This window comes from Erythrolamprus reginae, chromosome 1, assembly GCF_031021105.1.
Source record: "Erythrolamprus reginae isolate rEryReg1 chromosome 1, rEryReg1.hap1, whole genome shotgun sequence".
In the NCBI taxonomy this organism is placed as follows: domain Eukaryota; kingdom Metazoa; phylum Chordata; class Lepidosauria; order Squamata; family Dipsadidae; genus Erythrolamprus; species Erythrolamprus reginae.
In genome coordinates this window covers 8,969,461-9,113,639 of record NC_091950.1, presented here as the reverse complement: position 1 = coordinate 9,113,639, position 144,179 = coordinate 8,969,461, and the positions used below count along the sequence as shown (strand labels likewise).

Sequence of the window (144,179 nt, the reverse complement as noted above, 5' to 3'; positions counted from 1 at the left end):
GATATCTAAGTGCGCCGCACCCCCTAACCAATCCAGTCCACACCATCAGTGTGGAATAGGCGAAAAAACGGCTGCCTCTAAAGGGGAGGCCGCAAAAAATTCCTATTCAGCCCAGAAGCAACCTTCTTAGGACACACTGTTAATAGCGGAGGGTGGGCGGGTGTTCGCTTCCCAGGGCAGCACAGCAAGGAGGAGGTCCTGTTCGGATCGCCCTTAAATAGGGCGATCCAGGACCTCCCCTATCTCCCAGCAGGCAGCACAACGGAGAAAGTGTGAAGGGGCTGTGTTTGACCCCAAAGGGCAGTTTGCACCAACTTTGAACAAAACATTCCCAGGTTTTCCTCCAACTTGAGACTTCTGATTGTCCCCCACCAGCGTCCCACGATAAGAACTACGAACGATTGTCATATTAAATTCACTTCTCAGGCCCCAATATCCATGGACAGCGTATTTTATGTATTCAAAAGGATTTGGAGGGCCACCCTTCTTAAAACACAACTTTGAGCGGGTCATCACCACCACCACCACATTTGCTCCTTAAAATATTTACTCTTCCTTCTAGCTTTGGGACATGTGCAAATTTGACTGCTGCAATGTGCTCTACGTGGGGCTGCCCTTGAAGTGTATCCGGAAGCTTCGCTTCAAAATGCAGCAGGCTTTAGTGCAAATCAAAGTGGGCGTCCACTGTCTTGGGGGAGCTGCATTGGTTGCTGATTTCCTTCTGGATCCAATTCAAGGTTCTAGATCAGTGATGGCAAACCTTCTTTGGTTCATGTGCCAAAAGGGGTGTTTGTGCTAGCATGTGTGCATGCGTCCACATCCCTTCCCTTCTCCCCATGCATGTGCAAACAGCCTGGTAGGTGAAAAAGTGCCCGAACGGGCAAACCGGAAGTTCGGGGAAACGCACTTCTGGGTTGCCATTGTGCTGTTTTTTGCACTCTGGAGGGTTCAGGGAAGCTTCCTTAAGCTCCAGAGTGCAAAAAACAGCGTAACGGCAAACCGGAAGTGCGGTTTTCTGAACTTCCAGTTTTCCGTTGGAGGATTGTTTTGCCTCTGGGGCTTCAGGGAAGCGTCGGGAAGGTGAAACACCCTTTCCCAAAACCAAAAATTTGCTGGCCAACGCACACACGCATGCTGGAGCTGAAACATGACAAAGTCTCACGTGCCTTTCGATATGGCTCCACCTGCCACCTGTGGCACACATGCCATAGGTTCGCCATCACGGTTCTAGATGTTCCATTCAAAGTCCTTGATGGCTTGAGACCAACTGATTTCAAGGACCCCCTATTCCTAGTTGCATCTATCCAACCCACCAGAGCAGGGAGGGAGGGGTGCCCTCTCTTGAGATCCCCCCTGATAGAAGCAAATAGGGCCTTCTCCGTGGTGGCTCCTTCCCTGTAGGACATCAACTCTGCAGAAATAAGCTGTTATGGGTCCTCTTTCTTAAAGAGGTCCACCTGCTGAGACCCAAGAAGAAGGGCCTTCTCCATGGTGGCTCCCTCCCTGTGGGACATCATTCCAAACATCTTGTGGGACCAAGGAGAAAGGCCTTCTATATGGTGGATCCCACCCTATGGGTCATGAACCCTACAGAGATAAGGTGGGGCCCCACCTTGACACACTTCTGAAAGGCCCTGAAGACATGGGTTTGCCAAATGGCCTGGGGACCCCGTGGTGATATGAAGCCCATCAAGTGGTTGAATTCTTTAGCGTCATCAGTAGGCATGGGAGATTATTATCTATTGGTTTTTGAAATTTCAAATAAAATTGTCTCCAGGAATCACTCTGAGTAAGTTGTCTGGTCATATAAATGTTCTTAATCTATATATATCAAAGCCAAATACCATTCACGCATCATCACGAAATCTCCAGAACAGTAAAGCCTACAAACTTGAAACTTGGCAGGTATATTCCTCTTGGCTTCTAGGTGCTTATTAAGAAAGGATTTTTCAAAATGACCATCAGATCATTAGTATTTCTTATACAGTATTATGTTAACACACATTGATGCTAAGGAGTTAGACATTCTACCCACTTTCCCCACCTGAAAAGAACTCTGTTCCAACTGCCAGTTGCCTTACATTAACATGCTCTGATGCTGAGGAGTTATGCATTCTACATAAATTTTCAAGTTTTCAGTGTCAAGGTACCAAGCCCGATCAAATAGTTTCCTAGCGAAGCACTGGTGTCCATCTAGTAGTCAATAATAAACTAGATAAGGGGGTCTACAACTCCCACATCTGAGTGGGCCTTGATACATTGGACAACACAAGACCCAATTCATTCAAGTTCAAGTTTCAGGTTTTATTGGATTTATATGCCACCCCTCTCCGAAAACTCGGGGCGACTAACAACAATCATGAACAATATACAATAAAATCCAATACTAAAAGCAAAGTAAAACCCCTTAATATATAAAAAACCAAACATACATACAAACATACCATGTATACAGTTGTAACGGCCTAGGGGGAGAAGAAGTCTTAATTCCCCCATGCCTGGCGGCAGAGGTGGGTTTTAAGTAGCTTACGAAAGGCAAGGAGGGTGGGGGCAATTCTAATCTCTGGGGGTGAGTTGGTTCCAGAGGGCCGGGGCCGCCACAGAGAAAGCTCTTCCCATGGGTCCCGCCAGGTGGCATTGTTTAGTTGACGGGACCCGGAGAAGGCCCACTCTGTGGGACCTAACTGGCCGCTGGGATTCGTGCGGCAGAAGGCGGTCCCTGAGGTAAACTGGTCCAGTGCCATGGAGGGCTTTATAGGTCATAACCAACACTTTGAATTGTGACCGGAAATTGATCGGCAACCAATGCAGACTGCGGAGTGTTGGTATAACATGGGCATACCTTGGGAAGCCTTTGATTGCTCTCGCAGCTGCATTCTGCACGATCTGAAGTTTCCGAACACTTTTCAAAGGTAGCCCCATGTAGAGAGCATTACAGTTGTCGAGCCTTGAGGTGATGAGGGCATGAGTGACTGTGAGCAGTGAGTCCCGGTCCAGATAGGGCCGCAACTGGTGCACCAGGCGAACCTGGGCAAACGCCCCCCTCGCCACAGCTGAAAGATGTTTCTCTAATGTGAGCTGTGGATCGAGGAGGACACCCAAGTTGCGGACCCTCTCTGAGGGGGCCAATAATTCCCCCCCCAGGTTATGGACGGACAGATGGAATTGTCCCTGGGAGGCAGAATCCACAGCCACTCCATCTTATCCGGGTTGAGTTTGAGTCTGTTGACACCCATCCAGACCCCAACAGCCTCCAGGAACCGGCACATCACTTCCACTGCTTTGTTGACTGGACATGGGGTGGAGATGTATAACTGGGTATCATGAAGAACATTTGAAGGAACTGGGTACGGCTAGAGAAAAGGAGGAGTATATGAGAGCAGTCTTCCAGTATTTAAGAAGTTGCCCCAAAGCACCAGAAGGCAAGACAAGGAACAACGGATGGAAAGGAATCAAGGAGAGAAACAACCTAGAACTAAGGAGAAGCTTCCTACCAGTGAGAACAATTAATCCATGGAACAGCTTGCCACCAAAAGCTGTGGGTGCTCCAACACTGGAGGTCTTTAGGAAAGAGACCGGGCAGCCATTTATCCATCATGGTATCGGGTCTCCTGCCTAAGCAAAGGGTTGGACTAGAAGACCTTCATAGTCCTTTCCAACTCTTGTTATTCAAGGTGAGTCTCCCTTCGGAGAAGTCTGCAGAAACGTGTTTCTTATTGGGTGATTTAAGAAAGTCAACGGAAATCACTGATTTAACTGGTTGTGGTTATTAGCTCATTATTCAAAGTTACCCTTCTCTCTGTCACACAGTGTTTCTCAAATAGTGGGGCAGGCCCCCCTGGGGCGGCGCAGAGCGATGCTAGGGGGGCCTGTGACCACTCCGGTGAACATGCTTTTTTGGGGGGGGGGGGTTGCACCGAACAATAGAACACAGCACAAAATAGGAGATAAGAAGTGCATATAACAAACCCTTAAGAAACACCATGGAAAATTACTTAACAGGGATGAAAAGAAAGAAGGAGAGAGACAGAGATAATGAGACAAACGTAAGTCTCCTGAAAGCTAAGACGAGGAAATATGACGAAGCGTATGTAGCGCTTGGCTTTACTGGGACTATGTGCCTTCTGCCGCACAAATCTCACCAACCAGTTAGGTCCCACAGAGTTGGCTTTCTCCGGGTCCCATCGACGAAACAATGTCGTCTGGCGGGACCCAGGTGAAGTGCCTTCTTTGTGGCGGCCCCGACCCTCTGGAACCAGCTCCCCCCTAGAGATTAGAATTGCCCCCACCCTCCTTGCCTTTTGCAAACTTCTTAAAACTCACCTCTGCTGTCAGGCATGGGGGAATTGAGACATCTCCCCCTGGCCTATATAGTTTATGCATGGTATGTTTGTGTGTGTGTCTTGCTTTTTAAATAAGGGGTTTTTAGAGACTTTTTAATATTAGATTTGTGATACATTGCTTCCAAGATTCGCCCATGTTTCTTCAACACTCCATGGCTTGCATTGGCTGCCGATCAGTTTCCGGTCACAATTCAAAGTGTTGGTCATGACCTTTAAAGCCCTACATGGCAATGGATCAGATTACCTCCGGAACCGCCTACTACCGCACGAATCCCAGCGACCAATAAGGAGAGAGACAGAGATAATTAGACAAACGTAAGTCTCCTGAAAGCTAAGATGAAGAACTATGAGGCAGCGTATGTATCGCTTGGCTTTACTGGGACTATGTGCCTTCTGCCGCATGAATCCCAGCGACCGATAAGGTCCCACAGAGTTGGCCTTCTCCGGGTCCCGTCGACTAAACAATGTCGTTTGGCAGGCCTCAGGGGAAGAGCCTTCTCTGTGGTGGCCCCAGCCCTCTGGAACCCACTCCCCCCGGAGATTAGAATTGCCCCCACCCTCCCTGTCATTCCTAAACTACTCAAGACTCATTTATACCGCCAGGCATGGGGGAGTTGAGATAGCTCTTCCCCCTAGGCCATTACAAGTTATGCATGGTATGTTTGTGTGTATGTTTGGTTTTATAATAGTGGTTTTTAGTTGTTTTTTATTATTGGATTGTACATGTTGTGTTTATTATTGTTGTTAGCTGTCCCGAGTCTTCAGAGAGGGGCGGCATACAAATCCAATACATTATTAATTATTATTAATTATTATTATTGTTGTGAGCCGCCCCGAGTCTGCGGAGAGGGGCGGCATAGAAATCTAATAAATAAATAAAATAAATAAATGGTAGGAGATGAGGAAAGACCGGTATGTTTACTGTGTCTAAAAATGTTGGCAGCGGACAGCATGAAGTCAGCTAAATTAAGGTGTCACTTAATTTATTTATATATTACATTCCAATCACACTGAGGTTGAAGTTTTTCAGCGAAAAACATGCTGAATATTGCAAACAATCATTCTGGCGGAGAGTGGGGGGGCGCACGAAATGTTTACTTCTTCTTAGGGAGGGTGTAACAGAAAATAATTGAGAAACACTTCTGTAGCAGAACCAAATGCAGGAAGAAAAGGAATGGAATTTCAGCCGAACCATTTCTTGGCTGTCCACACCTACAGGAAGAGAAATTCTTCGGGCAGCCCTGGATATCCATAGAAAAGTTAGACAGGGGTCTAGAAACCAAGACTTATGAAGAGAGACTGCGGGAACTGGGCATGGATAGCCTAGAGAAAAGGAGGGCCAGAGCGGACATGATAGCAGTCTACAGGTATACGAGGGGTTGCCACAGAGAGGAGGGGATCACTTTATTCTCCAGGGCACCGGAGGGCCGGACGAGGAACAACGGCTGGAAGCTGACCAAGGAGAGATTCAACCTGGAAATAAGGAAGAACTTCCTGATGGTCAGAATGATCAACCAGTGGAACAACCTACCAGCAGACGTTGTGAACTCCAATACTCTGGACATTTTTAAGAGGAAATTGGACTGCCATTTGGCTGGGATAGAGTTGGAAGGGACCATGCGGGTCATGAAGTCCAATCAAGGCAGTAATATATTTATAGCCGACAAACTATATTTTGTATGTGTTAAATGTTTTTAGCTGGAATTTTAAAATTAAGGGAGACTAGGATAGATCCATTTCGGCCTTACAATGCTTTACAATGCAGAAGCTTTACAATGCTTTACAATGCAGAAGCTTCCCAGATCGAATCCCAGTAAAGAAAGGGTGTGGCTAGCTGATGAGGCCTAATAAGGCCGAAATGGATCTATCCTAGTCTCCCTTAATTTTAAAATTCCAGCTAAAAACATTTAACATATATATATATATATATGACGGTCTTGGTATATTCGGGTTTCTTCCCGTGTAGGATTTGGAAATTTCTGGCGACGTTTCGATGAGGTCCCACTCATCATCTTCAGGCTGGTGTTTCTGTCCTTGTTCTCAGGCGAACACTGTGAGACCTTAGCTGCCTTCCTTCTATAAATACTGGTGGCTGGGTGTGGTTTGATGGCTCAGCAATTGCCTGCTGTGTAGAAACTTCCTGGTGAGTCAGAGGGGTAACAATTGGGGTCGTTGATGTAGCTGAGGTATGCTGATTAGTTAATGGTTGTAGATTAGGCGTGATGTCCTGAGTAGTTAGAACTTGCAGGCTGCTTGATTGCTTTACAATGTGTGTCCTGAGTCTGGTTTCTGTGGCTGGGATATGTTTGAGGGCTGGTTTCCATCAAACCACACCCAGCCACCAGTATTTATAGAAGGAAGGCAGCTAAGGTCTCGCAGTGTTCGCCTGAGAACAAGGACAGAAACACCAGCCTGAAGATGATGAGTGGGACCTCATCGAAACGTCGCCAGAAATTTCCAAATCCTACACGGGAAGAAACCCGAATATACCAAGACCGTCATACCTGTACCCGTGAAAATCTACAAAAACAAATATATATATATATATATATATATATATATATATATATATATATATATATATATATATATATATATATATGTTTTTCTTATGTCGGATCACCCTGGTATATTTTTAAGGAACGTCACAGCTCCTTTTTTGCCTCTAGGCCCAACCCGGGCCACTGCAAGGCAGTAATATATTTATAGCCGACAAACTATATTTTGTATGTGTTAAATGTTTTTTAGCTGGAATCTCCCTTAATTTTAAAATTCCAGCTAAAAAACATTTAACACATATATATATATATATATAAATAAATAAATAAATAAATAAATAAATGCCACTTCACACTGATTTGCAGTCCTCTCCAAGCAATTTACAGAGTCAGTCTTTTACCCCCAACAATATCTGCGGAGTCTGCGGAGAGGGGCGGCATACAAATTAAATTAAATAAAAATAAATAAATAAATCTGGGTCCTCATTTTACCCACCTCGGAAGGACAGAAGACTGAGTCAACACTGAGCCAGAGAGGATCGAACTGTTGTAGGTGGGTAGAGTCAACTTACAATACTGCATTCTGACCACTGTGCCACCTTCCTTCCTTCCTTCCTTCCTTCCTTCCTTCCTTCCTTCCTTCCTTCCTTCCTTCCTTCCTTCCTTCCTTCCTTCCTTCCCTTTGCCTTGAAAAATGATAATGGCAAAAAATTAAAAATCACCAACTTTTGCCACACCCATCCTCGAATACAGCTCATCTGTTTGGAACCCATCTCGCATCTCAGACATTAACACCCTTGAAAATGTCCAAAGATACTTCACCAGAAGAGCCCTTCACTCCTCCACTCGAAATAGAATACCCTATGAGACTAGACTTTCAATCCTGGGCCTAGAAAGTTTAGAACTAAGACACCTTAAACAAGATCTAAGTATTGCCCACAAGATTATATGCTGCAATGTCCTGCCTGTCGGCGACTACTTCAGCTTCAACCACAACAACACAAGAGCACACAACAGATTTAAACTTAATATTAACCACTCCAAACTTGACTGTAAAAAATACGACTTCAGTAATCGAGTTGTCGAAGCTTGGAACTCATTACCGGACTCCATAGTGTCATCCCCAAACCCCCAACACTTTACCCTTAGATTATCTACGGTTGACCTATCCAGATTCCTAAGAGGTCAGTAAGGGGCAAGTACAAGTGCACTAGAGTGCCCTCCGTCCCCTGTCCTGTTACTCTCCTATATTTCCTATACCTTTCTTCTATTCCTAAATCTCTTCTTCTATTCTTTCATTGATATATTCTATTCCTATATCTTCTTTTCTATTATTTCTTAGATATATTTTACTATGAGTATCTCCTCTATAACCTTCATCATGTATTTTACTATGTGTATATTGATATATACCCACTAAAACCCTCATTGTGTATTGGACAAAATAAATAAATAAATAAATAAAATAAATAAATAAAATAAATATATCACAGACCATGCTTCTAAAATCCAAATTACTCCTTCTAGGTATTATTAGACAGAATTTTAAAAAAGAGGGTAGGTTTTTAATCTTACATATTATAACAGCAGCCAGAATACTTTATGCACAAAGTTGGGGGGAAAAAGACAACCACTGCTACTTTAAGCTTTGTAATCAAGGTACTCAAATGCGCAGAAATGACCAGAATGACCCTGGAGCTCCAAGACAGAGATAAATCTGAATTTCACAAAACTTGGGAAAGATTGTATAAATGGCTTAAACAAAACAAATATTTAAAAAACCAAAAAAGAAACTTAAGACTAAATCCTCCTTCCCTCTACATGAAAAGAAATAAAATCGAAACCTAACCAATACTAGATTAATACATAAGTTATCGATCAAAGATAAAACAGTGAAGAATAATATTACACTTCTATTTGCAATTAAATTAAATAGTTTAATATACAAAACCAAAAAAGGAAAGGTTATAAAAAGAACAGGATATACTACTTGATATAGATACCATACCATTAGGTTGCACAACTACAAAAGTCACCAAGATAGTTGACAATTATGAGGGTCGCCCAGAAAGTACTGCACCATTTTTTTTCTCAGCCTACAGTAATGGTACAAATGCGGAAGTTTAGATATACATTATTTGAATTGTCAGGAGCGCGTGTGTAAATTTTGTGTTTCTTTAGATAGCGTAGCTGCAGCAGTGTTTTAAAATGGTGATTGCAAGTGATAGGCATTACAAGCACCATGTTGTCATTGAATTTAAGATTTAAGTGCCAAAGCCCACTGCAACAACATAGCCAAGAAGGCTTCAACAGTTGTAAACTTAATCCTACGTAGCTTCTGCTCTGGCAATCTCACACTGCTTACAAGAGCTTACAAAACTTTTGCCAGACCCATCCACGAATACAGCTCATCTGTTTGGAACCCATATCGCATCTCAGACATTAACACCCTTGAAAATGTCCAAAGATACTTCACCAGAAGAGCCCTTCACTCCTCCACTCAAAATAGAATACCCTACGAGACTAGACTTTCAATCCTGGGCCTAGAAAGCCTAGAACTAAGACGCCTTAAACAAGATCTAAGTATTGCCCACAAGATCATATGCTGCAACGTCCTGCCTGTCGGTGACTACTTCAACTTCAACCACAACAACACAAGAGCACACAACAGATTTAAACTTAATATTAACCGCTCCAAACTTGACTGTAAAAAATATGACTTCAGTAACCGAGTTGTCGAAGCATGGAACTCATTACCGGACTCCATGGTGTCATCCCCAAACCCACAACACTTTACCCTTAGATTATCTATGGTTGACCTATCCAGATTCCTAAGAGGGCAAGTACAAGTGCACTAGAGTGCCTTCCGTCCCCTGTCCTATTGCTCTCCTATATCTCCTATACCTTTCTTCTATTCCTATATCTCTTCTTCTATTCTTTCATTGATATGTTCTATTCCTATATCTTCTCTTCTATTCTTTCTTAGATATATTTTACTATGAGTATCTCCTCTATAACCTTCATCATATATTTTACTCTGTGTGTGTGTGTGTGTGTGTGTGTGTGTGTGTATATATATATATATTTGTTTTCGTAAATTTTCACGGGTATATGTATGTAGATTGTTCTGAGTTCGGGTTTTGCCCTGTGTAATATTTTGCATGTTTATGCGACGTTTCGGTGAAATCACATCCACCATCATCAGGCTAAAGTTTCCAAGCTTCGTGCTGTTGTAAAATGGAATGTCTGCAACTGTCATTTCTTCCTAGTGTATAGTGTGGGGGTGGAGATCTGAAACATAATCACCCAATCTATTTGCTACATTCAAACCAAATCTCCACCCCCACACTATACACTAGGAAGAAATGACAGTTGCAGACATTCCATTTTACAACAGCACGAAGCTTGGAAACTTCAGCCTGATGATGGTGGATGTGATTTCACCGAAACGTCGCATAAACATGCAAAATATTACACAGGGCAAAACCCGAACTCAGAACAATCTACATACATACATACATACATACATACATACATACATACATACATACATATATATATATATATTTGTTTTCGTAAATTTTCACGGGTATATGTATGTAGATTTTACATATTTTACCATTTTACAACAGCACGAAGCTTGGAAACTTCAGCCTGATGATGGTGGATGTGATTTCACCGAAACGTCGCATAAACATGCAAAATATTACACAGGGCAAAACCCGAACTCAGAACAATCTACATACATATATATATATATATATATATATATACACACTCACTAAAACTCTCATTGTGTATTGGACAAAATAAATAAATAAATAAATAAATAAATAAATAAATAAATAAATAAAATAAAATAAAATTTCTCACTGCGGAGAAAGAAACTGTAGGGAACATTCACAAACCTTTGTGTACAGTTTATGGAGAATCTGTAGTCAACAGAAATACGGTTAGTCCCGGAAGACATTTTGAGGATGACGAAGAGATGATTCGCACAGTGCAGAAAAGGCTTCGTGACCAGAACAAGGAGTGGTACCGACAGAGCATACACGCCCTTGTGACTCGCTGGAGGAAGGCCATAGAACGGGATGGAGATTACGAGAAAAAATAGAGAGTGTAGAAGAAACATCATTCTTTCTTGTGTGTAAGTTTCACTGTGTTCAATAAATAATTAGGTTCTGGGCGACTCTCGTATGTCTTCTATACAAAATATGAACATATGTACATACAGAGAGAGAACTACAAATGAACAGAAATGAACTATAAACAGAAAAGCAAATTGCAAACTGTAATTATGTACATGTGAAATACTATACATGTATAGCCTTACCTTAGTTGTTGTTTTTGGATGTATGTTTTTATACGTTTTATACATATGTTTGTTACTTTTTTTCTTTTTCCTTTTAATGTACGTATATATATATTTAATAAAGATTATTTTGCAAGCTAAAGATTTGCGGTGGGCTCTGTTGAATTCCAAAAAACCCGGAAAGTAAATGCCAACTTTCACCAATACCATCCTAAATTAAATTAAATTAAATTAATTAAATTAAAATATGCCGCCCTCCCCCCAACTGTGGGAATGCTGTAAAACGCTGTCAATGGGGCCTGCCTGCTGAGCATCCAAAATGGAGTCATGTGACCACTGGCGGAGGGGCTGCAAGTGACCGTTGAAACTTTGAATGCAGCTGGCGAGCGCTAGGCCCGTCGGAACTTTGAACGGTTGCTAAGCAACTGGTCAGAAATTGGGGATCTCCTGTCAGCTACCATATCCCTGGTTTTTAGCTTTTCGAGATCAGCACAAAAAACTAAAAATCCTCCCCTCCTGTGGCAGTTGAAGGCACCCCAAAAATCCCCACAGCCCTCAGGAGAAGAATCCCCACAGCCATTCGCCTTTCTCTTCCGGCCTGCAGCTGGGCTTCTCCCACCCTTGCGAGTCCATTTGCAGGATCTTCACACCTTTCCTTTGACAGAAAAGTCAAACCAGATTGTTTAAAAAACACACACACAAGCACACACAAACACAAAAGGAGCTTGTGTCATAAGCCTCCTATTTTTTCCAAGCTCCTGGAAGAGATAATGGAGCTGATCCCTGGGGGATTAAAGGGCTTTAAGGCCACTTAAGGCAGCAATCCCTGTTTTTCATTAAGGGCCTTAAGGGAACAGGGAGCCCACCACAAACAAGCCCAACTTTTGCGAGGGGTGAGGGTCAGGGGATTGTGTGTGTGTGTTTGTGCGTTTTGTCCAAGGGTTTCTGAGTGGCATCTTTCAATCCTGCCCCATCCTGGCCTTCTGCGTTACAGGAAACGGAGCCCTTCGCCCAAGGCCCAAATCTCCTGGATCCGTGGTCTTCAACTATCTGCTTTAGAAAAGAATTATTTTTGTCTCTCTCATTCTCTCTCTCTCTCTCTCTCTCTCTCTCTCTCTCTCTCTCTCTCTCATTCTCTCTCTCCCTCTCTTGTTCTCTCTCTCCCTCTCATACTCCCTCTCTCTTATGTTCTCTTCCTCCGTGGTTTTCAACTATCTGCTTTAGAAAAGAATTGTTTTTCTCTCTCGTCTCCCTCTTTCCCTCTCTCTTTCTTCTCCCCCTCTCTCTCATTCTCCCTCTCCCTGCCTCCCTTCCATTCATATTTCCTTTCTTCCTCCCTCCCTCTGTTTATCCTTCCTTCCTTCCATTTCTTAATTCCTTCTTTCCTCACTCCCTCAATTTACTTGCTTGCTTCCTTCCTCCCTCAATTTCCCTCCTTCCCTCCATTTGTCCTCCCTTCCTTCCTCCCTTCGTTCCTTCCATTCCTTTTCTTCCTTGCTTGCTCTCCCAATTTCCTTCCTTCCTTCCTTTCTTCCCTCCCTCCATTTGTCCTCCCTCCCACTCTCTTTTCTTTCTTTCATTCCCTTCCTTCCTTCCCTTTCCTTCTTTCCTTTCCTTCCTTGTCCCCTCCCTCCCTATTTCTTTCTCTCTCTCTCTCTCTCTCTCTCTCTCTCTCTCTCTCTCTCTCTCTCTCTCTCTCTCTCTCTCTCTCTCTTTCTTTCTTTCTTTCTTTCTGTCAGGTGCCAAAGAAGGTTTCCACAAAGTGCCTTAAGGTAATCCCAACCCCCCTGGAATAATATAATTAACAGGAACTAAGAAGGGCTTTATTTGAGATAATGCTCATTACCGCTGAGCCCCAACACCTGCTTTCAGTGTCAGGCTGAATTCTGACTCTCTGGAGAAAACATGCAGAGAGCCTCTTCCTTAAGTTATGTCCCTAAATCGCCTCTGCCCAGAAGGAATTTGGACATTCAGTGTGACTTCCAATATAAAAACTAGTGCAGTTAAATTCTATTAAATCCTTTAGCTCTGCTGACCAATCTGTGTTATGGGTATAGAAATATAGAAACATAGAAGACTGACAGCAGAAAAAGACCTCATGGTCCATCTAGTCTGCCCTTATACTATTTCCTATACAGTATTTTATCTTACAATGGATATATGTTTATCCCAGGCATGTTTAAATTCAGTTACTATGGATTTACCAACCACGTCTGCTGGAAGTTTGTTCCAAGCATCTACTACTCTTTCAGTAAAATAATATTTTCTCATGTTGCTTTTGATCTTTCCCCCAACTAACTTCAGATTGTGTCCCCTTGTTCTTGTGTTCACTTTCCTATTAAAAACACTTCCCTCCTGGACCTTATTTAACCCTTTTAGATATTTAAATGTTTCGATCATGTCCCCCCTTTTCCTTCTGTCCTCCAGACTATACAGATTGAGTTCATTCAGTCTTTCCTGATACGTTTTATGCTTAAGACCTTCCACCATTCTTGTAGCCCGTTTTTGGACCCGTTCAATTTTGTCAATATCTTTTTGTAGGTGAGGTCTCCAGAACTGAACACAGTATTCCAAATGTGGTCTCACCAGCGCTCTATATAAGGGGATCACAATCTCCCTCTTCCTGCTTGTTATACCTCTAGCTATGCAGCCAAGCATCCTACTTGCCTTTCCTACCGCCCGACCACACTGCTCACCCATTTTGAGACGTCAGAAATCATTACCCCTAAATCCTTCTCTTCTGAAGTTTTTGCTAACACAGAACTGCCAATGCAATACTCAGATTGAGGATTCCTTTTCTCCAAGTGCATTATTTTACATTTGGAAACATTAAACTGCAGTTTCCATTGCTTTGACCATTTATCTAGTAAAACTAAATCATTTACCATATTACAGACGCCTCCAGGAATATCAACCCTATTGCACACTTTAGAGTCATTATAATAATAGTATATAGTATAATTTCTTTTAAGGGTCACTTTAAAGTCCATCACAAAGCTGTACATAGGATGTCCTCAAACTAACGACCATGATCGGCCCCCAAATTTCCGTCGTAAGGGAGACAGACATTAAGTGACGGTTGGCCCACTTTACGATGTTTCTTGCCGCACTTGTGAAGCGCATTGTTGTAGTCATTAACTTAGACACCCGGTTGTTAAGTGAATCTGGCTTCCCCGTTGATTTTGCTCGTCCAAAGGTCGCAAATGGGGATCACATAGCAACCATCAAAAATACGAGTCAGTGGCCAAGGGGCTAAATTTTGATCACATGACCACGGGGATGCTTGCAACAGTCATAAGTGTGAAAAATGGTCATAAATCACTTTTTTCAGAGCAGTTTTAACTGTCACTAAATGATGACAAACACAGATAGTCAGATGCTATCACCCTGACCTCAAAAATGCACAATAGATACAAATTAATTTAGGACGTCCCCAGCTTACGACCATAATGGAATTATGCTGTAAGTTAGACAGGTCATAATGTGACCAGATCCAATTTTATGACATTTTGCTGTGGTCATTAAGCAAACACAACAGTTGTTCAGCAAATATCACAGTGGTTATTAAACAAACCCATTTTACTCAATGGGTAGAAATCTGGGGGAAATTCCAAAAAAGCTGACAAAAAAATGTTGAGTATCAAAGTCACAGGACTGCGGGGAAGGGAATCCTGGCTGTTGTAATATTAAAACAGAGTCATAAGTAGCCTTTGGGTGTGGGCCATGCCATCAATCAGTCATAAGTTGAGGACTGCATCTAATGTCCCTTTATACAGCCCTGACACCATTTTTGGGAAAATACTGTAGTCCTCGACTTACAACTGCAATGCAAACTCGTAGGTTAAGGCTCCTGTGTGACCACATCCAATTTTATAACATTTTTGTAGTGGTCATTAAGCCAACGCTTCAGTTGTCAGTGTGAACCCATTCTTCTAAAGGGCCAATTTCTGCCAGACTTTGCAAAAGATGTTAGAAACGGTCCAGCCTCACTTCCTTGGAAATTGTGGTCACATGTCCCACAGGATGCTACAACTGGTTGTAAACACAAGCCGATGGCACCCAAAATATGACCATTGTGACCAGAGGAGTTGAAGTGTGGGACGTATTTTACTACAACCGGAAGTGATTTAGGGGCTGTAAACAGGCGGGAGGTTGCCGCTCCCATAGCTGCTGTTGTGCTACTCTCGCAGTTTCACAGCTCCGGCAGGCACACGCATGTGTCCAGGTGGCACGCTCAGTTAAATTACATTAAAAAAAAAGAATCTTGCAGGTTTGAAAGTACAAGTCACCCACCATCGCTTTTACATTCTGAGAGACTAGTCCCTTCTGATCTGCTTCCTTTAGCCATGATGCAGCTGCAGGCTAGGCGATGGCTTACCTGACCATTTTCTAATCTGCATTCCTTCCCCCCCCCTTTACACCCCAAGAAACTAGGGGAGGGTCCCTTGTAAGCCTCTTGCTTGGAGTAAGTCGAATAAGCTCATATGGTCACGAGAGTTGCAAGTCTGAAAGTATAATACTCGTGCCGTCTCCTTTACTCCCTGTCTTTCGTAAACTACTCAAGACTCATTTATACCGCCAGGCATGGGGGAGTTGAGATATTCCTTCCCCCTAGGCCATTACAAGTTATGCATGGTATGTTTGTGTGTATGTTTGGTTTTATAATAGGGGTTTTTAGTTGTTTTATTATTGGATTGTCACATGCTGTTTTTATCATTGTTGTTAGCCGCCCCGAGTCTACAGAGAGGGGCGGCATACAAATCCAATTAATAATAATAATAATAATAATAATAATAATAATAATAATTATAATTATAATTATAATTATAATTATAATTATAATTATAATTATAATTATAATTATAATTATAATTATAATTATAATTATAATTATAATTATAATTATAATTATAATTATAATTATAATTATAATTATAATTATAATTATAATTATAATTATAATTATTATTATAATTATAATTATAATTATAATTATAATTATAATTATAATTATAATTATAATTATAATTATAATTATTATTATAATTATTATAATTATTATTATATTATTATTATTATTATTATTATTATTATTATTATTATTATACCGTCAGGCATGGGGGATTTGAGACATCTTTCCCGAAGGGTCCTTATAATTTATGTTTGGTATGTATGTGTTGTATGGTTTTAATATGATAGGGTTTTACTTATTTCTTTTAATATTAGATTTGTGCCATTATAATATTGTTTTTATCATTGTTGTGAGCCGCCCCGAGTCTTCGGAGAGGGGTGGCATACAAATCTAATAAATTGAATTGAAAATTGAATTGAATAAAGAAATCTAAATTACTTTAAAAAGTCTTACACAAAATTACTAAAAATGTTAGAAAAAAACCCCATATACAGTCATACACATTCATCCAATTCAGTCATTCATAATATCGGCTGGAGACAATCTCAACACTCACGGCCACCATGCTTGCCAGCAGACGTGAGTCTTCAAAGCTTTACGAAAGACCAGGAAGGAGGAGTGGTACGTATCTCCGGAGGGAGTTTGTTCCAGAGGGATGGAGCCACCACAGAGAAGGCTCCTTCCCTAGGCCCCACCAGATGACATTGTTTGGCTGACGGGACCTGGAGAAGCTGACTCTGTGGCACCTAACTGGCTGCTGGGCAGAAAACGGTCCTGTAGGTAAATCTGGTCCTAAGCCACGTAGGGCTTTGTAGGTCATAACCAGCACTTTGAATTGTGCCGATGTGGTGGGGCCATGGGGGAGAACCTTCTCTGTAGTGGCTCTGGCCCTCTGGAACCAACTGGTCCCGGATATAGGCACCGCTCCCACTCTAGAAACATAGAAACATAGAAGACTGACAGCAGAAAAAGACCTCATGATCCATCTAGTCTACCCTTATACTATTTCCTGTATTTTATCTTAGGATGGATATATGTTTATCCCAGGCATGTTTCAATTCAGTTACTGTGGATTTATCTACCACGTCTGCTGGAAGTTTGTTCCAAGGATCTACTACTCTTTCAGTAAAATAATATTTTCTCATGTTGCTTTTGATCTTTCCCCCAACTGATCTCAGAATGTGTCCCCTTGTTCTTGTGTTCACTTTCCTATTAAAAACACTTCTCTCCTGGACCTTATTTAACCCTTTAACATATTTAAATGTTTCGATCATGTTCCCCCTTTTCCTTCTGTCCTCCAGACTAGACTGAAGTAGACCCAGAGACAGGGTTTGAGCAATCGGTACTTTTATTCAGCTCAGAGAATAAGTGACAGCTCAGCAAGGTAAAGTGACGATTCAGCGAGTACCGACTGGCTCTTGCAGGGAGAAGCCGCTTCTTTTATACTTTTGCGGTTCCCGCCAAAGCGAGAGCCGGCCGCGTCTGAGCCAATCAGGAGCGACTTCCTGCTTGGGCTCAGACAGCGCTGGAAAAGAGGAACAAACTATTTACAGCGTTACAAGGTAGCCATTTCAGGATACAACACCCCTCCCCTCATAGTTGGACCCATCCATCAAGAAAGCCACGTGACGAAGTCGTCCAATCGGTGAGGCCTTCGAGACTCTCGCGCTGACCTGCGCAGTCCATTTTCTCCTTCGCCACTGACTGTGGAGGATGGCTCGCCGCTGTTCTCCCGGTGCGGCGGACTAGGCCTGGCGGGCCCAACGAAGGCCTCGGAGGACGAGGATGGCTCGGCGTCGCTGGATGGTTCCCCCTGGCCCGATAAGTCTCTCTGCGTGTTTCTTAGTTCGGGCAATGTATAAAAGTCTGTTGAGGGGGGAGAGTCCGAGTCAGCGGGTTGTTGTAATTGGTTTTCAGTTCGTTTCCGAATGTGGTCTATGTGTCGTTTCCACAAACGACCATCCTCCAGTTTAACAATATAAGTCTTGGGTGCATTTTGCTTAACAATAATTCCCTTCATCCAGTTTACATTTCCATCAAAGCATTTTACATATACATTTTGACCCAAATACATTTCTCTTTCTGGTTTTATGCACATTTGGTTATTATTCAAACAGAACCTTGGGTTTAACCTGTCTAGTGGTGACCTCAACTTTCTCCCCATCAATAACTCTGCAGGGCTTACATGTGTGTGCGAGTTAGGGGTAATGTGCTGGGTTAATAAGAATTGGTCCAAGTTCTGTTGCACATCTCCAGGGCCTGACCTGTGCAATGCCTCTTTTGCCACCCTTACGTAACGTTCTGCCAACCCGTTAGCCCAGGGCGAGTAAGGCGAGATGAGGGCATGTCTGACCCCCAGGCCATCTAGGAATAATTCGAATTGCCTGGCTGTTAGTTGTGGTCCATTGTCAGACACCAATAGATCAGGGCAACCATGGGATGCAAACAGTCTGCTCAATACCTTGATAGTGGCACTTGTGGTTATGTTGTTCATTGCTATTATTTCCAACCATTTGGAGAAAGCATCAACCACTATTAGGAAATACTGAGACCCCACTGGGCCAGCAAAATCAATGTGGATCCTAGACCAAGGGCCAGCAGGCTGTTCCCACTCAGCCGGAGTTGTTTTGGGGGGATTGGGCCTAGACTCTTGGCACGGGTCACACTTTGAAACCCAACTTTCAATATCAGCATCAAGCCCTGGCCACCATAAATGCCCCCTTGCTAGGCTCTTCATCCTGACAATCCCAGGATGGCCCACGTGTAACATTCTGAGTACCTTTTCCCTTAGGCGTTTGGGGATGATCACTCTATCCCCCCACAGCAAACAACCTTTTACATATGACAATTCAAGCCTTTTGTTCTTAAAATCACACAATTCAGGTTTAACAATATCATTTTGCCATCCCTTTAGAACACAGTTCACTACTTGTTTCAGGATTTGGTCTTGCTGCGTGTGTGCAGCTACCTCTTTTGCTGTGGTTAGTGGGTTTTCCTCGAGTTCTATCATTAGCACGTCTGTGGTTGGAACAGGGTCTTCTACCAAGTCTGCTATGGGGCATCTGCTGAGGCCGTCTGCATGATTGATTTCCTTCCCCCCCTTGTGGGTGAGCTCATACTGATACCCAGAGAGGAAAAGGGCCCATCTGATTAGTCTTGGAGACATAAAAGGTGGAGTGGGCTTGTTGGGGGCTAGCAGGCCTAGTAGGGGTTTGTGGTCAGTGACTAGCTCAAAATTTCTTCCAAAAATGTAATTGTGAAACTTCTTTACCCCTGCCACTAATGCCAGAGCCTCCTTGTCTAACTGGCTATAATTTCTCTCCGTGCTGGTCATGGTTCTTGAAAAAAATGCTATTGGGGCCTCTGTCTGATTAGGTAGAACGTGAGCTAGGACTCCTCCTATGCCGTACGGCGAAGCGTCGCACGTGAGCCTAATGGGTAGTGAGGCACTATATTGGACTACTACACTTTTAGAAGTTAGTAAATTTTTTATTTGAGCAAAGGCTTCACGTTCAATTTTCCCCCATGTCCAGCGGGCTTCCTTCTGGAGTAAACGATGGAGAGGCTCTGCTACTGTTGCCTTCTGCTTTAAAAAAACGGAATAAAAATTAAGGAGGCCTAAAAATGCTTGCAACTCACTCTTATCTCGTGGCTCTGGGGCTTCTCTAATTGCTCTCAGCTTCTCAGTTGTGGGGTGGATACCTTCCTTATCTATTTTATATCCTAGGAATTCAATACTGTTAGTTCCCCAGACACATTTATCAGGCTTGATTCGTAACCCTTTGTCCTGTAGCCTCTTAAGTACTTCCCTTATTCTTTTGTTCACTTGTTCCTGGTTTTCCCCTGCAATTAAGATGTCATCAAAATATGGGATGGCCCCATTTACCCCTGACAATAGGCGTTCCATGATGCTCTGGAATATCCCTGGGGCTATGCTCACCCCAAACTGTAACCTCGTGCATTTGAAAGCCCCCCTGTGCGTTACAATTGTTTGAGCGTTTGCTGTTTGTTCATCGACCGGAAGTTGCTGGTAAGCCTGCGCCAGGTCGATCTTTGCGAACCTTTTCCCCTCCCCCAGGGAGTGTAAGAGTTGTTGCACAACCGGAATGGGGTAGGGGTGGTGTTGGAGTGCCTTATTCAGGGTTGATTTGTAATCAGCGCAAACTCTTAAGGAGCCATCTGGCTTCAGGGGTGTCACTATGGGAGTTTCCCATGGCCCCTGTTCCACAGGGACCAAGATACCTTGACTAATGAGTTTGTCCAGCTGTAAGTCTAGCTTGGGGAGAAGCGGGAGGGGAACCCTGCGAGGTTTCAGTCTAACTGGTGGGACCTTGGGGTCAATAGAGAAAGATATGGGGGTTCCCTTATACAATCCTAAGGTGGGGCTGAACACTTCAGGGAACTCTTTCACAAAGTTAGGCATAATATCACAGTTTACATTACACACACCCGAAATTTCAATCCCCAACGGTTCCATCCATGCTAGCCCTAGCAGGGAGTGTTTGGCCCCCGTCACAATAAGCATGGGAAGGGTACATTTGACATTCTTAAATACAATAGGTACATTTGCAGTTCCCAGGACCGAGATTACCCCCCCTTGGAAGTCTCTGATCACCAAAGAGGTTTGAATTAGGTCAGCCTCAGACACATTAGGCATATATAGCTTAAATTTTTCCCAGGGCATGATGGTATATCTCGAACCCGTATCTAGCTCCATTGAGCAAGGCTGGTTATTTAGCAACAACGAGATAACAATTTTAGCCCCCTTTTTGGTTGCCGTGTTATTCACGGAATATTGAGAGTTACCTCTATTGTAGTCTCGGTTAGCGGTGGGGTAATTCCTTTGACCCGAGTTGCGGAACGGTCTCCTTTCTCGCGATTGGGGGGGGTGGTTTTGGGGTCGCTGGTATTGTTGTGTGGCAAAAGTTTCTTCTGGTGCCGTTGCCCTGCATGCGATGGCGATGTGGCCTCTCCGGTTGCAACGGCGGCAAGTGGTGTCGCGGAACGGGCATCGATGGCGCTGGTGATTTCCCCGGCAGCCCGCGCAGGGGGCTGGATGAGTAGCTCTAGGGTGTCTCGGTTGGTCTTGCAGGAGGAGGCAGTCGTCCCCGTTGCTAGTTAGCTGGCCGCGGACGTCTGTTCCCATGGCGCTGGGAGACTCGGCGTCGATTTTGGCAATGGTTTCTCGCCTTCCGTGCTCTTTTAATTCTCTTGCCGCTGCGTCGGCTGCTTCCGCGGTTTGCGCTAATTTGATTACGGTTTGTAGAGTCGGCTCATCTTCGGTGAGGAGTTTACTTCTCACTGTGTGGTTCTTCATGCCGAAAATCAAGGCGTCGGTGAGGCGAGCTTCCGGATCTTGAAACTTGCATTGAGCGAGTACCGTTCGAAGCCGCGTTGTGAATTGGCTTATCGACTCGGTTTCTCTCTGAGCCATCATGTGAAATTGATGCCGGTAAACCACGGCTGGTCTGGTTGGTTTAAAATGGCTCGCTAGTTTCTGTTGAAGGACGTCCCACGCTGTGGCTCTTGCTTGTTCTGGTTCGGTGAGAGTTTGGGCAAGTCTACGGATCTCTGCGCCGCAGTAGTTTAGAAAAATAGCCCGTCTGCGATCGGCTCCGGCGTCCTGCATTCCCGCCGCCTCGAGGAATATCTCGAAGGTGGCCATGTACTCGTCCCAAGTCATTTTCTCGGCATCGAAAAGTTCTGGAGCCTGGCCGATCTGGATTTTGTCCATGTTGCACGCGAAGTTCTTCCGTTCGTTCGTCGCCAGTGAAGTAGACCCAGAGACAGGGTTTGAGCAATCGGTACTTTTATTCAGCTCAGAGAATAAGTGACAGCTCAGCAAGGTAAAGTGACGATTCAGCGAGTACCGACTGGCTCTTGCAGGGAGAAGCCGCTTCTTTTATACTTTTGCGGTTCCCGCCAAAGCGAGAGCCGGCCGCGTCTGAGCCAATCAGGAGCGACTTCCTGCTTGGGCTCAGACAGCGCTGGAAAAGAGGAACAAACTATTTACAGCGTTACAAGGTAGCCATTTCAGGATACAACATAGACAGATTGAGTATTAAGTCTTTCCTGATACGTTTTATGCTTAAGACCTTCCACCATTCTTGTAGCCCGTCTTTGGACCTGTTCAATTTTGTCAATATCTTTTTGTAGGTGAGGTCTCCAGAACTGAACACAGTATTCCAAATGTGGTCTCACCAGCACTCTATATACCGGGATCATAATCTCCCTCTTCCTGCTTGTTATACCTCTAGCTATGTAGCCAAGCATCCTACTTGCTTTCCCTACCACCTGACTGCACCCTCTTGGCCTTCTGGAAAGCCTTGAAAACCTGGCTTGGGGCCACTGAGCTATATCAACAAGCTGCGACCAGGAAGATATAAATTCTTTTAGTCTTGGGGGGTTTAAATTGTTTTTATATTGTTTTTATTTGTTGTATACCACCCAGATTCCACAAGGAGTTGGGCGGCCTATAAATTTAATGAATTGTTGTTATTAAATTATTATTATCAGAGGCCTTTGGAAAGGCCTCTAACAAGGCCTCAATCTGGAGTTTGGCCTTTCCGCAAACAGGGGCAAGTAGCCACAAAGGAAGTGGGCCAGCAAGGCAAGGTGTCGGGGTGTGAGAGGCCTGGCTACAACTATCGTAAAGTAAGCAGGTATAGGACACATGGAGCAACTGCACACACACCCATCCCTGTTGTAGCTTGATATTTCCCTATGGGCCTTGCCCCACATACAACCAGGTGCAACAGAGTGAGCAGTGTCTTAACTAGTGCTTATTTTTTGGGGGGGAAGGGGGAATAGGACTTATCTTGACCGCACATGTAAAAATCAAGCTAGGGCTTATTTTCTGGATAGGTCTTATTTTTGGGAAAACACAGTACGAAAGATGAGGGCCTCTAGTGGGGAAGACATCCAAGGATCGATGCTTGATGACCTGGGATGGTCCAAGGCGAAGCTGTGATTTGTGGACAGGAACTGCCCCAGCCACCGAACTTCTTTTCGGCTTGGGCTTTCTCTCCATTTCCAACGGCGAGGAAGGGGTGAAGCCAAGAGACTGAAGAGGGCAATGGGAAAAGAGGCCGGTGAGATTCGGACAGGTTGAGATACGCGGAGTTGGAGAACGAAGAGCAGGGAAGACACCAACGGCCCAGAAGGTTGCAAGCAAGTCCTTGCCTGTAGGGATGGTGGTGGGAACTCAAATTAATCGCCATCCTGGGAAAGGCAAGCAAGAAAAACGACAGAAGAGTTGCTTTAAGAGACGAGAGTTCGAAAAGCAGATGATATTAGAAACATAGAAACATAGAAGACTGACGGCAGAAAAAGACCTCATGGTCCATCTAATCTGCCCTTATACTATTTCCTGTATTTTATCTTACAATGGATATATGTTTATCCCAGGCATGTTTAAATTCAGTTACTGTGGATTTACCAACCACGTCTGCTGGAAGTTTGTTCCAAGCATCTACTACTCTTTCAGTAAAATAATATTTTCTCACGTTGCTTTTGATCTTTCCCCCAACTAACTTCAGATTGTGTCCCCTTGTTCTTGTGTTCACTTTCCTATTAAAAACACTTCCCTCCTGAACCTTATTTAAGCCTTTAACATATTTAAATGTTTCGATCATGTCCCCCCTCTTCCTGCTGTCCCCCAGACTATACAGATTGAGTTCATTAAGTCTTTCCTGATATGTTTTATGCTTAAGACCTTCCACCATTCTTGTAGCCCGTTTTTGGACCCGTTCAATTTTGTCAATACAGTATCTTTTTGTAGATGAGGTCTCCAGAACTGAACACAGTATTCCAAATGTGGTCTCACCAGCGCTCTATATAAGGGAATCACAATCTCCCTCTTCCTACTTGTTATACCTCTAGCTATGCAGCCTAGCATCCTACTTGCTTTTCCTACTGCCTGACCACACTGCTCACCCATTTTGAGACTGTCAGAAATCACTACCCCTAAATCCTTTTCTTCTGAAGTTTTTGCTAACACAGAACTGCCAATGCAATACTCAGATTGAGGATTCCTTTTCCCCAAGTGCATTATTTTACATTTGGAAACATTAAACTGCAGTTTCCATTGCTTTGACCATTTATCTAGTAAAGCTATTCTTAAAGGTTCACAAAGGCCTTGATTGCTATAGCTAACACTTGTAATAAAATAGGCTAGTCTTGTTATGCCGGGCTTCAAGTTACAAGCCCCCAATTAAGTCCTAAGTAGAAATTCAAACACACATGGTTGTAAAGTAAACAAAGTTGGTTTATCAAAAGGAAAATATTGTCCAAACGCACTTTAATCAGCCAAAGTGCTCTCCCACAAACCACAAGCCTTGAACGCTGTGAAAAACATAAAAGCAAAGCAGATAAAAGGCAGCTGTGAAGACGTCACAGCCACCCCCCCTTCAAGAGTCCTCACGCTATACTTAACTCTGAATTGTTCCACAAAGTCCTTGTAAATCCTGAAGCCATTCACAAAAGTCTAACCAAACCAAACCAAGCCTTTTTTCGCATGTTTTAGCTTCCAGTCCCCTAATCCTCTTTATTGCTCTTCCCTGCACTATTTTTAGAGTCTCAACATCTTTTTTACATTGTGGTAGCCAGAACCGGATGCAATATTCCAAGTGTGGTCTCACCAAGGCATTATAAAGTGGGATCTTGATTCTATCCCTTTTGTTAATGCAGCTGAGGATTGCATTGGCTTTGTGTTTGGGGAGGGGGCAGCCCGTCATCCTACCCTTTCTCCCTTTCCTCCCATAGGGGCCACTTAGAAGGTGACGTTAGCCAACCTCACTTCTCACCTCCGGATCCCTCGCCGAGCTGCCCGACGGTGATAGATGCCCTTGGAGAAATCCTCCAGGTTGTCCGGGTGAATGGCCCAGAAATGTCCTTTCCCGTTGTTGCTGTGACCGGCTTTGACGAAACACTCGTTCAGGGAGAGGTTGTGTCTTACGCTGTTCCGCCAACTTTTCTCCTGCGTGGAAACCAAACCACACTGGTTGTCAGGCGTGAAATAATAGAACAGAATAACAGTATTGGAAGGGGACTCCTCTTCTTTGGATCAGCCCCTCAAATATTGGAAGACTGGTCCTTCTGTTCACTAAATTAGCCGTGCCAAATTCCTGTAACTGTTCTTCATATGTTTTAGCCTCCAGTCCCCTAGGCATTTTTGTCACTCTTCTCTGCATTCTTTCTAGAGCAGATCTGGGCAAGTGGCGGCCCAGGGGCCGCAAGCAGCCGGCCCGCTATCTGTGACCGGTCCAACCAGGAAGGAGAAATGAGGGAGGGAGGGAGGAAAGAAGGAAAGAAGGAAGGAAGGAAAAATGGAGGGAACAAGGAAGGAAGGAAGGAAGGAAGGAAGGAAGGAAGGAAGGAAGGAAGGAAGGAGAAATGGAGGGAACATGAAAGGAAGGAAGGAAGGAAGGAAGGAAGGAAGGAGAAATGGAGGGAAGAAAGAAGGAAGGAAGGAGAAATGGAGGGAGAAAGGAAGGAAGGAAGGAGAAATGGAGGGAGGAAGGAAGGAAGGAAAGAAGGAAAGAAGGAAGGAAGGAGAAATGGAGGGAACAAGGAGAAATGGAGGGAACAAGGAAGGAAGGGAGGGAGGAAGGAAGGAAGGAGGGAGGGAGAGAGGGAGGGAGGAGAAATGGAGGGAGGAAGGGAGGAAGGAAAGAAGGAAAGAAGGAAGGAAGGAGAAATGGAGGGAACAAGGAGAAATGGAGGGAACAAGGAAGGAAGGAGGGAGGGAGGGAAGGAGGAGAAATGGAGGGAGGAAGGAAGGAGGAAGAAGAAATGGAGGGAACAAGGAAGGAAGGAAGGAAGGAAGGAGAAATGGAAGGAGGAAGGAAGGAGAAATGGAGGGAGAAAGGAAGGAAGAAAGGAGAAATGGATGGAGGGAGGAAGGAAGGAAGGAGAAATGGAGGGAACCTGGAAAGAAGGAAGGAAGGAAGGAAGGAAGGAAGGAGAAATGGAAGGAGGAAGGAAGGAGAAAGGAAGGGAGAAAGGAAGGAAGAAAGGAGAAATGGAGGGAGGGAGGAAGGAAGGAAGGAAGGAGAAATGGAGGGAACATGGAAAGAAGGAAGGAAGGAAGGAAGGAGAAATGGAAGGAGGAAGGAAGGAAGGAGAAATGGAGGGAGAAAGGAAGGAAGAAAGGAGAAATGGAGGGAGGGAGGAAGGAAGGAAGAAGAAATGGAGGGAACAGGGAAGGAAGGTAGAAGGAAGGAAGGAAGGAAGGAAGGAGAAATATATAATATAATATATAATTATATATATATTATATATATATATATTATATAATATATAATTATAATTTATAATTATAATATAATTAACTCAGTTCTACCCAATAATATACAGCCCTCTAAAACCATCCCAATTTCTCATGCGGCCCCCTGGCAAAATTAATTGCCCACCCCTGTTCTAGAGTCTCCATATCTTTTTCTACATCGTGGCGACCAAAACTAGATGCAGTAGTCCAAGTGTGGCCTTACCAAACATCAGATCCACACATGAGAGTCAGTAATAGGCAGCCAAAAGTTTTGCTGCCACACTGTGGGTGTGGCTTATTTTGTGGGTGTGGCTTGATGGTCATGTGCCTGGGTAGGAGTGGTTTGCGGGCCATGTGACCAGGTGGGAGTGGTTTGAACTGCGCACACAGCTTCGGGTGTTTTGTGTGCGTACGAATGCACAAGAAGCAAAATCCTGCGAAGGGACGCAGGCGTGAGAGAGATTTTGCCAATTTATTTTGCTTCCGCACATGCACAGAGCAAAAAGATCACCGAAATCTCGCACAACGCCTGCATCCCCTAGCAAAATTTTGCTTCCTGCGCATCCAGGAACTAGGATGTGCGCGCACACACAAGACACCCAACATACCGGTAGTGGTGGTAGGAGCAATCCGCCCCTGGTTTGAGAGGCAAACATTATTTATTTATTTATTTATTTATTTATTTATTTATTTATTTAGTTAGTTAGTTAGTTAGTTAGTTAGTTAGTTAGTCCAATACACAATGAGGGTTTTAGTGGGTATATATCTATATACACATAGTAAAATACATGATGAAGGTTATAGAGGAGATACTCATAGTAAAATATATCTAAGAAATAATAGAAAAAAGGTATAGTAAAAGAACATATCAATAAAAGAATAGAAGAAGAGATATAGGAATAGAAGAAAGGTATAGGAGATATAGGAAAGCAATTCCAGTGACGAGGAAGTGAAAACTGCAGTTAAGAAGTGGCTGCAAGAACAGTCAACAAAATTTTAGGAGGCAGGGATAGATGCTCTCATTCGAAGGCGGAGCGTTGCTACGGAGAGAAACGTTGACTGTGTTGAGAAGTAGGGATGTGATCCACAGAGGACCAGCTTCTTTTAAATATGTTAAAAGGTTCAGGAGGGAAGTGTTTTTAATAGGAAAGTGAACACAAGAACAAGGGGACACAGTCTGAAGTTAGTTGGGGGAAAGATCCAAAGCAACGTGAGAAAATATTATTTTGACTGAAAGAGTAGTAGATGCTTGGAACAAACTTCCAGCAGACGTGGTTGGTAAATCCACAGGAACTGAATTTAAAATATGCCTGGGATAAACATAGATCCATCCTAAGATAAAATACAGGAAATAGTATAAGGGCAGACTAGATGGACCGTGAGGTCTTTTTCTGCTGTCAATCTTCTACGTTTCTATATTTCTATATAGAAAAGTGTCTTTTCTAAAACTAACTAATAACACCACTATTTTAGGGGGAGTAGTACCATAACATTCTGTATCAATGGAAAGATAATTTAATCAAGAATGTACCGCAATAACTTTTATGAAGGAGTTGCTATGCTGCAACGCCCTGCCTGCCAAAGACTACTTCAGCTTCAACCACCACAACACAAGAGCACACAACAGATTCAAACTTAATATTAACCGCTCCAAACTTGACTGTAATTTTTTTTTTTTACAGACTTTAGCAATTGAGTTGTCGAAGCATGGAACTCATCACCAGACTCTGTAGTATCATCCCCTAACCCCCAACATTTTACCATTAGACTTTCCATGGTTGACCTCTCCAGGTTTCTAAGAGGTCAGAAAGGGGCGTGCATAAATGCACCAGCGTGCCTTCCGTCCCCTGTCCTAATGTCTCTCCTATAATACTCTCTATCTCTATCTCCTATTCCTATTCCGGTCACAATTCAAAGTGTTGGTTATGACCTATAAAGCCCTTCATGGCACCGGACCAGATTATCTCAGGGACCGCCTTCTGCTGCACGAATCCCAGCGACCAGTTAGGTCCCACAGTGGGTCTCCTCCAGGTCCCGTCAACTAAACAATGCCGCTTGGCGGGACCCAGGAGAAAAGCCTTCTCTGTGGTAGCCCCGGCCCTCTGGAACCAACTCCCCCCCGAAATTAGAATTGCCCCCACCCTCCTTGCCTTTCGTAAGCTACTTAAAACCCACCTCTGCTGCCAGGCATGGGGGAATTGAGATACTCTTTCCCCCTAGGCCTTTACAATTTTATGCATGGTATGTCTGTATGTATGTTTGGTTTTTATATTAATGGGTTTTTAATCATTTTTAGTATTGGATTGTTATTGTACACTGTCTTGTTATTGCTGTTAGCCGCCCCGAGTCTCCGGAGAGGGGCGGCATATAAATCCAATAAATAAATGAATGAATGAATGAATGAATGAATGAATGAATAAATAAATAAATAAATAAATATATCTTCCTTTCTACTCTCTCATTGATATAGCTTATACCTATATCTATTCTCCTACCAAGTCTTTGGAGAGGGGCAGCATACAAATCTAATAAACTATAACTACCCTTTCATTGATATATTTTACTAGGAGCATATCCTCTGTAACCATTATATTTTTGGACAAAACAAAACAAATAAAATAAATAAATAAATAAATAAATAAGAAAAGTAAAATGAGATGTACAAAAATTATCACTATAGGGAAAAAAAACATGTCAGTTAATACTTAATTGGGTAAAGTTTAGCATGAATTATGGCACTACAACGTCTTCCCAGGGAGTGAACCAAGTCTTTTAGTTCTGCAGCTATTATAATGTGAAACCAAGATTGAACGATTGCTTCTATTAACTGGGTTTTATTATTAGGTGGCTTCTGACTAACACATTTCTTTAGCCGGCTCCATAGATTTTCAATTGGTCTGGGCTACTCCCATTCCCACTCCAGCAGTGGAATATCATTATCTTGAAACTCCCCCACCCAAAAAAGTGATGTCATAAGCCATCAAACCTCAAAAACATTTTCTCCAAAAGGTTTCCATAATTTTGGCCACTACAGTAGACTGTGTTGTTTCTCCATGTCATATAATAATGTATGCGGGTCTATGCATAATTTATTAGAAACATAGAAACACAGAAGACTGACGGCAGAAAAAGACCTCATGGTCCATCTAGTCTGCCCTTGTACTATTTCCTGTATTTTATCTTACAATGGATATATGTTTATCCCAGGCATGTTTAAATTCAGTTACTGTGGATTTACCAACCACATCTGCTGGAAGTTTGTTCCAAGGATCTACTACTCTTTCAGTGAAATAATATTTTCTCACGTTGCTTTTGATCTTTCCCCCAACTAACTTCAGATTGTGTCCCCTTGTTCTTGTGTTCACTTTCCTATTAAAAACACTTCCCTCCTGAACCTTATTTAACCCTTTGACATATTTAAATGTTTCGATCATGTCCCCCCTTTTCCTTCTGTCCTCCAGACTATACAGATTGAGTTCATTAAGTCTTTCCTGATACGTTTTATGCTTAAGACCTTCCACCATTCTTGTAGCCCGTCTTTGGACCTGTTCAATTTTGTCAATATCTTTTTGTAGGTGAGGTCTCCAGAACTGAACACAGTATTCCAAATGTGGTCTCACCAGCGCTCTATATAAGGGGATCACAATCTCCCTCTTCCTGCTTGTTATACCTCTAGCTATGCAGCCAAGCATCCTACTTGCTTTTCCTACTGCCTGACCATTTATTTATGCATATTTTATGCATATTTTTGCATATTTATTTATGCATATTTTTGTCATGTTTATGTAGTGTATACTGCAGGTGGTGTGTGTGTGACCCTTTTGAGAGCTGTAGGCAAAGAAATTTAATTTTAATGCACGCCGGTTAGCCTGCATTTAAAGTGACAATGCAACTATTCTCTCAGCCTAAGAAGCAGACTGTGGTCCCAACATCTCGACATCTTTGCGGAACTCACCTTGTTCTTGAAGTACGGGTAGTGGTCCATAATCCACTGGTAGATGTCGGAAAGCAGCAACTTTTTTCGGGGGGATGAGAGGATGGCATTGGAAATAAGGGCAATATAAGACTGGTTGGGTTTGTCCGAAAGATCCACGGAGCTTGGAGCTTCGGATGGTTCTGCAGTTGAGTTCTTGGCCGTCTTCTCTTCGGTTACCTTCTGGAAACCGCCCAGGTCTGGATCTTGAGAAGATGGCTTACCTTGATTAAAGAGAAGGCGGTCAATGGTGAAGGAGGCTCCAGGCTTCCCCTGGCTTTCAGCCTTAACTCCTTCCATGGTGCCTGAAGTTGGGAGTCTCTTGATCTTAGCTCATCTTGGGGAGAATCCAGGAAGGAGCACCCCACCGCACTAGACCAATTAAGGCACCTCCTAGGAGCCAGCTTGCATATCCAAGATTGGCAGATCCTTAATTGCATTCTCACACACGGGCTGGCTTCGCAAAGCCACCCGCTTATCCCGCCACGTCTTGGGGTTTAGCAGGATTTGGCACTTAAGCCACATATATATTAATGAATCCCCTTGGGGTAGGAGTGAATTTCCAGGTTGGTGGCAGCTGGCGATGGTTAGTTGGGGTGTGGTAGAAAGCACGGACTTTACGTAGGGACGTAAAAGGTGAGGACATAAAAAAGAACGAGGGGAGACATTAGGTTAGAGTTGGAAGGGGCCTTTTAGGACATCTAGTCCAACCCCCCCACTCAAGCGGGAGCCCTAAACTATTTCGGACAAATGGCAGTCCAATCTCCCTTTAAAAGTCTCAAAGTGTTGGAGCTCTCACAACCACTGCAGGCAACTTCTGTTCCACTGATTGATTGTTCTCACTGTCAGAAATTTACTGTATGACAGTAGCAGTAGCAGTAGCAGTAGCAATAATAATAATAATAATAATAATAATAATAATAATAATAATAATAATAGTGGTAGTGGTAGTGGTAGTGGTAATGGTAATGGTAATGGTAATGGTAATGGTAATGGTAATGGTAATAGTAATAGTGTTCTGCCGGCGTGTTTCAACCGCCCGTAATTACAGGGTAATTAGTCCAGGAAGACACACACCACACGATAAAAGAAAAACCCAAAAGTTTTTATAAACAGAAAAACAGAAACAGCTCCCTTTTTAAATGTCAAAGGGACTTTCTGGTACACACAAGGCACAGGTTAAATGCAATCCAATTGCTCACCCAATAATTGGGAAATTGAGTCCAATTCTAAAGTCCAGAGAGTCCACACACAATCTTGAACAGCACAAAAACCACAATCTTGATGAAACAATGAATCAGATAAACGGCCATGAGGTTAAAACACCAGGTTGCACTTTTATCTGTAGCACTAATTACAGCAGCCCCACGCAACCACAGGTGGCCTCATTTTCTCTTGTAATAATCCTTCAGTTGTTGTCTCCTATGCATCACTCTACGCATGTGTGGATGTGTCATTAATTCTTGTTCAGAATCCAAGGATGATACAGATGATTGATCTCCTCCTGGGCTGCCTGCCAACTCCCCTCTTCCCTGTCACTCCCTCTTCCTTGGTCAGAGGAGGCTTCGTCGTCAGATTCCATCGGGAGCAAAACAGGCCTGCGGCATGTGGATGTCTCCCCCACATCCACCTGCACATTCCTTGGGGCAGGAGCTGGGCCACAGCTAACCACAACAAATAGTAATAGTAATAGTAACAGTAATAGTAATAGTAATAGTAATAGTAATAGTAATAACAACAACAACAACAACAACAACAACAACAACAAGAGTTGGAAGGAACGTCTTCTAGTCCAACCACTGCTTAGACAGGAAACCCTACACCAGTGGTGGTGAACCTATGGCACGGGTGCCAGAGGTGCCATGCGGAGCCATATCTGCCGGCATATGAGCCATTGCCCTAGCTCAGATCCAATGTGCATGTGTGTGCTGGCCAGCTGGTTTTTGGCTCACACAGAGGCTCTGAGAGGGTGTTTTTGGCTTCCAGAGAGCCTCCAGGGGGGTAGGGGAGGGTATTTTTACCCTTCCACGGCTCCAGGGAAGCCTTTGGAGCCTGGGGAGGGTGAGACATGAGTCTACTGGGCCCACCAGAAGTTGGGAAACAGGCTATTTTCAACCTCTACAGCAGTGTTTCCCAACCTTGGCAACTTGGAGATATCTGGACTTCAACTCCCAGAATTCCCCAGCCAGCATTCGCTGTCTGGGGAATTCTGGGAGTTGAAGTCCAGATATCTCCAAGTTGCCAATATTGGGAAACACTGCTCTAGAGGGCCTCCGGGAGGCAGCTGGAAGCTGTTTTTGCCCTCCCCAGGCATTGAATTATGGGTGTTTGGCACTCACACATATGCGATAGCACTTGTGTACCACTCTTTTAGCACTTAAGGAAAAAAAGGTTTGCCATCGCTGCCCTACACTATTTCAGACAGATGGTTATCCAACATCTTCTTAAAAACTTCTAGTGTTGAAATATTCACAACTTCTGGAGGCAAGCTGCTCCACTGGTTAATTATTCCAACTGTCAGGAAATTTTTCCTTAGTTCTAAGTTACTTCTCTCCTTATTTAGTTTCCACCCATTGCTTCATGTTCTACCTTCAGGTGCCTTGGAGAATAGGTTGAATAGGTTGACTCCCTCTTCTTTGTGGCAACCCCTGAGATATTGGAAGACTGCTATCATTCAATTATTTGAGGGGCTGCACAGGGAGGAGGATGGGATCAAGCTATTTTCCAGTGCACCAGATGTTTGTTTGCTTGTTTGTTTGTTTGTTTGTTTGTTTGTTTGTTTATTCATTCATTCATTCATTCATTCATTTATTAGATTTGTATGCCGCCCCTATCCGAGGACTCGGGGTGGCTCACAATAATAAAAACAATATTCTAGCGAAAACAAATATAATATTAAAAAAGCACATAAAAACCCTATCATATTTAAAAAGCAAACAACACATACATACCCAAACATAAATATAAAAAAAGCCTAGGGGAAAGGTATCTGAACTCCCCCATGCCTGGCGGTATAGATGGGTCTTGAGTAATTTACGAAAGACAAGGAGGGTGGGAGCAGGTCTAATCTCCGGGGGGAGTTCATGATGGTGGGATTCAGTTAATGGCTGCAACCCGTTGAGCTCGGATACACCAGCCCTTTTACGAGTGGAGATTGGATGAATGGGTTGAATGTTTGGATGAGGTGGGTTGTCAAAGTTTTTAATATATTTTGTTAGGTTTAGTTTAAATTTTAGTTTAATTTTTTAAAATTTCCAAGGTGCTTTTTATGTATCACTTATGTTGTAAGCCGCCCTGAGTCTCAGGAAAAGGGTGGCCAAGAAATTGAGCCAATAAGTAAGTAAGTAAGTAAGTAAGTAAGTAAGTAAGTAAGTAAGTAAGTAAGTAAGTAAGTAAGTAAACAAACAAACAAACAAACAAACAAACAACAACAGAGTTGGAAGGGACCTTGGAGGTCCAACCCCCTGCTTAGGCAGGAAATCCTACACTACTTCAGACAGCATCTGCTTAAAAACGTCCAGTGTTGGAGCATTCACAACTTCTGGAGGCAAGCAGTTCCATGGGTTAATAATAATAATAACAACAACAACAACAACAACAACAACAACAATAGTAATTTATTAGATTTGTATGCCGCCCCTCTCCGAAAACTTGGGGCAACTCACAACATAGCAATAATCCAATACATTACAAATCTAATAAAAAAGTCAATTAAAAAACATTAATAAAACATATTCAGTGTCATGAAATCACCATCTACACAATCGTACACATTAATTGTTCTAACTGTCAGGAAATGTCTTCTTAGTTCTAAGTTACATCTCTCCTTGTTTAGTTTCCACCCATTGCTTCTTGTTCTACCCTCAGGTGCTTTGGAGAATAGGTTGACTCCTTCTTTGTGGCAACCCCTGAGATACTGGAAGACTGCTATCATGTCTCCCTTGGTCCTTCTTTTCATTAAACTAGCCATGCCCAGTTCCTGAAACCGTTCTTTGTATGTTTTAGTCTCCAGTCCTCTAATCATCTTTGTTGCACTTTTTCTAGAGTCTCAATGTCCTTTTTGCATTGTGGCGACCAAAACTGAATGCAGTATTCCAAGCATTCATTCATTCATTCATTCATTCATTCATTCATTCATTCATTCATTCATTCCAATACATAATACACATTGAAGAGAATAGATATGTAATAATATAAATAAAGAAAAGAATAGAAGAAAAGATATAAAAGTATAGGTGAACATATTTGAAAGGAAGAAAAGATAAATGAGATAAGGAGAGACAATTGGACAGGGGACGGAAGGCACACTGGTGCACTTATGCACGCCCCTTAAAGTATGGCCTTACCAAGGCCTTATAAAGTGGTATTAACATTTCACGTGATCTTGATAAACCAGGATAGCAGGAATTTCTGTCGCTGAGCAATGCAGTTGTGTCTTATGACCACATCCCGTGGGAATCAAAACTCCCATCCTGATTTCTGTACTAAGTCGAGGACTAATTATATTCTCCCTAAATTGGAACCACTGAAAAGATCACTTTTAACAAGTTTAACAGGTCTAAGTGGGTGCATAAAAAAACTGCCCACTTTTTTTTGAAAATCCCTTTTATTCAATTTATTAGATTTGTACTTAATTATAATTTGCTTATTAGGGATTCTTGGGAGTTTCTGAACTTGGTTCTTTTCTTGCCAATATTTCATTACCGAACTAGGCAGTATCATCAGTGCTGGTGTGCAAATAATTCTTCTTGATTGGTATAATTTCTACGCTGGGGGCAAAGGTTCTCCCAGTGCTATAGAAGTAAAATAAGTTCAAGATTTGACAAACAGCATGAATAAAAATAATTACATGCGTAAGAAGAAGAACTGGTTGCTAATTTTTTAAATTTTAATTCCAGGTCCAAATTTATAAAAAGCAGAGGAATCTATTGGAGAGGCATTGTGGTACTATTTTTGCTCTAATATGGAATAACCAATTGCTCTCTTTTTATTTGATGATGCAGCTGGAACACTACCGTACTGTTAAAACTGATTTAATAACTGTCCAGTGATTAACGAGCATTCAACTTGCAATTAACAGATTGTCTCATTTTAATCTCTGAACAACAAAAATGGCTTGCTTACTGCCAATTAAATTGCTTATTGTGATCGCCAAATCCTTTTGCCCGGATGATTGTTTTCAGTTAGATCGTTTTAAAGCTATTTGCTACCAGCTATTTATTTGCTTTTAATTGCAGGTGATATTTGTTCATTTTAATGCCTTGTTTACATAAAAGCTCAGCAGGGCCACTTTGTACGGCCGAGCGGTTGAGTGGGAGAACAATGATCTGATTGGGTGTGGCGATGATTGCGTGTTTGGCCGTAAACTGGTAATTTACCCAGATAATAACTATTATAACACGATTGGAAGCCTTCGGATGTAAGGAAACTAAGATTGCCTCAATCATCAGGGACAAGAATGGCGATGCTGGGAATTGTAGTTGACCAACCCGGAGAGCGGGATGCGGTAGCTCAGCGGCTAAGACACTGAGCTGGCTGATCAGAAAGGTCGGCAGTTTGGCGGTTCGAATCCCTGGCGCGGTGTAACGGAGCGAGTTCCCGTTAACTTGTCCCAACTTCTGCCAACCTAACAGTTCAAAAGCACGTACAAAATGCAAGTAGAAAAATAGGAACCACCTTTGATGGGAAGGTAACAGTGGTCGGTGCACTTTCGGCGTTTAGGCACGCCGGCCACATGTTCACAGAGTCTTTGGACAGCGCTGGTTCTTTGGCTTTGAAATGTTTAATTGTTTATTTATTTATTTATTAGATTTGGATGCCGCCCCTCTCCGAAGACTCGGGGCGGCTACAATAAAGAAGACAATGTAACAAATCTAATATTAACAAATAATCTAAAAAAACCCAATTTAAGAGACCAATCATATATACAAGCATATCTTGTATAAATTCTATAAGCCTAGGGGGAAGGGAAAATTTCAATTCCCCCATGCCTGACGACAGAGGTGGATTTTAAGGAACTTGCAAAAGGCAAGGAGGGTGGGGGCAACTCTGATATCTGGGGGGAGCATTGTTTAGTCGGCGGGACCCGGAGAAGGCTACTTCCAGAGGGTCGGGGCCTCCACAGAGAAGGCTCTTCTCCTGGGTCCCGCCAAATGACATTGTTTAGACGACGGGACCCGGAGAAGGCCAACTCTGTGGGACCTAACCGGTCGCTGGGATTCGTGCGGCAGAAGGCGGTCCCGGAAATATTCTGGTCCGATGCCATGAAGGGCTTTATAAGTCATAACCAACACTTTGAATTGTGACCGGAAATTGATCGGCAACCAATGCAGACTGCGGAGTGTTGGTGTAACATGGGCATACCTTGGGAAGCCCATGATTGCTCTCGCAGCTGCATTCTGCACGATCTGAAGTTTCCAAACACTTTTCAAAGGTAGCCCCATGTAAAGAGCATTACAGTAGTCGAACCTCGAGGTGATGAGGGCATGAGTGGCTGTGAGCAGTGAGTCCTGGTCCAGATAGGGCCGCAACTGGTGCACCAGGAGAACCTGGGCAAACGCCCCCCTCGCCACAGCTGAAAGATGTTTCTGTAATGTAAGCTGTGGGTCGAGGAGGACGCCCAAGTTGCGGACCCTCTCTGAGGGGGTCAATAATTTCTCCCCCAGGGTTATGGACAGACAGATGGAATTGTCCTTGGGAGGCAGAAGCCACAGCCACTCCGTCTTATCCGGGTTGAGCTTGAGTCTGTTGACACCTATCCAGACCCCAACAGCCTCCAGGCACCGGCACATCACAATGTTGATGCACACTGCCCCCTAGAGTTGGGGAAAGCTAACATATATGTGCGAGGGGAACCTTTAGCTTGGAGACCACCATAGGTTTTTCTTGCCCACAGCCAGGACCATGTGGAAGGGTGAAAATAAGCCAAGACAATAATTGTGTTTACACAATGGAGGTTTCTGCCACATGCATCAACAGGACCAACACAGTCCAATTTTTGACGATTTACGGGACACAGGTCTGTCCACAATTATTTATTGATTTAGTCAAAACATATAATTTTCCAGCAGTCCTGGGGCCATGACCAGATAATGTATCAGCGAGATCCAGCCAAGGAGGATACGCATGGTTTTACTGTGGGTTTTAAATTATTTTTTAATTGTTTATCTTTTTAGCTATTTTAATACTAATATTGTATATTTTGTTTTGTTTGTTAGCTGCCCAGAGTCCTCAGGGAGTTGGGTGGCATACAAATTGCACTAATAAAATAAAATAAACATACAAGATAGCTAGTACTGGTATAAACATAAACAAAAGCAAAGTAGGAACTGTGGGGTACCACAGGGTTCTGTCCTGGGCCCTGTGGTATTCAACATTTTCATCAATGACCTAGATGAGGGAATAGAGGGGGAACTAATCAAATTTGCAGACGACACCAAGCTGGTGGGGATAGCCAACTCCCTAGAGCAGAGGTCCCCAACCTTTTTTGCACCAGGGACCGGCTTTAAGCTAGACCAGTTTTCCATGGCCCGGGGGGGGGGGGGGGGAGCTAGCTGTCAGCGGCGCCGTAAAAGGGGCGATCAAGAGAGGAATGGGTGAATGAATGGACGGAGGGTGGGAAGGAAGGAAGGAAAGAGGGAAGGGACAGGAACAGAAGAAGGGTGCAAAGGAAGCAAGGAAAGGTGTGAAAGGGGAGAGTAAGAGAGGAAGGAGTGAAAGAAGGGAATGAGGGAGGAAAGAAGGGAGGAAGGAAAAGGAAAGCAAGAAATGGAGGGAGGAAAGGAAGGAAGGAAAGAAAGAAAGAAAGAAGGGGGGAAGGGACAGGAACAGAGGAAGGAAGCAAGGAAACTTATGAAAGGGGAGAGTAAGGGAAGAAGGTAGCAAGGAGAAAGAAAAGAAGAAATAGAGGAAGGGAAGGTAAAAGAGAGAAAGAAAAAGAGCAAGAAAGAAAGCAAGAAAGAGAAAGAAAGAAAGAAAGAAAGAAAGAAAGAAAGGCAACTTCAAAGAAAGGCTCACTGAGCATCTCTCACTCTCTCTCTCTTTCTATCCCTCTTTCTTTCTTTCTCTTCCTCTCTCTCCTCTTCCTTTATCTCCTCTCTCTCTCCCTCTCTCTTTCTCTCCCCCCTCTCTCCCCTTTCCCTCTCTCTTTCTCTCTCTCCCTCTCTTGCTATCTCTCCCCCCTTTCCCTCTCTCTTTCTCTCTCTCCCTCTCTTGCTATCTCTCCCCCCTCTCCCTCTCTCTTTCTCCCTCTCCCTCTCTTTCTCTCTCTCTCCCCCCCTCTTTCTCTCTCTTCTTCTCACTTTCTCTCTCTTGTTTTCTTTCTGTCTCTTTTGCTTTCTCTCTCTCTCACTCTTTCTTGTTTTCTTTCTCACGCTCTTTCTCTCTTGTTCTCTCTCTTGCTATCTCTTTCTCCCCCCCTTTCTCTCACTCTCTCTTTCTCACTTTCTCTCTATCTTGCTGTCTGTTGCTATCACTCACTCTCGTTCTCCGTTCTTCTCAGCGGTGACGCGCGCACGCCCTGCCCGCCTCACCTTTGCGAGAGCACTTTCGCACCGGGCTCTCAGCAAGGGGGTTTGCAGGAGAGGTGGGGCCGGCGAAGGTGATATTCAATGTCGGGGGCGCACAGGCGGTTGCACGCGCTCCCTATCTCCCTGCTAGCCCACTCGGAATATTCAAAATAAGAAAAGCCTTCGCCGGCAAAGGTTTTTCTTATTTTGAATACTCCGAGTGGGCTAGCAGGGAGATAGGGAGCGCGTGCAACCGCCCGTGCGCCCCCGACATTGAAGACCTCCGCTGAGAAAAGCCTTTGCCGGCATTTCCTCTCGGCGTCAAGGAAGCGCAGCGGCGGGCGGAGAGAGGGAAGGGGGGGGGCAGCGGCGTCCCTCCTGGCCTTGGTGGGCCGCCCGACCCTCCCCACCTCCTGCAAACGCGGCGGGCGGCGGGGGGGAGAGCGAGGAGCCGGTTCCGGCGGGCGCGGGGCTTGGCTGGCTGGCGGGGGGAGCGCCGCTGTTGGTGCGGAAAGGCCGAGGGGGCCCTGGCGCCGCGGACCGGCTGAAAACCCCCAACGGCCCGGTGCCGGTCCGCGGACCGGCGGTTGGGGACCTCTGCCCTAGAGGATAGGCTCAAAATATAGAAAGACCTAGATAGTGTTGTGGTTAGCTCTGGCCCAGCTCCTGCCCCAAGGATTGTGGATGTGGGGGAGACATCCACATGCTGCAGGCCTGTTTTGCCCCCGGTGGAATCTGCTGATGAAGGCTCCTCTGACCAAGCAGACATGAGTGACAGGGAGGAGGAGAGTGTGGCAGACAGCTCAGAAGGAGATCAATTATCTCTCTCCTCCTTGGATTCAGAACAAGAGTTAATGATACAGCCACGCGTGCGGAGAGCAATGCATAGGCAACAACAACTGAGAGATTATTATCAAAGAAAATGAGGCCACCTGTGGTTGGGTGGGGCTGGGGTAATTAGTGAGGCTGCTATAAATAGCAGCCTGTGGGTTTGGCCATTGTTGAGGATTATCTGATTGTTGCGTTTCATGACTGCTTTACTGACTTCGATCTTTGTGTGCTGATTTTTCCCTGCTTTGAAACTAAACCGGAGCAAAGTGTGTTTCACTTTGTGAAAGAAGAAGGACTGTGAATTGCCTCACAGCTGCAAGCTAAGTATCACAGGACTGATAAGGGACTTGTATACATTACCAGTTTGTTTGGAGACGAGTGCTCTTTGCTATACCAAAAGAGGGCTTAGGTTAAGGGAATTTTCATTATAAAGAACATTGTTTTGAATTTTCAAACGTGTGTGTGTCTGAAATTTGTACCTGTGGATTTTTGGGAGGATTCTACCAGAGAGTCCGACAGAACAGATAGATTAACGCCGTGGGCCCAAACTAACAAAATGATGCCCAACGTCGAGAAGAGTAAAGTCCTTCACCTAGGTAGAAAAAACCCTAGACACACATACAGTCTGGGAGGAAGCCTACTTAGCAGTAGTAATTGTGAAAGAGATCTCAGAGTCTTGGTGGATAATCAACTAAATATGAGCCAGCAATGTGCAGCAGTGGCTAAAAAGGCCAACACAATCCTAAACTGTATCAACAGGGGGATACACTCCAAGACCACAGAGGTATTAATACCACTCTATAACGCCCCGGTCAGACCAATCTGGAGTACAGTACTGCATTCAGTTCTGGTCACACTTCAAAAGAGACATAGAAACTCTGGAGAAGATGCAGAAAAGAGCAACCAAAATGATTAGGGGACTAGAAACCAAGACTTATGAAGAGATTACTGGAACTGGACATGGATAGCCTAGAGAAAAGAAAACATGATAGCAGTCTACAGGTACTTGAGGGGTTGCCACAGAGAGGAGGGGGTCACGCTGTTTTCCAGAGCACCAGAGGGCCGGACGAGGAACAATGGTTGGAAGCTGACCATGGAGAGATTCAACCTGGAAATAAGGAAGAACTTCCTGACAGTCAGAGTGATCAACCAGTGGAACAGCCTGCCAGCGGAGGTTGTGAACTTCCCAACTTTGGACATTTTCAAAAGGAGATTGGATTGTCATTTGGCTGGGGTGCTGTAGTATTTCCTGCTTAAGCAGGGGGTTGGACTTGATGACCTGCAAGGTCCCGTTCAACTCTAATAAATAAATAAATAAACAGGTAAATTTTGACAATAGTACAGTAAGCAGGCCCCAATATCTCAGGAGCTGCCATCAAGGAGAGGGAGTCAAGCTATTCTCTAAAGCAGTGTTTCCCAACCTTTTTTGAGCCGCGGCACATTATTCATGTTTTCAAAATTCTGGGGAACACTGAAGGGGGGGCGGGGGGGGGCTAAAGAAAAGTTTGGACAAAAAAAATATCTCTTCCTCCATTTCACTCTATTTCTCCCTCCCTCTTTCTCTCTCTTCCTTCCTTCCCTTCTTTCTCTCCATCCCTCTTTCTTTCTTCCTCTCTTTCTTCCTCTCTTTCCCTCTCCCTCCTTCCCCCCTTTCTTTCTCTCTCTCTCTTGCTTTCTTTCCCTCTCTCTTGCTTTCTTTCTCTCATTCTCTCTCCCCTCCTTTTTCTCTCTCTCTCTTTCTCTCTCGTTCACCACGCCAGCAACAGAGAGAAAAAGAAAGAGCGAGAGAGAGCCGGAGAGATAGTGGAGTGCGCAGCAGCCATCAGCCTCCTCGCCCTCCCAGATGTCCCCAGCGCCCGGCCTCGCGCCGCCTCCCGTTAGCCCGGCCGAAAGCCACACAGTCCCGGACTCCCTGATCGCTCGCTTCTCCGGCCAGCACGGCGCTTTCCTGGGCAGATGGCTTTGCTGACCAGAGAAGCGAGCGATCCGGGAGTCTGGGACTGTGTGGCTTTGCGCCATGAAGAGAAAACGGCAGCAGGGAAAAGTCGGCCGTTTTCTCTTCATGGCGCAAAGTCACAGTCCCGGACTCCCGGATTGCTTGCCCCAAGGCAGGAGGCGGCGGCGGAGGAGAGTGGGCGGATCGGGCGGGCAATGGGGCAGGGCGGAGAAGCCAGGGGCGCGTTTGGCCGGAGGCACCGTGGGGAGGCAGGGGCAGGGAGGTGCGGCAGTAGGTGCCTCCGGCCAAACGCGCCCCTGGCTTCTCCGCCCTGTCCCATTGCCCGCCCGATCCGCCCACTCTCCTCCGCCGCCTCTCGCCGCGGCACACCTGACAGTGTCTCGCGGCACACCGGTTGGGAAATGCTGCTCTAAAGCACTGTTTCCCAATCTTGGCAACTTGAAGATATCTGTACTTAAAGTCCCAGAATTCCCCAGCCAATTAATACTTGACAAAACAAACAAATAAATAAAATAAAATAGAAGTTGTGAATGCTCCAACCCTGGACGTTTTTCAGGAGATTGGACAATTGTGATATTGGCTGCAACCCACAGAATGGCCGCTAGATGGCAGCGCAGACTTCCTTTTTTTCCTCTCTCGGGTTTTGCCGCCCTCTATCGATGCTTCGCGGTTTTATTTATTTTATTTTTTATTGATTGATTGATTTTTTCCAATACACAACGAGGGTTTTAGTGGGTATACATATAGTAAAATACACGATGAACGTTATAGAGGATTTGCACCCAGGTTTGGTAGATCTACTCCGTCCAAGAATGGAGGGTTTTTTTCCATAACTCCCCACCAAGCTGAAGCAAACGCAAGCCTTCCAGATATTATAAATACGATATAGACAAGCCCCCCTCCTTTTTCCAGATTAAGAATCCATGTCCCTTTAAGAGCTCGAAGGGAAGGGCGTGGCCAAGGGGGGGGTCCAACGAATCCGGAGAGAGACAGAGAAACAGACCCTGATGGTTTGATGTCGGTCTCCACGCGTTGTGTTTTCCCCCCCTTAAGGTTTCCTTGCGCATGTCTGCTTTTTTTATTCACCCCCGAGGGGAAGAGGGCCGGCTGGTACAAACCCCACCCCCACCGCTTTCCCTACGCGCATGCGTACATCTTCTACCAGGGGAGGATGGGGGAGGAGGGAAACGGGCAAAGTCCAGCCTGGTAAAAGGTACCGCGGGCGGCAGTGAGCATGCGCCTCCGAGCATCTGCTGGCGGTGCTAAAAGCCGGCCGCGTCGCCGCCGCTTTGCGCAGGCGCCGCAGGCCGGCGACCTCCCGGGATTGGCTGGCGCGCGGCCTCGTCACGTGACGGCGGCGACTCTTCCCCTTTCCCCTGCTCTCCTCCTCCCTCCCTTCCACCTATCCCCGGCGCGTTGGACGCTGGAAGCCAAGATGGCGGCGGAGCTGGTGGAGGCGAAAGTGAGTGAGTGAAAAGAGGCGGAAGGGACCGGGAAGGAGGCGGGCAAGCGGACCGAAAAAAGAGCGCCTTCCCTTCGCCCTCCCGGGGGGTCGTTGTGTGGGAAGGGGTAGGCCCGCTGCGTTTTTCTGTCAGAGCGCCCCCCCGGGGTGGGTCGGGGGCGTGGCCAAAGGGGAGGGGCACTCCTCCCGGGCCCCGCAGGCCCCGCCCCCTGACCCCGAAGGAGGAAAGCCCCCCCCCAAGGAGCCTCCGCTGACCCCTCTTTCCCCCCTGACCTCCACCCCCCCCTCCCCAGCATCCTGCTCCTCTGGGCAGCGGACCCCTGGCAGGACCCTCCCCACTTTTCCCAAAGGGCCGAGGGATTGGCTCCGTGTAACCTTGTCGCTCCCTCAGAGGGTGCTCAGGGGGTCCCAGGAAACTTGGGAATCAAGTGGGGGAGGGTCTCCTGACACTGAGGGGAAAGGAATCATGGTGTGTGTGTGTTCGTTGTTCACCTCAAAGGATGGCAGGGGTAGGGGGGGCCGGCCCCAGGAGGATGAAGCGGGGGTGGTGGTCCCCGGAGGGGGACCTTTCGGAGATGATTGGGTCAGGGGCCTCAGACCGGCTCTGGGGTGTATCTGCATGTGTGTATGCATATATGCAGGTGTTTGCATGTGTATGTGTATATGTATATAGAATAGAATTCTTCATTGGCCAAGTTGTGGTTGGATGCACAAGGAATTTGTTATTGGTGCATACACTCTCAATGGACATAAAGGAAAAGTTCCTTATGAATAATAAGGTGCAACACTTCATGATTGTTGTAGGATACAAATAAGCAATAAGGAAACAATATTAATATAAATAGTAAGGATACAAGCAACAAGTTACAGTCCTGGAGTCAGGTGGGAAGAGATAGGTGATAGGAACAATGAGAAGACTAATAATAATGCAGAATGTATGGTGATATTGAGATACATGTATGTGTGTACAGTATACATATATGTATGTATGTATATGTATGTAAATTTTGGTGTGTTTGGTCTTTTCTCATATAAGGTGGAGAGTCTCTGACACTCTTAATCTTACAGGGGGAAAGACCCAAACATACCAAAACTTACACACCTATACCTGGGAAAATCTACAAATATATATATATGTACAATATATATATATTGTACAGTACAGTATATATATATTTGTATATTTTGGTTATATACATACATACGTGTGTGTGTATATGTATGTGTGTATATATGTGTGTGTGTGTGTGTGTATGTATATATATCACATGTTTTTGCTGATACATACAGAACATAGTTTGTTGGCTATGAATAAATTAACTGCCTTGAAATGGCCCTGGGTTGGGCCTAGATGCAAAAAGGAGCTCTGACGTTCCTTCAATATACCAGGGTGATCCAACAGAAAAAACATATATATATGTATATGTACATATATATATGAAACCATCATTGTCACAAATGATGGTTATATATTGCATTGGCATCCTTCAGTCTCAAAAAGACCTATATATGTGTGTGTGTGTGTGTGTGTGTGTGTGTGAATCCTGAGCATGGTCTTTCGAGACTGAAGGATGCCAATGCAATATATAACCATCATTTGCGACTATATATATATATATATATATATTTGTTTTCGTAAATTTTCACGGGTATATGTATGTAGATTGTTCTGAGTTCGGGTTTTGCCCTGTGTAATGTTTTGCATGTCTATGCGACGTTTCGGTGAAATCACATTCACCATCATCAGGCTGGAGTTCCAATCTTTGTGTTTTTGCAAATGAATATTAGCAACTGACATTTCTTCTTAGCATGTAGTGTGGGGGTGGAGATTTGCTTTGAATCTATTTGCTACATTCAAAGCAAATCTCCACCCCCACACTACATGCTAAGAAGAAATGTCAGTTGCTAATATTCATTTGCAAAAACACAAAGATTGGAACTCCAGCCTGATGATGGTGAATGTGATTTCACCGAAACGTCGCATAGACATGCAAAACATTACACAGGGCAAAACCCGAACTCAGAACAATCTACATATATATATATATATATATATATATATATATATATATATATATATATATATAGATTGTTCTGAGTTCGGGTTTTGCCCTGTGTATATATATATATCACCCCATCATTTGCCATTGTGCCAGTGTCTGTCTACCGCAGAATGAAGGCCTGTATCTTTCCACGTATCTGCCTGTCTATCATCTGTCTATCATCTGTTACCTATCATCTATCTGTCCATCAGCAGTCAGTCAGTCTCTCTGTCTGTCTTTCTGTCCATCTACCTACCTACCTACCATCTATCTAGTCCTTGACATACAACAGTTCATTTAGCGGCCGGTTCCATTGACATGGAAAAAAAAGTGATTTAGGATTTTTTTCCCCCCTGCACTTAATGACCGTGGCAGCATCCCCAGGATCACATGATCAAAATTCAGACTCTTGGTAACTGGCTCATATTTACGACAGTTGAAGTGTCACACAAAGTGGTCACGCAATCCCCTTTTGCGACCTTCTGACGAGCAAAGTCAGTAGGAAGCCGGGTTCATTTATCAGCATCTTCCTAACTTAACAACTGCAGTGATTCATTTAACAACTGTGGCAAGAAAGTAAACTGGAGAAAATGCGCTTCACATATGTCTCGCTTAGCCACAGCAATTTTGGGCTCAATTGAGGCTGTCAGTCAAGAATTATCTGTATGTACATATATATGTGTGTGATGACCTATAAAGTCTTACATGGCATCGGACCAGATTATTTACGGGACCACCTTCTGCCACATGAATCCCAGCGGCCAGTTAGGTCCCACAAATTTGGCCTTCTCTGAGTCCCATTGGCCAGATGTCGTCTGGAGGGGCCTAGGAGAAGAGCCTTCTCTGTGGCGGCCCCAGTCCTCTTGAATCAGCTCCCTCCAGAGATTCACACTGCCCCTACCCTCCTCACCTTTTGCAAGAGTCTTAAGACTCATTTATGTCACCAGGCATGGAGCAATTAGATCAAGCCCCTACCCCGCTTTACTAAATGTGACGAGCAGTTGTGAATGAATTGGCTGACTGATTTTAATATATTGGGATTTTAGTTTGTAATTTTTTAATTAATTAGATTTGTTTTTGCATTGTTCATATTGTATCTTGTGAGCCGCCCTGAGTCTTCGGAGAAGAGCAGCATACAAATCTAATTACTATTACTACTACTACTACTACTACAACTACTACTACTACTACTAATAATAATAATAATAATAATAATGAAAGTAATATATGTATGTGTATGTGTGTATAGGTTTCTGTGGAAGATATAAAGCATCTGCCAAATTCAATCCCTCATATTTCTAATATTTATGAAGATTCTCAACCATCCAAGTGATGATTGTCTCAAACATGTTTTTTTCCCAAAAGGCAACTGGACTTTATTTTTTCCCTTCTGAAAACCCTTTTGCTTCTCACCCAAGAAACGGCTTCCATTCTAATTGAAATTAGAAGAAGTTAGAACTGAAGAAACAGAATAATAAGATTTGGAAGGGACCTTGGAGGTCCTCTAGCCCAACCCCGCTGCTCAAGCTTTTAGGATGAGAAGGAAAACGGGGAATAAAACAAGAAAGTCCAGTTGCCTTTTGGGAAAAGCATCTCTGGGACTTTTCATTGGTGCTGTTTTATCCATATTAATTTAAGAATGGCGAAAGCTGCTGGAGAGGCTTTGCGATGTCTCCTGAAGGCAAGTGTTGTGTACCTGTTTTTCCAAGTGTTGTGCCCCCAAACAACCTGTTTGAAAATGCTGGTTGCCAAGTGTCCAAATTTTGATCATGTGACCATGTGTCAAGGTTCCAGGTAACATCCAAACTAAATCAGAGTCCGAGTCAAAGTACTCCTCAAAGCTCCAATTTATTGTCGGAGCCATCCTGGCACCTACACAGCGAAACCTGAATCTGAGCTTCCCACCCAGTTGAAAGTTCACATCCCCTATCCCCCACCCACAACCTTATTTATTATTTTTATTATTATTTATTAGATTTGTATGCCGCCCCTCTCCGCAGACTCGGGGCGGCTCACAACAGTGATAAAACAATATACAGTGACAAATCTTATATTAAAAGTCTAAAATAACAAATCTAACATTAAAAATCTAAAAGCCCCATTATGTAAAAATCATACACACAAACATACCATACATAAAACTACATAGGCAAGGGGAGATATCTCAGTTCCCCCATGCCTGACGGCAGAGGTGGGTTTTAAGGAGTTTACAAAAGGCAAGGGGGGTGGGGGCAATCCTAATCTCTGGGGGGGAGCTGGTTGCAGAGGGTGGGGGCCGCCACAGAGAAGGCTCTTCTCCTGGGTCCCGCCAGCTGACATTGTTTAGTCGACGGGATCCAGAGAAGGCCAACTCTGTGACCTAACCGGCTGCTGGGATTCATGCGGCAGAAGGCGGTCTCGCAGAACCTTGTCACGTTGGCCACTCAGATTGCGCCAGCATGGCCAGTCCTCCTTCTGCTTCCGCCTAGGTGGTGGACATAGGATGGCCTTGAACTTCTCGAAATAATGCTTTGCGGCTGTATCTGTTCCCCCCTTAAAATCACCCCTCCCAAGTTCCCATAAACATCAGGCCTTCTACAGATAGTGTGGCAAGCCGTTGATTTATTACCAACATTTGCACCGGCTTGACACCATGGGGATGATGCTGCAACGGTCATAAGTGTGGAAAAACGGTGATAAGTAACTTTTTTTCAGTACCAATGTAACATTCAACCATCACTAAATGAATGGTTTTTAAGTCTGAGACGTTCTAACTTTAGCATGCCATCTTCTCCAATTTATTGCATAAGATCGGAATTTTTTCTGTCATCATCAGGTGTCCGGTTAGAGTAATTTGTGCCTTTATTATATGAAGGAAAATATATTAATTATATTCAATTCAATTCAATTTATTAGATTTGTATGCCGCCCCTCTCCGAAGACTCGGGGCGGCTCACAACAATAATAAAAACAATATTCCAGCGAAAACAAATCTAATATTAAAAAGCACATAAAACCCTGTCATATTTAAAAAAGCAAACAACATATACATACCCAAACATAAATATAAAAAAGCCTGGGGGAAAGGTGTCTCAACTCCCCCATGCCTGGCGGTAAAGATGGGTCTTGAGTAATTTACGAAAGACAAGGAGTGTGGGGGAAGTTCTAATCTCCAGGGGGAGTTGATTCCAGAGGGCCGGGGCTGCCACAGAGAAGGCTCTTTTCCTGGGGCCCGCCAAACGACATTGTTTAGTCGCCGGGACCCGGAGAAGGCCAACTCTGTGGGACCTTATTGGTCGCTGGGATTCGCAGGCGGTTCCGGAGGTACTCTGGTTCAATGCCATGCAGGGCTTTAAAGGTCATAATCAACACTTTGAATATATTTATTTATTTATTTATTATTTATTTATTAGTCAGATTTGTATGCCGCCCCTCTCCGCAGACTCGGGGCGGCTCACAGCAACAATAATACAATGTAAACAAATCTAATCTAATTTAAGTTAATTTAAAAAACCCCAGTTTAGAAACCAACCATACATACTAGCAGACCATACATAAATTTTATAAGCCTAGGGGGAGGAAAAATGTCAATTCCCCCATGCCTGATGACAGAGGTGGGTTTTAAGGAGCTTACGAAAGGCTAGGAGGGTGGGGGCAACTCTGATATCCGGGGGGAGTTGGTTCCAAAGGGTCAGGGCCGCCACAGAGAAGGCTCTTCCCCTGGGTCCCGCCAACCGACATTGTTTAGTTGACGGGACCCGGAGAAGGCCCATTCTGTGGGACCTAACTGGTCGCTGGGATTCGTGCGGCAGAAGGTGGTCCCGGAGATATTCTGGTCCGGTGCCGTGAAGGGCTTTATAGGTCATAACCAACACTTTGAATTGTGACCGGAAACTGATCGGCAACCAATGCAGACTGCGGAGTGTTGGTGTGACATGGGCATATTTAGGAAAGCCCATGATAGCTCTCGCAGCTGCATTCTGCACGATCTGAAGTTTCCGAACACTTTTCAGAGGTAGCCCCATGTAGAGAGCATTACAGTAGTCGAGCCTCGAGGTGATGAGGGCATGAGTGACTGTGAGCAGTGACTCCTGGTCCAAATAGGGCCGCAACTGGTGCACCAGGCGGACCTGGGCAAACGCCCCCATTTAAATAGAGAGGTTCAGCTTCCTATCAGTATGGTGAGGGCTAAACCTTCTCTGAAGGACTGGAGGTGAGAACAATGCTTCATTTATTCAGTGTTTCAGAGATTTATTTCTTCTGTTCGGTGTTCATTTCCATGGACTTGGTCGGTCCTGTTTGTGAAGAGACGCGGTGGCTAAGACGCCGAGATTGTCGATTCGAATCCCTAGCGCCATGTAACGGAGTGACCTCCCGTGACCTCCCGTGACTTGTGCCAGCTTCTGCCAACCTAGCAGTTTGAAAGTGTGTAAAAAAATGCAAGTAGAAAAATAGGGACCAGCTTTGGTGGGAAGGTAACAGCGTTCCGTGAGATTTCGGCGTTTAGTCATGCCGTCCACATGATGTCTTTGGACAGCGCTGGCTCTTCAGCTTTGAAACAGAGATGAGCATCGCCCCCTAGAGTCAGGAACGGCTAGAACATATGTGCAAGGGGAACCTTTAGCTTTAACAGCAATAGCAATACAGTGTTCCCTCGATTTTCGCGGGTTCGAACTTCGCGAAAGGTCTATACCACAGTTTTTCAAAAATATTAATTAAAAAGTACTTTGCGGGTTTTTTCCCTATACCACGGTTTTTCCCGGATGATGATGTCATATGTCATCGCCAAACTTTCATCTGCCTTTAATAAATATTTTTTAAAATAAACTTTAATAAATAAACATGGTGAGTAATAATCTAAATGGTTGCTAAGGGAATGGGAAATTGCAATTTAGGGGTTTAAAGTGTTAAGGGAAGGCTTGTGATACTGTTCATAGCCAAAAATAGTGTATTTACTTCTGCATCTCTACTTTGCGGAAATTCGACTTTTGCGGGCGGTCTCGGAACGCATCCCCCGCGAAAATCGAGGGAACACTGTATTGCTCAGAGTCCTCGGAGAGGGGTGGCATACAAATCTAATAAATAATAATAATAGCATATAGTCTTATATACCGCTTCATAGTGCTTTTACAGCCCCTCTTTAAGTTTACAGAATCAGATATTGCCTACTGCCATGGTTAGGTCCCACAAAGTCGGCCTTCTCCAGGTCCCGTCAACTAGTCAACGTCATGCAAAAAAGGGCAACAAGAATGATGAAGGAAATGGAGCCCCTCCCTTATGAAACTAGGTTGCAATGCCTTGGTCTCTTCAGCCTTGAAAGACGGCGTTTAAGAGGTGACTTGATCAAAGTGTATAAAATCATGCATGGGATAGAAAAGGTGGATAGAGAAAAATTATTTTCTCTATCACACAATTCTAGGACGAGGGGGCCCTCCCTAAAACTGATAGGTAAGAAAGTGAGGACAAATCAAGGGAAATATTTCTTCACCCAGAGGGTCCTTGATTTATGGAATTCACTTCCAGAAGAGGTCGTGACAGCTGTCAGCCTGAACAGCTTCAAGGCAGGATTAGACAGATTCATGGATGCCAAGTGTATATCGGTGGTTATTGAAACGGATGTCCATGTGCCGCCTCTATGTTGGTTGAGGCAGGCAGGGTTCCCTTGGGTCCCATTTGTTGGGGATCAGAGGAAAGGGAGGGTCTTGCCTTCTCTTTCTGCTCAAGATCCCCATGTACAATTGGTGAGGCCACTATGTGACATAAAATGCTGGACTCGATGGGCTTTGGCCTGATTCAGCATGGCTCTTATGTTCTTAGATTCTTATGTTGTTTGGCGGGACTTAGGGAAAGAGCCTTCTCTGTGGGGGCCCCAGCCCTCCGGAACTCCCCATTGTACTGGACCCCCTCCTTGCCCTTTCAAAAGAGTCATTCATTTATGTCGTCAAGCTTGGACTGATTAGATCTTAGCCCCTGTCCAACGAATGATTGTATGATTGTTGCATGAATGGGTTTGATTGATTCTTAATTTAATCAGGGATTTTAGACTGTTTTGTAATTTTAATTAATTGGATTGATTTTATTGTGATTTACTGTTCTTTTATATGCTGTAAGCCGCCCCGAGTCTTCGAAAAGGGGCAGCATAGAAATCCACTTAATAAATAAAATAAATAAATATTGTCCCCAACAATCTGGGTCCTCATTTTACCCACCTCGGAAGGATGGAAGGCCGAGTCAACCTTGAACCTGTGGTGAGATTTGAACTGCTGAACGTGCTGTACTCTAACAGCTTTCAGCCTGCACAGCTTCAAGGCAGGATTAGACAGATTCATGGATGCCAAGTGTATATCGGTGGTTATTGAAACGTCCATGTGTCGCCTCTATGTTGGTTGAGGCAGGCAGGTTCCCTTGGGTACCATTTGTTGGGGGTCAGAGGAAAGGGAGGGTCTTGCCTTCTCTTTCTGCTCAAGATCCCCTGACTTTAAGGTAAAGGTGAGCATCTATTTAAGGCAGGCTAAATTATAATAAAATATATGAGTGATTTGAAACTTTATAGCATGTTCCTGGTCTTATGAAGCTGACTCAGTAAGATGCTATTGGCAGAATATTTGACTCAAGTGATCCTAGTCAGGCAGTAGTTTTGAATGGTCATCCTCTCGCCTTCCCCTTTAGAGGTGATGAAGGTTTAACTAGTGTTAAAGTAAGAGGGTCGACCATTGATCATTGTCATTGGTAATATAGATTGCAAACAAGGTTTTAAAAATATGAAAGGTAAGACTATTTAGGAAAAAGCAGCTTAATATTTTAATATCTGGTTTGAATTTGTTGGGATTTGAACTTGAATCTGTTCAGAAAGAAGTTGCTTATGAGAACTTTATTTATTTATTTTTATTTATTTATTTATTTTGTCCAATACACAATGAGGGTTTTAGTGGTATATATCTATATACACATAGTAAAATACATGATGAAGGTTATAGAGGAGATACTCATAGTAAAATATATCTAAGAAATAATAGAAAAAAGGTATAGTAAAAGAACATATCAATGAAAGAATAGAAGAAGAGATATAGGAATAGAAGAAAGGTATAGGAGATATAGGAGAGCAATAGGACAGGGGACGGAAGGCATTCTAGTGCACTTGTACTCGCCCCTTACTGACCTCTTAGGAATCTGGATAGGTCAACCGTAGATAATCTAAGGGTAAAGTGTTGGGGGTTTGGGGATGACACTATGGAGTCTGGTAATGAGTTCCACGCTTCGACAACTTGGTTACTGAAGTCATATTTTTTACAGTCAAGTTTGGAGCGGTTAATATTATGTTTAAATCTGTTGTGTGCTCTTGTGTTGTTGTGGTTGAAGCTGAAGTAGTCGCCGACAGGCAGGACGTTGCAGCATATGATCTTGTGGGCAATACTTAGATCATGTTTAAGGCGTCTTAGTTCTAAACTTTCTAGGCCCAGGATTGAAACTTGATAGTTGCGTGTTGCGCATTTGTTAAGCAGCCTTGCGCTTCACAGGGCATACACATCTTGACTTAGAATAATTCACTTAGTGACTGTTGGAAGTTACCGCAGCACTGGAAAAAAATGGCTGCGTATGACCACTTTTCACACTTAAAGACTGGCATCACACCCGCGGCCAACGTGATAGGAATTCAGACGCTTGGCAACTGGCGTGTATTTATATGACAGGTTGCAGCAGCAGCCCAAGGTCATGTGATCACCTTTTGCAAACTTCTGACCAGCAAAGTCTGTGGGGAATCCAGATTCCCTTAACAACCGTGTGATTCATTTAACAACGGTGGCAAAAAAAAGTCATGAGCACCCCGATTGCTTGGGCTAGATGATGACTCTGTAAACTGCTTCGAGAGGCCTGCAAAGCATTGTGAAGCGCTCTATAAGTCCAAGCGCTATTGCCCTTGACTGTTTTGCTTAGCAGCATAAATTTTGGGCCCAGCTGTAGGCCATAGTCAAGGTCTATCTATCTGCTTAAGACCTTCCACCATTCTTGTAGCCCGTCTTTGGACCCGTTCAATTTTGTCAATATCTTTTTGGAGACCTCACCTACAAAAAGATATTGACAAAATTGAACGGGTCCAAAGACGGGCTACAAGAATGGTGGAAGGTCTTAAGCATAAAACGTATCAGGAAAGACTTCATGAACTCAATCTGTATAGTCTGGAGGACAGAAGGAAAAGGGGGGGACATGATTGAAACATTTAAATATGATAAGGGGTTAAATAAGGTCCAGGAGGGAAGTGTTTTTAATAGGAAAGTGAACACAAGAACAAGGGGACACAATCTGAAGTTAGTTGGGGGAAAGATCAAAAGCAACATGGGAAAATATTATTTTACTGAAAGAGTAGTAGATCCTTGGAACAAACTTCCAGCAGACGTGGTTGGTAAATCCACAGTAGCTGAATTTAAACATGCCTGGGATAAACATATATCCATTGTAAGATAAAATACAGGAAATAGTATAAGGGCAGACTAGGTGGACCATGAGGTCTTTTTCTGCCGTCAGACTTCTATGTTTCTATGTTCTCCTTTGGAAATTTCAGTATCTGAAGTTATAATTCTTATCAAAAGAAAAACAGTGGGATCCTTTTAACTTTGGACTGGTTTCTTCTGGCTATTTCAGCGTGAAGTGCTATTGTGGTTTCACTGGTTGTCAGGTTTTTGAGTTATTTGGTACAGTATTTGCTGCTCTTTGTGTGAAACTGTTGAATTTTCACAACGTTTCTGTGACTTTCTTACGCAAACAAGGTTTTTAGGGAAGCTAATTAATAATTTCAACTCTGTGGTTTTTTTTCAAAAGTCATCGTGTATGTTTTTTTCATAAACAGTTTTTTATTTTTATTACCATTTGGATATTTTCACATATTCATCGTCTCATTTCTCATTTCGTTCTTTTACAAGATCTTTACAAATATATTCTATATTTATTGTACTGCTTTATTACTTCAAGGTTGCTTTTTTACCATCTTCTAACTCCTCTTTCCTTCCTCTTCCTCTTTCTAAACCTCTCTCTTTCTCCTCTTTCCTACTTTCCCTCCTGCCCTCTCTCCTTACACTCTTCTCCCCTCTTCTCTTCTCCCCTCCTCCTTTTTCTTCTTTTTTCTCTTTCTCTTTCTATACCTACTTCTCCCTCCCTCCTCTTCTTCCCTACTTTCCTTCCTGCCCTCTCTCCTTACCCTCTTCTCTTCTTTCTTCTCTCTTTCCTTCCTCTTTCTCTTTTTAAATCTACTTCCCCTCCTTCTCTTCTTTCCTATTTTCCTTCCTGCCCTCTCTCCTTACCCCATTATCTTCTTTCCTTCTCTTCTTTCTTCTCTTCTTCCTTCATAGAAACATAGAAGACTGACAGCAGAAAAAGACCTCATGGTCCATCTAGTCTGCCCTTATACTATTTCCTGTATTTTATCTTACAGTGGATCTATGTTTATCCCAGGCATGTTTAAATTCAGTTACTGTGGATTTACCAACCACGTCTGCTGGAAGTTTGTTCCAAGCATCTACTACTCTTTCAGTAAAATAATATTTTCTCATGTTGCTTCTGATCTTTCCCCCAACTAACCCCAGATTGTGCCCCCTTGTTCTTGGGTTCACTTTCCTATTAAAAACACTTCCCTCCTGAACCTTATTTAACCCTTTAACATATTTAAATGTTTCGATCCTGTCCCCCCCTTCCTCTTTCTCTTTTTAAACCTACTTCCCCTCTTTCTCTTCTTTCCTACTTCCCCTCCTGCCTTCTCTCCTCACCTTCTTCTCCTCTCTTCTCTTCTTTCCTCCTCCTCTCTTTCTTCTTTCTCCTAACTCCTCTTTTTTCTCTTTCTAAACCTACTTCCCCTCCCTCTCTCGTTCCTTCTCTTCTTTCCTCCTCGTCTTTCTTTCTCCTTTCTTCCTCTTTCCTTTCCTTTCTCTATTTTTTCTGGAATGGTATTCCAGCAACCCTTTCTTTTTATACAACTTTAGATTTTTTTTTCATAATTCATTCCAGATAAATACATTTTAAAAAGGCATCCTAACTATCAACGATGTCCACCTTTCCCTTTTTATCTTCAGAAGATTAAAAACCTCGGCAAGAACTAACATTCTTTTTCCTTTCATGAAGGAAGCCACTATTTTGATTGTCCACATGAAGGAACAAAGCTGCTTTCTGGGGGAGGGGGGGTGTTGGGGTTTGGCTGCACTGATTCGCTTAACAATTGTGGCAAGAAAGCTCATCAAACAGAGGGGCCAAGATGGATTTTTTATAATTGTCTCACTTAGCGACAGGAAATCTGGGCTCCATTACAGCTGTAAGTCGAGGACTCCTTGAAATTTTTTTTAAGCTTTTTTTTTTTAAGGCTTGTCATATGCAGCTTTCTTCGGTTGAACTTAAATTTTTTCCCCATCTCATTAATGGAAGAAATAATATTTATTTATTTATTTTTATCTATTTATTTTTTTGATTTGATTTGATTTGATTTGATTATTTGATTTGATTTGATTTGAATGCCACCCCTCTCTGTGAACTCGGGGCGGCTAACAACAGTGGTAAAAACAACATGTGACAATCCAATACTAAAAACAGCTAAAAACCCTTGTTATAAAACCAATCATACATACAAACATACCATGCATAAATTGTAGAAGCCTAGGGGGAAAGAATATCTCAGTTCCCCCATGCCTGACGGCAGAGGTGGGTTTAACTAAGCAAACATAGAAAAGGGCTCTTTATCACCAAAAACCATGCAGTTAAATTTTGTGCAGAGAGTCCCTGGCCTACAACAGTTCACTTAGTGACCGTTCAAAGTTACAGCAGTGCTGAAAAAAGTGACTTAGAGCCTGTTTCCCACACTTATGACCGTTGCGGAGTCTCTGTGGACATCTGATCAGAATTCAGATGTTTGGGAAGTGGCAGCTTCCGGGGGGGGGGGGGGAGTTGTCACACCATCCCCTTTTGCGACCATTCAGCAAGCAAAATCATCGAGGATATCCAGATTCACTTAACGACCAGGACAGGAAACCCCAAAGGTGCTTTTTCCTTTCCCGCAAAGAGGCAACTGGACTCTCTGGTTTTTCTTTTGAATGCGCTTCCCTGACACCCCTGACCTTGGATGACTGAGAATCCCCACAGACCTAGGGCAGGAAAAGTCATTAAATAGGGCGGAGCTCATTTTAGCCACCGAAATTTTGGGCTGCACAACATTTTTTCCTCCACAAATTTGGCCCTCGCCTAGTCATGCGGAGTATGTATAAATAGTCGTACGTCTGCACTTCTTAAGGTGTTGCCAGGGTGTCGTTCTTTTGTGATTCTTGCAGGAAAGCCTAGTAGATTGTAGCAGAGTTTTGAAGACATGTGCATTTATTTCTTTATTTTATTAGATTTATAGGCCGCCCTTCTCGCGGATTCGGGGAAGCTTACAAAAGTAAAAAACAAGGTAAACAAAGTAAAAATAGAATACAATATCTGCCTATCTTTCCTATCTATCTATCTATCTATCTATCTATCTATCTATCTATCTATCTATCTATCAATCATTTCTCTTACTATCTATACCTTTCTTTCTCTTTCATCACTCTCGCTATCTATTTTCATCTCTCTCTCACACCTCTGTCTGTCTTTTATCTTTCTCTCTCTCTCTCTCTCTCTCTCTCTCTCCTCTCTCTCTCTCTCTCTCTCTCTCTTTGTTGTGGTTAGTTCTGGCGCAGCTCCTGCCCCAAGGAATGTGCAGGTGGATGTGGGGGAGACATCCACATGCTGCAGGCCTGTTTTGTTCCCAGTGGAATCTGCCGACAAAGTCTCCTCTGACCAAGGAGTTCTGAGTGACAGGGAGGATGACAGTTTGGCAAACAGCCCAGGAGGAGATCAATCATCTGTATCATCTCTGGATTCTGAACAAGAATTAATGACATGCGTAGAGTGATGCATAGGAAGCAACAACTAAAGGATTATTACAACAGAAAATGAGGCCACCTGTGGTTGGGTGGAGCTGCTGTAATTAGTGCTGCTGCTATAAATAGCAGCGTGTGTGGGTTTGGCCGTTGTGGAGAATTATCTGATCCTTGTGTTTCATGAATGTCTTGCTGACTCTGGCCTTTGTTTGTTGACTTTTCACCACTTTGAAACCAAAGCAGAGCAAAGTGTGTTTCACTTCATGGAAGAAGAAGGGCTGTGACTTTCTTCACAGCTGCAAGCTGAGTACTTACGAACTGATAAGGGACTTGTACAAATTACCAGGTTGTTTTGGGACGAGTGCTCTTTGCAATACAAAAAGAGTGCTTAGTTTATTTTGAATTTTGTGATAAAGAACATTGTTTTGAATTTTCAAACATGTGTGTGTCTGAAATTTGTACCTTTGAATTTTTGGGAGGCTTCTACGAGAGAGTCCGGCAGAACACTATCTCTCTCTCTCTCTCTCTCTCTCTCTCCCTCCCTTCCTTCCCTCCCTCCTTCCTTCCCTCTGTTCCCCCCTCCCCTCCTTCCCTCCCTCCTTCCCTCCCTCCCTCTCTCTCTCTCATCTATCTATCTATCTCTCCCTCCCTCCCTTTCTCCCCTCCCTCCCTCCTTCCTTCCCTCTCTTCCCCCCTCCCTCCTTCCCTCCCTCCTTCCCTCCCTTCCTTCCTTCCTTCCTTCCTTCCTTCCTTCCTTCCTTCCTTCCATCCATCCATCCATCTTTCTATCTCACATGTTCACATCCTTTTGGCAACCGAGCAAAAAACGGATCCCCATCACTGCCCTATTTCTTGAAAACACAGTCGGAGAGGGTCATTTGACAGGACTGGGGAAAGACACTGTAATTCATTTTGTTGTGTTTGAGAAAGTCCGCCCTAGCAACAGATCTTAACTCCAGGAAGTCCTTGACTTACGGCCCACAATTTCACTTCCTGAGATATTTGTGAAATTAATTGTGCCCCATTTTACGACTTTCCCTCCCACCAGTGGTTAAATGAATCCGTGCCCTGGTTAAATGAGTCGCACGGACGTTAAGCGAATCTGGCTTTCCCCATTGATTTGGAAGGTCGCAAAAGGAGATCACATAACCCCGGGACACTGCAACGGTCATAAATGTGAGTCAGTGGCCAGGCGTCTGAATTTTGATCCCGTGGCTGCGGGGAGGCTGAAAAGGTTGCAAGCGTGAAAAAGGGTCGTGAGTCACTTTTTTGAGTGCCACTGTAACTTTGGTCGGTGTTAGTACAGGGTACATGTGTGCTAGGGTTTCCCATTGTAAGCTGCATATTATAAACTGTACCAAACTTGTACTGTCACTTTAAATGTTACAGTTGCTACTTTAAAACTGTACTGTCACTTAAAGGGTTAACTTGTACTTGAAGAGTTAATCTTCAAGGCTGTTTCCTCACTTCCTCATTGAAGCTATAAAAGCTCATGATTGTGCCCAGTCACTTCCTTGTTACTTTACTTTTGCCTTGGGGGGGTTGTCGTGTCTAAGCTCTGTGCTTGTAGAAGCTTCGTGCTTTATCTGTATTGTATAAGCTTCGTGCTTTATCTATACAGTGGTACCTCATCTTACGAACGCCTCTTCTAACGAACTTTTCAATATACGAACCCGGTGTTTAAGATTTTTTTGCCTCTTCTTCCGAACTATTTTCACCTTACGAACCCAAGCAGCTGCTGCTGGGATGAAGGGGTTTCTTTTTTTCCCCTTTTTTGAAGAAAGAAAAGGGAGGGGCGGCTTGGAGTAGGAAACATTTTGCAGAGAACAACGTGCTTGCAAAGGAACTGAAAGGGTGTCTTTTTAAGAAAGAAAAGGGAGGAGGGAGGGGCAGCTTGGGGGAGGAAAATTTTTGCAGAGAACAGCGTGCTTGCACAGGCACTGAAAGGGTGTCTTTTGAAGAAAGAAAAGGGAGGGGCGCCCCCTTGCCTTTCTTCCTTCCCACTCACCCTTTAGCCTAGCCTTGCTTCTTCCACCCGCCCCCTTTAGCTGTTCCTCCCTGCCCTCTGTTCGCCTCCCTTCTAAAGTTTGGGATTTTCCTGAAGGATTTGCACACATTATTTGCTTTTACATTGATTCCTATGGGAAACATTGTTTCATCTTACGAACTTTTCACCTTACGAACCTTGTCCTGGAACCAATTAAGTTCGTATGATGAGGTACCACTGTATTATATTGTAGCTTTGTGCTTGTTATCTACATTCTGTTTTGCTCTGTATTTGCTACGTGCATATTTTGGATTGTTTATATTTGGTTTATATGTAAATAATACTTATTTAACTAAGTCTCTGTCTTGGCTTTATCACACATCCACGCTCTGTTAAAATTCTCTGCTCAGTATTGTCGAAGGTTTCATAGCATAGCTAACCGAGACAAGCCAACAGTCAGTACACAAACAAAGTGAATTGGGCTTTCCCCATTTTCCACCAAGCTCTCAAAGGATTTAACGGATTAACAGAGTCAGAAGGGACCTTGTAGATCATTCTAGTCCAGGGGTCGGCAACCCACGGTTCTGGAGCCACATGTGGCTCTTTCATTCCTCTGCTGCGAAGGGGAAGCATGGCGCGCCAGGAGGGAGACTCTGTGGCAGTGAGGGCAAACGGATGGCATGCGGAGCCATATCGGAGAGCACACCAAGTGTCAGCTCCAGCATGCATGCATGTGCTAGCCAGCTGATTTTCGGCCTTGGGGAAGGCGATTTCAACCTCTGGAGGCTTAAGGGAAACTGCCCTGAAGCCACGGAGTGCAAAAAACAGCCCAGCGGGCAAACTGGAAGTTCAAAAAAACGGACTTCCAGTTTGCCCATTGTGCTGTTTTTTACACTCCACGGCTTCAGGAAGCTTCCCTGAAGACTTCAGTGTGTGAAAAACTGCACAACAGGCAAACTGGAAGTCTGTTTTTCCGAACTTCCGGTTTGCCTGTTTGACTGGTTTTTTCACCGTTCCAGGCTTCAGTGAGGCCTGTGCGCATGCGCGGTGACAGAGAGGGATAGTGCTAATGAAAAGAGGGAAGCCTGGGGGAGGTGGGCATGCGTGTGTGGGGAGGGAATGGGTGTGGGCACGTGCACATGTGCTAACATACACACCCTTTTGGCATGCGAACCAAAAAAGGTTTGACATCACTGCTCTATGGCAAGGGATGGGTTTTCCAGTCAGCTCCACAATTGATAGGGCTTTCAGTTAGAATGCATAGAGGAAAAAAGACGCCGTTCTAGGAGGAGACTCTATGGTGGGGAAATTGGACTTTTGGTCAGCAGAGGAAAACGGATGCTGTGCTAGGAGGAGACTCTATGGTGGGGAAATTGAACTTTCGGTCAGTATAGGAAAAAGAATGCTGTGCTAGGAGGAAACTCTATGGTGGGGAAATTGGACTTTTGGTCAGTATAGGAAAAAGAATGCTGTGCTAGGAGGAGACTCTATGGTGGGGAAATTGGACTTTCGGTCAGTATAGGAAAAAGAATGCTGTGCTAGGAGGAGACTCTATGGTGGGGAAACTGGACTTCCAGTTGGCTCCAGAATTGAACGGGGAGTTCCGGTTAGGACCTTTGTGTCTCTGAGTATTTAAGGTTGTCAACCCCTGATCTAGTCCAAAACACACACACCTGGCTGCCCAAGCGGGATACCATACACCAGTGATGGCGAGCCTTTTTTCCCTCCAGTGCCTAAAGAGCGTGTGTGCGCGCTATCGTGCACGGGTGATTGCCCATACCCATAATTCAATGCCTGGGGAGGGTGAAAATAGCTTCCTCTCCCCCCAGAAGCCCTCTGGAGGCCAGAAATGGCCTGTTTCTCAACTTCTGGTGGGCCCAGTAGGCTCGTGTTTCGCCCTCCCCAGGCTCCAAAGGCTTCCATTTTTGACAAAAAATGCAGTCAGAATTGGTGTGGGGTTTCCTGCTTGGACAGCAGGATCACGTGACTTTGGAAAACTGTCGTCAGTATGATTTGGTGGCCATGCATCTGAATTTTGACCCCGTGATTGTGGGGATGTTCCCGCGGTCATAAGTGTAAGAGACAGTCACAAGCTACTTTTTCTAGTGCCGTTGTAACAAATGCATTTCCGTCCGCCCAGTTCCGGATAGGCCGCAGCCCCGCAGAGGACACTCAACTGGGGCAGATTGGGGTCCCCAGTGATGGCAAACCTACGGCATGCATGCCACAGATGGCACATGGAGCCATATCTGCCGGCATGCGAGTCGTTGCCCTGATTAATCTGCAGTGCGCAAGTCCGCGCTGGCCAGCTGATTTTCAGCTTGTGCAGAGCCTCTGCGAACACATTTTCAGCCTCCGGGGGACCTCCAGAGGGACGGGGAAGCCATTTTTGCCAGCTCCAGGCTTCAAGAATGCTTTTGGAGCCTGGGGAGGACGGAAAATGGGCCTACCGGGCCCACCCAAGGTCAAAAAACGTGGGAGCAGAGGGATTGTGTGTGCATGCAGAGGGGGTGGGGCAGCATGGGATCACACGTGCAGGGGCAGGTGGGCATTGAATTATGAGTGTGGGCACTCGCACCGTGCACAATAGCGTGTGCATACGTGCTTTTGGTACTGAAGGGAAAAAAGATTTGCCATCCCTGCCGTTGTGCATCTATTGTCGAGGAGGTAAATTTTGTTTCCGCAATTGTTGTGTTCACCAGGATCCTCTCCTTGTGCCGCTGGTGGTTTTAATCTGCAGAAGACAGCAAATTCTGGAGCAGAATCCGTGGCTAGATAAATAAATAAATGTATTTATGTAGGCCTTAGCTGACTTTGGAGATAAAAAGCAAGGACAGGGAAAGGCTCCAGAAGGATGTTGGCTTGCAGAGCTGTTATTTAAAAACCACCACCACAACAACAATATCTAAGAGTTGCCCAGGAAACTGGGATAAAGGGTAGAGCCAAGTGTTGACTTTAGCCAGCCCTCTGCAGCGTTGTCTTAGGATACGAAAAAGACTCCGAGGCCCTAAAAAGACTGCAGAGAAGAGCAACAGGGATGATTAAAAAAAAGGATTCTGGAGGCTTAAATCGTACAATGAACATCTAAATGGAGCAATATTACAGGTAATCCTCAGTTTATGACCAGAATCCCCATAGCTAAGTGATACGTGCTCAATGAGTTTCGGCCCCATGTTTACGGCTTTTCTTGCACCAGAAGGAGGACTAACCACGCTGGCACAATCTGAGTGGACAACGTGACACGTTTGTGGGTGGACGACAAGGGATGTGAACTTTCAACTGGGTCGGAAACTCAGATTCAGGTTTGACAGTGTAGGTGCCAGGATGGATATCTCAGAGACTGCCTTCTGCCACACAAATCCCAACGACTGTTAGGTCCCACAGAGTTGGCCATCTCCGAGTCCCATCGACTAAACAATGTCGTCTGGCGGGACCCAGGGGAAGAGCCTTCTCTGTGGCGGCCCCGACCCTCTGGAACCAGGTCCCCCCGGAGATTAGGATTGCCCCCACCCTCCTTGTCTTTTGTAAACTCCTTAAAACCCAGGCCGCCAGGCATGGGGGAACTGAGACATCCCCCCAGGCCTACACAGTTTATGCATGGTATGTTGTGTGTATGTTTTCTTTTTTAATAAGGGTTTTTTAGTGACTTTTAATTATTAGATGTGTTATATATTGTTTTATTATTGTTGTGAGCTGCCCCGGGTCTACGGAGAGGGGCGGCATACCAATCTAATAAATAATAACAATAATAATGGCTCCAGAAATAAATTGGGACTCTGAGGAATACTTTGACTTTGACTCTGATTTAGTTTGGATGCTACCTGGAACCTTGACAGTAACCCAGCCTCAAGCAGGAGACCATATATCAGGGATGGCGAACCTATGGCACGGATGCCACAGGTGGAACGTGGAGCCATATCTGCTGGCACGCAAGCTGTTGCCCCAGCTCAGCTCCAATGTGCATGTGTGTGCTGGCCAGCTGATTTTTAACTCACACAGAAGCTCTGGGGGGCCGGTGTTTTTGGCTTCCAGAGAGCCTCCAGGGGGATGGGGGAGGGCATTTTTACCCTCCCCTGGCTCCAGGGAAGCCTTTGAAGCCTGGAGAGGGCAAAACATGAGCCTACTGGACACACCAGAAGTTGTGAAAAAGGCCATTTTCAGCCTCCAGAGGACCGTCAAGGTTTGGGAGAAGCTGTTTTCCCCCTCCCCAGGCATTGAATTATGGGTTTGGGCACTCGCGCATGTGCGATAGTGCACGAGCATGCTCTTTCGGCACCCGAGGAAAAAAAGGTTTGCCATCACTGGCTTAGCGGTTTTTTTAGTAGTTTTAAATAACTTTTTAAAACGTTCTGGAGATCGTGATGTCTATCGCTTCTTTATCTATATATATAGTGTGGGGTTTTTTCCAGTCGAATTTAGAGATTAAAGTTATTGCCTTAAAGGCAGACTCTCCAGGTTCAACTCCCTGTAAAGGTATAGCTAGCTGATGAGAGCAAAATAGCTTGAAATAGATCTATACTATCCACTCCTTTTCATTATCAACAAAAATACGTTACACATATATATGTAGATATACATATACATATATATGTAGGTATGTATGTACATACAAACTAACCAAGAACTGATAAAGAAATAAAAGGAGACTAGTATAGATCTATTTCAAGCTATTTAGCTCTCATCAGCTAGCCATACTCTTTCTGGGATTTGAACTTGGGCTCCTTGCCTTGTTAGGCAGTGCTTTTAACCTCAAAGCCACAAGTTCTCCTCCCTTATCAGATTATATGTTTTTCTCTCGAAAAACAGGTGATTTAAGAGGAAAACTAGTTAGATGGATAGATTGATAGGTAGGTAGGCAGATAGATAGGTCGGTAGGTAGAAAGAACAAAAGAAAGAAAGAAATAGATAGATAGATGGATAGATGGATCGATGGATCGATTAGATAGATAGATAGGATAGATAGACAGACAGACAGACAGACAGACAGATAGATTAAATAGATAGATTAGATAGATAGATAGATAGATTAGGTAGGTAGGTAGGTAGATAGATAGATAGATAGACAGACAGACAGACAGACAGACAGACAGACAGACAGACAGACAGACAGACAGACAGATAGATAGATAGATATGTCAGTTGCCAAGCTTCTAAGTGTTGATTCACATGACTGTTGGGATGCTGCAGGGGTCCTAAGGGAGGAATGGGCATAAGTCCTTTTCTCAATGCCATTGCAACTTCAGAGGGTTACTAAACAAACTATTGTAAGTCGAATGTATGTATATCTCAAAAACTTTCTGCTGGGGCTAAGGAATTTGTTACTGGTCGTAGAGAACTTGGGCTAGATCGACCCTTTTTCTAATGGATGCTTTTTAAAGAGCCTTGGTGGCGCAGTGGTTAGAGTGCAGTACTGCAAGTTGCTTCTGCTGACTGCTGGCTGTAGTTCAGCAGTTCAAATCTCACCACTGGCTCAAGGTTGACTCAGCCTTCTATCCTTCTGAGGTGGGTAAAATGAGGACCCAGATTGTTGGGGGGGGGGGCGATATGCTGACTCTGTAAACTGCTTAGAGCATACTGTAACTATGAGAATAGAATAGAATAGAATAGAATTTTTATTGGCCAAGTGTGATTGGACACACAAGGAATTTGTCTTGGTGCATATGCTCTCAGCGTACATAAAATAAAATATACATTTGTCAAGAATCATGTGGTACGACACTTAATGATTGTCATAGGGGTCAAATAAGCAATGAAGAAGCAATATTAATAAAAATCTTAGGATACAAGCAACAAGTTACAGTCATACAGTCAACATGGGAGGAGATGGGTGATAGGAATGATGAGAAAAACTAGTAGAATAGAAGTGCAGATTTAGTAGAAAGTCTGACAGTGTTGAGGGAATTATTTGTTTAGCAGAGTGATGGCGTTCGGAAAAAAACCTGTTCTTGTGTCTAGTTGTCTTGGTGTGCAGTGCTCTGTAGCGACGTTTTGAGGGTGGGAGTTGAAACAGTTTGTGTCCAGGATGTGAGGGGTCAGTAAATATTTTCCCCGCCCTCTTTTTGACTTGTGCAGTATACAGGTCCTCAATGGAAGGCAGGTTGTCAGCAATTGCTTTTTCTGCAGTTCTACTATGAAACAGTATATAAGTCTTAAGTGCTATTGCTGTTGCTATTTTTGATATCAAGGCTTGTCTGTCTGTCTGTCCTCCCATCTCGTTCGCAGAACATGGTGATGAGCTTCCGGGTCTCGGACCTGCAGATGTTGCTTGGATTTGTGGGGCGGAGCAAAAGCGGACTCAAACACGAACTGGTAACGCGGGCTTTGCAACTGGTCCAGTTCGACTGTAGCCCAGAACTCTTCAAGAAGATAAAAGAGATCTATGAGACTCGATACGCCAAGATCTCCGAATCGGGACAACCCCCCCAGCAGCAGCCGCTCCCGCCTCCCCCACAGCACCGACCTCCTTCCGAAGCCCTTTCCATCCATTCGTCTTACGACCGCAACAGCGCAGTAACCAGGACTGGTCTTTCTACTACCCCCAACATAGACTACCCCTCACTCTACGGAAAGTATTTAAACGGACTTGGACGGTTGCCGGTCAAACCCGTGAAGCCCGAAGTCCGGTTGGTGAAGCTTCCCTTCTACACGATCCTGGATGAACTGTTGAAGCCCACGGAACTCGGTGAGTTGGGGCCCGGACGATCGCTGGTGGCCCTGGGCGCCTGGCCTTCCAAGGTTGGCAGGTAGAGGTGGGAACAGATGGTCGATGGGGGTCTGGAGGAGGAGACCCATCTATGAGGCCTCCTTTGCGCTTTCCCTTTCCTCTCTTCGAAGGTGTGGGCGGTCTCTTGTGGGATGGACAGGCGGGTGGGTACCGCTGGTTCTGAGGGTGGCTCAGAACAGTGGTGGGCCAGGTAATAGAATTATGGGCACATCTTCGGTGCTACCGGTAGACCCTCCGAAGACATCACGGGCGCCTGTTGGTGCAAAATTCGGCTTCTGCGCTTCTGTGCTTGCGTAGCACAGGAGTGAGATTTCGCCGATTTCCCCCAATATTTTTGCTTCTGCACATACACAGAAGCAAAAAATTGGCAAAGTCTCGCTCGCCCTAACATTCTCGCGTGAGATTTTTCTTGCTGCCCATGTGCAGAAGCAAAATATCGCCTGACGATCGATGGAGGCATGGAGGAGAAGGCCCATCTATCAGGCCTCCTTTGCGCTTTCCCTTTCCTCTCTTCGAAGTTGTGGGTGGTCTCTTGTGGGATGGACAGACGGGTGGGTACTGCTGGTTCCGAGGGTGGCTCAGAACAGTGGTGGGCCAGGTAACAGAATTATGGACACATCTTCGGTGCTACTGGTAGACCCTCCGAAGACATCGCGGGCGCCTGTTGGTGCAAGATTCGGCTTCTGCGCATGCACAGAAAGCGAAATCTTGCATGAGGGCACACAGGAGTGAGATTTCGGCGATTTCCCCCAATATTTTTGCTTCTGCACATACACAGAAGCAAAAAATCGGCAAAGTCTCGCTCGCCCTAACATTCTCGCGTGAGATTTTTCTTGCTGCTCATGTGCAGAAGCGAAATACTGTATCGCCTGACGATTGATGGAGGCATGGAGGAGAAGGCCCATCTATCAGGCCTCCTTTGCACACGCGTTGGGAACGGGGTGCACACATATTGGGAATGCACAACTGCGCGCACTGCTCCCATTTTTTCAACTGGAGCTGCGCACTGGTCTGAGTAACCCGCTGCCCATCAATGGCCCAGCAGAGAAGACTCAAAATTATGGGTGCTGCTTACAATTGGCCAGTTCTTTAGCAGGCGCAGTCTGTTTTGAGAGAGGTCAAAGAAAGCTACCGTTGTCTTTTTCCTAACTTGGGATTCGTGTGTGTTTGTGTGTGTCCTTGTATCTCCAGGGTGTCCAGCAAACCCGGAAATCGGGGAATTATCAGGGAAATCCCAGCGACCAGTTAGGTCCCACAGAGTTGGCCTTCTCCGGGTCCCGTCGACTAAACAATGTCGTTTGGCGGGACCCAGGGGAAGAGCCTTCTCTGTGGCGGCTCCGACCCTATGGAACCAACTCCCCCCAGATATCAGAGTTGCCTCCACCCTCCTTGCCTTTCGCAAGCTCTTAAAAACCCACCTCTGTCGTCAGGCATGGGGGAATTGAAATATTCCCTTCCCCTAGGCTTATAAAATTTATGTATGGTATGACTGTATGTATGACTGATCTCTTAAATTGGGGCTTTTAAATTTTTTAATATTAGATTTGTTTACGTTGTCTTTTTACTGTTGTTAGCCACCCCGAGTCTACGGAGAGGGGCGGCATACAAATCTAATAAATACAAAATGCAAATACAAATTGGTGGATCGGGAAATATCAGGGAATTTGTAACAAAAAAAGGAATAAATCAGAGAGAAACCCCCAAACTGTATTAAAATGTTTTGAAAGTCAGGGAAAAATCATGTAAAAAAAAAAAAGGATCACGCTGCCTGGGAGACTCAAGGAAAAATGAACATAACTGTGGCAACAACTTGCTTCCTCAGTTGTCGATATTTCTCCATGGCGTAGCCGTTTGTTATGACATCATCTACGACTGTGTTTTAACTAGATTGCAACTTACAGGGAAATATCAGGGAATTTCAAAATGCTTTCCCCTTGGACACCCGGATCTCGAGGGCCATCTATAATTTTGCAGGTCTATGACAACTTGGCACAGCCAACTCACCCACAAGACAATTCAACCATGGCTAATTCGCTATGAGTCAACTCGCCGCAGGACAAACGTTACATTAATGTGTCCCAAAAAGTACTGAGGCAAACTGGACTTTCTGGTTTTTCTTTCGCAGACACTTCACTTCTCATCCAAGAAGCTTCCTCAGCTCTGACTGAATGGAAAGATTGATACTCTTTGGAGATAGCTGGTCATTTGCATCCTTTTAGAGAGTTGTTGAGGCCACTTTGGAGGTTCCACCCAAGTAGTTCAAATAGGTGTGGAGCCTTTTTGGAATTGTGGAAAGGACCGTGTTGTAGATTGGAGATAGATGATGTCATATCCCCTCCCCCCCTGTTTTTTTGAGAGGGGGTCGTTCAATTTTGACATGGCCTCTTTGACCCCTCTTTCAAACCAGGGGTCCTCTTTGTCCAAAATGTGGATTCTGCTGTCTTCAAAATACAGATTTGCACATAGCTCACTGCATAATATCATGTTGCTTATTTGGGTGTTTTATCTTTGGGGTGGACAAACTCCTGCCTTAGTGTATTCTTGGGTTTGAAACGTGCACATATGTTGTGTTGGCTGAGACCGAAACATCGCCAAAGAAAAACCAGAAAGTCTTGTTGCCTTTTGGAAAAGAAAGAACCTTTTGGGACAACTGTGACCTGGGAATGACTGAGAATTACACTAATATTGGAGAAATGGTCTAATTCAGAGGTCTTCAAACTTGGCAACTTTTAAGACTTGTGGACTTCAACTCCCAGAATTCCACAAGTCTTAAAGTTGCCAAGTTTGAGAAATTCTTGTCTAATCGAATCATTAGAGAAAGGAAGCCACAGACGGACCGAATAAAACAAACAATGAGAAAAATTAAAAACCATTTAAAAATTATTTTAAATGATTAAATCAAATGGTTGAATTGCCCCCCGTGGTGAGTTGTCCTGTGGCAAGCAAGTTGGCCGTGATGAGTTGTCCCCTTCCGATAGTTGTGTCGCTGGGTGTTCTGTCTGGGTCCCCCCAGACGCCAACACCAACCAAAAAGAGTATCCAGACACACTGGTAAAAAGCAAAGGCAATTTATACACTGGAAAGCAAACACAGGTAACAAAAACTGTTCTTACAGACAGGAACACGATGCAGTTTCACAGAGGTTTCACGAAGGCCAGGCAATAAAACAGGATTCTTGCTGGCAAAAACAACTCTGGAGATAATAAAACCCACGCCTCCCCCAAGTCTTCCAGGCTTCTAGGCCACAAGCCAAGATCAGAGACACCAAGAATCGAAGCAAGGTCACAGGACTCCCAGTTGATAACTCTCCACAAGACTGTAAGGGCGGGCCTGCCTTTTCAACCCTGCTGAGGAGAACCACACCCAAACCCAGCTGTTGCCAATTCAGGGATGGAAATATCTTTCTAATTGGCCCCTTCTTTGAGCTGCACGTCTCTGCCTCATGTCTATTATAGCCTGTGCGTCTTCATCCAATGAATCCAGGCTACTAGCTGGGGAGAGCCCCCCCCCCCCGGGGGTCTCAGGCTGCTCTCCCTCCTCCTCCTCCTGACGTTCCTCTCCCCCGTCTGCCTGGTCCTCCCCCTCCTGGTCACTGTCCTCCTCCTCTGGGCATGGATCCGGCAGAGCTCCAGCCGGTCCCTGAGGAGCCTCAGGCTAAATCACAACACTGGGCCTTCTGGATTTCTTTTTAAGTAAACTAGGCTGCATTAAAAGAGGGATGGAATCAAGATCACGTGAAGTGTTAATACCACTTTATAAGGCCTTGGTGAGGCCACACTTGGAACACTGCATTCAGTTTTGGTTGCCACGAAGCAAAAAGAATACTGAGATTCTAGAAAAAGTGCAGAGAAGAGCAACAAAGAGGATTACGGGACTGGAGGCTAAAACATATGAAGAACGGTTGCAGGAACTGGGCATGGCTGGTTTAATGAGGAGAAGGACCAGGAGAGACATGATAGCAGTCTCCCAATATCTCAGGGGTTGCCACAAAGAAGAGGGAGTCAACCTATTCTCCAAAGTATCTGAGGGTAGAACAAGAAGTAATGGGTGGAAACTAAAGAAGGAGACAAGCAACTTAGAACTAAGGAGAAATTTCCTGACAGTTAGAACAGTTAATCAGTAAAACAGCCTGCCTCCAGAAGTTGTGAATGCCCCAACACTGGAAGTTTTTAAGCAGATGTTGGATAACCATCTGTCTAAAGTTAGTGTAGGGTTTCCTGCCTAAGCAGGGGGTTGGACTAGAAGACCTCCAAGGTCCCTTCCAACTCTGTTGTTATTATTATGTATGCCGCTCCGGGACCTCGGAGAGGGGTGGCATACAAGTCTAATAAATAATAATAATAATAATAATAATTAATAATTAATAATTCCAGATGGCATCCATCCCAGAGTTCTTAAAGAACTCAGATCTGTCATTGCTACCCCCCTGACTGATTTGTTTAACCAATCCCTGTTAACAGGAGATGTTCCTGAGGATTGGAGAATGGCCAGTGTTGTGCCTATCCACAAGAAGGGCAGTAGAGAAGAAGCTGGAAACTACAGGCCAGTTAGCTTGACATCAGTTGTAGTTAAAATGATGGAGACTCTACTCAAAAAGAGGATAAATCAGCATCTAAAAAACAATAACTTATTGGACCCAAATCAGCATGGCTTTACTAAAGGCAAATCGTGTCAGACTAATCTCATTGAGTTCTTTGACTATGTCACAAAGGTGTTGGATCAAGGTGGTGCCGTGGATATTGCCTATCTGGACTTCAGCAAAGCCTTTGATACGGTTCCACATAAAGAGCTGATAGATAAATTAGTGAAGATTGGACTTAATCCCTGGATAGTTCAGTGGATTTCAAGCTGGCTGAAGCATAGACATCAGAGAGTTATTGTTAATGGCGAGTATTCTGAGCAGAGACAGGTTACAAGCGGTGTGCCACAAGGGTCTGTTCTGGGTCCTATTCTTTTTAATATGTTTGTGAGTGACATAGGGGAAGGTTTGGTAGGGAAGGTTTGCCTATTTGCCGATGACTCTAAAGTGTGCAATAGGGTTGATATTCCTGGAGGGGTCTGTAATATGGTAAATGATTTAGCGTTACTAGATAAATGGTCAAAGCAATGGAAACTGCAGTTTAATGTTTCCAAATGTAAAATAATGCACTTGGGGAAAAGGAATCCTAAATCTGAGTATTGCATTGGCAGTTCTGTGTTAGCAAAAACTTCAGAAGAGAAGGATTTAGGGGTAGTGATTTCTGACAGTCTCAAAATGGGTGAGCAGTGTGGTCGGGCAGTAGGAAAGGCAAGTAGGATGCTTGGCTGCATAGCTAGAGGTATAACAAGCAGGAAGAGGGAGATTGTGATCCCCTTATATAGAGCGCTGGTGAGACCACATTTGGAGTACTGTGTTCAGTTCTGGAGACCTCACCTACAAAAAGATATTGACAAAATTGAACGGGTCCAAAGACGGGCTACAAGAATGGTGGAAGGTCTGAAGTATAAAACGTATCAGGAAAGACTTAATGAACTCAATCTGTATAGTCTGGAAGACAGAAGGAAAAGGGGGGACATGATCGAAACATTTAAATATGTTAAAGGGTTAAATAGGGTTCAGGAGGGAAGTGTTTTTAACAGGAAAGTGAACACAAGAACAAGGGGACACAATCTGAAGTTAGTTGGGGGAAAGATCAAAGGCAACATGAGAAAGTATTATTTTACTGAAAGAGTAGTAGATCCTTGGAACAAACTTCCAGCAGACGTGGTTGGTAAATCCACAGTAACCGAATTTAAACATGCCTGGGATAAACATATATCCATTGTAAGATAAAATACAGGAAATAGTAAAAGGGCAGACTAGATGGACCATGGGGTCTTTTTCTGCCGTCAGTCTTCTATGTTTCTATGTTTCTAATTAATAATAATAATAATAATTTATTATTATTATTATTATTATTATTATTATTATTATTATTATTATTATTATTAAACACAGCAAACGAGATCACTATGCTGGATTTCGTATTTCATCACCAGTCGGGCGCTTCCCAAGCACCTAGGACTGCGTGATGTAGCGGCGAATTATGTTTGCCGATCCCAGTAAAGCTGCCTTTTCCAATTGACAGATGGAGATTTTTGTCAATTCCGATGGTTTTCAAATGTCCGCTGAGATCCTTTGGCACTGCGCCCAGCGTGCCAAGTACCATTGGGACCACTTTCACTGGCTTATACCAGAGTCGTTGCAGCTCAATTTTTAGATCTTCGTATTTCACTAATTTCTCTAGCTGCTTCTCCTCAATTCTGCTGTCTCAATTCTTATAATAATAATTATTATTCATAAATAATAATAATAATTATTATTAATTATCATAAATAATAATAATAATTAATTATTATTATTATTACTATTATTATTATTATTATTATTATTATTATTATTATTATTATTATTATTATTATAAAACAGATTGGGACTAAGTGACCGATGAATTTGGGACAGAGATTCTTGAATTTGTCCTCGCTTCTCCTTAACATCCTCAGGGGTATCCAAAGGCAATCTGTTGTTTGCGCACAGCGCATGGTGGTGGAACCTTCTTTGGCAAACTGGCTGAGGCAATCTCTATGTTTTGATTGCAAGATACGCTTTCAGAGGCCTCAATGTCCTTGGAGAAATTCCTCATCGCTCTGGATATTCTCTCTCCCAGCGTCTCTGTATGCTTCTGCAGGTTGTTCTTAAAGTAGGGTAGAGATGGAGGCCTTTTATGAGCTGATGCTGCGGTGTGACATGTACGAGGGGGAGAGCCTGGTGCATTTTCACAGGTTGCTGCTAGGAATAAATGTCCCCTTTTCTTTACAATGATATTCATAGTACTGTGGGGTTTGGGTTTTTTAAAATCACCATCCTGAGAATTAGCAATTAAGAGGTGTTTTTATTGTACAAGGGCTATCTGGAAAGTAAGGTCACAGGATTTTTTTAAAATACAAAGAATGAATGTATTGTAATAAAAGTTACATGGACTGTAACAGACGTATAATTACCAGGGTGTCCAGCAAACCTGGAACACAGGAAAATCAGGTGGATTATCAGGGAAATGGCAATTCAGGAAATCCAAACTGTATTAAAATGTTTAAAAGTCAGTGGGAAATCATGTAAAAAGGGGAGGGGGATCACGCTGCCTGGCAGAGTCAAGCAAAAAGGAGCATAATTATGGCAACAACTTGCTTCCTCAGCTACCGATATTTCTCCACGGCTTAGCCGTTTGGTATGACATCATCTACGACTGCTTAGGTAAATCATTCATATTCCATTTTTTAAAAAACCCTCCCTCCTCCCTTGTAAAGCTCTTGGTTTTTTTAGCAATCCAGCCCAAAGCTGTACTCAAAAACCAGCTCACCGCTCTCAAGAACCTCTGGCTTGGTTTGCGCATCATGTTTAGCCAATCCATGGTTTGTTTTGGCTTCCAGCCGTGGCAGTTTCCAAGCCGTAGTTTGACAGCGTTGTCGTTGGGCAATGGCCGAGAGCCGGGCTCCAGTTGTTTATTCCTTAGTTCTTAATATAAAATACAAAAATACACAATACAGGTTGTGTATTGATTTACGTTCGTTCGTTTAGTGTCCATTCAAAGTTACAATGGCGCTGGGGGGGGAAACCCGCCACAGCTTACGACCAGTTTTCACACTTAACGACCGTTTGCAGTATCCCCTACGGCCACGTGGTTTACATTCAGGTTGTAAAACTGAGTCACATTTATGACATTTGTGGTGTCTCAGAGTCACACGATCCCCTTCTGACAAGCAAAGTCCACGGGGAAAGCCAGATCCACTTAACGACCGTGATATCATTTAACAGCGGGGCAAAACTCACTCAACAAATTTCTCACTGAACAAACATCACATTTTGGGCTTAATTGTGGGCCTATGGTGATGGCTACCCACAGAAGGAAAATCAGGGTCCGCAAAGGGAAAGGAAAAGTGTTGGAAAAGAAGGGAAGTTTATACTACTAGGTGGAAGTTCACACAGTAATACAAACCAGCAATAAACTAGAGTTAATTGTGATTTCTTCAGAAAATGAAAGTAAGTGTTGAACTCGGGCCTGTATCTCCTAGTGAATCAGAATAGAGCTGGAAGGGACCTTAGAGGTCTTCTAGTCCAACCCACTGCTCAAGAAGGAGACCCAATGCCCGTGATGGCAAACCTAACCCAGTTAGGTCCCACAGAATCGGCCTTCTCCAGGTCCCGTCAACTAGACAGTGTTGCTTGGCGGGGCTTAGGGGAAGAGTCTTCTCTGTGGGGGCTCCGGCCCTCTGGAATCAGCTCCCCCGAGAGATTTGTACTGCCCCCACCCTCCTTGCCTTCCGCAAGAGTCTGAAGATTCGCTTGTGCCGACAGGCCCGGGGATATTAGACATCAGCCCCGCCGATGAATGGAACGTATGTTTGCTTTGTTAGAATGAGAGTAGCTGGTTTTTTAAAAAACGCTAAATTGAGGTTGCCGCCGCGGCTCGTAAGTTCTTGTGGGACCAGCGCGATTTTGCTGCTGCACCTGTGGAGGTAGCAAAATCACGCATGGGGCCGCAGGTACACCCATATTTCGGTGAGGTTTTTTTGTTTCCATGCATGCTGAAACACAGGCGCACCTGTGGCTCCCTGCATGATTTTGCTACCTCCCCAGGTGCAGCAGCAAAATCGTTCTGGCCCTGCAAGAACTTACGAGCCGTGATGGCAAGCTCAATTTAGGGTTCCAACTTGTAGCCCGCCGCTGCACAGGTGGCAAGCAGAGTCATATTGTAAGGCACACGAGGCGTTGCCCTATGTCAGTTCCAGCGCGCATGCGCATGCTGGCTAGCTAGCTGATTTTCGGCCTTGGGGAAGGCCGTTTCTCCCTCCGGAGGCTTCAGGGAATTTTCTCTGAAACGCCGGAGTGCAAAAAGCCACCCAATGGCCAAACCGAAAGTTTGGAAAAATGGACTTCTGGTTTGCCCATTGTACTGTTTTTGGCACTTTGGAGGCTTCAGGGAAGCTTCCTGAAGCCCCGAAATGCAAAAAACAGCCCAACAGGCAAATCAGAAGATTGGAAATCAGACTTCAAGTTTCCCTATTGTGTTGTTTTTTGCACTCTAGGGCTTCAGGAAGTTTCCTGAAGCATCCAGAGTGCCAAAAACAGCCCAACTGGCAAACCGGAAGTCCATTTTTTTGAACTTCCGGTTTGGCCATTTTTTTCACCATCCCAGGCTTCAGTGAGGCTTGTGCGCATGCGAGGGAGGGGACAGCGTGGTGGGGGATTTGCACATGCGTGGGGGAGTAGGAAAGTGGTGTGGGCATGTACATGCATGCTAGTATACGCACACACAACCCTTTTGGCACGCAAACCAAAAAAGGTTTGCCATCACTGTCCTAGATAAATGGCTGTCCAATCTTTACTTAAAAACTTCCAGTGTTGGAACATTCACAACTAACTTAACAATGCTTTCCCCAAAAAAGGTACCGTAGTTTTTGGAGTATAAAATGCACCTTTTTCCTCCCTTAAAGGGACTGAAAATTCAGGCATGTCTTATACTCTGAATGTGGCTCCCCCCCCCCCCAACTAGTTGCTAACGATCTTCCTCTTACCTTGCAGGCTTTTTCATTGTTTCTCTCTGCAAAGAATGTTTTTCCAACCCTAAGTCTTTGCAGGGTTTTTTTCATTGCTCTACTTGCTCGGAATAAGTTTCTTTCCACCCTTAACCAGACGCTAACAATGTTCCCAGCTCTTAGCAGCTTGCAAGCTCTTTTTCATTGTTACTCTCTCCGAATAAGTTTTTTTTTAAAGCCCTAACCAGGGGATAAAATAATGTGCTGAATCTCACCAAACTAAAGATGCTAGCCAGATTAATGTCTGGTAGGCAGATCCCCTCCCCCCCCACCATTTTCTTCTCCAAAAAGTAAGGTGCGTTTTATATTCTGAAAAAATACAGAAATAAAATGGGGCAAAACATTCATTTCACGAACATCTCACCCTGTGACAATAATTCTGAGTGTGTTCCTGCCTCGTGGAGGACTACCAGTATTTAAAAGAAATAAATTGAACCCTGTTCCAGAAAAAATTGGCAAATATTCCCACCCTCCCCTAATGAGCTCAGAGGCAACCTCTCCTCCTCCTGAGAACTGCTGAGTTGAACCATCTCCAGCCCAGCTGCAAAAGCCTGGCTAAGCAGCCCCTGCTATGAATTAACACCTCATAATTAACATAATTAAATTTAGCAAATGGCAGGACAAACTATAAGTGGAGGAGAGAGCAGGCAGGATGCTCGTGTTCGTGTGATCCTCTCTTGCAAAAAATAAATAAATCACAAGGTGGGCTTTTTCCCCCCCTTAGAAACATAGAAACATAGAAGACTGACGGCAGAAAAAGACCCCATGGTCCATCTAGTCTGCCCTTATACAGTGGTACCTCAAGATACGAACCCCTCGTGTTACGAACAACTCGTGATACGAACCCGGGGTTCTGAAAAATTTTGCCTCTTCTTACGAACTTTTTTCGAGTTACGAACCGGCGTTCGGAGACTGCTGGGAAGCCGCGCGGCTGTTTTAAAAGGTGACAGCCGGGCGGCGGGGCTTCCCAGAAGCCTCCCGAACGCCGGTTCGTAACTCGAACAAAGTTCGTAAGAAGAGGCAAAAATTTTCTGAACCCTGGGTTCGGTTCGGGAGGTTGCTGGGAAGCCCCCCAGGCCGGCTGCGACCTTTTAAAACAGCCGCGTGGCTTCCCAGCTGTCTCCCGAAGCCGAACGCGGAAGTTCGGCTTTGGCGTTCGGCTTCAGGAGACAGCTGGGAAGCCGCGCGGCTGTTTTAAAAGGTCGCAGCCGGCCTGGGGGGCTTCCCAGCACCCCCCCGAACCCGGGTGCTGGGAAGCCCCCCAGGCCGGCTGTCACCTTTTAAAACAGCCGCGCGGCTTCCCAGCAGTCGCCGAAAGCCGTTATTTTGCGGGGGGGGGGGGGTTTGGTTGCACGGATTAATTGACTTTACATTATTTCCTATGGGAAACAATGTTTCGTCTTACGAACCTTTCGTCTTACAAACCTCCCCCTTGCACCAATTAAGTTCGTATCATGAGGTATTACTGTACTATTTTCTGTATTTTATCTTAGGATGGATATATGTTTATCTCAGGCATGTTTAAATTCAGTTACTGTGCATTTACCAACCACGTCTGCTGGAGGTTTGTTCCAAGGATCTACTACTCTTTCAGTAAAATAATATTTTCTCATATTACTTTTTTCTTTCCCCCAACTAACTTCAAAAATCCCCTGGATTTAGTTATCATTATCATTTTGCCTTGAGAGGGGTAGGCAGTTGTGTTAAAACTTGCCTCCTCTCAAGGTCCATCAGTCTGCCTAGGAAGCAAGTTAGACAAGGTCAGTGTTTTCCTTATCACCAGTTGCAATTGGATAGGGATAGCATTTAGACTGTAGCATTTAGGCAAGTCATTTTTCACCTGGTTTTTTTTTTGTAAAAGTAGGGTTTGCAGAGGGTCTTGGAAGTCTGCAGAGTGCTGGGGGGGGGAAGGCCCCAGGAGCACTCTGCAGGCCTCCCAAACCCTATGTGCACCCAATTTTTGCAAAAAACAGGCCAATTTTTCACAAAAATTGGACGTGGGAGTGGGACATCAGGAGGCCAAAAATGGCTGTATTTGGTGTATAAGACACACCAGCATTTCCACTCTCTTTTGAGGGGGGGATGCATCTTATACTCGGAAAAATATGCTAGTTGGGTTATGAAATGTCAGTAAAAAAACCACCAACCTCAGAGAGCATCAAGGACCCCTTAGTCTTCCTTTTCCTCTTCCTTCTCCTCCTCCTCCTCTCCACAAAACCCTCCCTCCCTCTAGCACTGAAGGTGTTACCCAGTTTGGTCATGAAACGTCTGCAAGAAAACCACCATGCTCAGAGAGTGCTGAGGACCCCCCGCAATTCAACCCCAAACTACAAATATAGTGGTACCTCTACTTACAAACTTAATTTGTTCCGTGACCAGGTTTTTAAGTAGAAACGTTTGTAAATAGAAGCAATTTTTCCCATAGGGATCAGGGTAAAAGCAAATAATGCGTGTAAAACCATTAGGATAGAAAGAATGCAGCTGCGAGAGCAATCATGGGCTTTCCCAAAAATGCCCATGTAACACCAACACTCCGCAGTCTGCATTGGTTGCTGATCAGTTTCCGGTCACAATTCAAAGTGTTGGTCATCACCTATAAAGCCCTTCATGGCACCGGACCAGGGTATCTACGAGACCGCCTTCTGCCGCATGAATCCCAGCGACCGGTTAGGTCCCACAGAGTGGGTCTTCTCCGGGTCCCATCAACTAAACAATGCCGCTTGGCAGGACCCAGGGGAAGAGCCTTCTCTGTGGCGGCCCCGGCCCTCTGGAACCAACTCCCCCCAGAGATTAGAATTGCCCCCACCCTACCCTCCTTGCCTTTCGTAAGCTTCTTAAAACCCACCTCTGCCGTCAGGCATGGGGGAACTGAGATATTCTTTCCCCCTAGGCCTTTACAATTTATGCATGTTATGTTTGTTTGTAGGGATGTTTGGTTTTACAATAAGGGTTTTCTAGTTGTTTTAGTATTGGATTTATATGATGTTTTTTATTACTGTTGTTAGCCACCCCGAGTCTACAGAGAGGGGCGGCATACAAATCAAATCAAATCAAATCAAATCAAATCAAAATAAATAAATAAATAAATAAATAAATAAATAAATAAATAAAATGAATGCTTGGAATTTGGGTGGGAGGAAGAAGAGGAAGAAGAGGAGGACAGTCGCTGCTGAAAGAAGAAGGAGAGGGGAATAAAAAAAAATATCCAAAACTTTAAGGCTTAAAAAAAAAAAACAGGCACTTTGAGGCAGTGAGGAGGAGCGTGTGCCTCCCATACAACCAGCGCGAGGCTGCCTCCCATACACTGCGCCAGAGAGAGAAACCCAGGGGGAATGGCAGGAAACTGGCCGGGCTTTTATGCCGCTCTCAAATCCTGGGAAATTTTTCCGGGCTCAGGTTCTTAAGTAGAAAACAGTTCTTAAATCTTGAACACCTGGTTCTTACCTAGAAAAGTTCTTAAGTAGAGGCGTTCTTAGGTAGAGGCACCGCTGTATTCTCTTTCATTGATGATAATTTTCTTGGTTTGTTTGAGAAGTCCCTATGAAGCACAGATGTTTCTATAAGATCCTGCACAGGAGCCCATAATCGGTTTTCCTTCTTCAATTGCCGGTGGGGCTTTCGGCCAGGCCTACTTGGTCTCGCGTTATCAAAAGAGACGACTTTTCGATGAGATTTCTCCCACCTCCTTCCGATCGCTCCCCTGACAATCTTTTTGCCTTCCCTGTCCAGTCCCGCAGAACAACGAGAAGCTTCAAGAGAGCCCCTGCGTGTTTGCCCTGACGCCACGACAGGTCGATCTGATCAGGAATTCCAGGTAAATTTCTTTGCAAAGTCCCGTGCAAAATGGAAGGCTTCTCGGAGTGTTGAATGGTAAACAATTTTTTGAAATAATGTGAGCGAGGTCTTTTGAGTGTCTTGTGGCAGAGTAGCCAATCCAGCAGCACAAAGTCCATTTTATTTTTAAAATACTGTCTTTTCTATAGATCCGGGGGGGGGGGGGGGTGTTCCCAAACTTGGCAACTTTAAGACTTGTGGACTTCAATTCCCAGAGCGAAGCTAGCTGAGGAATTCTGGGAGTTGAAGTCCGTAAGTCTTAAAGTTGCCAAGTTTGAAGACCCCTGAGGTAAATGATATGCGAGGAATATGGCTGGCTGATGAATTCTGGGAGTTGAAGTCCGTAAGTCTTAAAGTTGCCAAGTTTGAAGACCCCTGAGGTAAATGATATGCGAGGAATATGGCTGGCTGAGGAATTCTGGGAGTTGAAGTCCATAAGTCTTAAAGTTGCCAAGTTTGAAGACCCCTGAGGTAAATGATATGCGAGGAATATGGCTGGCTGAGGAATTCTGGGAGTTGAAGTCCATAAGTCTTAAAGTTGCCAAGTTTGAAGACCCCTGAGGTAAATGATATGCGAGGAATATGGCTGGCTGAGGAATTCTGGGAGTTGAAGTCCATAAGTCTTAAAGTTGCCAAGTTTGAAGACCTCTGCCGTAGATGAAAGGGAATCTCCCTCAGTCTCAGTGTAGCTCCAAGAAAATGGGAGCATGAATGGTTTCTCTCTAATTGGTGTTTGTTCCTAAGGGACCAATTTCGAACGGATCGCTCAGCAGTCATACAGGTAGTCCTAGACTTATGACCAGTCACTTAACAACCATTCGAAGTCAAAATGGACCCTCCCAAACAACCAGGATTTTGAATTTTTAAAATAGAATTCTTCTTTTGGCCAAGTGTGATTGGACACACAAGTGGTGCAGCTGCTCTCAGCGTACATAAAAGAAAAGAGACATTTGTCAAGAATCTTGAGGTCCACGTAATGATAGTCAAATAAGCAATGAGGAAACAATATTAATAAAAATCTTAAGGATACTAGCAACAAGTTAAAAGGGAAGGAGGGAGATAGAGATGGAAGGAGAAAGAAAGAAAGAAAGAAAGAAGAAAGAAAGAAAGAAAGAAAGAAAGAAAAAGAGAAAAAAGAAAGAGGAAAGAGAAAAAAGGAAGAAAAAAGATAAAGAAAAGTGAAAGAAAAAAGAATGAGAGGGAAGGAAGGAAGGAAAGAGAAAGAAAGGAACAGGGAAAAGAAAAAATGGGAGAGAAAGGAGAAAGAGAAGAAAAGGAAGGAAGGAAGAAAAAAAGTATGAAAAAGAAAGAAGGAAGAAAGGAAAGAGAGAGAGAAAGGAAGAAAGGGAAGGAAGGTCATGTGATCTTTGTGGCACCCATGGTCACTTTACCACAATTCAAGATGGTTTCCAGCCAAATTTCACTTAATGACTGCCACAGAAGAGGGACCTAAAATCAGGCGCGATCCAGGGATGGCTTATTTTAACAACTGGCACGATTTACAGGCTCAATTATGGTCGTAAGTCAAGGACCACCCAGCTGTCAAATATATTTCTCCACTGAACGTGTGGCTTGTCAGTGGCAGGAAACCCTCCTCCCTTATCTTTCGTGCTGTTTGGCAGTGGGCTGTGGCTGATGGACCTTGGAGTTCTAGTTCCCCACAGCGGAAACCGTTTAGCAGATCTGCCATCTCTCCTGACCGAGGGATTTTGGGCCTCCTTTGACCTTTCCCTGTTAGTCAGCTGACCAACCATTTGTTTTGCAAATTCCTTTCTTAGTCCAGACCTGTTCAAAGTTAATTGCACAACCTCCAAATTAGAGTTTGTGTCTATGGGTCATCTATCCTTGTGTGTTGTGTATGTGGGGGTTTTTTGGGGGGGGGGCTCTAATCTGGGATTTTGGTTTGGATGGGTGTTAGCTACCATACTTTTTGGAGTATAAGATGCACCTTTTTCCTCTCTAAAAGAGGCTTAAAATTCAGGTGTATCTTACACTGTGCATGTAGCTTTTTTCGAAGCTTATTTTTCCAGCCCTAACTTGGTGCTAATGATATTCCCAGCTCTTACCTTGCAGGTTCCTTCATTGTTACTCTCTGCAAAGAATGTTTTCCAAGCCCTAAGTCTTTGCAGGGTTTTTTCAATTGCTCTAACTTGCTCAGAAGGTTTCTTTCCAGCACTAACCAAGTGCCAACTCTTACCCGCTTGCAAGCTCTTTCCTTGTTACTCTCTGTGAAGAATGTTTTCCAAACCCTGCCTTTGTAGGGTTTTTTTTTAATTGCTCTACTTGCTCCAAATGTTTCTTTTTCCAGCCCTAACCAGGTGCTAACAGTGTTCCCAGCTCTCACAAGCTTTTTCACTGTTACTGTTTGGGAAGAATGTTTTTCAAGCCCCAAGTCTTTTCAGGTTTTTTTTCATTGCTCAACTTGCTCCGAATGTTTCTTTCCAGCACTAACCAGGTGCTAACAATGTTTCCAGCTCTTACTGGCTTGCAAGCTCTTTCATTGTTACTCTGTGTGAAGAATGTTTTCCAAACCCTGCCTTTGTAGGGTTTTTTTTTAATTGCTCTACTTGCTCCAAATGTTTCTTTCTTTCTATTATTATTATTATTATTATTATTATTATTATTATTATTATTTATTAGATTTGTATGCCGCCCCTCTCCGTAGACTCGGGGCGGCTTACAGCAATGATAAAAACAATATATAATGACAAATCTAATAGTTAGAATATAAAATAACAATAATACATTTAAAAAGTCTAAAAAACAGCACTAACCAGGTGCTAACAATGTTTGCAGCTCTTACTGGCTTGCAAGCTCTTTCATTGTTATTCTCTCCAAATAAGGTGTTTTAAAACCCTAGCCAGGGGATTAATGTGCTGAACCTGACCAGACTAAGAACGCTAGCCAGATGAATATCTGGTAGGCAGATTCTTTCCCCCTTTTTCCTACCGAAAAACTAAGGTGCGTCTTATACTCCAAAAATATGATAAATAATTTTTCCCACCTCTTTCCTTTTTTTCCATCTGCCTAATTCGCTTGTGGTTTTTCTGGTCTTGAACTGTGTGCTCTTGTCATTTGGCAGGGACTTGCAGCCAGGCGTGAAATCAGTCCAGGTTGTCCTCAGGTAAGCTTAAGGTGCTAATTAACACTTCCTTAGATACAAGGATGGGCTGGAGGGAAGGGACTTAAGCAAGGCGGGTGGGTGAGATGAGATTCCCTTCCAACAGTGTTCCAAAGCATTGCACAAGGTCCGCGCCTGTTCTGCCGGGCTCTCTGGTAGGAGCCTCCCGAAAATTCAAGGGTACAAATTTCAGACACACACACACGTTTGAAAAGGATGAGACAGATTTCTATAAAGCATGGGACAAATGGTACCATTGGTTAAAAAAAAGAAATTACTTAAAAAAATTTCATCAAGAAAAATATCCAACAAAAACAACTTGTAAAACTAGCAAACTACGTCACAAATCATAATATCAAACTGAAACGACAAATTGTAAACATCGATTGACACAAACTTTAAATTACAAAGAAACTGAATGAACAAACCCTTAAACTACTGATACGTGTTGGCACTAACAACTACATCAAAAACATATACTGTAGATAAAAACTTTAGGGAAATCTACACCACCTATGTGCTTAAAACAAAGGCCGCAAAGCATGAAAGCCCCAGTCTAACGCTGGCCCTATACACTCTTCTTACTACTCCTCTTCTGTTCCAATTTCCTATCCCCCTTCCCTTTACATCTTTTTCCCTTCTTCCCCAACCCCCTCCCTTTTCTTCTTTCTCCTTCCCCACCTACGTATACTATATAAGAAAATTATAGATGTTAGAATGTACATTATATATATTCCCTTTGCCTTTCTGTACCCTGTTTTTAATGTATATATTCAATAAAAACATTTAAAAAAAGAAAAAAGAAAATTCAAAACAATGTTCTTTATCCCAAAAGTCAAAATAAACTAAGCACCCTTTTTGTATTGCAAAGAGCACTCGTCCCAAAACAACCAGGTAGTCTGTACAATGTCCCTTACGCAGTCATTAATTAAGTACTTAGCCAGCAGCTGTGGAGAAACTTCACACCCCTTTTTCTTCCAATGAAGTGAGACACACACACACGTTGCTCTGCTTTGGTTTCATAGGCGTGAAAAAGCAACAAAGTCCAGCACACAAGATTCCTGACGAAACTGCAACAGATATTCTTCCACAATGGCCAAACCCACATGCTGCTATTTATAGCAGAAGCCCTAATTACTGGACCCCCATTCAAACACAGGTGGCCTCCCTTATTTCCTGTAATATGTTCTTACTTGGTCTCTTCTGCGCATAATTCTGCGCTTGCGTGGGTCCAAAATGTCATCATCTGAATCAACGGAAGATAAGGGAGATTGACTGCCTGGGCTGTGTGCCAAGCCCCCCTCTGCCGAGTCACTCCCACCTTCTTCTTCGTCCGAGGAAACTAAACTCTGAACTGATTCTTTTGGCAATAACACAGGCCTGTGACATGTTGAAGTTTCCCCTGCATCCACTTCCCCATTCCCTGGGGCAGGAGCTGGGCCAGAGCCAACCACAACAGCGCTGATGTGTTTGTCATTCAAATAGTTCTGTCTTTGGACCAGGAATGGATTTGGGAGTCCCAAAGGTGTGTTCCTTTTTAAAGAGAAAACGTGGACTTTCTGGGTTTTTTTGTTTGGAAGACGTTTTGCTTCTCATCCACGAAGCTTCTCAAGTTCTGACTGGATGGTGGGGATCGGACGGATTGAATACTGCTTGCAGATAGCTGGTCATACGTGTAACAAGCCGTGAGTCCTGTACAGATCTGAATATTGTGGAAACAAAACAACCACTTACTTAGTTACTTATTTATTTGATTCAGTTCGATTCGATTCAACTTCTATGCCGCCCATCCCAATGGGATTTCATAAACACATTTATTTATTTTATTTTATTTATTCATTCATTTTGTCCAATAAATAATACACTTTGAAGAGAATGGATATGTAATAATATAAGTAAAGAAAAGAATAGAAGAAAAGATATAAAAGTATAGGTGAACATATTTGAAGGGAAGAAAAGATAAATGAGATAAGAAGAGACAATTGGACAGGGGACGGAAGGCACACTGGTGCACTTATGCACGCCCCTTACTGACCTCTAAGGAACCAGGAGAGGTCAATCGTGGAGAGTCTAAGGGAAAAATGTTGGGGGTTAGGGGTTGACACTACTGAGTGGTGCAACATAGGTGAACAAACCCACCAGGACAAGATACAGAGGTCCATCTGCATTTGAAAGACAAAGGGCACTCTTTGTAAGACAGCAGAATCCATGTTTTGGACAAAGAGGACCACTGGTTTGATTTTGTTGTACTGTTTTACTGCTGTAGTTAGCCACCCCGAGTCTGCGGAGAGGGGCGGCATACAAATCCAATAAATAATAATAATAATAATAATAATAATAATAATAATAATAATAATAATGAGGGATTCAAGAGGCCATCTATGTCCAAATTGAACAACTCCCATCTCAACAGAGGGGGAAGAATATGACATTATCGCCAGTCTACGATACGGTTCTTTTCAGCAGTTCCAAGAAGGCTCCTCACCCATTTGAACCACTCAAGTGACTGAGGACACAGATTAGCAATAGCATTTAGATTTATCTACCAATTCATAGTGCTTTTACAGCCCTCTCTAAGCGGTTTAAAGAATCAGCATATTGCCCCCCACAATCTGGGTCCACGTTTTGCCCGCCTCGGAAGGATGGAAGGCTCAGTCAACCTTGAGCCGGTGGTGAGATTTGAACTGCTGAATTACAGCTAGCGGTTAGCTGAAGTAGCCTGCAGTGCTGCACTCTAACCACTGCACTACCCCGGCTCTTTAGCTTCAGTGGGGACTGTTGAGGCATCATGACCCTCTAAAACATAGAAACATAGAAGACTGACGGCAGTCCATCTAGTCTGCCCTTATACTATTTCCTGTATTTTATCTTAGGATGCATCTATGTTTATCCCAGGCATGTTTAAATTCAGTTACTGTGGATTTACCAACCACGTCTGCTGGAAGTTTGTTCCAAGGATCTACTACTCTTTCAGTCAAATAATATTTTCTCACGTTGCTTTTGATCTTTCCCCCAACTAACTTCAGATTGTGTCCCTTTGTTCTTGGGTTCACTTTCCTATTAAAAACACTTCCCTCCTGAACCTTATTTAACCCTTTGACATATTTAAGGAGGCAAAGGTCCAGCTGTCTGCAAGGAATATAAATCTTTCCATTCCCCACCATCCAGTCAGAGCTGAAGATGCTTCTCGGATGGAAAAATAACAACCAGAAAGTCCAGTTGCCTCTTGGAAAAAAAAAAAAAGCACATTTGGGACAACCAAGACTTGGGATGAGTGAGAATCTCTACAGATCGTTCTGTAGGAAGTCTGATATAAAAATTCAGGTTTGATCACCCTGCGCCCAGTTATTCAAGCCACACGCCCAGAAAAGGAATGCGAGTCCTGTTTTTCATTAAACGATCTTTGTCTCTCCTTATCTGAGCACGCAGAGTGTTCTGTCGGGCTCTCTGGTAGAATCCTCCCGAAAATTGACAGGTATAAATTTCAGACACACACATGTTTGAAAATTCAAAACAATGTTCTTTATACCGAAAATTCAAATAAACTAAGCACTCTTTTTGTATAGCAAAGAGCACTTGTCTCCAAACAAACTGGTAATTGGTACAAGTCCCTTATCAATTCTGAGATACTTAGCTTGCAACTGTGAGGTCATTCACAGTCCTTCTTCTTTCACAAAGTGAAACACCCTTTGCTCTGCTTTAGTTTCAAAGCGGGGGAAAATCAGCACACAAAAGGTCGAAGTCAGCAAGGCAGGCACGAAACACAAGGATCAGATAATCCTTCACAATGGCCAAACCCACAGGCTGCTCTTTATAGGAGCCTCACTAATGACCACAGCCCCACCCAACCACAGGGGGCCTCATTTTCTTTGATAATAATCTCTCAGTTGTTGCTGCCTATGCATCGCTCTCCGCATGCGTGGCTGTATCATTAACTCTTGTTCCGAATCCAAGGAGGAGCTAGATAATTGATCTCCTTCTGAGCTGTCTGCCCCACTCTTCTCCTCCCTGTCACTCATGTCTTCTTGGTCAGAGGAGCCTTCATCAGCAGATTCCACCGGGGGCAAAACAGGCCTGCAGCATGTGGATGTCTCCCCCACATCCACAGTCCTTGGGGCAGGAGCTGGGCCAGAGCTAACCACAACACAGAGGAAGCCTAAAAGGCCATTAACCTGGTTTAAACAAGGTTCTAAATGCCCCCCATTAAAAACCAAATTGCTCCACATTAGGCACCACCGAACTAGACCTCTCCAATTCCAGCAACCGTTTGAGCCTCCAAGCCCCCTAACCATCTTGCTCGCTCTTCTCTGCACTCTATACATTTTGGCTCTTCTCTCCCCCCCATCTCGCCCTCTAAACTTGTGCTTACTTTCTCAGAATCTGCTACACAGATACCAGCTGCCCTCAGGAAGATCAATATCCCCCGAATATCGCCGTCAAAGTCAACCACAATTATTGTTCGGTTCCGGTAAGTCATTTTGGGACGTTCTCCAGAACAATTGGTGGGCCCATGTGTGTTCGAACTGGGTTGAGCTTCATCCAAGTTAGCCAGACCCATATCCATGCACACAATCTGCTCCTTATAGTATGGGTCTCAGAGCACTTCTCTTCTTTCATGGCCCCTCTTGCCTGAGTCTTGGATCGAGCCACATATATTTTATAAGCCAGTGTTTTTCAACCAGTGTGCCGCAGCACACTAGTGTGCCTCGAGACATGGTCAGGTGTGCCCGCGAAGCTCAGAGAGAAAGAAAGCAAGAGAGAGAGAAAGCAAGAGAGAAAGAAAGCAAGAGAGAGAGAGAAAGAAAGCAAGAGAGAGAAAGAGAACAAGAGAAAGAAAGAGAGAGAGCAAGAGAGAGAGAAAGAGAGAAAGAAAGCAAGAGAGAGAGAGAGAGAGAGGGAGGAAAGGAGAGAGAGAAAGACATAGAGGGAGGGAGGGAGGGAGAGAGAGCAAAAAAGAGGAAGGAAGCAAGAGAAAGAAAGGGATGGAGAGAGAGAGAGAGAGAGAGGAAGGAAGGGAGAGAAAGAGGGAGGGAGAAAGACATAGACCGAAGGGGAGGAAGACAGAGAGAGAGAATTTTTTTGTACAAACTTTTTGTAGGCCCCCGCCCCTCAATGTGCCCCAGGGTTTCGTAAATGTAAAAAATGTGCCGCGGCTCAAAAAAGGTTGAAAATCACTGTTATAAGCTACCTCCAAGTGTAGGGCTCCTGAGGTTTCCCTTATATCAGGGGTGTCAAATTCAATTTCATTGAGGGCCGCATCAGGGTTGTGTTTGACCTCGGAGGTTCAAAAGGGGTTTGGCTGGGGGTGGGAGGGACATGACCATGGTAGGTGTCACACCTGTGGTGACCGAGTGCTAAGGCAGGACTTTCCTGAAATTCTCCCTCACCCATTATAACTTTCCTCTCCTCTCCTGCCCGCTTTACCTTCCTTCCTTCCTTCCTTCCTTCCTTCCTTCCTTCCTTCCTTCCTTCCTTCTTCCTTCCTTCCTTCCTTCCTTCCTTCCTTCCTTCTTTCCTTCTTCATTCCTTCTTTCCTTCTTTCCTTCTTCCTTCCTTCCTTCCTTCCTTTTTCTTTCTTCTTTTATCTTCTTCCTTCTTCTTCCCTTCTCCTTCCCCTCTTTTTGTATTTTCCCTTCCTTACTCTCTTTCCTCTTTCCTCTTCTGTTCCTTCTTGCATGCTCAACTGCAAAGAGGGAAACATTTCTCCTTTTGTTTCATTTTTACTTTGATTTGACAGCCCTCTGCCAGCAAAAAATGCAGCTCAAGGGGGAGCCACGTTCCCCATTTTTGGCTTGGACAACCTCCTGCAGCCCTCTGCCGGGGGAAATGGAGCTCGGGGCCCGCGTGCTCCTTCCCTGCAGCCCGTTTTCTGCCTGTGCAGCCTCCTGCAGCCCTCTGCTAGCGAAAACAGAGCTCCGTTTTTGTTGGCAGGGGACTGCAAGATGCTATCGCAGCTGAAAATGGAGTGTAGGAGGGGGCATGCACGGCCTTCCCTGAGCTCCATTTTTGCTACCAGAGGTACCCAGGGCTGGTTCTTTGCTGTTTCCAGGCTAGCCTCCGTGGGGCCAGATCTAAGCCCTTGAGTTTGACTCCCCTGCCTTATGGCGCCTGATGTCCGTCTTCCCATTCCTCATCCTTCTTTACTCACGGGGAGCAGGCACTACAATTTATTTTTTTTTATTTTTTTTTATTTATTATCTATCTATCTATCTATCTATCTATCTATCTATCTATCTATCTATCTATCTATCTATCTATCTATCTATCTATCTATCTATTAGATTTGTATGCCGCCCCTCTCCGTAGACTCGGGGCGGCTCACAACACAATAAAACAGTTCATGACAAATCTAATAATTTACAATTTAAAATATTTTTTTTTTTAAAAACCCATTAAGCAGACATACATACAAGCATACCATACATAAATTGTATAGGCCCGGGGGAGATATCTCAGTTCCCCCATGCCTGACGACAAAGGTGGGTTTTGAGGAGTTTACGAAAGGCAAGGAGGGTAGGGGCAGTTCTAATCTCTGGGGGGAGCTGCTTCCAGAGAGTCGGGGCCGCCACAGAGAAGGCTCTTCCCCTGGGGCCCGCCAACTGACATTGTTTAGTTGACGGGACACGGAGAAGGCCCACTCGGTGGGACCTAATCGGTTGCTGGGATTCGTGCGGCAGAAGGCGGTCTTGGAGATATTCTGCTCTTTCTGGTCTTCAGACCACCCTTTTTTCTCTCTCTCTCTTTCCAGGGCTACTACCCTTCCAACAAGCCCGGGGTGGAGCCGAAGAGGCCTTGTCGTCCCATTAACCTCACTCATCTTATGTACCTGTCGTCCGCGACGAACCGCATCACCATCATCTGGGGGAATTACGGGAAGGTGAGTATCGCACGGATCTGCATGACTCTGATGCTCCCTCCTGAAAATCACCCCTCCCATGTTCCCACCAACACCAGACCTTCTACAGAGAGTGTTCTGTCGGGCTCTCTGGTAGACTCCTCCCCAAAATTCACAGGTACAAATGTCAGACACACACAAACGTTTGAAAATTCAAAACAAAGTTCTTTATAATGAAAATTCACTTAAACCAAGCCCTCTTTTGGTATAGCCAAGAGCACTCGTCTCTAAACAAACTGGTAATTTGTACAAGTCCCTTATCAGTTCTGAGATACTTAGCTTGCAGCTGTGAGGCAATTCACAGTCCTTTCACAAAGTGAAACACACTTTGCTCTGGTTTAGTTTCAAAGCGGGGAAAAATCAGCACACAAAAGGTCAAAGTCAGTAAATCAGTCATGAAACACAACGATCAGATAATCCTCCACAATGGCCAAACCCACAGGCTGCTATTTATAGCAGCCTCACTAATGACCACAGCCCCACCCAACCACAGGTGGCCTCATTTTCTTTGATAATAATCTCTCAGTTGTTGCTGCCTATGCATCGCTCTCCGCATGTGTGGCTGTATCATTAACTTTTGTTCCGAATCCAAGGAGGAGCTAGATAATTGATCTCCTTCTAAGCTGTCTGCCCCACTCTCCTCTTCCCTGTCACTCATGTCTTCTTGGTCAGAGGAGCCTTCATCAGCAGATTCCACCGGGGGTAAAACAGGCCTGCAGCATGTGGATGTCTCCCCCACATCCACAGTCCTTGGGGCAGGAGCTGGGCCAGAGCTAACCACAAAAGAGAGTGTGGCGAGACGTTCGTTTATTCCCCAACTTCTGCACCCGGCTTGACACTGCCCTTCTGGGTTAAGAAAAAAATGAGCATTTCCAGCTAAGCGTTTTTTGGGATGTAGCGGAAATAATGTTTCACAACTTACGACCGTTGCAGCATCTTCCCTCCCTGTGGTCACGTGATTTACATTCGCACGCTTGGCCACCGACTCGTATTTATTACGGTCGCAGTATTCCGGGGTTGGGTGGGTCACGTGACCCTCTTTTGCGACCTCCGGATGAGCGAAGCCAATTGGGGTCGGGGGGGGGAGCCAGGTTCCCTTATTTGTTTACTTACATGGGACATGATCGAAACATTTAAATATGTCAAAGGGTTAAATAAGGTTCAGGAGGGAAGTGTTTTTAATAGGAAAGTGAACACAAGAACAAGGGGACACAATCCGAAGTTAGTTGGGGGAAAGATCAAAAGCAACGTGAGAAAATATTATTTTACTGAAAGAGTAGTAGATCCTTGGAACAAACTTCCAGCAGACGTGGTAGATAAATCCACAGTCACTGAATTTAAACATGCTTGGGATAAACATATATCCATCCTAAGATAAAATACAGAAAATAGTATAAGGGCAGACTAGATGGATCATGTGGTCTTTTTCTGCCGTCAGTCTTCTATGTTTCTATGTTTCTACTTACTTACTTACCGTATATACTCGAGTATAAGCCGAGTTTTTCAACCCCAAAAATGGGCTGAAAAACCAGACCTCGGCTTATACTCGAGTCACCACAAGAGGGCGCCGAATTACCACAAGATGGCACCCCGCCAGCAAGCTAAAGGGGGACGGGGACGGCATGAACTCTCTCCAGGCTTTAGAAGCCTCCAGCCAGAGAGAGAAGCAGATTTGTTACAGAGATCCACTTGGTACGGCAGCAGGGGAAGGAGGAGGAGGACAGCTCTTTCCTTTCCTCCTCCGCGGCTGTGGGCTATTCTGGCTCTCCTCCTCCTCATTTCCCTGCTGCCGTCCCAAGTGGATCTCTTTAGCAAATCTGCTTCCCTACACAACACATGGGGCAATAAAGGGAGACGAGGAGGAGGGACGATCAGGGGTGGGAGATCCAGCCAACGAGCCAGCCAGCAAGCTAAAGGGGGGGGCGGGGGGCGGAACGGCATTAACTCTCTCCAGGCTTCTAAAAACTCAAGTTGAAAGACCCATGGGTTAGGGTTAAAAATGTAAGAGTCTTCAAACCTGGAAAGATTAAGGCTTGTGGACTTCAACTCCTACTCCTGAAGTAGCATGGCTGGTGCAGGAATTCTGGGAGTTGAAGTCCATTAGTCTTAAAACTGTCAAGTTTAAAGAGCCCTGGGTTAGGGTTAGAAATGCAAAAGTCTTCAAACTTGGAAAGATTAAGGCTTGTGGACTTCAACTCCTACTCCTGAAGTAGCATGGCTGGTGCAGGAATTCTGGGAGTTGAAGTCCACTAGTCTTAAAACTGTCAAGTTTAAAGACCCCCGGGTTAGGTTTAGAAATAGGTTTTAGCTTGGTTGCTGATTGAGCTACTTTTTTTACTTTTTAATTTATTGTTATTACCAGATTGCTTTTGTTTATCCTCTTTTAAATTTACAGAGCTAATTTACTGATTTTCTTTAAAATAAATATTCTAAAACATTTAATCTACTGATGTCTCAATTAATGTAATTTTATTGGTTTCCATTTTTATAAGTTACCAGTAGCCACTGCATTTTCTAACCTCTGCTTATACTCGGGTCAATAAGTTTTCCAAGTTTTTGTGGCAAAAACTGGTGCCTCGGCTTATACTCGGGTCGGCTTATACTCGAGTATATACGGTACTTACTTATTTATTTTCGTGAGACTCAGGGCAACTTACAGCATATTAATAAAAAACAATGGAAGACCTCAAAATTAGATAAAATATCACGATAAAACCCCTTAAATTAAATCATATCACAGACAACCCACCTCATACAACTCTGCCAAATCTCCAACAGTCAGACAATAATAGGGGCTGGCACACAAAGTAACCAAGTTCAGTAGCCTCACACCTGCTGGCATAGATATGTTTTTAAGCTCTTCCGGAAGGATGGGAGAGTGGGAATTATTATTATTATTAATAATAATAATAATAATAATAATAATAATAATAATTTATTTATTAGATTTGTATGCCGCCCCTCTCCGAAGACTCGGGGCGACTCACAACAGCAATAAAAACAATATACAGTGATCCCTCGAGTTTCGCGATCTTGATCTTCGCGAAACGCTATATCGCGATTTTTCCCACCCGATGACGTCACTCTCTTCCTTCCTTTCTCATCTTTCTTTCTCTCTCTCTTTCTCTATCTTGCTTCTTCCTCTCTCACACTCTCTTCCTCCCTCTCTCATCTCTTTCCTTCTCTCTCTTTCTCTATCTCACCCCCTCTTGCTGGCGGGCGGCTGGGCGGGCGAGCGGGGGCATCAGCGAGGAGCCGGGGTTTCCCCCTTTGCGTGGGCAGCGGGGAAACCCCGATCTTCGTCTGCTCGCTGCTGCTGCAGCAGCAGCGAGCAGACGAAGATCCGGGTTTCCCCGCCGCCCACGCAAAGGGGAAAGCCCGATTCGGCTCCTCGCTGCTGCCGCCGAGCAGATCAGCTGCTGGGCGGCCGCAGCAGCAGCGAGCAGACGAAGATCCGGGTTTCCCCGCCGCCCACGCAAAGGGGAAAGCCTGATTCGGCTCCTCGCTGCTGCCGCCGAGCAGATCAGCTGCTGGGCGGCCGCAGCAGCAGCGAGCAGACGAAGATCCGGGTTTCCCCACCGCCCACGCAAACTCCACCATCTGCGCATGCGCGGCCATGGAAAAAAAGGGCGCGCATGCGCAGATGGTGTTTTTACTTCCGCAACCCTACATCGCGAAAAATCAATTATCGCGAGGGGTCTTGGAACGGAACCCTCGCGATAATCGAGAGATCACTGTAACAGTGGAACAAATATAATATTAAAAACATATAAAACCCTATCATTACTTAAAAACCAAACAGCAACATTCATACCAAACATAAAACAAAGTATATATAAACAAAATTAATGTTATTATTATTTATTAGACTTCTATGCCGCCTCTCTCTGGGGACCCGGGGCAGCTCACAAAATACAATGCAAATACAATACGTATACAAATCTAATAGTTAAAAACTATAACCTAAAATCCCACTAACCTAAAAAACAGTCAATTTACTCAATCATATCCACACATAACATTTAATGGTCAGAAAGGGGCGGGGGCATATACTAGTTGCCCCATGCCTGGCGACATCGATGTGTCTTAAGGCTCTTGTGAAAGGCAAGGAGGGTGGGGGCAGTATGAATCTCTGGAGGGAGATGATTCCAGAGGGCCGGGGCTGCCAAAGAGCCTCTTCCCCTAGGCCCCGCCAAACGACATTGTCTGGTTGACGGGACCTGGAGAAGGCCAACTCTGTGAGACCTGATCGACCGCTGGGATTTGTGCGGCAGAAGATGGTCTTGTATGTAATCTAGTCCGATGCCATTAGGGCTTTATAGGTCATTACCAATACTTTGAATTGTGTCCGGAAACCAATCGGCAACCAGTGCAGGGAATAGTATGGATCTCCGGGGGGGAGCTGATTCCAGAGGGCAGGAGCAACCACAGAGAAGGCCCTCCCCCTAGGGCTCACCACCCGGCATTGTCTGGCTGACGGGACCTGGAGAAAGCCAACCCTCTGTGCCCTAACCACTCGATGGGGCAAGAGACGGTCCCGTAGGTAATCAGATCCTAAGCCAGTGATGGCGAACCTATGGCACGGGTGCCACAAGTGGCATGCTGAGCCATATCTGCTGGCACGCGAGCCATTGCGCGAGCTCATCTCCAACATGCATGTGTGTGTGGAAGTGATGTGCCGGTGCCTGGAGGCTGTTGGGGCCTGGATGGGTGTCAACAGACTCAAACTCAACCCTGATAAGACGGAGTGGCTGTGGGTTTTTCCTCCCAAGGACAATTCCATCCGTCCGTCCATCATCCTGGGAGGGGAATTACTGACCCCCTCAGAGAGGGTCCGCAACTTGGGCGTCCTCCTCGATCCACAGCTCACATTAGAGAAACATCTTTCGGCTGTGGCGAGGGGGGCGTTTGCCCAGGTTCGCCTGGTGCACCAGTTGCGACCCTATTTGGACCGGGAGTCACTGCTCACAGTCACTCATGCCCTCATCACCTCGAGGTTCGACTACTGTAAGGTTATGACCTATAAAGCCCTTCATGGCACCGGACAAGATTATCTCCGGGACCGCCTTCTGCTGCACGAATCCCAGCGACCAGTTAGGTCCCACAGAGTAGGCCTTCTCCGGGTCCCGTCAATTAAACAATGTTGCTTGGCGGGACCCAGGGGAAGAGCCTTCTCTGTGGCGGTCCCGGCTCTCTGGAACCAACTCCCCCCAGAGATTAGAATTGCTCCCACCCTCCTTGCCTTTCGTAAGCTTCTTAAAATCCACCTCTGCGGCCAGGCATGGGGGAACTGAGATACACTTTCCCCCTAGGCCTTTACAATTTTATGCATGGTATGTTTGTGTGTATGTTTGGTTTTATAATAAGGGTTTTTAACTGTTTTAATATTGGATTGTTTATATGCTGTTTTTATTACTCCGAGTCTACGGAGAGGGGCGGCATACGAATCCAATAAATAAAGTAAGTAAGTAAGTAAGTAAGTAAGTAAGTAAGTAAGTAAGTAAGTAAGTAAGTAAGTAAGTAAGTAAGTAAGTAAGTAAGTAAGTAAGTAAGTGTGCCAGCTAGCTGATTTTTGGCTCACACAGAGGCTCTGGAAGGGCGTTTTTGGCTTCCAGTGAGCCTCCGGGGGGATGGAGGAGGGCGTTTTTACCCTCCTCCATCCGCCTTTGGAGTCTGGGGAGGGCAAAACACGAGCCTACTGGGCCCACCAGAAGTTTGGCAGCAAGCCGTTTCCGGCCTCCAGTTCGCCATCACTGATCTAGGTCTCATTTTACCCATGTTCAAAGGAGCTGGTCCAAAGGAGCTAGGTCTCATTTTACCCATGTCCAAAGGAACTGCTGGACTACAGCTAGCAGTTAATAATAATAATAATAATAATAATAATAATAATAATAATAATAATAATAATAATAATAATAATATAATTATAATAATAATAATAATAATAATAATAATAATATAATTATAATAATAATATAATTATAATAATAATAATTATTATTATTATTATTATTATTATTTATTAGATTTGTATGCCACCCCTCTCCGGAGACTCGTTAGCTGACCCTGGCTCTTGAATTGTGGGGCTTTAAAGTCAAGGGCTACCTGCATTTTAGAAAATTGTGCTTGGGACGTTACACACTGTTTTTTGTTCTCCCTCTTCTTTACAGAGTTATTCTGTGGGCCTCTTTTTGGTGCGACAGATGACGTCATCAGAATTGCTGCAGCGGTTAAAAAACATCGGCATTAAACACCAGGAACTTTGCAAGGCCCTCGGTGAGTTGGTTCAACTCTCATTCCATATCTCTCTCTGGCCCTGGTTATCTAAGACAGGAGTATCCCACTCGGGCAGGAGTAGGCAAAGTTGGCAGGAAGAGGGAGATTGTGATCCCGCTGTATAGAGTGCTGGTGAGACCACATTTGGAACACTGTCTTCAGTTCTGGAGACCTCACCTACTGTTCTGTTGGGCTCTCTGGTAGAATCCTCCCAAAAATTCACAGGTACAAATTTCAGACACACACACATTTGAAAATTCAAAAAAATGTTCTTTATAATGAAAATTCACTTAAACTAAGCCCTCTTTTGTTATAGCAAAGAGCACTCGTCTCCAAACAAACTGGTAATTTGTACAAGTCCCTGATCAGTTCTGAGATACTTAGCTTGCAGCTGTGAGGCAATTCACAGTCCTTCTTCTTTCACAAAGTGAAACACACTTTGCTCTGCTTTAGTTTCAAAGCGGGGGAAAATCAGCACACAAAAAGTCGAAGTCAGTAAAGCATTCACGAAACACAACGATCAGATAATCCTCCACAATGGCCAAACCCACAGGCTGCTATTTATAGCAGCCTCACAAATTACCACAGCTTCACCCAACCACAGGTGGCCTCATTTTCTTTGATAATAATCTCTCAGTTGTTGTTGTCTATGAATCGCTCTACACATGCGTGGCTGTATCATTAACTCTTGTTCTGAATCCAAGGAGGAGCTAGATAATTGATCTCCTTCTGAGCTGTCTGCCACACTCTTCTCCTCCCTGTCACTCATGTCTTCTTGGTCAGAGGAGCCTTCATCAGCAGATTCCACCAGGGGCAAAACAGGCCTGCAGCATGTGGATGTCTCCCCCACATCCACAGTCCTTGGGGCAGGAGCAGGCCAGAGCTAACCACAACACCTACAAAAAGATATTGACAAAATTGAACGGGTCCAAAGACGGGCTACAAGAATGGTGGAAGGTCTTAAGCATAAAACGTATCAGGAAAGACTTCATGAACTCAATCTGTATAGTCTGGGGGACAGAAGGAAAAGGGGGGACATGATCGAAACATTAAAATATGTTAAAGGGTTAAATAAGGTCCAGGAGGAAAATGTTTTTAATAGGAAAGTGAACAGAAGAACAAGGGGACACAATCTGAAGTTAGTTGGGGGAAAGATCAAAAGCAACATGAGAAAATATTATTTTACTGATAGAGTAGTAGATCCTTGGAACAAACTTCCAGCAGACGTGGTTGATAAATCCACAGTAACTGAATTTAATCATGCCTGGGATAAACATACTGTATATCCATCCTAAGATAAAATACAGAAAATAGTATAAGGGCAGACTAGATGGATCATGAGGTCTTTTTTTCTGCCATCAGTCTTCTATGTTTCTATGACATGTGGACTTCAGCTCCCAGAATTCTTGAGCTAGCATGATTGGCTCAGGAATTCTGGGAACTGAAGTCCACAAGTCATAGAAGAGCCAACTTTGCCTACACCTGCACCAGGGCAACTTTAAGTTTAATGGACTTCAACTCCCAGAATTCAACTCCAAGCAGCTGCCAAAAAAGCCATCACAATTCCAGGTTGCATTAACAGAGGGATAGAATCAAGATCGCATGAAGTGTTAATACCTCTTCATAAGGCCTTGGAAATAAATCCACAGTAACTGAATGTAAACTTGCCAGGGATAAATATATATCCATCCTAAGATAAAATACAAGAAATAGTATAAGGGCAGACTAGATGGACCGTGAGGTCTTTTTCTGCCGTCAATCTTCTATGTTTCTGTGTTTCTATAATATAATACTGCATTGGAAATGTTCCAAGCATGGAAGGAAGAAACAATAAGATGAAAGGAGGGAGGGAGGAAAAGGGAAAAGAAGAGGCGAGAAGATAAAATAACCTTTATTGCCATTTTTTTTCCTGTGACAACTGGCACACATTAAAACGTGAAGTTGCTTTTATAACTTCAAATGGTCACTGAAACAAATTATCGTGTGTTGAGGACTAGCTGCAATAGAAGTTGACTGAAGGGATGGGCTCTAGGTTCATTGCCTCAAATACCCCCAGCTCAGTTAGGTTGATCTTGCAGGTGGCCTAAAATTGGGACAGTCCAGAGACAACTCTCACCTCTGACCTTTGAAGAAATTGGGGCCACCAAACGTCAGCCCTCCTATGGCTTCTTGGTTCTCATTGTTTCTTCTCTTCCACCCCCTTTGGCCCCTTTCCCCAACCCTGCAGTCAAAGAGAAGTTGCGGCTGGATCCAGAGAGTGAGATTGCCACCACTGGCGTCCGAGTATCTTTAATATGCCCGGTAAGACATTGTGTTGTGAAGCAGCACTTCAGCAAAAAGTCACTTGTTGTGAACAGGGATGCAAAAGGGCACATCTCCTAGCCCAGTAGTCATAAGTGTCAAGGTTCCAGGTACCGTGCAAATTTAAATCAGAATAAATCCAAATTACAATTGAATAAATGGCTGGTCGGCCAGAACTTATTCCGCTGGGTGTGAAATGCACCCATGAAGTTTTGAGCCTTTGAATCCAGTCCCTGAGTTTCTTCACCATTTTTTAAACTTCTGCTCCAACTTACTGGTTGGAAGCCCAAGTACCCCTTCGCCCATTTGGGGAAACAGATCCATCCATCTATCCAACCAACCAACCACCTATCCCTCCCTCCCACACACCAACCAACTTTCTAACCAGTCAACCAGCCCTCCATCCTTCCCTCTCCCCTCCCTGCCTCCCACCAACAAACCAATTGCTCATTCTTCCCTTCCTCTCATCCTCCGTCCCTCCATTCATCCATTCATCCAACCAACCCTAGCAATCCCCCCCTCCCTCCCTCCCATCAACCAACCAACCAACCAACCAATCGCCCATCCTTCCCTTCCTCCCACCCTCCCTCCATTCATTCATCCATCCAACCAACCAACCCTAGCACTCACTCACTCCCATCAACCAACCAACCAACTAACCAACCAATTGCCCATCCTTCCCTTCCTCCCACCCTCCCTCCCTCCATTCATCCATCCAACCAACCCTAACACTCCCTCCCTCCCACCAACCAACCAACTCTCCCTCCCACTAACTAATCAACTCATTCAACCAACCAACATTCCAGCCATCTAGCCATCTATTCATCCGACCAGGCCTCCGGCCACCCTCACCCTCCCTCCCTCCAGCCACTAACCAACCAGCCACCCAATCTTCCCTTTCTCCCTCCCTCCCTCCAGCCTACCAACCAATCCTACCCTTTCTACTACCCACCAATCAACCAACCCTCCTTCCCACTAACCAACCAACCAACCAACCATCCAATCTACCGCCCATCCTTCTCTTCCTCCCTCCCTCCATTCATCGATCCAACCAACCCTGCCAACCAGTTCTACATTCATCCATCTGAACAACCAAGCAACTCCCTCCAGAGACCAGAATTGCCCCCACCCTCATTGCCTTTCGTAAGCTCCTTAAAACCCACCTCTGTCGTCAGGCATGGGGCAATTGAGATATACCTTCCCCCTAGTCCCATACAATTTATGCATGGTATGTTTGTGTGTATGCTTGGTTTTTAATAAGGGCTTTTAATAATTTAAATATTAGATTTGTTTTATGCTGTTTTTTCTTATTGTTGTTAGCTGCCCCGAGTCTACGGAGAGGGGCGGCATACAAATCTAATAAATAAATAAATAACCAATCGGCCAGCCGTTTCTCCCTCCCTCCATCCCACTCGCCCACCCACCCATCCAACCAACCAACCAAATAATTTGCTTCCAGAAGTTGTGGGTGCTCATTGGAGGCTGGACATAAGAAGAGAGTAGGCAATCGTTCATCCAGAATTGTATAGGATCCCCTGCTTGAGCAGGGATTGGCCTAGATCCCTTCCAATTCCGTTAAAGTGTTAGCAAAGACTTCAGAAGAGAAGGATTTAGGGATAGTGATTTCTGACAGTCTCAAAATGGGTGAGCAGTGTGGTCGGGTGGTAGGAAAAGCAAGTAGGATGCTTGGCTGCATAGCTAGAGGTATAACAAGCAGGAAGAAGGAGATTGTGATTCCGCTGTATAGAGCGCTGGTGAGACCACATTTGGAATACTGTGTTCAGTTCTGGAGACCTCACCTACAAAAAGATATTGACAAAATTGAATGGGTCCAAAGACGGGCTACAAGAATGGTGGAAGGTCTTAAGCATAAAACATATCAGGAAAGACTTCATGAACTCAATCTGTATAGTCTGGAGGACAGAAGGAAAAGGGAGGACATGATTGAAACATTTAAATATGTTAAAGGGTTAAATAAGGTTCAGGAGGGAAGTGTTTTTAATAGGAAAGTGAACACAAGAACAAGGGGACACAATCTGAAGTTAGTTGGGGGAAAGATCAAAAGCAACATGAAAAAATATTATTTTACTGAAAGAGTAGTAGATCCTTGGAACAAACTTCCAGCAGACGTGGTTGGTAAATCCACAGTAACTGAATTTAAACATGCCTGGGATAAACATATATCCATTGTAAGATAAAATACAGGAAATAGTATAAGGGCAGACTAGATGGACCATGACGTCTTTTTCTGCCGTCAGTCTTCTATGTTTCTATGTTTCTGTACTTGATCAAGATCTATTCTAGATTCGGGGGGTTTTGCCTGTGGCTCTCATGTGGTTTTTCTCCCCCTCTTCCAAAGCTGGTGAAGATGCGCCTATCAGTACCGTGTCGGGCGGAAACGTGTGCCCACCTGCAGTGCTTCGATGCGGTTTTCTACCTGCAGATGAACGAGAAGAAACCCACGTGGATGTGTCCGGTGTGTGACAAACCAGCCACATATGATCAACTGATGATCGATGGGTTAGTTGAGTCAGTTACTTGCCAACATAAAGCAGGAGACCTCTTTACAGGAATCCGAGGAGGGCCAAGAAACCTGCGGGGGGTGGTGGGTCCTTGGCGCCCTCTGAACTTGGTTGTGTTCTTAGAGACATTTCATGACCCAACTAGGTAACATCATCAGTGTTAGAAGGGAGTAGGGCTTGCTCTCTGTTATATACAAGTGGCTGGGCCTGTCACTGTTGGTGGGGGTATTATTGGTAGCTGACTCAGCTACCATTTAAATATGTTAAAGGGTTAAATAAGGGTCAGGAGGGAAGTGTTTTTAATAGGAAAGTGAACACAAGAACAAGGGGGCACAATCTGAAGTTAGTTGGGGGAAAGGTCAAAAGCAACATGAGAAAATATTATTTTACTGAAAGAGTAGTAGATCCTTGGAACAAACTTCCAGCAGATGTGGTTGGTAAATCCACAGTAACTGAATTTATACATGCCTGGGATAAACATACAGTATATCCATTGTAAGATAAAATACAGGAAATAGTATAAGGGCAGGCTAGATGGACCATGAGGTCTTTTTTCTGCCGTCAGTCTTCTATGTTTCTATGTTGTTTGCTTTCTTTGCCTGAGTTGGTGGTTCCTTGATTGGTGTATGATTACCAGGAACTGATAACTACCAACTCAGTTATCAGTACTCAACTACTCGGTGGATAGAGAATGCCACATCTCACAAAACTTTGATGATCTGTTGTTGACATTTACCAAGATCTTTAATATTCTTCTGCAGGAATTTAAAATTGTAAAAGATATTGATCAAATTGAACGGGTCCAAAGACGGGCTACAAAAATGGTGGAAGGTCTTAAGCATAAAACTTATTAGGAAAGTCTTCATGAACTCCATCTGTCTAGTCTGGAGGACAGAAGGGAAAGGGAGAGGTGTGATCAAAACATTTAAATAGGTTAAATGATTAAATAAGGTCCAGGAGGGAAGTGTTTTTATTAGGAAAGTGAACCCAAGAACAAGGGGGCACAATCTGAGGTTAGTTGGAGCAAAGATCAGAAGTAACGTGAGAAAATATTTCACTGAAAGAGTAGTAGATGCTTGGAACAAACTTCCAGCAGACGGGGTTGGTAAACCCCCAGTCACTGAATTTAAACATGCCTGGGATAAACATATATCCATCCTATGATAAAATACAGGAAATATTAGAAGGGCAGACTAGATGGATCAGGAGGTCTTTTTCTGTCGTCAATGTTCTATGTTTCTATGTTTCTATGTTTCTAATCGTTGATTAAAATTTAAGTTGGCTCCTGGTTTTGCATGGAGTGGCAATCGGATGCCCTGGTATCTGGTGAGCCTTGGGTTGGTGACCTCTCAGCCTTCAGGTGTGGTTCTGACCATTTCCTGAAACCCCTCCGAGAGGGAAGCCATTGGTGGGTAGATAGAATTATGGCCTTGAAGCTTCCAGAGTCTGAAATCACCAGCTAGGTTCACCGTCTTTCTTTAGGCTCCTATCGAAGATCTTAAAGGAATGTGAAGACGCGGATGAGATAGAGTACTTGGCGGATGGTTCTTGGCGCCCGATCAAAGCGGAGAAAGAGAGGAGCTACAGCCCTCAATGTCCGATACTCGTCGTGGGCGGATCCACAGGTGGGTCTAAAAAATCGTGGCGGTTTGTAGACTCTACACAAATCAGGAAGGCCAAAGGACCACCAAAGTCCTCTCCCCCAAAATCTTGAGTGATGATTTAAATCAGATTTCAACCATTTGAGGATATGGGGTGGAAGAGGCTTTGGCTGTCATCATCAGCCAGGCAGGGTGTTGTGTGAACTTATCCCTCTGGGGTTTGTCTGTCAGAAGAGCTGGGGTGGTGCACTGGTTGGAGTGTAGCACTGCAGGCTACTTCAGCTAACTGCTAGCTGTAGTTCAGCAGTTCAAATCTCAGCACTGGCTCAGGGTTGACTCAGCCTTCCATCCTTCCGAGGAAAGAAACATTTGGAGCAAGTTAGACCAATGGGGGAAACAAACCTGCAAAGACTTAGGGCATGGAAAACATTCTTCACAGAGAGTAACAATGAAAGATCTTTGGTATGTTAATAGCACCTGGTTAGGGCTGGAAAGAAATATCTGGAGCAAATATCTGGTTAGGGCTGGAAAGAAATATCTGGAGCAATGAAAAAAAAACCTACAAAGACAGGGTTTAGAATACAGTGATCCCTCAATTTTCGCGGGGGTTGCGTTCCCAGACTGCCCGCGAAAGTCGAATTTCTGCAAAGTAGAGATGCGAAAGTAAAAACACTATTTTTGGCTATGGGCAGCCAAAAACTACCCCCACGCACCCTTTTCCAAGGCCGCGCAAGGAGCCGGGCTTGAAGTTGGGGGCGGGGAGTGATGAAAGTGCGGAGGCCGGCAAAGATTGTTTTGAATGTTGACCGCGCCCCCCCCCCAGCGCCTCCGGCCCCCTCGCCAATACCCCAGCCCGATCTGCCCCTCTCACCGGCTTTCTTGGGACACGGGTCCTCTTGCAGCAGTGCTGGCGGCTACGGCTTCTCATCCTCCTCATTCGGCCGCTAGCCACTCTGAGCACTTTGAGAATGCCCGCCCCGCCCCTCTCACAGTCCCTTAGCTGAGGGAGAGAGAGAGGGAGAAAGAGAGAGAGAGAGAGAGCAAGAGGAGGAGAGTGGAAGGTAGAGAGAGAGAGAGAAATGATAGAAAAAAGGGAAGAAAAAAAGAGAAATGAGAAAATGATTGAAGCAGAGAATCACAGGAAAGAACAAGAAAAGTGACTCTTGGTGATGACGTATGATGTCATCGGGTGTGAAAAACCGTGGTATAGGAAAAAAAACGTGGAGTATTTAATTAATATTTTTTGAAAAACCGTGGTATAGCCATTTCGCGAAGTTTGAACCCGCGAAAATCGAGGGATCACTGTACATTCTTGGCAGAGAGTAACAATGAAAGAGCTTGAAAGCCAGTAAGAGCTGGGAACATTGTTAGCACCTGGTTAGAACTGGAAAGAAATTTAATCAGAGCAAGTTAGAGTAATGAAACAAAGCCTGCAAAGACTTAGGGCTTGGAAAACATTCTTTGCAGAGAGAAACAATGAAAGAGCTTGCAAGGTAAGATCTGGTAAGATCGTTAGCAGCTAGTATGGGCTGGAAAAAAAAGCTACATTCAAAGTATAAGATGAACCCAAATTATCAACTTCTTTTAGGGAGGAGAAAGGTGTGTCTTATACACCAAAAATACGGTATGTCTAAATGCTATTGGTAAATGCTACTGCTATTACAATATAGTGCTATGTTGTTGTTGAATAATGTGTGAAGTGGACCAGTTGCTTTTACACATATGTAAGCCATTGTTACTCAAACTTGGCCACTTTAAGGTGGGTGGACTTCAACACCCAGAATTCCTCTTTACTTTCTCCTTGCGCATTTCCAGGGGGCACGTCAGACATCAACGGGGCGCCCCCTCCCGCCCCCAGCGTGGAGAATGGCAAGATCCCGGCCGACGTGGTCGATTTGACACTGGACAGCTCGTCCTCGGAAGACGAGGAAGAGGAGGAGGACGACGACGACAACGATGGCGGTCCTAAGAGGAAAATCCCCCGCTTGTATAAGAACGGCCTCGCCTCCGCTTGCTGACCGCCGCCGGCACCGGGTCACCTCCCCGTGGGAAAGCTTGAATTCCTCGGTGCTTATTCAGATATACGGGACAGGGCGAGGTATCTTATCCCCCCCACCCGCTCCCCCAACCTTTCACTTTCTCCTCCAAAGCATCCTTGGACTTCCCGATTATTCCAAGTTTTAAAAGAAACAAAAAATGACTTTGTTTTTATCGGAAAACGAACAGACGCATCTGGATGAGCGCTGATGCATGGCTGAAAGACCCCTTCCGACCACCGTCACCTCGCAACCTAACGCCTCTTCGTCTCTCCGCCTTCGGCTCAGCTTTTGAACCGCTTTTGGACGTGACCGTGGGGGGGGGGGGATGGGGGGGGCCGCGCCTGTCCTGCACGCAACCCTTTGGGAATGGCCACCAACTCATTCTCTTCTTCCCAAGTGTTTGTTGTCATCCTTCTCCCCAACTCCCCTTGCTTTCTGGTTAAACTCGGCCGGTGAGAACTGATTTCACTACCGGTCAGTTGCCAGGACTTTTCACGGGTGTCCAAAGTCACGTTTTATGACTTTTTCTTCTTTTTTTCTTCTTTATGCTCCATCGGCCTCGTTCGACAAGCATTCCTGACTCTCTCTGTCTCTCTCTTTTTGCTCTCTCTCTCTGGCCCCCCGTCTCCCTCCCCAAGAAGACCCACCCCATCAGACCGGGTGGAGGGGTGTTGGCTTCTTCTCATCCTTAGGTCAGCTGGAAAGGTTTTATAAAACCCAAGCGAGAGAGATCCAGGTTTTTCTGATACCCGTCGGGACGGAAGGTAACGGAGCTGGTGGGGGAACCGGAAGGATAGGAAGGGGAGAAAAAACTCAACCGCGGATGTTTCCGCACCGAATCGTCTCGGTGCGTCTCCCTTTTCCCTGGAAGAGAACCTCATGTAAAGAAAAGGAAAAAAACAATAACCGGAACTCTTATTCTTTTTTTTTTTTTTAGCCTCTTACGAAAATATCGTAGAATTCTAGCGTAGCGACGAGCAGCTGTTTATTGTAATTATTTTGCTTTTAAGTTGAACAGAAGCCATTTGGGGTGGGTGGGGTGGAAAATGCAGAAGGGGAGAGTTGGAAACCAGGTTGCGGGGGGAAAGGGTGGGAAACACGGGTGTTGCCGAACGAGGGAAGGGCTCGAACCACGAATCTGTTGCCGTCGGCGGCTTTTTATTTTTTATTTTTCCCTTTGTTTTTTTTTTGTTTCTTGTTTTTGGTCCTTTTTCTTTCTTTTTTTTGAAGTGCAATAACTCGGTGTGTTCTAGAAGACGGGGGAGGGGGGAGAATAGAACAGGCCTGGTCCTCCCGCCAACTGGCCACGGCGAGAGGATCTCGTTGCCCTCTCGGGGTGAGGACGGATGAGCGAGGTGGACCTTCCAGACTAAACATGCCAGTTGGAGGAGCTCTCTCACTCTCTCTCTCTCTCTCTGTCTCTCTCTCTTTGTTGTCGTTTTTTTCTTTTGTTTCTAGCCAACTACCTCGGTTTTAAAGAAAAAGAAAAATAGGATTGAAAAAAAATTCAGGTGTAGGTCAGTCACGGACAAAATAAATAAAAAAAGACACCGCCACACGGTGCAGAACTGAGCTGGGGATGGCTGGTGGTGGAGGGGATACGGCATGCCAGTGACTGTCTGTGCTTTTATTTTTATTTTTTAAAGTTGCCTCTGGACTTCCAGCTGTTTTGATACTTGTGTGTCTCATCCTGCTTGTGTGTGTCATCCCCCCCCCCTCCCGTGTCTCCTGGAGATGTCCGTTCTACTCGCCCTGGCCTGTTAAAATGCCCCCAGCTTCCTTTGGATCGGAATAGTGGCGAGGGAAGGGAGCCTCACCAGTTGAAGCCCTCCCTTCTCCTCCTCCAATTAATCTCCATTTGCTCCTCTAGCAAGGGGGTGTATCTCTCTCCCCCCCCCTTCCCCAGAGGGTCTAACAGAGGAATGATCAAGATGGCCGATCTTGCCCCCTTTGCAAAACTGAACCGGGCAATGATTTTGGCTGGCTCCTCTTCTTCTGTAGTTTTTTTGTTTCTCCCTTTTTTCTTTTTCTTTTTTTGGTGAGTGTTTTATAGGATGCCACACCTTGTCTCTCTGTCCGGGTGCAATAGGTTCTGGACCGGGTCTTTGTTTTTATTCAGTCATCTCCCAGTTTCCCTTGTTGGTGGGGTGGACTGTCTCCTCTTCCTGTCCTTGGGGAAGAAATGTATATTGTCTCCCTTGGTTTTAACCCGCTCTTGAGATGCATTTTAGTAAGAGAAATGCATGTTCTTAAGTGTGCGTATGTGATGGAGAAGGGGGACATCTTGCAAGGCCCCCTGGTTTGTGGCCAATTTTCCCACTTGCCTAGGGCTGTCTCCCACCAAGCCACCCACCCACCCCTGGAAAAAAAATTGAACTAAGCCCCATGAATAACTTTTAAAGAGCCCCTTGGAAATGCAGCACCAAGCCTAAGGACCCTTCCTCCCTTTCTTGTCTCCTTTCCTCCCTCCCTTCCTTTCTTCCTTCCTCTCCTCCCACTTGTGTCTTCTTCCTTCCTTTCCTCCCTTCCTTTCTTCCCTCCCTCCCTCCTTCCCAAAGTCCAGTTGAGGAAAGACTGATGAAGGAAAGGAAAAAGAAAAACAAACGCCCCTTCCGCCGATTTCCCTGTCCCTTTCCCACTGCTCCATTGTCCTCCCATCCCCGGCTCCCACCAACTAATATTTTTACAGTCAAAACATCTCAAAAACTTTAAGCAATAGGCTTGCTCTGTTTTAAAACGCATCACAACACTGTTTGTTCTGGCCCGGGAGGAAAAAAAGGGCCCGAAACAATTTTTTCTTGTACAGATTGCTTCTACAGCCACCAAGTAGGACATAGGATTTTTCCTTCTTTCGGTGTTTGTATTTTTTCTTATTTAATTGCGCACTAAAACTTCTTCCATTTAATTTCTCCTTCCGAGCCCATCCCTGCTGAGACCTTTTTCTTCCTTCTACTGTTTTATTTCTCTCTCTCTCCCCCCCCTCCGTCCTTAGCTCAGTTTTTTTCAGTCTGTACATATGTTCTTGGTTATTTCAATATTTTTTAATTAACTCTTCTTCCTTCAGCTTCTTCTACCCTCCCCCTTCCTTTTTTCCCTTTTTCGTTTAAAAAGCAAAAAAATCTGATTCTTTTCTTTTCTTTTCTTTCAACACACATTCTTCAGATCTCAAGACGATAGTGTTTGTTAAATAAATAAAAAGGAAATATTTCAATTTAGCTTCTCGTTTTCCCTGATGTGCAAATTACAAGGGTTGGTTTGGTGCTCGCGGATTTCAAGCACCATCGGGGGGGGGGGGGTGTCCTGATTTCTAGAGGGGGCAGAACTGGTTCTTAGACCTGGTAACGCTGGTGTCCCCAACTCGTTCGGCAGTGGTTTCCTACTCGTCTGTGTTCCTGCTGATCTTCTTGCCCGGCGCTCTGCCTCTGCTGAAACTGCTTCACCCAAATCAGCTGTTCATCGGCTCACTCCTCAATTGCCGATCGTTTTCCCTTCGCCGCCGTCCGATTCTGCTGCTGCTGCCGCTGCCGCTTCTTCATTCTGCCGCTGCAGCCGACTCTGCAGCCAACCTGTTCTGTCGGGCTCTCTGGCAGACTCCTCCCAAAAATTCACAGGTACAAATTTCAGACACACACACGTTTGAAAATTCAAAACAATGTTCTTTATAATGAAAATTCACTTTAACTAAGCCCTCTTTTGGTATAGGAAAGAGCACTGGTCTCCAAACAAACTGGTAATTTGTACAAGTCCCTTATCAGTTCTGTGATACTTAGCTTGCAGCTGTGAGGCAATTCACAGTCCTTCTTCCACAAAGTGAAACACACTTTGCCCTGGTTTAGTTTCAAAGCGGGGAAAAAATCAGCACACCAAAAGTCAAAGTCAGTAAAGCAGTCACGAAACACAACGATCAGATAATCCTCCACAATGGCCAAACTCACAGGCTGCTATTTATAGCAGCCTCACTAATTACCACAGCCCCACCCAACCACAGGTGGCCTCATTTTCTTTGATAATAATCTCTCAGTTGTTGTTGCCTATGCATCGCTCTATGCATGCATGGCTGTATCATTAACTCTTGTTCTGAATCCAAGGAGGAGCTAGATAATTGATCTCCTTCTGAGCTGTCTGCCACACTCTCCTCCTCCCTGTCACTCATGTCTTCTTGGTCAGAGGTGCCTTCATCAGTAGATTCCACCGGGGGCAAAACAGGCTTGCGGCATGTGGATGTCTCCCCCACATCCACAGTCCTTGGGGCAGGAGCTGAGCCAGAGTTAACCACAACACACCCCTACCACCAACTTCCGCTCCCTGCCACCGCGGCCAACTCTACAGCCACTGCCCCTTTCCTGCAGGTTTCCTGCTTTCCTGCAGGCCAGAAGCCACTTGGAGAGGTGGCCAATGAAGTGGCCCGCCTGCTAAGGAGCCGCAGGAGTCCAGGGAGGAGATTGGCGAGGTGCTGCTGGATCCCGGGCCACCCTTGGCTAGGCACAAGCAGCAGGAGGCCAGCAGGAAAGCGGGGCCGAGGTCCAGAGAGGGGCAGCCACCACGGGTGCTGTGGGCCACAGCTGGGGTGCCTCTGGTCCAGGCATTCAGTGCTGTGCTCCAGGTACAAATCCGCGCATGTACAGGACGTTAAAGGACACACCCAGTAGGGCCGCACATGGATGCCCTTTACTGCTCAAATGTACATTGATTGGGACACAGACAACGGGGCTAGGTTCCTTCCAGTTTGGACCAGATTGCCTGAACTGGTAGTGACCCCCTGGTGACGTGACTGTTAATGTATGAGCAGAGTAATCCTTGTTTTTACCAAGGTTGTGCACACAGAGAAACATTTAGATTGAGATTAGTTGTGAATAACACAGATATACTAACTTGAATTAAAGTTTACTTTGAGAAATGCCGTATTTTTCAGAGCATAAGACCCACCGGAGTATAAGACGCAATCTGCTTACCAGATATTCATCTGGCTAGCGTCCTTAGTCTGGTCAGCTTCAGCACATTATTTTTATCCCTTGGTCAGGGCTTTATTTGGAGAGAGTAACAATGAAAGAGCTTGCAAGCCAGTAAGAGCTGGGAACCTTGGTAGCACCTGGTTAGGGCTGGAAAGAAACATTTGGAGCAAGTAGAACAATGAAAAAACCTACGAACATGGGATTTGAAAAACATTATTCACAGAGAGTAACAATGAAAGAGCTCGCAGGTGGTAAGAGCTGGGAACATTGTTAGCACCTAGTTAGGGCTGGAAATAAACATATTTGGAGCAAATTAGAGCAATGAAAAAAACTGCAAAGACTTAGGGCCTGGAAAACATTATTCCCAGACAGTAACAATGAAAGAACCTGCAAGGTAAGAGCTGGGGAGATCATTAGCACCTAGTTAGGGCTGGGGGGGGGGGAAGCTTAGAAAAAAACTGCAATAAGAGTATAAAACGCAACTGAATTTTCAGCCTCTTAGGGAGGAAAAAAGTGTGTCTTATACGCCGAAAAATACAGTAATATATTCAGATAAACAGTCTAAAGCCATACACAAAATAAGTCAGAATCACAATCCAAATACATAGTCCTTCTTATCAGTTGTCTTTGTCCTAGTAAACAAAGATGTCAAGCCTAAACACATTTTAGCTATAATATGTAACTACAATACAGAGAGATTGCAGACCAAATGCAGAGCAAACCTAACATTGAGTAGCCATTAACATTGAGTAGCCAGACAGAAACAGAGAGGCTGACTCAGCTATAAGCTATAAACTCTAGCTCCCTCTTGTGGCTGTCTGCAACACATGGCAACTCAACAGTTATGGATAAAGTCCTAACAGTAATGATGGTGTCATAGATCCAGTTCCGTCGGTGCTGGTCTGTGGGTGCTGCCATCTTTTGGGGAATTTTTGGCGAATTTTGTTCATTTTTGGATGGCTTTGCTTCTTCCTCGGCTTGAAAAAGAGCCCTCCTGCCCATCCCTCTGAGCCTTTATTTCTTTACCCCAAAGCACAGCTGATCAGCTCCTCAGCTGTAATTCGGGATGAATCCTGCTCCTGAACATGCCTGGAAGCCAAATTGCACAAGGGGGCGCGGCTGAAATTGCATGAAATGCCACGATGTGAACCGGTGGCAAAGGTAAGTGGAACCCATTGTTAAGGAGTGTGCAGAGTTATCCCTGAGTGGAGGAATAACAGAGGAAAGGTGGAGAGAGAGAGAGAGAATTACGCTTCTGGCTCCCTCTTGTGGCAATCCGTAACACTAGCTCTTAAAGCAATAGTGTTCTAATACATGTAAGCATACATTGTTGGTTTGTTTTATATATTGCCAAACCCAATTACTTAAGTACACAGCACTATCACACTTGGCCAATAAAGAATTCTATTATATTCTGATCTGTTCTATTCTAACACCTACCCCTAAAAAGGGCAGGTATACATATGGGTTGTGGTCTGCCTGTCACTACAATAGCAAATCCACCGGATAGCCTTATCTTTGTTCAGAGTGTCTCTGGACTTCCTTATACCCATGCATGGTCAACAATTTCCATAATTCCCAGTTTTTGCCAGACTGCCACCTCCTCTTTGGGTTCCAGTGTTGGTTCTTTATAGCTTTCCCATAGGTCAGGGGTTGTCAAACTCAAGGCCTGTGGATCAGATCTGCTGTGGGCTATTGAGGATGGTGTGGGTTATTAAGAGTGTGTCTGCTTCCTGCCTTAAAACATATTTCTCCATGTCTCATCCAGGGAAATATAATACCCTTCCTTTTTAATATTTCCTAGAATATTTCATCGTTCCAGGAGATGGGTAGGTGCTAACTTCCTACAGCATATGGTGGAAAGAAAACAATCTTACACTTAACACCAAAAAAACTAAAGAACTGATAATTGACTTTAGGAGGAAGAAAGATGTATATTCACCATTGCACATAAATGGCGAGGAGGTGGAGAGGGTTGGTAGTTTCAAATTTCTGGGCACTTATACCTCAGAGGACCTCTCATGGACTATGAATGCTAATATGCTTGTGAAGAAGGCACAAATGAAGCTGTACTTCCTGAGAATGCTCAGGAAGATAAATTTATCTCAGCATCTACTGTTGTCCTACTATCACAGCACCATTGAGAGTATCCTGACATACGGCATTCTAGCTTGGTATGGGAGCAGCTCTGTAGTGAACAAAAAAGCTCTACAGAGAACTATTAAAACTGCCCAGAACATCATTGGGCTCCAGCTACCCGCCCTGGATGACATCTTCACATCTCGCTGTTCTAGGAAGGTGCATACCATTCTCAAAGACTCTTCTCATCCTGCTTACAATCTCTTTGAACTGTTGCCTTCTGGCAGAAGATACAGAACAACTAGAACTCGGACCACATGTTTCCTGAATAGTTTTTATCCCAGAGCTATACTCGCATTTAACAACGAACTAAAGGGTCACCATCAGTGAACTGTTGGACAATATTACTCGGTTTGTCATGTAGATGGTTGAGTGGTTCAGGGTGGGGAATTTGTAGTGGGTGGGACATTTTATTCTATTTTTTATTCTATTTTTAAATTTACCATTCTGATTTTATGTATGGTGGGACTGGTCTCTGGGTGTCACACGACTTTTGTTGCCAATGACAATTCGTTGTTTTGACAATGACAATAAAATAATAATAATAATAATAATAATAATAATAATAATAATTATTATTATTATTATTATTATCTACAAACCCAAAGACTTTCAGTTCCAGGATGATGGGATTAAGAACAGGACATAGCCCCTCTGGACATAACAGGATTAACTCACTATCTGTCAGGGTTTCCAAATGATTTCCGGGCCTGACACTTATCATTTAACAGAAGATACAGAGTTATATTGCACAATCCTCTCTAGCAATCCTCTGAAACGTATAAAAATCCATCTCCCCATCAAACCAATTGGTCATCTGCACCAGAACCAGAAATCCAGGTGGTTCTGTTCATCAATAAACCATCTTTCGGTTTAAAAAATATATATTTTTATTCATTTTCTTTAAACACACAAGACAAACAACATTTAACATTTAAAGGAGCTATCATTGCTCCGCTTGTCTTAGAAGTCTAACTAATACAAAAAAAGAAAATCTAACTATAGTCAGATCAATGCAGTAATACAATTTTTTATATTTGTACGCTCTTCTTTTAAATTTACCTGTGTTTCCATTTTTATGTTATAATTCATATAATTCATATAACTCAAATAAGTTCTCCTGTCTATAAAATATTGTTTTGATGATATAATTGAACTAATTAAAATCAATTAATTAAACAAATAGCAAAAAACCATTTAAAGTCAATATTTTAAAAAAACCTCTATCATACTGTTTTAATCTATTACTTTACATCTATTATAACAATATTTTATAATGATTAAAATCACTTATTCAATTTTAAAAATTACTCTTAGTACTCTACCATATATATATTCAATTTCATAAATTCAAATGATTTTAAATTCTTATATAATTTTTTTAAACTATTTTTTTAAATTCCACCATTTGTACACTTTATCCCATATTTTATAAAATTCTCTTTCTGCTTGATTATTCAAACCATCTTTCCAATCAGCTCCCATGTTTCCAGTGTCTCTCCTCCTAGCTTGGAACTGAATGAGATGGAGATATCTTCCAATACCAAGTACAGGTTGGGTTCCAAATGTAATGCAATTATTTCTTTTAAAGTAATTTATTGAACAGATTTGCACAAACACTTAAAATTCTTCAAAGTACTGTCCTTGGGCCTCTACACATTTTTTCCAGTGACTCTGCCATGACCGGTTCGCGCCCTGGAAGATGTCTTCAGGGACCTCTCACAAGATCTTCGTCACAGCTGATTGGATCTCTTCTATGGATGAAAAAAGGGTTCCTTTCAGGGCTGCCTTAATCTGAGGGAAGAAAAAGAAGTCTGCTGGGGCGACGTCAGGATTATAGGGGGAGTGGGGCAGCGTTGGCACCTGGTGTTTGGCCAGGAACTCGCGGACTCGTAGTGTATTGTGGCAAGGTGCGTTGACGTGATGGAGTTGCCAGGGAGCGGAGATGTCTTTTCTCGTCCTGATGACCCTTTTTCAGAGTCTTTCTAGCACATCCACATAGTAGGCAGCGTTAACTGTCTGTCCTTGAGGAACAAATTCCTTATGGACCACTCCTTTACTGTCGAAAAAGACAAGGAGCATTGTTTTCACTTTTGATTTGCTCATTCTTGCCTTTTGGGGCTTGGGGGACTGGTCAGTGTGCCACTCAGAGCTTTGGCGTTTTGTTTCTTGGTCGTATTAAAAAACCCAGATTTTATCACCAGTGATGACGTTGTCCAAACAATCAGGTTTAATTTCTACGGTTTGCAAAAGTTCACTTGAAATTTCTGATTCCATTTTTTTCGTGACACGGTCGCAGCGCAGAGGTTTACAATAACTGACGTCCTGCCGCTTCCACAGCTTGGAGAGCACTGAGACTGGTTTCGCGGCAAATCTTAGCACCCCCCCACCTACTCCCAAGTGTTTCGGTCCCACTCCGACCAATAGGAGCAGCGCAGGAAATTGAATTGCATTACTTTTGGAAGGCACCCTGTAACTCCTCTACCTGCTGAAAACTCAGTAAAATTCGTACCCATTTCTTAGGGTTTGTCTAAGCCCTATTTAGACCCTGTTAGATCTGCTGCGCTGATTGGGGAATTCTGGGAGTTGAAGTCCACTCATCAAGTCTGTCATCTGCACCTCTATAACTACAGTATCTGGTTTGGTTCTGTAACCCAACAAGACCAACAAAGACTTCAGAGGATAATTAGACCTGCAAAAAAAAAAAAAACCAATTGCTGCCAACTTGCCTTCCATTGAGGACCTGTATACTGCACGAGTCAAAGAGGTCTGTGAAAATATTTACTGACCCCTTACATCCTTTCATATGTATTGTATATTGGACAAAGAATAAATAAATAAAATAAATAAAAAATAAAAAATCCTGGACATAAACTGTTTCAACTCTTACCTTCAAAACGTCGCTACAGAGCACTGCACACCAAGACAACTAGACACAGACAGTTTTTCCCCAAACACCATCACTCTGCTAAACAAATAATTCCCTCAACACTGTCAAAGTTTTTACTAAGTCTGCACTACGATTACTAGTTTTTTCTCATCATTTCTATCACCCATTTCCTCCCACTCATGACTGTAACTTGTTGCTTGTATTCTTAAGGTTTTTATTAATATTGATTTTTTTCCTCATTGCTTGACTCCTATAATCATTAAGTGTTGTACCACGATTCTTGACAAATGTATCTTTTACTTTTATGTACACGAGAGCATATGCACCAAGACAAATCCCTTGTGTGTCCAATCACTCTTGATCAATAAAGAATTTTATCTTAAAGTGGGGTGTAAAATATACCGTGTTAATTATAACATACATTGAATTTTAGTGAGCTTAAATTGAATTTTGTGGGAGGGCTCCAATGGGTGGGTCCACAAATTTTTATAAATATCCGCCTTTAGTAATATATTTGGGAGTAATACCAACAGCATCAGAGGCATATTAACAGGCAAACATTATTTTTCCACTCTGTTTCAAATTCCTTGCTGCCCATTCGGGCGTCAGCCACGTGGTTGAATCACCAGCAGCGCTTCCGGGTTGATCGCACATTTTTTTTTAAAAAGGGGAAAAGAAACTGCGCAGGCGTCAAGCTAAGAGCCTTTCCCCCCCCCTTCCCTTTTCTTCCTTTCTTTCCCTCCTTCGAACCATAGAGAGGGCCTTTCCGGATGTAGCGCGTGCGCTATGGGTTTCCTCGCCCGGCTCCGCCTCCTCCCTCTTGACTCTCCCCGCCCACTCCTGCGTCTTTCATATAAAAGGCGGCCGGTTGACGTCAGCGTCCTCTTCCGCCCGCTCGGCCCCTGCCAACGAGACAGGGCACCCCGAGCCGCCGCCATTGTTGCCGGTCTTTTTTTCCCCCCCTTCTTTCCCTCCCCGCGCTCCTGCGGAGAATCCGAAGCCATCCGCCAACATGGTGAGCCATCCGAAACCGGGAGCGACTTGAGGCGAACCGCGGGGGCCTAGAGGCCTAGGGAGGCCTTGGATTAGGGCCGGGTTTGGAACGGATAGGCCCCGGGTCGGAGGCCTGCGGGGCCGGGGGGGGGGGTTAGGAAAGGCCGCGGCCTAGGAAGAGACCGCCGTCTGGAAGGGCCCCGGAAGAGGGTGAGGGGGAGCGACTCTGAAGTTAACGTGTTAGCCTACGGATCCCATGGAGAGCCGTCTGGATGGCTCCCCCCTCCTCCCCCCGGTTAGGCCGGGCTGAGAATGATGGGAGTTGTAGTCTCTGAAGAGAGAGCGCCTCCAATCCAATTTAAAAATAAGCCTAGTGTGTACGGTATGAAAAGCACCTTGAGACCCAATAGAATAGATTATACAGTATATGTATGTATATGGGGAAAAACGCCCTTTTCGCCTTGCTGAGGGCGACGGGAGTTGTAGTCCAGCATTTCTGGAGATCTGCCAATCAAAAATGCCGACTCTGGATACTGTTAAAGCATCTTGAGACCCAATTAGATTAAAAACAGCTTTTCGTGTGTTGGTGAGTGTGTGTGTGTGTTTGTATTACGTATATATATAACACATTCACTTATGAGGGAGATTCTTATATATATGTATGTATATGTATGATTATTGTGTGTGTGTGTGTGTGTGTATATAAATGTCACACGTTTTTGATGAATTTGAATATAAATATATATAAAATTGTGTGTGTAACATTTTTGCTGATATGTATATAATGTACATAATTCATTATCAGCAAAATATGTTACACACACACATAATATAAAATAAGAATACTGTACTGTATATATATATATACATACATACATACATGCAGGGAAAAATATATATAATGGCATAAATTTAACAAATTAAGCTCTCCTTTTGTCATCTGCCTTTTCAGCAGAAATATCTTATCCATATTAACTAATAGATGGTCACTACTGTTTATTTAAAAAATTCCTTTACTTTTGAAGCAGGAAGAAAACTGAACGCCCCAAAATTTTTGTTTCCCCTTCATTTTTTGGGGAATAAAAATTCCTATATCCCTGATAATATCAATTGAGCCCCAATATTGATGTTGAAACTCATTTAAGTGAGTTTGCCTCTTTTCAGGGACTTCCCTTGCCAGACCCCTTAAGAAGAATCCCTGGCATTTCTTAAGCGGTTATTTAAATTGGCTTCCCCATGGACTTCCGCTTGTCAGACGGTTGCGAAAGTGGATCGCCGGGACACCCCCCAAAGGCATTGTGACCCTCATAAATATGAGTCAAGGATATCAATTGGATAACCATCTGTTTGAAGTAGTGTAGGGTTTCCTGCCTAAGCAGGGGTTTGGACTAGAAGACCTTCAAGAGCCCTTCCAACTCTTCTTCTTCTTCTTCTTCTTCTTCTTCTTCTTCTTCTTCTTCTTCTTCTTCTTCTTCTTCTTCTTCTTCTTCTTCTTCTTCTTCTTCTTATTATTATTATTATTATTATTATTATTATTATTAGCCGAATTTTGATACTGCAACTGCAGGGCTATGCTTAAAAGGCTGTAAATGCAGAGAAAAACTGATGGTCAATCACTTTTTCCCAGGGATGTTGTCCCTTTGAAGGGGCCACTAAATAAACTGTTGGAAATTGAGAGGTTATCTGTCTATTGATTCCTTGGAAGGATTTCCTCTTAAATAAAATACTTGGGCCGGCTCCTGTGCAGGGCCTGGTTATAATCCTAAATTTAAAAAAAAGAAAGAAAGAAAAACTCTGACCTCATTGTGGGATGACTCAGATTTTTTTTTTTGGCTCCCCTCCTCCACAGAATCAAGACAGGAGAAAATAAAGGGGGTGATGTAACAGCCTTTACCAGCTTCCTGGAGATTATTAGGTTGGGGCTGTTTGCTGATAAACCAACTTTTTTCTTTAGATAAAAACTCTTTTGAGGAGGGGCTGGCTGGTTTGCCAGTTTGCCATTCATTTTCTCTGATTTTTTTTTAAAATTAACTTTATACAGCTTCTCTTCCGGCCACAGCATATCTCTTTTTTTTGCAAGGGGGGGGGGGAAGAAGAGGTGTTTGATTGTTGCTGTCTTAAGCTACGTGCCATTCAAGATGTCTGCGGGAGGAAGAGAGGGACATGATGTGGCAAAACAACAACAGTGGCCAGCAAAGGATTGGGGCCGGCTCTATCTGGTCCCTCCTTGCCGAAGGGAGGGGCGGCCTTCAGGGAGGGAGGTTGTGTTCTCTCCCCCCCATACACACACATTGGGGGCAGGTGGAGCAGGGCACGGAGGCATAGGGAGGGTGTCACCTGTATTGCGGGACCTGCGTCAGTTACTCTGCAGCTGTTGGGTGCTGTTAAAAAAGTGCTGACGTTAACCTGGAAAATATTTTCCTGCTTGTCTGCATCTCCTTAATGAAATCCAACCCGTTGTCCTGGTTCATTTCACTTCTGCCGGCCGGCCCTCCTTTCCTTCTCATCCTTCCTTCCCGCCTGCTCTATCCCTTCCAATCCATCCCTTCCTACCAACCCACCTACCTACCTATCTATCTATCTATCTATCTATCTATCCCTCTTTTCCTTCCACCCTGTTCTTTCTTCTCCATCTATCCTTCCTGCTCTGCCTCCCTTCCTTCCTTCTCATCCATCTATCCCTTGCTCCCTCACCTTCCTTCCTTCCCCATCTAACCCTCCCTCACTTCCTGCCCTCCATTCATCTATACCTACCTACCTACCTGCTCACTACCCATCCATCTATCCCTTCTTCCTCCCTTCCTGCCCTTCTTTTTCCATCTATCCCTCCTTATCCATCTATCCACCCCTCCTTATCTTGCCCTCCCTACTCTTCCTTCTCCATCTATTCCTCCCTTCTCCATCTATCCCTCTCCCCCTTCCTTCATCTATCCAGCTATCCTTTCACATCTATCTATCTGTTCCTCCTTCCTTTCTTCCTGCCCTTCTCCTCTATCCCCCCCCTTCCTGCCCTTCCTTCTCAGTCCTATCCAGCCTCACAGGATTGTTGTTGTTGTGGGGAAAACAGGAGGAAGGAAAGTTAAGTATGCTAGCCAGCTTGAATTAAACTTATGAACAATAAAGGCCTGGATAAAAAGCAGTCAATCAATAAATATATCTCATGGCTTGGGGCCTTGTAAGATAGAATACAAGAAAGCAAACCAATGTCCCAAAGAGAGGTTTCAAGAGGCAACTGGATTTTCTGGGGTTTTTTTTCTTTGAAGTCCTTTTGCTTCCCATTCAAGAAGCTTCTTCAGTTCTGACAGAATGGTGGGGAATGGAAGGATTTATATTCTTTGCAGTCATCTGGTTATTATCCTTCCTTTGCTCACCATCCAGCCAGAGCTGCTTGGATGAAAAGTGAAAGGCCTTCAAAGGAAAACCAGAAAGTCAGGTTGTCTCTTGGAAGAAAAAAAAGCACCTTTGGGATAATTGTGACCTGGATGAGGGAGAATCTCCTTAAAGCCAGCCATATGGTAGAATAACGTGGCACTTTGACAGACAAAATGCCCTCTGGAAGAATTGGCTTTGGCAGGGAAGGCAATAAGGGATCTCAAGGAGAGGACACCTTTCTAGACAGCTGATGATGTTCCCCCAAAATAAGGAGTCGCCTCGAGAAGGGCGGCATAGAAATCTTTAATAATAATAATAATAATAATAATATTGCTTCTTCATTGCTTATTTGACCTCTATGACAATCATTAAGTGTTGTACCACATGATTCTTGACAAATGTATATTTTATGTACGCTGAGAGCATATGCACCAAGACAAATTCCTTGTGTGTCCAATCATACTTGGCCAATAAAAAATTCTATTCTATTCTAATAATAATAATAATAATAATAATAATAATATGGAAACACCACGACATTGTTTTAAAACATTTCTGGCCACCTCAGGACTTTCTGGGCTTCTGTTGCTGACCATGGGGGTTGGGGGTTTTTTTGCTTCTCGCTTTCTGAATTTTGTTCTTCTGGTAGCATTTTAGGCTATGTGAATAGTCAGTGAAAAGGGTCCGGGTCCCCAGGAGGCAGGAAAAAAATAAATAATGTTAAATATAATGATAGTAGTCTTCCAATATTTGAGTGGCTGCCCAAAGAAGAGGGGCTCAACCTATTCTGCAAAGCACCAAGGGGACAGACAAGGACTAAGAATGGAAAATTTATCAAATAAAAGGAAAGTCAGTCTACAATTAAAGATTAATTTCCTAACCAAACAATCAGTGGAATGGCTTCCGTCCAGAAGTTGTGACTGCTCTTTAACACAGGAGATTTTTAAGGACAGCTGGAACCACCATTGGTCTGAGACGCTATAAGGCCATGATGGCGAACCCATGGCATGCGTGCCAGAGGTGGCCCACAGAGCCTTCTCTGCGGGCACCTGCACCATAGCTCCAGGTCAGATCTCCGTGGCATTTCTTTTGTGAGCTGCTGTTTCCTCTGCAAACAACGAAACGGAAGCTCACGAAAGAAGAAAAAAAATCTCACCTCTTTTGCCCTGGTGATGTTGGGATGCCTTACTGGCCAGCTGGTCTTTGGGCCTCTACTACACATGTCTGCACGTGTGTGTGTTCATGCACCTTTCAGTTTGGGCACGTGTGTGTAGAGTTTGCCATCCCTGATACAGGGTCCTCCTGCCTGAACAGGGGGTTGGACTAGAAGACCTCTGAACTCCCTTCCGACTCTTGTTATTCTGTTGTGGGGTTTCAGAAGAAAACTGGCAGCTTGTTGGTCTAACAACAAGGTGTGCAGCAAACCTGGAAAACAGGGAAATCAAGGAATTACCAGGGAAATTGGCGGTTCGGGAAATATCAGAATTATCAGGGAAATCATGAAAATAATAGAAGAAATAAGAGGGAAAAGCCAAACTGTATTACAATGTTTAAAAGTCAGAGGAAAATCATGTTTTAAAAAAAGGATCGCGCTGCCTGGCAGAGTCAAGCAAAAACGAGCATAACTGAGACAACTTGCTTCCTCACCTAGTGATATTTCTCCATGGCTTAGCCATTTGGTATGATGTCATCTACGACCGCGCCTTAACTAGATCACAAGTTACAGGGAAATGTCAGGGAATTTCAAAATGCTTCCCCCCTGGACACCCTGAGGTCACCTCCTTTCTCCTGTTTTTTTCCAGGTGAACTTCACAGTAGACCAGATCCGGGCCATCATGGATAAAAAGGCCAACATCCGGAACATGTCGGTGATTGCCCACGTGGATCATGGGAAATCCACCCTGACCGACTCGCTGGTGTGCAAAGCTGGGATCATCGCCTCGTCCCGTGCCGGGGAGACCCGTTTCACCGACACAAGAAAAGACGAGCAAGAGAGATGCATCACCATCAAGTCGACGTAGGTCCCTTGGGTGAATCTTTTGGGGCAGGTGGGTGGGGTGAGAGAGGAGAGGCTAGGTTGGGTGCCTTACAGCCATTCGTTTGGTGACTGCTCAAAAGTTACGACAGCACTGAGAGGACAAAAAGGAACTTCTATGCAACCTTTGCAACATCCCCATGGTTGCATGATCAAAATTCAGACTGCGAAAAAGAAAATAAAAGAAAATAAAAATGTGAATAACGATAAAATTATTCAAAATATTAAACTTAGAAAAATCAAATTGTTATTAAGAGGAAATATTACTATATTATAAGGCACTATTATACCATTGAGAAAATGAAACAATCTCATAAAAATGGATATATCAACAGAAAAATTAACAAGATGTATGTGTAACAACTAATAAAGGGAAAATATTGCTATAAATGAATGAGCTGCAAACCAATTATACAGTGTTCCCTCACTTTTCGCGGGGATGCGTTCCGAGACCGCCCACGAAAGTTGAATTTCCGCGAAGTAGAGATGCGGAAGTAAATACACTATTTTTGGCTATGAACAGTATCACAAGCCTCCCCTTAACACTTTAAACACCTAAATCACGATTTCCCATTCCGTTAGCAACCATTTAGATTATTACTCACCATGTTTATTTATTAAAGTTTATTAAAAAAATATTTATTAAAGGTGGACGAATGTTTGGCGATGACATATGACGTCATCGGGCAGAAAAAACCATGGTATAGGGGGAAAAAACGCAAAGTATTTTTTAATTAATATTTTTGAAAAACCGTGGTATAGACTTTTTGCGAAGTTTGAACCCACAAAAATTGAGGGAACACTGTACTGCCATTTAGCAGGTGTAAATACTAAGCTATGATACCAAACAATCCATGTATAAAGCATAATGCTTTATTTTTGTTATATGTTATCATCTCTTTTTTTACTATATGTATATACAAAATGCTGTACTGTTATTTTGTCTTTTCTTTTTCTTTTCTTTTAATGTAAATAATAAAGTATTTTTTTAAAAAACAAACAAAATTCAGACCGTTGGCAACTGGTTCTGATTTATGACAGTGGTCCCCTTTTACGACCTCCTGACAAGCGAAGTCAATGGGGAAGCCAAATTCACTTAACCGGGTTACTATCATGTTTCTCCGAAAATAAGAGCCTGCCTTTTTTTTGAACCCTGAAATAAGTGCTTGGCCTTATTGCCATGCACTCAAAAGCCCGATTGGGTATCCAGCAAATCTGGTAAACCAGGGAATTATCAGGGAAATTGGCGGTTTGGGATATATCTGAATTTGTGAAAAAAACAGAATAAATTAGGGGGGGGGAAACAAACTGTATTAAAATGTTTAAAAGTCAGGGGAAAATCATGTAAAACCCCCCACAGATCCCGCTGCCTGGAAGAGTCAAGCAAAAATGAGCATAACTGTGGCTACCAATATTTCTCCACGGTTCAGCTGTTTGGTATGACGTCATCTATGATTGCGCTTTAACTAGATCACAAGTTACAGGGAAATATCAGGGAATTTCAAAATGCTTCCCTCCTGGACACCCTGTATGAGGGGATGTCTTATTTGGGGGGAAACACAGTAGGTAGATGCTGTACATAGACATAACATCTCACTGTCAACTTTATATATGTTCCCCTTCTTTTCCCAGTATTTTTTGCCATTAAACCCAAAAGAAAAGTTTTTGGTTCTATCTTTATATTCCCTTTGATGTATCTGGAATGTCTTTAAACCTTTTTCTTGCGTCTTCCCCCAGGGCCATTTCCCTCTTCTACGAGCTTTCAGAGAACGACTTGGCCTTCATCAAGCAAAGCAAAGATGGCTGCGGGTTCTTGATCAACCTGATCGATTCCCCTGGCCACGTGGATTTTTCTTCAGAAGTTACAGCTGCTCTACGGGTCACCGACGGTGCCTTGGTTGTTGTGGATTGTGTTTCTGGTAAGAAACTGGGGCTCCACTCCCCCTTGAGCTTTGCTGTTGTGTGTTTGCCCAGTGGACAGTGCTAAGGATATAGAACAGGGGTAGCCAACCTTGGCAAGATTAAGACTTGTGGACATCCAACTCCCAGAATTCTAAGTACCCACTTTAAGACCTGTGGGCTTCAACTCCAGAAGACATTTAAGACTTGTGGCCTTCAGCTCCCAGAATTCCAAATTCCCACTTTGTGGACTTTAAGGTTTCTGGATTTCACTCCACAAGACTTTGAGAGTTGTGGACTTCCAACTCCCAGAATTTTATTTATTTATTTATTTATTAGATTTGTATGCCGCCCCTCTCCGAAGACTCGGGGCGGCTAACAACAATAAAGAAAACAATGTAACAAATCTAATATTAAAAAATAGTCTAAAAAACCCCAATTTAAGAAACCAATCATACAAACAAGCATACCATGTATAAATTCTATAAGCCTAGGGGGAAGGGGAAAAATTTCAATTCCCCCTTGCCTGACGACAGGTGGGTTTTAAGGAGCTTGCAAAAGGCAAGGAGGGTGGGGGCAACTCTGATATCTGGGAGGAACTGGTTCCAGAGGGTCAGGGCCGCCACAGAGAAGGCTCTTCTCCTGGGTCCCGCCAAATGACATTGTTTAGTCGACGGGACCCGGAGAAGGCCAACTCTGTGGGACCTGACCGGTCGCTGGGATTCGTGCGGCAGAAGGCGGTCCCGGAGATATTCTGGTCCGATGCCATGAAGGGCTTTATAGGTCCTAACCAACACTTTGAATTGTGACCGGAAATTGATCGGCAACCAATGCAGACTGCGGAGTGTTGGAGTAACATGGGCATAACTTGGGAAGCCCATGGTTGCTCTCGCAGCTGCATTCTGCACGGTCTGAAGTTTCCGAACACTTTTCAAAGGTAGCCTTTGAAAATTCAAAGGTAGAATTCTAAGGTACCCACTTTTAGATAGGATTTTAACTTACTGCATTTGTGTAGCGTTTGCCAATTGCACAATATCAGATAGAACAGCACTACAGAGAGTAAACATCATTGCCAAGAGGGTCATTTTGGTGCCCTCTCCCCTCTTTGGAAGAGCTTTAAAGCCGCCGCTGCCTTAAGAAAGTTCAAAACATTCTTACAGATCCATCTCATTTTGGGCACTCTTTTTTTTTTTAACTATTACCATCTGGCAGACAGTACAGGATAATAAAAACAAGGACAAATAGGCTGTAAAACAGCTCTTATCCCACACTTGCAACTATATTGAGTTCTATGGTATAGTGCAAGGGTAGGCAAAGTTGGCTCTTCTATGACTTGTGGACTTCAACTCCCAGAAATCCTGAGCCAGTCATGCTAGCTTCAGGAATTCTGGGAGTTGAAGTCCACGCGTCATAGAATAGCTAACTTTATTTATTTATTTATTTATTTATTCATTCAATCAATCAATTTTTATGCTGCCCTTCTCCTTAGACTCAGGGCAGCTTACAACATGTTAGCAATAGCACTTTTTTAACAGAGCTAGGCTATTGCCCCCACAATCCGGGTCCTCATTTGGACCCACCTTGGAAGGATGGAAGGATGAGTCAACCTTGAGCCGGTGGTGAGATTTGAACCGCTGACCTTCAGATATACAAGTCAGCTTTAGTGGCCTGCAGTACAGCACTCTAACTTTGCCTACCCCTGGTATAGTGCAATACTGGATTTTCAATTTTAATTATACAGATTGTAAAGGATGTATGTGTTTTTATTTTTGTAATTATAATGTACACTGAAGACTGCATTTAATTTCATTTTACCATGTGCAATGACAATAAATTAAATTAAACTAAACTAAATTAATACCTGTGGACTTCTTCAACTCCACAAGACTTCTGGACTTCAGCTCCCAGAATTCTAAGTTCCCACCTTAAGGCCTGTGGAGTTCAACACCAAGAATTCTGGGAGTTGAAGTCCACGGGCCTTAAAGCTGCTCAGTTTTAACACCCCTAATGTAGAATGTTCCTATTCTCTGTATGGCTCTACTAAACCTGTTGGAAGTGGACAACCCTTAGGGAAGACAAGCTGAGCTTCCTTTCCTTCCTCTCCAGGGGTGTGTGTCCAGACAGAGACTGTCCTGCGCCAGGCTATCGCTGAAAGGATCAAGCCCGTTCTGATGATGAACAAGATGGACCGGGCCCTGCTGGAGCTGCAACTGCGTCCTGAGGAGCTCTACCAGACCTTCCAGCGCATTGTGGAGAACGTCAACGTCATCATCTCCACCTACGGGGAAGGCGAGACCGGCCCCATGGGCAACATCATGGTAAGGGTAGCGACGCTCTGAAAAAAAGAAAAATCTGAAGGGACAGGTTGATATTGGAAGGCAGCGCAAGCTTTTTCTTTACCTAGATCAGAGGTGATAGTCTGGAGGAAAGAAGGGAAACGGGGGACATGATCGAAACATTTAAATAGGTTAAAAAAGGGTTAAATAAGGTTCGGGAGGGAAGTGTTTTTAATAGGAAAGTGAACACAAGAACAAGGGGGCAAAGATCAGAAGCAACATGAGAAAATATTATTTTACTGAAAGAGTAGTAGATGCTTGGAACAAACGTCCAGCAGACGTGGTTGGTAAATCCACAGTAACTGAATTTAAACATGCCCAGGATAAACATAGATCCATCCTAAGATAAAATACAGGAAATAGCATAAGGGCAGACTAGATGGACCATGAGGTCTTTTTCTGCCGTCAGTCTTCTATGTGATAGGGGATTGTGGCCCCTTTATGACTTATGGACTTCAACTCCCAGAATTCCTCAGCCAACATGAGGGAAACTATGGCCCCTTTATGACTTATGGACTTCAACCCCCAGAATTCCTCAGCCAACATGAGGGAAACTATGGCCCCTTTGTGGCTTATGGACTTTATGACTGGTTCAGGAATTCTGGGAGTTGAAGTCCACAAGTCATAAAAGGGCCATTGTTCCCCATCCCTGCCCTAAATTAGAACGCTTACAAGGGGCATCGTGTACTTAGCTGGCAGAAGAGATGTTTGGCTTTGTGCGCATCAGTTGCAACTTTTATCCCAGTCTATCTGGAGGTCATTTGGTGTGAACATGTTTAGAGTTGTTCCACTTATTCAACAAGGAATTCCTACAGGTAGTCCTCAACTTGCGACAGGTTGCTTAGCAACTGCTCAGACTTACGATGACCCCCTGAAATGGTGGTGGCAGCCCAGTTCCAAAGTTTCAACTGTGGTCTCAACTGCCTCACTAACTTAACCTTTCCTCTTAGAGAATAGCAAGGAAATAATGAAATAAAGGAGAGTATTTGTTGCATAGAGTTGAGATGGGGGACTGATGGTGTTACCTAGTTGGGTGATGAAACGTCTGCAACAAAACAACCAAGCTCTGAGAGCACCAAGGACCCTTCCAATTGTGCTGTTTTAAGGAATACGCCAGCGACTCAGATAGATTAAATTCTCTTGCCTATCTTTCCTAGATCGATCCCGTTCTTGGCACAGTCGGGTTTGGCTCCGGCCTGCACGGCTGGGCTTTCACGCTGAAGCAGTTTGCCGAGATGTACGTGGCCAAGTTCGCAGCCAAAGGCGAAGGGCAGCTGAACGCCGCTGACCGTGCCAAAAAGGTGGAGGACATGATGAAGAAACTCTGGGGCGACAGGTGCGTCATTGAGGATTGTTCAAATTAGGGTCTCCACGTCACGTGGCCAGAAGACTAATTGTTGACCAGCTGCAGGAGAAGAGAAGGCACACATTTGACATCAAGTCCCAAAGGGTTTTTTTTCAAGGGGCAAGTGGCCTTTCTGTTTTTTCTTAAAGACGTTTTGCTTCTCATCCAAGAAATTCCTTGAGCTCTGACTGGATGGAGAAGAATAGAAGGATTTATACTCCTTGCACACAGCTGGTCACTTGCATTCTTTTGAGGCAGTACTTTACGACCTGGGGGTTGGGACCCCTTTGTGGGTCAAAGGACTATTTCACAAGGGTCGCCTAAGAGCATGGGGAAAGACAAATGTCCCATGGTGTTATTATTATTATTTATTAGATTTGTATGCCGCCCCTCTCCGAAGACTTGGGGCGGCTCACAACAATGATAGAAACAATATAACAGTGAAACAAATCTAATATTAAAAATAAAACATATATAATATAAAACCCCAGCAATTAAAACCATGCAACACATACATACCAAACATAAAATATAAAAGCCTGGAGGAGGATGTCTCAGTTTCCCCATGCCTGGCGATATAGGTGGGTCTTGAGTAATTTGCAAAAGACGAGGGTGGGGGCCATTCTAATCTCTGGGGGGAGTTGATTCCAGAGGGCCGGGAAGTAACGCTTCTATTTAGGAAGTAAAGCTTCTATTCTGGCACCTTGGAACATATTTTTACAATCCGACCAATCAGACATTTACAGTGGGTGTGTCCCTCTGACGTTCCTACCAATCAGCTTAAAGGTCTCTTGAGAGAATTGGCGCTAGACTTATGGTTGGGGGTCACCACAACATGAGGAACTGTATTAACCCTGCTGTTCTCGCATTTACTGTACACTTTTGATCGGAGTAAAAAAAAGGTTGGTTTTAGCTACTGGAAGTGGTTTTTTGAATACTTTTTTTCACTAGTATACTAATTTGAACATTTCTGAACACAAGTAAATGAAAAATGAAATGAAAAAAATTAATGCTTACAAGTGTTCCTTTGACTTTTGTGGGGGATACGTTCCAGGACCGCCCGCGAAAGTCAAATTTCTACGAAGCAGAGATGCTCCCTTTCTTTCCTTCCTCCCTCTCTCTCCCTCCTCCATTCCTGGTTTTACTTACCCCCAGAACCCACAGGGGCAACGGGGCGGCAAGCAGGGGGATTTGCTGCGCTCTCTGCGGCCGGTGGCAGTAAGGCTCGGCTTCAATTGGAGCGTACCAATGCTCCGAGAATTAAAGGGGTGGGATCGGAAGGCTGGGGCGGAAATGGAGCTTTTATTTAAAGAAGCAGGACGTGGAGGGGGGTTAAAAATCCTTGTTTTAAAAACACTCGTACAACCCAAACAAACCATACATAAAACGGAGGGGCCGAGGGGAATCAATTTCCCCATGCCTGGCGGCAAAGGTGGGTTTTTATTATTTTTATTTTATTTATTTTATTACTTAGATTTGTATGCCGCCCCTCTCCGAAGACTCGGGGCGGCTCACAGTTTGCTAAAGGCAAGGAGTGAGGGGGCAGTCCTAATCTCCTGGGGGGAGTTGATTCCAGATGGTCGGGGTCGCCACAGAGAAGGCTCCTCCCCTGGGTCCCACCAGACGGCATTGTTTTGTCGACGGGACCCGGAGAAGGCCAATGGAGAGGGGCGGCATACAAATATAATAAATAATAATAAATAATAACTCTGTGGGACATAACCGGTCACACAGAGCTTAAATGCCCCTTCCCCTCTTTTGAAGAGTTTTATAGCTCCCGCTGCCTTAAGAAAGTTGAAAAACAGCCTCTATCCCACAGCAGCAACTATATTGAATTCTATGGCATAGTGCAATATTAATGCAATATCAGGGTTTTCAGTTCAATTGTATTGAATGTGAAGGTTGTGTGTTTTTTAGATGTGTAATGTACAGATGACTTAAAATGGGGGAGTTTTGACAAAACATAAACTTTCTGTCTCCCCCCCCCCCCCTCTCCTTTCCCGCAGGTATTTTGACCCAGCGACTGGCAAGTTCAGCAAGTCTGCAAACGGCCCAGATGGAAAGAAACTGCCAAGGACTTTCTCCCAGCTGATCCTAGACCCCATTTTCAAGGTAGCACCCCCTCTCCCTCCCGTAGTTTGCTTGGCCAACCCCAAACCGGACCCATTATGAGGTGCCTACCTCTACTTCCTGTGCGTGATGATGAAAAATTTTCTTCACTTTGACCTGACGTTTTTAATGCTTGAAGAAAGTTTTGCAGTATCTGATGCAAAGTAGTACAAGTCTAGATAAAGTTACCCAAGTGATGATGCAAATGTCTCTCTGGGTTGAATTGAGCCCTTTGGAGACTCCCAAGGGGTGGAGGGGCATCCTTGTAGTTAATTACAGTAATACCTTGTCTTACGAACTTAATTGGTTCCGGGAGGAGGTTCGTAAGGTGAAATGTTCGTAAGATGAAACAATGTTTCCCATAGGAATCTATGGAAAAGCCAATAATGCGTGCAAGTCCATTAGGAAAATCCAAAACATTAAAGCTTTAAAAAAAAAAGCGGGGGGGGGGCCAGACTAAGCTGAGGCAAACGGAGTGGGGGGGAGGGACAGCAAGACGAAAAGAGCCTTTCTTGAGCTCCATGGGTCTTTCCCTCCTGTTTTTGCCCACCCCATTCTGCTCATTTCTCCCACACCTTTCTCCTCTCTTGAGCTCCATGAGTCTTCCCCATGCAGTTTGGAAGGGGGGAATTTGTCGCTGGGATTCAAAGCAGCGCTGGCAAAAATGAAGGGAATCGAGGAGCCTTGGGGAAATCCCGGCGGCTGCTCGGGTTCGTAAGGTGAAAATAGTTCAGAATAAGAGGCAAAAAAATCTTAAACACTGGGTTCGTATCATGAAAAGTTCGTATGAAGAGGGGTTCGTAAGACGAGGTATCGCTGTACTTTGATATTTAAATTTATTTAACACAACCGAGGCATTGCTTCTCTGCAAAATTGTCATTTATTTCATTCAGCTCGGCCCCTGATTGGCTGTTTCTGGGTTGCTCTAATCCAGGGGTGTCAAACATAAGGCCCGGGGGCTGCATCCGACCCACAGGGTGCTTTGATCTGGCTTGCGGGGCTGACCTAGAAACAGGGAAGGACCAGACCCCCCCAGTGCTACTGAGGCCTCACCCTGCCTCGGTATAAAAGGCAGGGGGGCAGAGATGAATAGATGGCAGACAATTACGGTATTTTTGGAGTGTAAGACACCTTTTCCCTCCCTAAAAGAGGCTGAAAATTAGGGTGAGTGTAGTCAGTCAAAATTACTCTGAATGTAGCTTTTTTCGAAGCTTTTTCCCCCCAGCACAAACCAGCTCTTAACTGGCTTGCAGGCTACTTCATTATTACTCTTCGAAGAATGTTTTTCCAGCCCTAAGTCTTTGCAGGCTTTTTTTCATTGCTCTACTTGCTCAGAATAAGTGAGCTTATTCTCACTTAACTAGATTCTAATGATGTTAGCCCTAACCAGGTGCTAACGATGTTCCCAGCTCTTACCTGCTTGCAAGCTTAATAAAGACTTAATGAACTCAATCTGTGTAGTCTGGAGGACAGAAGGAAAAGGGGGGACATGATCGAAACATTTAAATATGTTAAAGGGTTAAATAAGGTCCAGGAGGGAAGTGTTTTCAATAGGAAAGTGAACCCAAGAACAAGGGGACACAATCTGAAGTTAGTTGGGGGAAACATCAAAAGCAACATGAGAAAATATTATTTGACTGAAAGAGTAGTAGATCCTTGGAACAAACTTCCAGCAGACGTGGTAGATAAATCCACAGTAACTGAATTTAAACATGCCTGGGATAAACATATATCCATCCTAAGATAAAATACAGAAAATAGTATAAGGGCAGACTAGATGGACCATGAGGTCTTTTTCTGCCGTCAGACTTCTATGTTTCTATTGTTTCTGAATAAGTTTTTCTTAAAGCCCTAACCAGTGGATAAAATAATGTGCTGAAGCCGACCAGATAGGCAAAATCCATTATTTTCCTCTCCAAAAACTAAGGTGCATCTTATACTCCAAAAATACAGCATTCATCTCCCTGCCGTGGCTGCTGGTGCTCTTAATAAAGGAATCTTTGAGTTCACTTCAGAGGAGTTGTCATGTTTGGGGAGTTGGGTCAGAACACCCTCATGTGTGGCTCAGTGCCCGACAGGCTGCGGCCTGGTATAGGACCAAGGACTGGCTGGTGATTGGGGACCACCCTGAGTTAGAGGAAGAAAGACTATCGACAGATCATCCTGTGCCTTATTTGTTCGGTGGGTCCCTTTCATCTTTCTGCCCTTGTTTTCGAAGGTATTTGATGCAATCATGAACTTCAAGAAGGAAGAAACAGCCAAACTGATCGAGAAGCTGGACATTAAGCTGGACAGTGAGGACAAAGGAAAGGAGGGCAAGCCTCTGCTGAAGGTGAGGCAAAACGGGTGATTTTGTGTGTGTATGTTTGTTGGGGGGAGAGGTAGGAAAGGAAGTTGTGAAAGGAAGGAAGCAAACGTTTTTTAGAGTCTGAAATAAAACCCACAGGGACCTAATGAGATTTAGAATATTATTTTTTAGAACAGAATAAAGCTGGAAGGGATCTTGGAGGTCATCTAGTCCAGGGTTCTCCAACTTTAGCAACTTTTAAGACAGCAAAGCTCCAGCAGGAGAACCTGAACAGAAAAAAAGGGGGTTTTTTTGGGCGGGTGTGTGTGTTGCCAGCCTTTGTTCCCCCTCCTCTTTTAGAAAAAAATTTCCTCCACATTCGCTGCAGCTCACCCCCTGACTGAAGAAAAAAGACATGTCTTAACGAACAGCTTCAACCAAAGAAAGACAAACACTATGCAGTGGTACCTCGACATACGAGTTTAATTCGTTCCATACCCGAGCTCGTAAGTCGATCAACTCGCATCTCGAACGAATGCCTTTAGACTTTGTTTTTCACGCCGAGATAACTGGAAGCAAGGAGATTCTTGTGCCACCTAGTGGACGCTCGGCTCGTATCCCGAATTTGAGCTCGGGTGTCGAACAGAAATTTTGCTCACATCGCAGCTCGTAAGTTGGAATGCTTGCATGTGGAGCAGCTCGTATCTAGAGGTACTACTGTACAATCCTGGGTTGCATAAACAGAGCATTTAGACTTATATACTGCTTCACAGTGCTTTACAGCCCTCTCTAAGCAGTTTATGGAGAGTAAGCCCCTCATGATCTGGGTCCTCATTTTACCCATCGTAGAAGGATGGAAGGCTGAGTCAACCTTGACAGGTAGTGTCGTTCATACATACCAAACATGAACTTAGAGCACAGGGTGGCTTGGTGTGCTGTGGTCTGTGGGGTCATGAGTAGTCGGACACAACTAATAGTAAGACCACACCTAGAACACGGCACCCAGTTTTGGTCAAGAAGATGTTGAGACTCCAGAAAGTGTGCAGAAGAGAAGAGCAACCAGGATGATTGGGGGACTGGAGGTTAAAATGTGAAGAACGGTTGCAGGAACTGGGCTTGGCTAGTCTAGTGAAGAGATGGACCAGGGGAGACATGAGAGCAGCCTTCCAATATTTGAGGGGCTGCAACAAAGAGGAAGGGATCAAAGGCCAGACCAGGAACAATTAGATCCCACAGAGTTGGCCTTCTCCGGGTCCCGTCGACTAAACAATGTCGTTTGGCGGGTCCCAGGGGAAGAGCCTTCTCTGTGGCGGCCCCGACCCTCTGGAACCAGCTCCCCCCTGAGATTAGAACTGCCCCCACCCTCTTCGCCTTTCGTAAACTCCTTAAAACCCACCTCTGCCATCAGGCATGGGGGAACTGAGATAACTTCCCCAGGCCTATACTGTTTATGGTATGTTGTGTGCATGTTTTTTAAATTATGGGTTTTTAGTTTTAATTATTAGATTTGTATTATATATTGTTTTGTATTACTGTTGTGAGCCGCCCCGAGTCTACGGAGAGGGGCGGCATACAAATTTAATAAATAAATAAAACAATGGATGGAAACTGACCAAGGAGAAATTCAATCTAGAAATAAAGAGAAGTTTTCTGACAATGGTAATAATCAACCGATGGAAGAGACGTTGTCTTCGGAAGTTGTGGGAGCTTCATCACTAAGGGCTGTCGAGAAGAGACTGGGTTGCCCTCTGTCAGAAGTGGCTTAGGGTCTCCTGCTTGGGCAGGGGAGGCGGATTGGACTAGATGACCTCCAAGGTCCCTTCCAACTCTGTTATTCTGTTGAAGGTTAGCAATTGAACAAAACAAAAGAAAGAGGCTGTCTGGATTTAGTTTGAGGATCCCTTTGCGGGGAGGGGCTTGAACCTAGACCTTTTCCCCTCCCACAACGTTTGATTCTATGGTTTCTCCATGTAGGCTGTGATGAGACGCTGGCTCCCTGCAGGAGAAGCTTTGCTGCAAATGATCACCATCCATCTGCCTTCTCCGGTCACCGCTCAGAAATACCGCTGTGAGCTGCTCTATGAAGGGCCCCCTGATGATGAAGCTGCCATGGGTAGGTAGTCCTTCTCCCCCCCTCCCCAATTCTTCTCCTTCCCCAAGAGAAGTTCTCCACAAAAGCATGAACATGTCTTCTCTTCCTTGGCTGCATAGCTAGAGGTATAACAAGCAAGAAGAGGGAGATTATGATCCCGCTATATAGAGTGCTGGTGAGACCACATTTGGAATACTGTGTCCAGTTCTGGAGACCTCACCTACAAAAAGATATGGACAAAATTGAACGGGTCCAAAGACGGGCTACAAGAATGGTGGAAGGTCTTAAGCATAAAACGTATCAGGAAAGACTTCATGGACTCAATCTGTATAGTCTAGAGGACAGAAGGGAAAGGGGGGACATGATCAAAACATTTAAATATATTAAAGGGTTAAATAAGGTCCAGGAGGGAAGTGTTTTTAATAGGAAAGTGAACACAAGAACAAGAGGACACAATCTGAAGTTAGTTGGAAAGATCAAAAGCAACGTGAGAAAATATTATTTTACTGAAAGAGTAGTAGATGCTTGGAACAAACTTCCAGCAGACGTGGTAGGTAAATCCACAGTAACTGAATTTAAACATGCCTGGGAGAAACATAAATCCATCCTAAGATAAAATACAGGAAATAGTATAAGGGCAGACTAGATGGACCAGGAGGTCTTTTTCTGCCGTCAGACTTCTATGTTTCTATGTTTCCCCCCCTCCCATTCTCTAGGCATTAAGAATTGTGACCCCAAAGGACCCCTGATGATGTACATCTCCAAGATGGTGCCCACCTCTGACAAGGGCCGTTTCTACGCCTTCGGCCGGGTGTTCTCAGGAGTTGTGTCCACTGGCCTCAAGTGCAGAATCATGGGACCAAACTACACTCCAGGAAAGAAAGAGGATCTCTACCTGAAGCCAATCCAGAGGTCAGCCTTGCAGCGGGGAAAGGGGGTAGAGTGCTGGCAGATGGGGTGGGGAGTAAGTGGCCCTTTTCTCCTTTCCTTGCTTCTTTGCGAAATCGGCATAGTTGGGAATTAGTAATTTTGCCTTGTATTAAGGGAGTAGGATAGAAGCTAGGAGACAGTGAGTTCTAGTCCCATTTTAGGAATAAAAGCCAGCTGAGCGACTTTGGGGCAGTCAGCAGGAGACAATGAGTTCTAGCCCTGCCTTTGACATGAAAGCTGAATAGGTGACTGGGCCAATCACCAGGAGACAGTGAGTTCTAGTTCTGCCTTAGGCATGAAGATCAGCTGGGTGACTTTGGGCCAATCACCAGGAGGCAGTGAGTTCTAATCCCGCCTTTGACACAAAAACTGGATGGGTGACTTTGGACCAATCACCAGGAGGCAGTGAGTTCTAGTTCTGCCTTAGGCATGAAAATGGGCTGGGTGACTGGGCCAATCACCAGGAGACAGTGAGTTCTAGTCCCGCCTTTGACACAAACGCTGGATGGGTCACCTTGGGCCAATCACCAGGAGAGACAGTGAGTTCTAGTCCCGCCTTAGGCATGAAAATGGGCTGGGTGACTGGGCCAATCACCCGGAGACAGTGAGTTCTAGTCCCGCCTTTGACACAAACCCTGCATGGGTGACTTTGGGCCAAACACCAGGAGAGACAGTGAATTCTAGTCCCACCTTTGACAGAAAAGCTGGATGGGTGACTTTGAGCCAATCACTCTTGGCTCATCCCACCACACAGCGTTGTGGGAAATGGAGAAGGAAACATGGTAAAAATGGAATTGGTTAGTATTTAGAAGTTGGAGGAGACTGCTATTCCAGGAAACCCAACTTCTGGCCTCTTCTGCCATTCCATGGGGTCCTCTTTTCCCCCATCACCTGGGCTGCGGCTCACCCTCTCTCTCCTGCCCTTATCTTCCCCCCCCCCCAGAACCATCCTCATGATGGGCCGCTACGTGGAGCCCATTGAAGATGTGCCTTGCGGTAACATCGTCGGCCTGGTTGGCGTCGACCAGTTCCTGGTCAAGACGGGCACCATCACGACCTTTGAACACGCCCACAACATGCGCGTCATGAAGTTCAGCGTCAGCCCCGTCGTGCGCGTGGCTGTGGAGGCCAAGAACCCGGCCGACCTGCCCAAGCTGGTGGAGGGGTTGAAGAGGCTGGCCAAGTCTGACCCCATGGTGCAGGTGAGATGGGGATGGATCCCACCTGGAGATGGTTAGCAGCATCGTGGGCATCTTTGAACCAAGCAAGTTTGTTCGATCAGTCCTCAATTTAACAATCATAGAATATAGAATAGAACAGGACAGAAGAAGAGAGAATAGAACAGTGATGGCAAACCTTTTTTTGCTCGGGGTGCGCGCGCATATGCCACAGCCATAATGTAATTCCCTGTGCATGGATGCACAATCCTCCCTGCAATGCACGCAGGGCTCACTGAAGCCTCTGGAGCATGTGGATGGTCAAAAACAAACTCCAGTTGCTTTTCGGCCTTTGGGAGTATGGGAGGAGGTCATTTTCACCTTCCCCAGACTTCAGGAAAGCTTCCGGAGCTTGCGGATGGCAAAAAACGGACCCAGTGGCGCAACCGGAAGTTCAGAAACAAGCTTCCTGTTGGGCCATTTTTCACCCTCCTCAGAAAGCTTGTTTGTTTGGGGCCATTTTTCGCCATCCACAGGCTACTGAAGCCTGGGGAAGATGAAATCAACCTCCCTCCTGACCTCCAGAAGTTCTGAAAATCGACTGGCCAGGGCGCACATGCGCACTGGAGCTGGCATAGGGCAATACTTTGTGTGCCTGAGATACCCACCTCTGTCGTCAGGCATGGGGGAATTGAGATTTCACTTCCCCCTAGGCTTATAGAATTTATACATGGTATGCTTGTATGTATGAGTGGTTCTTTAAATTGGTTTTTTTAAGATTATTTTTAATATTAGATTTGTTTTCATTGTTGTTAGCCGCCCCTAGTCTTCGGAGAGGGGCGGCATACAAATCTAATAAATAAATAAATACGGCTCTGCGTGCCACCTGTGGCATGTGTGCCGTAGGTTTGCCATTAAAGGAATAGAATATATTATGGAACAGACAGGGAATAAGTAACAATAAGTAACAATAGAAGAGAAAAGAATAAGAGAGAAAAGAATATAGTATGGAATGGAATAACTGTATTGTTGCTTTAAATATAAAGTAATTGACAAGATTAAAATGAAGTTTTGTTGCCTACGGTTCTCAGAGTCACCCCCTCCAATATACGCTACATAAACATGACCAAATAAATAAATATGAAAGTATGCATATATACACACGTATTCTATGACCCAGAGAAACAACACAGTCTAGTTTGGATGTATACATGTGCCGGGCGAGAAAAAAGTGAATTTTGCGAGTTTACCAGATGGACGGCATAGGGAACAAAGCTGTCCCAGAATCTGATAGTCCTGTTAAAACCACCTCTCAGAGGGAAGCAACAGAGAAAGACCATAAAGTGGGTGTGTGGGGTCCTTCACCTCCACTGTCCTCACCACTCTAGGTGTTTTCTGTCTGAGCCGCTGCTGCCACCAAACCAAACGGACGCAGTTAGTTAAAATGCTCTCAGTTGTGTCTGTAAAAAGTAGCCAGGACAGGAGGAGAAAGAGGCTCTCCTTATCCAGTGCAGGAAGAGCAGACGCTGATTTGCACGCTTCACTAAGAGTGATGTGTGGAGAGACCAAGTCGGATGGTTGTCTGCACTCCCAGATACTTAATACTGCCTTCTTGACACTGAGTAGAGTCTGATTAGGCCCCGGCTCTTTTGAAAGTCTACAAGGCAAGAAGGAACTGAAGATTTGTCTAGTCAAGTGACCGGGAAGGGAGGGGACTTGTGTTAGGAAGGGTATTGATGCATCTCAATTTACGACCTCCTTTTTCTGATCCTTAGTGTATCATTGAGGAATCTGGAGAGCACATCATAGCTGGAGCTGGAGAACTGCATTTGGAGATCTGCCTGAAGGATCTGGAGGAGGATCATGCCTGCATTCCCATCAAGGTAACTTTGCCTCTGGTTTCTTTTCTCTTCCTTCTTTCCTTTCCTTTCCTTTCTGTTGCTTTGTTTCTTTTCCCCTTCTTTCCCTCCCTCCCTTTTTCTTTTTTCTTCCTCTTTCTTTCTTTCTCTCTCTCCCTCCCTCTCTTTCTTTCCTTCCTTCCTTCTTTCTTTTTTCTTTTTCTTTCCTTCCTCCTTTCCTTTCTGTTGCTTTGTTTCTTTTTCCCTTCTTTCCCTCCCTCCCTTCCTTTTTCTTTTTTCTTCCCTTCTCTTCCTTCCTTCCTCATTCCTTTCTTTCTTTCTTTCTTCCTTTCTTTCCTTCCTTCTTTCTTTTTTTCTTTCCTTCCTCCTTTTCTTTCCTTTCTTTTCCTTTTTCTTTCTTTTTGTCTGTCTCTCTGTCTTTTTTCTTCCTTTCTTTCCTCCCTTCCGACCCTACTCCCACTCAAGCAGGAGAGATTACACCATTTCTGACAGGTGGCTGTCCAGTCTCTTCTAGAAAGCTTCCAGTGATGAAGCTCCCACAACTCCTGAAAGCAACTTCTGTTACATCGGTTGGTTGTTCTCATGATAAGAAAATCCCTCTTTTATTTCTAGGTTGAATCTCTCCTTTGGTCAGTTTCCATCCATTATTCCTTGTCTGGCCTTTATGTGCTTTGGGAAATAGCTTGACCCCTTCCTCTCTATGGCAGACCCTCAAGTATTGGAAGGCTGCTATCATGTCTCCCTTGGTCCTTCTCTTTGCTAGAGTAGCCATGCCCAGTTCCTGTAACCATTCATCATATGTTTAGCTTCTGATCATCGTAGTTGCTCTCCTCTGCAGTTTCTCTAGAGTTTCAATGTCTTTTTTGTACTGTGGTGACCAAAACTACTCTAGGCGTGGTTTTACTAAGGCTTTGTAGAGTGTTATTAGTAACTCCCTTGATCTTGGTCACTGCTCTATCAGCTCCTGCCACCTGTTGGTATGGCCTTGGTCCCAACGGAGAGCATTGTGTTGTGTCTGCACATGCCCTCCCCTTTCCCAAACAATGTAGCAACTATGGAGCAGCCAAAGATGGCCTCAACCAGCTTCTGCTCATGGTTGACACCTGTTGGACATGAGAGAGATAGAAACAGCTAGGTTGCTGGGTGTTGTGAATGAGATAATCTTTTCAAAACATCTGTTCTCTACTTATTGGTAAAAGTTTTAACTTTCCCAAACTTGGAAATTGGATCACACCCCGTCTACCTTAAACTTCCTTAACAAAACCCACGAATGTGCTGAGCTGACGAAAATGACCCTTGAATTACAGGACAAAGAGGAATTAGTTCTACAAAGTGTGGAATAAATGGTACATTCGGCTGGAAAAAAGACAACATACAATTCTATCATGATCCTCATAACTTCCACCCAAACAATTATCCCACGAACCTATAAAATAACATCAGGAACCATTGAAAAAAGGATGAACACATTCAAAATGACAAAAATCTAAACTCTAACCCAAGTTCAGAAACTCAAAATTTTCATCTACCCTGATAGTAAATATCTTAAAAGTTGTAGAGTGATCCGGTCAACAGATAAGTTGACGCCATCTACAATACTTGATAAATTTATAGATACGAACTTACCTCTTATTTTCTTCTTTCAATTTTTATTTCTCTGCTTTTTTTCACCCTCTTTTTTTCTTTCTTTCCCCCTCTTTCTCTTTAGCTTTCTTTCCTTTTATATACACTGTTCAAAAAAATAAAGGGGACACTCAAATAACACATCCTAGATCTGAATGAATGAAATATTCGCATTGAATACTTTGTTCTGTACAAAGTTGAATGTGCTGACAACATCTGAGATTGATTGTCAATCAGTGTTGCTTCCTAAGTCGACAGTTTGATTTCACAGAAGTTTGATTTACTTGGAGTTATATTGTGTTGTTTCAGTGTTTATTTTTTTGAGAAGTATATATGTGTGTATTTTGACTTATAATTATATTCAAAATTTATATACATTTGTATCGATATCTGCACAGTCCTCCCCACTTATCTTCAATAAAAATTATATTTTCATTTAAAAAAAAAATCTGGTCTCTCATTTGATTGGTTTTGATTGTTCTTGGCAGAAATCCGATCCAGTTGTCTCTTACCGGGAGACGGTGAGCGAGGAGTCGGGGACGTTGTGCCTTTCCAAATCGCCCAACAAACACAACCGCCTGTACATGAAGGCCCGCCCCTTCCCGGATGGCCTGGCCGAAGACATCGACAAGGGGGACGTCGCAGCCCGCCAGGAGTTGAAGCAGCGGGCCAGATACCTAGCCGAGAAATACGAGTGGGACGTGGCCGAAGCCCGTAAGATCTGGTGCTTTGGCCCAGACGGCACCGGTCCCAACATCCTGACCGATATCACCAAGGGGGTGCAGTACCTCAATGAGATCAAGGACAGCGTGGTGGCCGGCTTCCAGTGGGCCACAAAGGAGGTGAGTCTGACCCTTGTGGCTGAGCCGTAATTTTTTTTTTTCAGAATAAATTTTTTTAATATTTTTCTTCCACATCATATAATACAAAAAATCATATACTTTCTCTTTTGTTATAATAAAATAGTTTTTGACTAGTACATCTTGTATAATCAAATTATACATTCTTAAATCCCATCTATTTAATTTCGGTTATCATCACACACCCCTTATAAATTGAGTGCCAGACCTGCCTCAGCTCGAACCTCTTAAGTAAAAATTAGAAAAGTGCAGGAGAAAGAAAGAAGGGAAAAAGAAAAAAGGGAAGAGAAAAGAAAAGAAAAACTATACATATGTACATCAAAGATATGTCAACCTCTCTGTTGACTATCCTATCACACAGCCTTTATGGTCTTGTAACATTTCTACTGTTTACTAAAGTTTTAATTTGCACTTGGTTTATCTAATGAAGAGCCGGGGTGTTACAGCAGGTAGAGTGCTGTACTGCAGGCCACTGAAGCTATCTGTAGGTCAGCAGTTCAAATCTCATCACCGGCTCAAGGTTGACTCAGCCTTCCATCCTTCCGGGGTGGGTAAAATGAGGACCCGGATTGTGGGGGCAATAGGCTGGCTCTGTTTTTAAAAAGTGCTACTGCTAACATGTTGTAAGCCGCCCTGAGTCTAAGGAGAAAGGCGCCATAAAAATCAAATAAATAAAAATCAAATAAATAAATAAATAATTAATGTGAATTTCAAATTCTAAAACTAAAAGTTTATCCCATTGTAATAATCGGTCAAGTTACCTATCTTCGGTTTCAACATCGTAAATTAAAATATCTATCCTACTGTTCTATTGTAAAATTTAGCAATATTAGGTCATTATTTTTGGTGGATTTGTAAAATGCGCATTTCATATGCCTCCTAAGTTGCCCACCAAAGTGGCACCCATCAGATCCATTGTGCAATTGAGCCCACTTTTGAACTGCTAGGTGGGCTGTGGAGCGAAGGACGGGAGCTCGCCCCTTCACATAAGCACTACTTGGGTCTCGAACGTGGGCTACTGATTGTTGGCCCCAGTGTCCTAACTACGTGAGCCACTGAGCTCCCATATTCTTCGCTGCAAATGTGTCAGAGCTTTGTTGTCTGGATGGTGAATCTCGACGCCCCTCTTCTCTTTTCAGGGAGCCCTCTGCGAGGAGAACCTGCGAGGAGTCCGCTTTGACGTGCACGACGTCACCCTGCACGCCGACGCCATCCATCGCGGGGGCGGCCAAATCATCCCTACCGCGCGGCGGTGCCTCTACGCCTGCATGCTGACGGCTCAGCCCCGCCTCATGGAACCAATCTACCTGGTGGAGATCCAGGTAGGTGTGGAGGGAGGAGGAGGCAGATGGATGAGTTAGAAACTGCCCAGAAGGTTGCTTTCTCTCCCCCCCCCCCAATCTCACTGGAGACCCCCTTGTTTTCTCCCAGTGTCCTGAACAAGTCGTGGGTGGCATTTACGGTGTGCTGAACAGGAAACGAGGCCACGTCTTCGAAGAGTCCCAGGTGGCTGGAACCCCCATGTTTGTGGTCAAGGCCTACCTGCCTGTCAATGAATCTTTTGGTAAGTAAGGGATCTTTTCCCCTGGGCTCAGAACGTCAACCGTCCCAACTTGGGTCAGTTAGAAAAGAAAGACTCCTGGCCTGGAATTAGCGCAAAGTATATACAGTGATATCTCGATTAGCGCGGGGGTTACGTTCCAAGACCTCCCGCGCTAATCGATTTCCGCGTTATAGTGGTGCGGAAGTAAAAAACACCATCTACGCATGCGCGCCATTTTTTTCATGGCCGCACATGCGCAGATGGTGGAGTTTGCGTGTGGGCGGCGGGGAAGACCAAGGGAAGGTTCCTTCAGCCGCCCAACAGCTGATCTGCTCCGCAGCGCGGAAGCAGCGAGGAGCCGAAGATGGGGTAAAGGCAAAGGGGAAACCCCATCTTCGGCTCCTCGCTGCTGCCGCGCTGCGGAGCGGATCAGGTGTTGGGCGGCTGAAGGAACCTTCCCTTGGTCTTCCCGCCGCCCAGGCAAAGGGGAAACCCCACGATCGCTTGCCGTATTGCAGCTTGGCGCCTTGCTTCGCCTCCTTCGCTGCAATACGGCAAGTGGCAAGCGATCTTGGGGTTTCCCCTTTGCCTGGGCGGCGCTGGGGCCATGCGGAGCCGCTCATCTAGGGGGGCGTGGACCAGCAAGGTGCCCTCCGCTCTCTCTCTTTCTCTCCCTGTTATCGGTGTGGTATAAGAGAGAGAAAGAAAGAGAAAGGAGGGCGACTTGCCAGTCCACGCCCCCCTGGATGAGCGGCCCCGCATGGCCCCAGCGCCGGACTCCGCCGTTGCCTCCGCCCTTGTTCGGCTCTGCAGCTGAGAGGCCACGTCCACCCCCTCCTCGGTGTCCCCGGCACCCAGCGTCCCCACACCGCCTCCACCTCCCGGTAATGCGCCCGACCTCTGCCTCTCTCTTTCTCTCTCATATACCACGCCGGCAACAGGGAGAGAAAGAGGGAGAGAACTAGCGCGGACTTATTTTTTAATTAATATTTTTTGAAAAACCGCGTTGCAGCGTTTCGCGCTAATCGAGACCGTGCTAATCGAGGGATCACTGTATACTAAAGCAAAGGGTTGTTTGTTTGCTGCTTATTCCAAAGTGGACTCAGAGCGGCTAACAAATGCGATAAATACAATAATATTAAAATACAATCAAATACATAATAAAATCAGTAATAACGATAAATAATAACTTTAAAAGAACCATACACACACAGCAGTCAATTCCAGGCCTGCCAGAAAAGCCATCTCCTAACGGCTTTCCGGAAGATTGGTAGGGAGGAGATTCCATGGGGTCGGAGCCACCACAGAGAAGGCTCTATCCTAAGGTCCCGCCAACCAACATTGTTTGGCGGATGGGACCTGGACAAGGCTAACTGTCAAAGCTCCGCCCATGGAATTCCCTATTGGGATTCCCCACCTCCTTTCTAGCCTCCAGATTGGCTGAAAACGCCGCCGCCGATCGCAAAAATAGCACTTCACTCAGCGGCGGCGGCCGGCTGTAACCTTCTGAAACAGTCGGGTGCTTCTCGGCAGCCTCCCGAACTTCCGGGTTCGGCATTTGGGAGAACGCCGAGCAGCCCCCCGGCTGTTTTAGAAGGTGACAGCCAAGCGGCGGCGCTTCTCTGTGGCCTCTGGAACCCGAACCGGAAAAGTTCGGGTTCGGGAGAACGCCAAGAAACCCCCTGGCTGTTTTAAAAGGTGACAGCCAGGCGGCAGCGGCCAGCGGAGCACCATTTTGTGATCTGCGGTGGGTTCATAAGCCGAAAAAAGTTCATAAGAAGAGGCAAAAATTTTCTGAACCCCGGGTTCGTATCACGAGGGGTTCGTATCATGAGGGGTTCGTATCATGAGGTACCACTGTACCTGGTAAGCAGGTTTCCCCCCCCTATTTTCCTCCCTCAAAACTAAGGTACATCTTATATTCCAGTGCATGTTATAGTCCGAAAAGTATGGTATGTGACTGGTTTTCACCCCTGACTGTTACAGCATTCGCACGGTCCATGTAATCAAAATTTGGGCAATTTGGCCACCGGCATGTATTTGTGACAGTTGCTGGGTCCCGCAGTCACTTAATAATTGCTTTATTTGGCGATCAAAAGTTTGAACTCAACAGTAGTTGACTTGAGTTGGAAATGCCAAATATGGCCCTCCTCCTAGGGTGGGGGCAGAAAACCCTCCACTTTTCTTTTTTTTTTAAAATACAGTATAATCTTTATTACAAATAAATGGGGGAAGGGAATACAAAAAACAAAGGGTCTATTTAGTCATTGGTATAAATTCGTGCAGTTTTAAAGTATGCAATTCTAAAATAGTATACATATTTACATCAAGAAGAAAAGGGGAAATAAAAAGTAAGAGCATGGAAAAGGAAAAAAGAGAGGTAGAAAGAGAAAGAGAGGAGAGAAAAGCAAAAGGCAAGAAAAGAAGAAGAGAAAGAAATAAAACAGCTAAGTAAAAGAAGAGAGAGCATATAGAGAGAAGATGGAGAATAGGACCAGCAAACAGCTGGTGTATCGTATCCTTACGACGTAAAGTTCTAACATTTTGAATTCTTTTCCTGCATTCACCTCCACACCTTGTGCCTTTTTTTCCTGCCTTTTAGGTTTCACGGCCGACTTGAGATCCAACACCGGAGGCCAGGCTTTCCCGCAGTGTGTCTTCGACCACTGGCAGATCCTCCCCGGGGATCCCTTCGACAGCACCACCCGCCCTTGCCAAGTGGTCAGCGAGACCCGCAAACGGAAAGGGCTGAAAGAAGGCATCCCTGCCCTGGATAACTTCCTGGATAAATTGTAAAACCGTTTCGAATGAAATAATAACCGCACCAGATCTTTAAAAACAAACCAAGCAAAACGAAAGAAAGAATAAATTTTAAAAATGGCTGTTGTGGGACTCAGAATGAACTTTTAAACTAGTTTAAAAACAAACAAAAAACATGGTGGTTAGATGTGCTTGTGGCTGAAAATGGCGGCTGTTTCCTTTCTTCCCCCCCCCCCCCCCCCGTCCTTTCTTTCCCTCTTTCCACTCACTGGTCTCTTTTTCAGCCTTGATGAAGGGGTTTCTTTTCACACAACACGCCAGAAAAAACCTACTCAGCCCGTTGTTTAACTTTGAGAAAATAACGCTTCCATTTTAACGCACCCGAAACACCGCTCATCTCCATATCTTATTTGACCTCGCGGAGGCAAGTGGGGAGGGGGAAATTGCCCTGTTTTTTCCCCTTTCTTGGGGAAATTTTGGAAAGGAGGAAGAAGAGAAGGGGGGGTTGGGGGGGCGTGAGACGTGGGAAATCTGTTTTGCTCTCTTGAAAGGTTGGACGAGGCGCGGAAGGAAGATCAATAAAAGTCATTTATCTCTGGGGATTTGAGAGGAGGAGGCGGCTGCAATGGCTTTCTTAGCCAGACAGCCTCTTCACTTGTAGGTTATCGTTGTGCAAATCAATGTATTTAGAACCACTGGAATAATAAATATAAGAATGTCTGATCGGGCTTCCTGTTTATGTTAAAACGTCTCGAAGAGCTTGGGTTAGGTGGAACGAAGTTGTTGCGGGGGCGGGATAATACATAGTCTTTGATTTACAACTTGTCACTTAGCATCCATTAGAAGTTACAATCGACCTCGCCAAAGGTTACTTAGGTCCAGTAGTGGGTTGCACCCTGTATGGGCCACACTATAGTGTGGTAGCAGAAAGGGAGATGCGTAGGCATCTCCACGCCCCCTAAGGGTGTCCACGTGAGATTCCGCTTCTGCGCATGTACTGGAAGCGAAATCTCAAGTGAGGACATTGGCACGCATGTAATTTTGCCAATATTCAGCATTTTTACTGTAGAAATTACCAAAAATCAGCCAAATCTCGCACATGACAGCATCTTTGCATGAGATTTTGT

At 44.5% G+C, this 144,179-nt stretch overlaps 2 protein-coding genes across 3 annotated transcripts; both read left to right on the top strand.

Moving 5' to 3' along the window:
- The first annotated feature begins 43,013 nt into the window (after positions 1 to 43,013).
- Positions 43,014 to 107,082, top strand: PIAS4 (protein inhibitor of activated STAT 4). Of its 2 annotated transcripts, none has more exons than XM_070744019.1 (11): positions 43,014 to 43,062; positions 65,169 to 65,628; positions 79,012 to 79,096; positions 82,199 to 82,240; positions 86,615 to 86,705; positions 88,986 to 89,114; positions 95,303 to 95,408; positions 97,636 to 97,709; positions 100,069 to 100,229; positions 101,714 to 101,856; positions 103,648 to 107,082. In XM_070744019.1, the coding sequence occupies exons 1-11, from the start codon at positions 43,036 to 43,038 to the stop codon at positions 103,848 to 103,850; spliced, it is 1,521 nt and encodes a 506-aa protein (XP_070600120.1). In that variant the 5' UTR covers positions 43,014 to 43,035; the 3' UTR covers positions 103,851 to 107,082. The 2 variants fall into 2 exon arrangements, with proteins under 2 accessions (XP_070600120.1, XP_070600125.1); XM_070744024.1 differs by having other exon boundaries at positions 43,014 to 43,066.
- A 7,627-nt stretch (positions 107,083 to 114,709) lies between these two features.
- On the top strand, positions 114,710 to 143,775 carry EEF2 (eukaryotic translation elongation factor 2). Its single transcript, XM_070743997.1, has 15 exons — positions 114,710 to 114,867; positions 120,020 to 120,234; positions 121,990 to 122,171; positions 124,258 to 124,469; positions 125,645 to 125,823; positions 127,839 to 127,944; positions 130,160 to 130,273; positions 132,203 to 132,341; positions 133,037 to 133,232; positions 134,194 to 134,452; positions 136,183 to 136,290; positions 138,378 to 138,731; positions 139,889 to 140,071; positions 140,181 to 140,313; positions 142,895 to 143,775. Exons 1-15 carry the CDS (start codon positions 114,865 to 114,867, stop codon positions 143,086 to 143,088), a joined length of 2,577 nt encoding a protein of 858 aa, XP_070600098.1. The 5' UTR covers positions 114,710 to 114,864; the 3' UTR covers positions 143,089 to 143,775.
- Positions 143,776 to 144,179: the final 404 nt, after the last annotated feature.

Coding starts and splice junctions, on each gene's coding strand:
- PIAS4 (XM_070744019.1), top strand. CDS start 43,036: ATGGCGGCGGAGCTGGTGGAGGCGAAA. Junction 97,710..100,068: donor GAGTATCTTTAATATGCCCG/GTAAGACATTGT, acceptor CCTCTTCCAAAG/CTGGTGAAGATGCGCCTATC. Junction 101,857..103,647: donor CGTCGTGGGCGGATCCACAG/GTGGGTCTAAAA, acceptor GCGCATTTCCAG/GGGGCACGTCAGACATCAAC.
- EEF2 (XM_070743997.1), top strand. Junction 124,470..125,644: donor GCCCCATGGGCAACATCATG/GTAAGGGTAGCG, acceptor TATCTTTCCTAG/ATCGATCCCGTTCTTGGCAC. Junction 134,453..136,182: donor AGTCTGACCCCATGGTGCAG/GTGAGATGGGGA, acceptor TCTGATCCTTAG/TGTATCATTGAGGAATCTGG.